This window comes from Zea mays, chromosome 5, assembly GCF_902167145.1.
Source record: "Zea mays cultivar B73 chromosome 5, Zm-B73-REFERENCE-NAM-5.0, whole genome shotgun sequence".
NCBI classification, from domain to species: domain Eukaryota; kingdom Viridiplantae; phylum Streptophyta; class Magnoliopsida; order Poales; family Poaceae; genus Zea; species Zea mays.
The window spans coordinates 220,828,748-220,972,200 of record NC_050100.1 but is presented as its reverse complement, the minus strand read 5'-3'; the positions used below and the strand labels follow the sequence as shown (position 1 = coordinate 220,972,200).

The following is a 143,453-nucleotide window of genomic DNA, read 5'->3' as shown; positions in this document are numbered from 1 at the left end:
AGGAGCAACGAATGGCAGACACAGATGGAGGAAGGAGCGACAGATATTGATCTGCGATCGAACGATTTAAAATAGATAGAGCGACGTGGATACAACGAAAGCACTTGATTATGTATCGCTCCGTTGATTGACGATCGAATGATCTGAAATTTTTTAACGACGTGGATAGGTTAGTTGCTGGCGGTTTGGAGCTGCTTTAATAATAAGGAAATATAACTAATTTATCCTTATAATCCTTCGAAAAGATTTATTAGGGTAATAACTAATGAGTAGTCATTATGCATGAATCATATATATTGCACTTGTTTATACTCGCATTATAATAATTCATGGAAGAATTGTGAGGCAACTGTTGAAAGACATAGTATTACGGTGTTGCATACCGTTCACTAAGCATACAGTTTTAAGATCGAAGTGCAAGAGTCCTGGAGTAAATAATATATTGGTTGCCACTGTAATTCGCATCCATATAGATCAACCGAACCAAACGTTCAATATATAACTATGGACTGACAGTTTGGAAAATGAACTATATATGAGCTTAAGAATTTTGCACACACAAATACGGCATGACGCCGAAACCCTACTCCCATTGATCATAGCCGCCTAGCACGTAATCGTGCAGATTGCTACCGATGGAGTTTCCCAGCTGAATCTGATAGCCGCCGGCCGCGCCGTAATCGCAGGCGGCGGATGCGGTCCACACCGAGAACTTCTCATCGGCTCCATCGACGGCAGCGCCGTTCGGGCACTGCAGCTCCGGCAACGTGGGGACATGCCCGTCCTGCGCCAGCTCGCCCACCGATCCGTAATTGCTGTACAGGAATTCGTATAGCACGTCGTGATGATGATACTGTTCAAATCCGGCGCCGCCGTAGCCGCCACCAACCATCGGGGCGACTGAGTTCATCTCTACGCTGGCGGCGGCCGCGGTAGCTTCAGCCTCGGCGGATGGAGAGTAAAACCCTAGCTTGGGCCGCTCGAAAAAGCCCCCTCCTGGCAGCGCCATGTAGTTTGCCGCATCGGCAGAGCTGAGCTGCTGTTGCTCGCCCTCGACTGCTGCGGCGTTACCAGCGCCGACTGCGAGGCTCTGGTGGTCGACCAGATGCTGATGGTGCCGCTGTTGCACGCTCACTGTTGTGGCCATGGCGTCCGTCGGCAGCGATCCCGGGAGCAGCCTGTTCGCCTGCAGCAGCGCCTCAAGCTTTGGCCACTGCGGCGCCGCCGCCCCGACGACGGCGTTGCGGTCGTCGTTGCCGCCGCCGCCACTGCAACCGAACGCGCCGTACATGCCTTGGAGGCGCATGTGGAGCTGGATCCGCTCTAGAGCCGACGCGCTTAGGGTTTGCGTGGCCGTCGCGGCGCTGTTGCCACCGCTGGTGCTGCACATGTTGCCGCCTCCCGCAGCGAGGTAGGGATCCTGGTTTGCCCTCGCGCGCCGGGATGGCGCGCGCTTGCCGAGGAGCTTCTTCTTCAGCTTGGTGTTCCAGTAGTTCTTGATGTCGTTGTCCGTTCGCCCCGGCAACTGCGCTGCAATGATGGACCACCTGAACAATGAACAGCATGAGATGCTCCTCTTCTTCTGTGCACATGCCGACATGCGATGCAGTTTGCAAATGGTGTGCACTGATTTCTTATTACCTGCTTCCAATGCTAATGTAGAGGCTGCAAATGATATGCTCCTCTTCTTCTGTGAAGTCACCGTGCTTAATGTTTCGGCGCAGATAATTGAGCCATCTCAGCCTGCAGCTTTTGCCACATCTCTTCAGCCCTGCAACAACAAATCATACTCATACTTATACTTAATCAATCTCAGATCAAATTAACATTTAATAAGTAAGTATCCTAAGGCAAAAGGATACACGGAAAATGACTGCCACGTATATATACCACAATAATATGTACTCCCTCTGTCCCGATATATAATTTGTTTTAGATTAAACTTATATTCATTAATTAATCTATAAATATAGTTTGTATATATGTCTATATCTATTATCATTTTTTCGAACGTAGACAGAAAAAAGACAGCTAGTAAGAACTATATTTTGGGACGGATGTATAGAGATGTAACTATACACACATAATTCCTGCTTACGTATTAGCTAAGGCCTAGCTTACCGTTGTTTGTTTTGGCGTGTTCCATGTAATTATCAGAGGTTTACCGTACGTATTTCTTAATTGGTTAAGAAATGGCCTTGTTCTTTAATTATCAGCTTGATACTATCTCTAGCTATAGATCTCTCACACCACGACAAACATATAGATCAATCGATGATGAAACAACAACTGGCTAGCAATCAAGCATCTTTTCATCGTCAAATAAAAGCTTCAAATCGAAAACTGCGCACACATATATTTTAAATAGGTATACATGTTTGGTGGTTACACACCCGAATCAGACATGCCCGCATATGATACTAAAGTTCTCTTGAGGTTTAATTCAGTTTCGAGGGTGAAGGGCACATATATACATATGCATAGGATCTATAGCTCAATCGATGCACAAATTAAGGGCAGCAGAGTAGCAGACATATGCATCTTTGATTTTGAAAGAAGTTTGCTTTCTAAATCGGATGAATATATATGGAGATGCCACCATACAATAGCAATCTAGCTAGCACACGGATCACAAGCTAGGAAAAACGAAGAGCCAAATAAAAGAGGGCACCGGACGAATTTCATCAGCAAAACACACAGAAGGATCGATAGATGAGACGCATCATCATCATCTTGCGCTGCATGGACATACCAACAATCTTCTGCGGCAGCGCGATCCAGTTGCCGCCGGTGCCATGCTCCTCGATGTAGGCCTTGAGCTTGGCATCCTCCTCGGGCGACCACGGCCCTTTCTTCACGCTCGCCTTGTCGCAGCACGGCGCCCTCCCCATGGCTAGCCGCCGCCGCCGCCTTCAGCTTCGTTCGTTCTGCAGCGTGCGAGCGAGCTGATAGATGAGTCAGCAGCTGGCAGAAGGAAGGCAGGTGAGAGTGCGCGCGATGGATTGGATGGGGCCTGCCCAAGCAAGCTGCCGCCGAGCTTTATAGCTGAGCATGCAGGGGCCGGCGAGAGAGGGTACGGGTCCGGTACAGGGCACGCCGGGCGACAGGGCAAATTTTGTAAAACAAAATCGATCTATTAGTACTCTCTCTGTTTCTTTTTAGTTGTCGCTAGATAGTTAAATTTTATATTATCCAGCGACAACTAAAACGAAACGGAGGGAGTAAGCAGATCACGCAAACAAAAGATGTGAAGGGGTTCGCATGCATGGTGGTGTGTTCACAACAATCTCCGTAGCTCTTTGTTTTTTCTATGTGAAAGGTTCATACACACTCTACTTATATGTTGTCTGTTATCTATCTAGATAAGTAATATCAGATTAAAGTCTCTAAGTCTCTGCACTATTTCAAGACTCACACCAGGATTAAAAAAAAGTGTTCCGATGCTTTGTGTGATGACTGATGAGCCGGTTGGCGGGCTAGCTCCACACAATCCACACCACATACACTCCAACCATATCATCGTTCTTGCATCTCACTACGCGGCCCCAGCTCCCTGCCATGCACTGGCTAGGATCTCCTGTCCCTCCCTCCAAATATATAATTATAGATTCGCAACAAGTAAAAAAATATAAAGTAGTTTCAACATTTTTCTGTCAAAATTTCTGTCTCTGGATAACCTCAGCCCACTGATGGACAGCATGCACATGTGCAGAGAAGTAGAAATCGATGGATAGATAATCCATGGCTGATCTATGGACAGTAGTATCCACCGCGTCTGTTGACTGATATAATGGGGTACAAAGGGCACGTTTGCGACCTTAGCCTGACGGTCTCTGGCTGTGCTCGCGGGATGCAACACATGTGTTTGTGTGGCCTACCTTGCTTTGGAGCTTGTTTCTGCGCGTGCAAAAGTGGCTCTTTAGCCTGGCTCCCAGGAAACGAAGACAGGCTCCGTTTTTTTGGAGTTCGGCTGCTCGTGGCTGCTCTCAAGAAACAAAAGTGGCTCTTAACCTGGCTGCCTACGTGTGGCAAACATCGGTTCACTTGAACCAGACTTATTTAATACAATGCAGAAACAAGATATGTTATAGCAGTTGAGACCGGCTAACTTTGGCCTGGACCACACGAGCTGGCCGAGCCGGCCCGATACGCGTCGCAAACACACCCAAAAGGAACAAGACGAGCCAAAGCAAAAGCATGTACTATACAGATCGATCCCTAGTCGATCCCCAGATTGGTTGGCGTGCATGTGCGTGACAGAACAACCCTTTGAATTAAACAAACAGCGCCTCGCGTCGCCTGCCTGCCTTTTCCCTAATCTCTATCGCTGCCCTGCCTACCCTTTTTTTCCCCAAACAAGTAGTTTATTATATCGATCGCCGTGACATCAGATCATCCGCCGGCCATTGACGACGACGCCGGCCGGTTGAACTTGAACACTCCATGTTTTTCACTGCATTGCAGCACGCAAGAATGCAGCAGCTCCCCTGACTCTGCCGGGACCATGTGTGTATATATATGTGCCTTGAGAGACTTTCAATTCAGGCCTAGCCTAACATCCATGACAATGGGTCGATCCTGTGCAGCGATTAGTTTAATTTAATCGCGCTGCAGTGCAGATGTCGTGTCGTGTACATGGGCTGGACGACTGCTGCTGCCCGTGAAACTAGACTTGGGGGGGGGGGGGGGGGGGGGGGGGGGGCACCAGGTTTGAAATCGCGTTGGCTCGATCACCCGCTTCCTGTTTCAAACAGCTAACAGCGTATTGACCAATAACATATTTAGTCAAGTAGTAGAGCTGGACTAAATTAAGGCTAGCTACTGGATGTTTTATTATGGTTTTGTTTACTATATATACAAGCTAAGTACTATGTGTACTAGAGGTACCAAGGACGTAAGCAATCGATGCAATGAGATCATCGTCGACCATCATGTATATAGTACACACTACCAGAATCGGACGCTTTGCCGAGTGTCTGAAGCACTCGGCAAAGCCTCAAAAACACTCGGCAAAGTCTTTGTCGAGTGTCGCACTCGGCAAAGAGCCCTCGCGAACAGTACATCGACAAAGGCTTATTTGCCGAGTACTTTTTTTCGGGTACTTGGCACAGAATTTGCCGATTGCCAGGGGGTACTCGGCAAAGAAAAGTCGTCGTCACGGCGCCGGGGTGACGGAGACGGTGTCTTTGCCGAGTGTCTCCTAATACACTCGGCAAAGAAGTTACTTCTTTACCAACTTCTTTGCCGAGTACCAACCGGCCAGCACTTGGCAAAGAATCCGTCAGCGGGTCCCTTTGTCAGGTTCTTTGCCGAGTGATTTGTATGACACTTTGCCGAGTGCCCGACAAAAAGCACTCGTCAAAGGGCCAAGCACTCGGCAAAGCCACGGATTCCGGTAATGACACTGCTATTTGTTACACCAACAAGTGAAACTTCATCCAGTCATTTTACGGTAATGACAGAGCGATCTTCTCTCTGTGTGTCTATATATATATATATATATATATATATATATATATATATATATATATATATATATATATATATATATATATATATATATATATATATATATATATATATAGTTATATAGAGAGAGCTATTTGTCATCTAAGGTGATCGACCGGTGGTCCATCACTTGGGCCACCCATCAACCCCACTTTGATGATCCATCCCTTGTGCACGCGCGATGGGCGCGCCAAAAAATAAGGCAATAGATTGGATCCAATCTACTCCCCACCAATCCTCGTGTTATGAAAATAAAGATCTATTATGTGACGGGCAGACACACCTCAAATTAAGGTAACGATAACAGAAATAGAATGACTGAATCTGTAACGAAATGACTGAATCTATTATGAAATGACTGAATCTGTAACGGACGAAATGACTGAATCTTTAACGGAATGACTGGATCTATAACGAAATGACCGAATCTATAACGGGATGACTGAATCTGTATTGGAATGATTGAAACTGTAACATAATGGTTAAATATGTAACAGAATGACTGAATATGTAACGAAATGGGTAAATCTATTACAGAATGACTGAAACTGCAACGAAATGACTTAAGCTTAATGATTGTGTTTAGAATATTTGAGTTGAACAATAGAATGACTTAAGCTTGTTACAATTTTGAATAACTTGTTTTAAATTTTCCTAGGCATCTTTTGAAAAATAGAAGAACTGAATGTTCCGGTTGTTGTTTCTCCTATATCGATCAAAATCATCGAGAAAGTCCTAGAGAGAGGAGAGTGTGAGAAACGAAGCCAAGTAATGCGATCGGATTTCATATCTGATATGAGTTATCACTTGTAACAAAGTTAGTTATCACTTGTAACAAAGTTAGTTATCACTTGTTTCTTTTATCCTTGCTTATTAATATATTGACTGTTATGTACATGATGAATTATTTTTCATATTGATATTAGTGGATAGGGGGGAATCCGTTGGGTACTTGAAACCCGTATGGGCATGTATTTGAACAAAATTTCATATCTGATATGAGTATGTTTTTTTAGTGAGTGTCTTTTTCTTCGTTGGTGTTGGTATGAGTTTGAGGAAGAAATACCCTAGTGGATTTTTATCCATTATCATCTCTAGTGTAATGGACTGGTTCAACCGGACGATCCACTGGCTTATTCGGTTGGATCGTATGTTACAGGTGGTGCACCTCATCACCCTACGTGACAAATAGAATATATAAAGATAATAACGAAGATTTGCTGCGAAGGTAGCCTGATGGATGATACACACATCTCAATCACGTCACTGTTTGCGTGTGGATCGTTAGGAAACACAGCCCAGTCCGTACGTCATGGCGGACGACGTACAACAGTTCGCTTCATATATAGTTCACACATCCCTAGACTCAACTGAACGAAGTAAATGCTCGTAGAATGCACCGGGAAAAAGCACAGACAGGAAATAGTAAACAAGAAATAAGTACACTTTACCAGTGGTGAACATTTGTATACTAGTTCAGAGGAAGAGATGTGAGAGTCACCTAATTAATTTGTATACTGAAAGTGTAGTGTAGTGTGGCACTGGCAAACGTAACTGGAAGACCAAAACAAACGTGCATGAATGGGTCACCTAATGGGCTACTGGCCGGCGGCCTACCTAGCTATACACCTTGTGTGACTGTTGGAAACCAAAAGCATAGCTATCATCAGATTTTCAGATGTATATAAAGTAAGTAATATAGTAAATAAAAAACATATCTATATAGCAAATTAAATTTATCTTGAACGTATTTAACAGGAATTCATGGTTGTTATTGCTCACAACAATGATCGCTCAAGCCTAATCATAGATGAATTCACGTGTCAACGCCCACACAGCACGCAGGCCGCCACCGGCCACCGTGCCCCTATTTATCTAGAGGTGTTAATAGGCTCTTAATTTTACCATATAAAATGTAAGGATCAGATTAGATTAGGATCAGACTCTATTTTTATTCATTTTTGAACTAAAAATAATTTAAGGTCCTATCAATTTATAAAGAAACATTTTGATCATGATCCATTATCACCTCTAGTCCTATCTGACGCTTAGCCTCCACTGTCGTTGCCGAGCTGGAGTTAGAGCAAGCTCGTCGACGAGCAGTGAACAATGATTTGGTTCCTATTCCTCTCTGCAAGCGAAAGTCAAGTAGTATTGCAATCTTTATGTATAATTTGTAACATGTCCGAATTTTCTAATTTATGCAACTTTCAAGTTTAATTGTTGAATGTTAAACTTTATATATATTTATCGAATTGTTTACCAAATTTACTATAAAATTATATATACATTAGATAAAATTGTATATGAAAATTTTATTGTATGTATATAAAAATCTTAGGCACGCCACTGTGTGAGGGTCGAGGGCTTGGGCTGCTAGACAGCCTTGGATGAGGGACCTTGGGCTTACTCCTATATGACACGCTACGTGTGTCTAGCAGACTCACCCATGAGCACCCTTGCATGGTCAGTGTTAAAGTTCTTAATTACTAAAGTTTAGGTGTCGTTTGGTTCACTAAATGTAACGTAAATGGTAATGGTAATGATTCACACTCGAATACCGGCGGTAACAAGTTTGAATAAGCTGATATTCATTTCTATTACGGTTGGCATTAAACAAACATAATTTAACGTTATCGGTTACCCATTACGTTACCAATATGTGAACCAAATGATACCTTAGATGGAGGCCTGCTCATAGTCTCTCAAGAGTAGTGAGTAGTGACCCTTGTGGGCCTAGAAGTCACTCTACTAGCCAGGATCCTTAGGATGTCTTGGTATAGAAGACAAGGGTAATGCCCTTCCCCAGCCGCTGACAATAGAAGTCATCATATACTTCTTTGCTTTTAGTCAACACATCTTTCATTCTACAAAGATCATAATGTATGAGTTCTAAAAGTGTTGAACCTATTTCCTTCACACCAAAGTAAGGTTTTCTTGGTTGCTTAGCTTATACACAAGCTTGACAGTTCTAAACCTTTAACCACATGTAGTCTTTAAATTAAGCACAAAATAGATAGCCGACAGATGATTTAAAAATTAATATGGCATAAACGTGAGTGCCACGTGTTAACCTCAACATTATTAATCAAATAATTAACCTGGTTCACAACCAAATTACTAAAATAAAAAAGATAACCAGAACTAGCCTATGCTATTATATCTTTTTACCAATAAATAGTCCAAAGCAGGACATGGGACATGACTACTTCACTAGAATAAAAAACCAACTTGAAGCCATTACGACACAACAAAGAACCGCTGACAAGATTTGTATTTATTACTAGTGCATGTTGCACATTTATACTCCTATAATCTTTTTTGAAGTAAACTTTAGATCTATCATACTAACACCATGAACAAAAGCATGTGACCCTTCCCCATAAAGTCGCATGCACCTTGTGTGACCTGATTAGAAGAAAATAAAGATATATCAGCACAAACATGAATATTGGTTCTTGTATCACCCTATCATTCGGTGGATTAACATGCTGCAAAAATAGTATATGTATTACCATACCCTATTGTTGTAGCTTCGCTCACAACCATGTTGATAGATTTAATTTTCCCTTGTTGATTTTTGTTGTCCATCCTGTCAGGACATTTTTTAGCGAAGTGCTCCATCTTGCCACATACAAATAATTCAGTCTCCTTCATTTGTATCTTATTTTTCTTGAAGTTGGTGGTCTAAATGACCTTTAGCTTCTCTTTATTCATTCGAACATAATGTTGCATGACATTAGCACTTTATTGCGCCTCATGTATTTTGTATGCACCTTCCTTTTCCCAAGCTTTTTCTTCAACATTAAGAAAGACTAACAAATTCTTAACAAATATATTTTCCCTCCTATGTTTTAGAGCCGTGACAAAATCCCTCCAAGTTGGGGGTAATTTGACAATAATGCCCTTATACAACAAATGCATCAGGCTAGATACATCTAAGTTGCTAGAGCTTATAAACAATGAGTTGTATCTCAAGATATTGCTCAGCCATAAAGCAGTTGTCAATCATCTTATAATCATAATAAGACTCAATGACATACAACTCATATCCAAAATCTCATATCCAACATCCTAGGCGTCGTCCTATGTTTGATAGCTTCTATGAGCTCTCTTGCACTCTTTATGTTTATGTGCACATCACAGAGCTTGTCAGACACCATCTTTAAGATATAGCCTACTGCTATCACATTATTCTCGTCAAACTCTTCTTGTTTCAACACTTGGAGGATCTTCACAAGGCTTGATAACGCAAGGCTTGTTAGGCAATTGCTCACTTTTAAGACTAAATTATTTTTTGAAGCAATCACTACATGAACAATGAATAAACCATATGTAGCAAATAAAATCATACCCATATAACAAATTAAATCTATCTTGAACACACATATAATAGAAACATGAGTGAGAATACCATCATTACTCACAATGAGGATCACTCCAACCTGGTCGAAGATGAGTTCATGGTGTCGTTGAAGTTTGTAGATTTCACAGTGCAGATTAACTCGATGAGCGGCCACATGATCCCTGACCAAAACATTTGGTTTCCTCTAATCCATGTAGGTTCTTGTTTGAACCAAAAGTGAGCCGGCGGACGGTCCGCGCCTGTGGGCCGGACGGTCCGCGCAAGCGCAGAACAGATTAGGGTTCCAAGTTTTGTGCTACGGTTGTTAGCTAAATTCGTGGGATTCGCTCAGAAATTAGTTTGTAAAGGGTCCAGCCCCCCTCCTCTATAAATAGAGAGATATACGGTCGATTTGGAACAAGCAATCGAATCAATACAACTTCTATTTCGCATTTATTTCCTGTACAATTAGGAGTAGTTCTAGTCTAGTTCTAGTTTAGCCTCTCGATCCTCAAATTCTCCGCCTCTCCTCGACTCTACGTCGATTAGAGGAGTCTAGGTCGGTCTACCCGAGCCTAGACACTGTCGGTGTTTTGGGTCCGACCGCACACCCGGGGTTGCCCCTCAAGGTGTTTTTAGGAGTAGGACGGTGTCGACGATTGTAGCAAAATGGTTCGTGCCAATCACACGAGGGACAGTGGACAAGATTTACAGGTTCGGGCCGCTTGGAAATGCGTAACACCCTACGTCCTGGTGAGTGTGTAACGAGATTACAAGAGGGCTCTCTGGATTGAAGACACAGAGAGTTAAGGTGGGTGGCTAAGTAAGATAGGGTCGATCGTTCTGAAGGGGTGCCCCCTATGCCTTATATACTCGACCGTGGGGCAATACATGTGGATATGATAACTACAAATCCTTAAAAGGTAGGGAACCTCTTGAATTTATCCCTACATAACCCTCGCCGACTTATCCTCGCATGGCTTCGCTGCATGGGGGCTTCAGCGCGGGAAAGTCGGGTCTCTGTTGCGATTTACTCGTTCGACGTTGTGGGCCGTCCGGGTTTGCACCAATCCGGTCTTACGTCTTCTCTGCTTTGTTGATTGTCTCTCCCTAGGCCCACGAAAGAATGACCTTACGATCTATTGGGCCCTTGGGCCTTTCGTGAGGTCTTTTACTCCTTTAGTGGACCCGGGGGATATCTATCCCCCACAAGCCCCCGATCTTTGGGTTAATTTGGAGGTAATCAACCCAAAGATCCAAGGTCCAAAAAATGACTTCCTGCTGTCTTCTCTTGCTCCGATCATTCGTTTGACCAAAGCTTAGTTTCGTGCTTGTGCCTTAGAGGTCGGCATTTCGATTTGTAGGATTCTGAACTTCATTTGGTGCATCGGAGGTGCACCCAATGGGTGTAGCCCCCGACCTTTGAGTAGATTTTAGAAGATAATCTACTCGAAGGTCTTCCCTAGAAATTATCTTCATTTGTGCTCCTGCATCTTGGTTGAGGATTGGTCTTTTTAATCTTGTCTCACGCCTTAGAAGTCGGCACTATCTCGGTTTGGAATGATAATCCATGGGGTGCACCGGAGGTGCACCCAATGGGTGTAGCCCCCGACCTTCAAATGGATTTTTTTTCTTTTAAGGATAATACGTTCGAAGGTCCTCCTTTTGTTTGTAAAAATTGACATGAAACTATTTGCATTATGCTTTGGAGGTCAGTATTATGTCATCAGTATTTTGCTGCAGAGGTCAGCATATATTTTGTCTTTAGCAGCCGAGTTTGCAATCCATCCATATCTTACTAGGTAGTGCAATTTATTTGCTTCTGCGACTGATTGGACGTTTGATGGACGTTCTCTGTCCAGTCTTCACGTCGCTTCTGTCGGCCATATATTGTACTTCGCTGGCTATATTTGGCTTTCCTCTGATCCTTACTGATATCTCATTTTTGTCTTGAGGTATTTACTGCGTGCCCTGCACGGATGTGACTGTTTTGAAAAATATACTGATAATTCCTGGGCATCCCCCCCAATGGGTGTGGGCAAGGGACGGCTTGGTACGCTGAGTGTTTTAGCCGGCTGCTTCTGAGTAGTAATGTGATGGGACGGCTAGTGTAATCATATCCTTTGCGCTGTTGACTGGAGTCCCAATGGGTGTAGTGTTGCATGAAACGGCGTCAGCCGCCTGACGTGTCTCCAGACGGGTGGAAGAGCTTATTGAATGCTTTGCGACTGTTCAGTGACCACGGTTGGAGGTGAGCGGTTGCCTTTCCCTTCTATAAATAACGTCGTTGCTCCTCTGGTTTTTTCACATCTCTTCGCTCTGCCTCCTTCTCTTCCCTTCTGTCTGCTTCCGCCATGGGCAAGAGTAACAAACGCAAGCGTGAGCCGACTCCTCCGTCGGAGGACTTCGGCGACTCGGAGTACTCGGAGGAGGAATTCTCCTCCGAGTCCGAGGGGTCTTCGGCTCCCGTCTCTCCCCCGGCGTCGTCTGATGATTCAAACGACTCCCAGGGGATTGCCGCGGAAGTCTGGACGTACATCCGGGCCGTCGAGCGCTCTGGGCTCGAGGGCTCGGATGAGTCTGAGTTCTCCTCGGACGAGGAGGACTCGGACGGCGGCGAGGACGAAGATGACGACGACGACGACGGCGACGACGACGACGACGGCGACGACGACGACGGTGGCGACGGTGACGGTGACGGCAGCGGCAGCGGCGGGGGCAGCGGCGGCAAGGACAGCACCAGAGGCGGCAGCAGCACGGGCAACACCAGAGGCGGCAGCAGCAAGGGCAGCACCAGGGGCGGCGGCGGCAGGGGCGGCAGCAGCAAGGCCAGTGGCTAAACGCCACTGGTCTTTAGATATTAGTATAGTGTAGTTAGAATAATGTAGTAGTAATGTAGTAATAGTAGGGAAGCACCAACTCGCAAAGAGTTGGTTTGTAAACTTATTATCTTCCCTTTAATGAAAAACTGACGTTGGCCCCTTCTCGATGACTCGCTTTCCCTGATTATTGAACTGATTCTTTTGAGACAGTAGATGAATAACTTGCGCATCACACTGACGCTTCCAGAAGTAGCTGCCGAGTAATCCTATGGTCGATATCGGTGTTTTAGAAGCAACGCCGAGCGATTGAAGGTCGACGTCGTCATTTTAGAAGTAATGCCGAGCTTTCGAACACGAGATCAGCGTTTTAGAGACAACGCCAAGTGACTGGAGGTCGACGTCGGCATTTTAGAAGTAACGCCGAGCGATTTGAATACGAGATCAGCGTTTTAGAGGCAACGCCGAGTGAGTGGAGGTGACATCGGCATTTTAGAGGTAATGCCGAGCGACTGAAGATGAAATCAGCGTTTTAGAGTCAACGCCGAGTGGTTGGAGATCGACGTCGGCATTTTAGAAGTAATGCCGAGCGATTGAATACGAGATCAGCGTTTTAGAGGCAACGCCGAGTGAGTGGAGGTGACGTCGGCATTTTAGAGGTAATGCCGAGCGACTGAAGATGAAATCAGCGTTTTAGAGTCAACGCCGAGTGGTTGGAGATCGACGTCGGCATTTTAGAAGTAATGCCGAGCGATTGAATACGAGATCAGCGTTTTAGAGGCAACGCCGAGTGAGTGGAGGTGACGTCGGCATTTTAGAGGTAATGCCGAGCGACTGAAGATGAAATCAGCGTTTTAGAGTCAACGCCGAGTGGTTGGAGATCGACGTCGGCATTTTAGAAGTAATGCCGAGCGACTGAAGATGAAATCAGCGTCTTAGAGGCAACGCCGAGTGAGTGGAAGTGACGTCGGCATTTTAGAGGTAATGCCGAGCGACTGAAGATGAAATCAGCGTTTTAGAGTCAACGCCGAGTGGTTGGAGGTCGACGTCGGCATTTTAGAAGTAATGCCGAGCGATTGAATACGAGATCAGCGTTTTAGAGGCAACGCCGAGTGAGTGGAGGTGACGTCGGCATTTTAGAGGTAATGCCGAGCGACTGAAGATGAAATCAGCGTTTTAGAGTCAACGCCGAGTGATAGCCGGTCGCACGAGTTATTTTGAGGATGATAACCGAGTGATGAAATGGCACTTCGGCTTTTTGGAAATAACTGCCGGATGACCACGTGGCATGCTGGGGTTTCGGAAATAACCGCCGGGTGATGACTGGGCACTTTTTGAAGCGGTATCTGGCTCAAGAATATCCCATAAGAGTTGTGCTTTTAGCCGCCTTTGCTTTCCGTGCCCTAGTTCTTGCATTCCCGCATCCGAATCTTCTCTGCCACTCGCCTCCTACTCTGCTCACTGGTAAAAATCGAGATGGCGCCCAAGAGGAAAACTGCAAGCTCGTCTGCTGCGGTGATCCCTCCCATCGACCCCAACAGCCAGTTGCCTTTCTGAAAGGGAAATGTGCCCTTGGGCCATTTCTAAGTATTTTGGTGATTGAGTGCCAACACAAGTGCTTAAGTGTGAATCTATACCCATGGATGGACAAAGTGCAAATCAAGAGTAAAGGTATGTTTCTAAGCCTTAGTACATTGTTTTGAGGACTAATGTATTGTGTCTAAGTGCTTGAAACAGGAGAAATCGAGTCAGAGAAAAGTTGGCTGTGTACAGCCAAAAGGTTGTTCGGTCTGGAGCACCGGACTGTCCGGTGGTGCACCGGACAGTGTCCGGTGCGCCAGGCTGACTCGGCGTGAAGTGGCCGCTCTCGGGAATTCGCCGACAGCGTACGGCTAAAATTCACCGGACTGTCCGGTGTGCACCGGACTGTCCGGTGTGCACCGGACTGTCCGGTGAGCCAACGGTCGGCCGGGCCAACGGTCGGCCGCGCGATCTGCGCGGGACACGTGGCCGAGCCAACGGCTAGAAGGGGGCACCGGACTGTCCGGTGTGCACCGGACATGTCCGGTGCGCCAACGGCTCCAAGGCCGCCAACGGTCGGCTTCTCTATTTAAGGAAGGAAATCGGGCACCGGACACTGTCTGGTGTGCACCGGACTGTCCGGTGCACCCGACGACAGAAGGCAAGAAGGGCCTTCCAGATTTGCTCTCAACGGCTCCTAGCTGCCTTGGGGCTATAAAAGGGTCCCCTAGGCGCATGGAGGAGTACAACAAGCAACCTTAGAGCATTCTTGATCATCCACACTCAGTCTTTGCGCATTCGTTTGTCATTCTCAGTGATTCGAGCTCCGTTCTAGTGAGAACTTTGAGATAGTCTTTTGAGCTCGATTCTTGGCCGTGTGTGTGCGCATTTTGCTGTGGATTTGTGTGTGTTGCTTCTCTCCCTTACTCCGTGCTTCTTTGTGAACTTCAAGTGTAAGGGCGAGAGACTCCAAGTTGTGGAGATTCCTCGCGAACGCGATAAGAAAAGAAAAGCATAACACTGTGGTATTCAAGTTGATCATTGGATCACTTGAGAGGAGTTGAGTGCAACTCTCGTCCGTTGGGACGCCACAACGTGGAGTAGGCAAGTGTTGTACTTGGCCGAACCACGGGATAAACCACTGTGTCTTCTCTGTGTTGAACTCTTTGTGGTTATCGTATTGTGCAAGATCTTCTCTCTAGCCACTTGGCATTAACTGTGCTAACGCTTAATCAAAGTTTTGTGGCTTAAGTTTTTAAGTTTTACAGGATCACCTATTCACCCCCCCCTCTAGGTGCTCTCAATTGGTATCAGAGCCGTTCTCTTCAAGAAAGGGACTAACCGCCCGAAGAGATGGATCCTAAGGGCAAGGGGATGGTGATCAACGACAAGGAGAAGGAGACCTTCGTCAACGAGCTCAATGATGACAAGCCCACCGACTCAGGCTCGGGCCACAAAAGAAAAGACGGGAGGAAGAAGAAGACAAGGCGCATCAAGGAAATTGTCTACTACGACAGCGACGAATCTTCCTCCTCCCAAAAGGACGACGACGACCACGATAGACGAAAGACGGTTAACTCAAACTTTTCTTTCGATTATTCACGCATCCCGCATAGTTCAAATGCTCAATTGCTCCCCATTCCACTTGGCAAGCCCCCTCACTTTGATGGAGAGGACTACGGATTTTGGAGCCACAAAATGCGTACTCACCTGTTTTCTCTCCATCCAAGCATTTGGGAGATTGTGGAAAGTGGAATGAAATTTGATAGCTCGGATAGTCCTGTGTTTATTAATGAACAGATTCATAAAAATGCACAAGCTACTACTGTGTTGCTAGCCTCTTTGTGCAGGGACGAGTATCACAAGGTGAGCGGCCTGGACAATGCCAAGCAGATCTGGGACACCCTCAAGATCTCTCATGAGGGAAACGACGTCACCTTGCTCACCAAAATGGAGTTGGTGGAAGGCGAGCTTGGACGGTTCGCAATGATAAGGGGCGAGGAGCCGACACAAACATACAACCGGCTCAAGACCCTTATCAACAAAATAAGGAGCTACGGGAGCACGCGATGGACGGAACATGACGTCGTCCGCCTATTGCTAAGGTCATTTACCGTTCTTGATCCTCATTTGGTGAACAATATTCGTGAAAATCACAGGTACACCAAGATGTCGCCCGAAGAAGTTCTTGGGAAATTCGTTAGTGGGCGAATGATGATCAAGGAGGCGAGGTACGTGGACGACGCCTTGAATGGTCCGATCAACGAGCCGCAATCCCTTGCTCTCAAGGCAACACGAAGCAAGGAGGCGCTACCTAGCAAGGTGGCACAGATTGAGGCGGCAGGACTTAATGATGAAGAGATGGCTCTCATCATCAAAAGATTCAAGACGGTGCTTAAAGGCCGCAAGGGACAGCCAAGCAAGACCAAAGCCAAGGGGAAGCGCTCATGCTTCAAATGCGGTAAGCTTGGTCATTTTATTGCTAACTGTCCCGACAATGATAGTGACCAGGATCAAGGGAATAAGAGGGGGAAAAAGAAGAACTATAAGAAGGCAAAGGGCGAGGCTCATCTTGGCAAGGAATGGGATTCGGACTGCTCCTCGTCCGACTCCGACAATGAGGGACTCGCCGCCACTGCCTTCAACAAGTCATCCCTCTTCCCCAACGAGCGTCACACTTGCCTCATGGCAAGGGAGAAGAAAGTTTATGCATCCGGGGGTTCAAGCTGGATTATCGACAGCGGATGCACAAACCATATGACGGGGGAGAAGAAGATGTTCACCTCCTACATCAAAAACAAAGATTCCCAAGATTCAATAATATTCGGTGATGGGAATCAAGGCAAGGTAAAAGGGTTAGGTAAAATTGCAATCTCAAATGAGCACTCTATCTCTAACGTGTTTTTAGTAGAGTCTCTTGGATATAATTTACTATCTGTTAGTCAATTATGCAATATGAGATATAACTGTTTGTTTACAAATGTAGATGTGTCTGTCTTTAGAAGATGTGATGGTTCACTAGCCTTTAAGGGTGTATTAGATGGCAAGCTTTACTTAGTTGATTTTGCAAAAGAAGAGGCCAGTCTAGATGCATGCTTAATTGCTAAGACTAGCATGGGCTGGTTGTGGCATCGCCGCTTAGCACATGTGGGGATGAAGAACCTTCACAAGCTTCTAAAGGGAGAACACGTGATAGGTTTGACTAACGTACAATTCGAAAAAGATAGACCTTGTGCAGCTTGTCAGGCAGGTAAACAGGTGGGAGGAGCGCATCACAGCAAGAATGTGATGACCACATCAAGACCACTCGAGCTGCTACATATGGACCTCTTCGGACCCGTCGCCTATCTAAGCATAGGAGGAAGTAAGTATGGTTTAGTTATTGTTGATGACTTTTCCCGCTTCACTTGGGTGTTCTTTTTGCAGGATAAGTCTGAAACCCAAGGGACCCTCAAGCGCTTCCTCAGGAGAGCTCAAAATGAGTTTGAGCTCAAGGTGAAGAAGATAAGGAGCGATAACGAGTCCGAGTTCAAGAACTTTCAAGTGGAAGAGTTCCTTGAGGAGGAAGGGATCAAGCATGAGTTCTCCGCTCCCTACACACCACAACAAAATGGTGTGGTACAGAGGAAGAACAGGACGCTAATCGACATGGCGAGGACGATGCTTGGAGAATTCAAGACCCCCGAGCGTTTTTGGTCGGAAGCCGTGAACACGGCTTGCCACGCCATCAACAGGGTCTACCTTCATCGCCTCCTCAAGAAGACTTCGTATGAGCTACTAACCGGTAACAAACCCAATGTATCTTACTTTCGTGTATTTGGGAGCAAGTGCTACATTCTAGTGAAGAAGGGTAGAAATTCTAAATTTGCTCCCAAAGCTGTAGAAGGATTTTTGTTAGGTTATGACTCAAATACAAAGGCGTATAGAGTCTTCAACAAATCATCGGGTTTGGTTGAAGTCTCTAGCGACGTTGTATTTGATGAGACTAATGGCTCTCCAAGAGAGCAAGTTGTTGATTGTGATGATGTAGATGAAGAAGATGTTCCGACAGCCGCTATACGAACCATGGCGATTAGAGAAGTGTGGCCACAGGAACAAGATGAACGAGATCAACCTTCTTCCTCAACTATGGTGCATCCCCCAACCGAAGATGACGAACAGGTACCTCAAGTGGAGGCGCTTGATCAAGGGGGAGCACAAGATGATCAAGTGATGGAGGAAGAAGCGCAACTGGCACCTCCGACCCAAGTTCGAGCGATGATTCAAAGGGATCATCCCGTCGACCAAATTCTGGGTGATATTAGCAAGGGAGTAACTACTCGATCTCGATTAGTTAATTTTTGTGAGCATTACTCCTTTGTCTCTTCTATTGAGCCTTTCAGGGTAGAAGAGGCCTTGCTAGATCCGGACTGGGTGTTGGCCATGCAGGAGGAACTCAACAACTTCAAGCGCAATGAAGTTTGGACACTGGTGCCTCGTCCTAAGCAAAATGTTGTGGGAACCAAGTGGGTGTTTCGCAACAAACAAGACGAGCACGGAGTGGTGACAAGGAACAAGGCTCGACTTGTGGCAAAAGGTTATGCCCAAGTCGCAGGTTTGGACTTTGAGGAGACTTTTGCTCCTGTGGCTATGCTAGAGTCCATTTGTATCTTGCTAGCATATGCCGCTCACCATTCTTTCAGGTTGTACCAAATGGATGTGAAGAGCGCTTTCCTCAATGGGCCGATCAAGGAGGAGGTGTACGTGGAGCAACCCCCTGGCTTCAAGGATGAACGGTACCCCGACCACGTGTGTAAGCTCTCTAAGGCGCTCTATGGACTTAAGCAAGCCCCAAGAGCATGGTATGAATGCCTTAGAGACTTTTTAATTGCTAATGCTTTCAAGGTTGGGAAAGCCGATCCAACTCTTTTCACTAAGACTTGCGATGGTGATCTCTTTGTGTGCCAAATTTATGTCGATGACATAATATTTGGTTCTACTAACCAAAAGTCTTGTGAAGAGTTTAGCAGGGTGATGACGCAAAAAATCGAGATGTCGATGATGGGCGAGTTGAACTACTTCCTTGGGTTCCAAGTGAAGCAACTCAAGGACGGCACCTTCATCTCCCAAACGAAGTACACGCAAGACTTGCTGAAGCGGTTTGGGATGAAGGACGCCAAGCCCGCAAAGACTCCGATGGGGACCGACGGACACACCGACCTCAACAAAGGAGGTAAGTCCGTTGATCAAAAAGCATACCGGTCAATGATAGGGTCTTTACTTTATCTATGTGCTAGTAGACCGGATATTATGCTTAGCGTATGCATGTGTGCTAGATTTCAATCCGATCCTAAGGAGTGTCACTTAGTGGCGGTGAAGCGAATTCTTAGATATTTGGTTGCTACGCCTTGCTTCGGGCTCTGGTATCCAAAGGGGTCTACCTTTGACTTGGTTGGATACTCAGATTCCGACTATGCTGGATGTAAGGTCGATAGGAAGAGTACATCGGGGACGTGCCAATTCTTAGGAAGGTCCCTGGTGTCGTGGAACTCTAAGAAACAAACTTCCGTTGCCCTATCCACCGCTGAGGCCGAGTATGTTGCCGCAGGACAGTGTTGCGCGCAACTACTTTGGATGAGGCAAACCCTCCGGGACTTTGGCTACAATCTGAGCAAAGTCCCACTCCTATGTGACAATGAGAGTGCTATCCGCATGGCGGAAAATCCTGTTGAACACAGCCGCACAAAGCACATTGACATCCGGCATCACTTTTTGAGAGACCACCAGCAAAAGGGAGATATCGAAGTGTTTCATGTTAGCACCGAGAACCAGCTAGCCGATATCTTTACCAAGCCTCTAGATGAGAAGACCTTTTGCAGGTTGCGTAGTGAGCTAAATGTCTTAGATTCGCGGAACTTGGATTGAATTGTAGCATACATGTGTTTATGCCTTTGATCATGTTCATTCTGCATTTTGTTGCTTATTGTGGTGCTCAAGTTGTACAAACATTCCCCGGACCTCACAAGTCCTTGTGTAAGTGATGCACATATTTAGGGGGAGTTCTGCTACAACTTGACCCTTTGAGACTAACCATATGCTTGAGTTTGGTTGTTTTAGCCTCAAAGGAGGATTGAAAGGAAAAGGTGGACTTGGACCATACAAGACTTCCACTACACTCCGATGAAAAGAGTAACTATTCCAAGTTTATCTTTAAACTCTTATTGCCTATTTGCTCTTAATTGAAGAATTTGGTGAGGCAATGGGGTTAAAGGGCCAAGATTGATCCCGTTTTGGTGCTTGATGCCAAAGGGGGAGAAAATAAAGGCCAAAGCAATAGATGGATCAGCTACCACTTGAGAAACTTTGAAAATAGTAGAATAGAGCTTTTGGTTTGTCAAAACTCTTGCATTGTCTCTTTTGTCAAAAGTTGGCTTCTTGTGGGGAGAAGTGTTGATTATGGGAAATAGGGGGAGTTTTTGAAATCTTTGATCAATCTCTTTTGGAATGACTCTCTTTATGCTTCAACATGTGTGTTTGACTTAGAGATAGAGATTTGAGTTTGATTTGCAAAAACAAACCAAGTGGTGGCAAAGGATGATCCATATATGCCAAAATTAAATCAAAATAAATTTGAGTTTTATTTGAAGTGATATTGCACTTGTTCTAGTTGCTTTATGTTGTGTTGGCATAAATCACCAAAAAGGGGGAGATTGAAAGGGAAATGTGCCCTTGGGCCATTTCTAAGTATTTTGGTGATTGAGTGCCAACACAAGTGCTTAAGTGTGAATCTATACCCATGGATGGACAAAGTGCAAATCAAGAGTAAAGGTATGTTTCTAAGCCTTAGTACATTGTTTTGAGGACTAATGTATTGTGTCTAAGTGCTTGAAACAGGAGAAATCGAGTCAGAGAAAAGTTGGCTGTGTACAGCCAAAAGGCTGTTCGGTCTGGAGCACCGGACTGTCCGGTGGTGCACCGGACAGTGTCCGGTGCGCCAGGCTGACTCGGCGTGAAGTGGCCGCTCTCGGGAATTCGCCGACAGCGTACGGCTAAAATTCACCGGACTGTCCGGTGTGCACCGGACTGTCCGGTGAGCCAACGGTCAGCCGCGCGATCTGCGCGGGACACGTGGCCGAGCCAACGGCTAGAAGGGGGCACCGGACTGTCCGGTGTGCACCGGACATGTCCGGTGCGCCAACGGCTCCAAGGCCGCCAACGGTCGGCTTCGCTATTTAAGGAAGGAAATCGGGCACCAGACACTGTCCGGTGTGCACCGGACTGTCCGGTGCACCCGACGACAGAAGGCAAGAAGGGCCTTCCAGATTTGCTCTCAACGGCTCCTAGCTGCCTTGGGGCTATAAAAGGGTCCCCTAGGCGCATGGAGGAGTACAACAAGCAACCTTAGAGCATTCTTGATCATCCACACTCAGTCTTTGCGCATTCGTTTGTCATTCTCAGTGATTCGAGCTCCGTTCTAGTGAGAACTTTGAGATAGTCTTTTGAGCTCGATTCTTGGCCGTGTGTGTGCGCATTTTGCTGTGGATTTGTGTGTGTTGCTTCTCTCCCTTACTCTGTGCTTCTTTGTGAACTTCAAGTGTAAGGGCGAGAGACTCCAAGTTGTGGAGATTCCTCGCGAACGCGATAAGAAAAGAAAAGCATAACACTATGGTATTCAAGTTGATCATTGGATCACTTGAGAGGAGTTGAGTGCAACTCTCGTCCGTTGGGACGCCACAACGTGGAGTAGGCAAGTGTTGTACTTGGCCGAACCACGGGATAAACCACTGTGTCTTCTCTGTGTTGAACTCTTTGTGGTTATCGTATTGTGCAAGATCTTCTCTCTAGCCACTTGGCATTAACTGTGCTAACGCTTAATCAAAGTTTTGTGGCTTAAGTTTTTAAGTTTTACAAGATCACCTATTCACCCCCCCTCTAGGTGCTCTCACTTTCGCAGGTAACCATATGTCCATTATTTCCGAAGCTGAACTCCTCCACCTCGTATCCATCGGGGTTCTTCCTCCGCGGGAACTCTGTTCTTGGCGGATTTGCCACGGGACTACTGTCCCAACAGAGGATACCCACGAGTCTGTAGTCTACGCTCCTTTTCTTCTCCGCGGCCTCGGCCTTCCCATCTCTCCTTTTTTCCGCGGCCTCCTTGATTTCTACCACATTAACTTGACACATTTGAATCCTAATTCCATTCTGCAAATCTCTATTTTCGTCCACTTATGTGAAGCCTTTCTCGGCGTGCTGCCGCATTTCGGTTTATGGAAGTATCTGTATCATTGTCGCCCTGGGATGGCCGGGGGACAACATCAGTTGGTTGGAGGTGCCAGTTTGGAGATGTGTCGTGGGCGGAAAACTGAGTACCTTGAGATTCCCCTCAAGGATAGCATTAAGGGGTGGCGTCTAGAGTGGTTTATAGTTGATAATTATGGAAATTCTCTCCCCTCCCGGTCGGGAAGACAGCCAGACGTTCGTACCCCGAGTTGGACTGAGTCTCCCACAGATCAGGAAGTGGCTGAGGCAGGTGTGTTGCTAACTGAAGTTGGATTGCTGAAAGAGAGAGGTCTAACTGCTGAAGCTGTGGTCACTGATTTTGTTTTCAAGAACATTCAGCCACTGAAAGACAGGGCCTATCCGGCATATCTGTATAGAGGGCTAGCCGACTCAACTCGGGTTACCAATAGGAGAATTCCTTCTGTAGACTTGGTAAGCCGACTTGAGATGATCCTCAGGGGTAAGATTTCAAATGTCGGTGCTCCAGTGGCATACTCGGCCTGGAACCTACCTCCTCCCAAAGCTTTCACCCTTTTTGTGTCAAATCCGCCTGTGACTGATAGCAATTTGGGCCTTAGAGTGCGACCCTCTGCTGAAGAAGTCAGTACTTTGGTTGCTTCGCTTGGGGAGATTCCTGATGATGAACGGCAGGTTTATTTTGAAGTGCCCCTGAACCCTAGTGATGCGGACATAAATGACATGCTTGATCTGTTAGCTGAGGATTCATCCGACGCTGCTCCTGTTGGTACGTTGGCAGTGGTGCCCCTTCCAGAGGTTGATACAACTTTGGATGTCCCGAAACCTGTCAGTACTCGCCCGAGGCGCCCTAGCCGAACCAGTCAGCCTGAGCCTTCTGCTGATGAGCAAAAGAAGAAAAGAAGACGCCTCCGGCGAGTATCCAGTTTTGATGAGGACACCGGTACCTTAGCTCCTGCTGCTGAAGAAGTGCCTGCAACTGGCCTTACCGACGCTGACCCCAATGGGTGTGCCCAAACTGCTGCTGATCCCAATGGGGGTGCTCCATCTGTTGCTGATCCCAATGGGGGTGCTGCTTGCGTTGTTACTGTGGAAGATGAGGAGGAAGAAGATGAAGCTCCTTTAACTCGGAAAAAACAGTCGGCAGTTCATCGCCAGCGGTGGAAGTAGTGGAGTTCCTTCTCCTGCTTTGTCTGCCCTTATTGGTCTGCAAGAACTGTCCCTGGCCAATTTTGATCAGACTCTAGAGGATATGGTCCCAGAGGACTTGTTATCAGAGCCTGTGGATGATGATGCAACAGAGACTTGCGCTGTCGCGCCTGATGCTGGGTTGAGGTCATCCCGTGCCTCGTCGACCTTAGAGCGCGATCTCGAGGGTCGGGATGCTGACTTGGATTGTTCTGGTCCCATGGACGTGGCTGAAGGCCCGTCAACCTTAGAGGTGGTTACTGCAGAGAGCCTGGACCCCAAGAATAGTGCTGACACATGCCCAGCCCCCGAGGATGTCGCCGGGGATGACTTAGCTCGGGTGAAGAGTGTAAGCCACTGCCCAGCCCCCGAGGGTGTTGCCGGGGATGATCCGGCTCAAGTGGGCAGTGCCAACTGTGACCCAGCCCCCGAGGGTGCCCGAGCAGGGTCTCCTTTCTGCACTTCCATGGACGTTCACACGGGTTCACCTCCACACTCCGGCGGCATGGTGGTAGCCCAAACTCTGGACCAGGGAGCCGCTTTAGAGGGCAGCGTCCCCGCTGATCTGGCGTTTGGCTCTGTTGAAGGCACTGAGCTGATTCCTACTGGTCCGTTGCAAGCTGCTTCGGGTGGTGGTCTTGCACCTGGTTATCAGCTGATTTCTCCTGATTTGGGGATCCCTTCGTTTTTTTCCAACCTCCAGGTACTGTGCTGTACTTTTAGCTTGATCTTTACGTTGCATGAACTTTTGTCATTATGTTCATCTGTTCTTCTTATCAGGCTTTGGTAGATGGGATGGCCAGCCAGCTGAGATTGCAGGGTGTTTCCGCCCCAGAAGTGGCTTCGTCTCTTGCGTGTTGGAATCCAGTGTCACTTCATCGTCGTGTATCCGAGTTGGAGGCAACTAATGCTGGTTAGTGCCCTTTTTCTTATCTTTGCCTTTGTTGTGGACTGTTTTACCTTCTGACCTCGGTTTGTTTGATTACTTCTTGCTAGGAATGACTCGGCAGATTGCAATTCTTGAAGAAAAACATTCCCGAGATCAGGCTGAAATGGTTCAACGGTGCGCTGACTTCGAGGAGAAGTACTCTCAGAGTCAAACTGAATTAAATCAGGTTTCCGCTGCCTTGGACGACGCCAACGCCTTGAGTTCTTCTCTTCATGCTCGGCTTGACTCTGAAAAGGTAACTTACAAAACCGTGCCTTGCCTTGCTATGCCCTTATTACTTGCTTGGTTTCTGAAGGAGTTGATTTTTGTTTGCAGGAAGAGAGACGTATCCTTGCTGCTTCTCGTGACAATCTAGACAGATTGTATCGTGATTCTAGCAACTCGCTGACCATCTTGGAGAGGAGTCACCGCTTTACAATGGAGGAGCTGGACAATCAGCGTTGTAGGCTGCAAGAATCTGCGGACGAAGTGACCCACCTTAAGCAATTGATATCAGCGAAGGATGCCACCATCAAAGAACTCCGAGCTTCCAAGAAATCCATTGCCCAGAAGTTGGAGGCCGCTCGGCTGGCTACTAAAGTTGCCGAAGAAACTGCGGCTACTCTCAAAGCCCAGTGTGATAAAGCCATGGACAAGGCTATTCGTGTTGGACGAATCTTAATGAGGAGACCCGGCGTGGTTGTTCCTGAAGACATAAAGGCCGACGTGAATGCTGCCCCCGATTCCTCGAATCGCCCTTCTTCGTCGGTCGTTCCTGAAAAAGACATTGGAAAATAGAGAAACATTTTGCGTGCTCTGAGCGCGCGGTTAGCATGATCCAGTATTCGTTAGAAGACATCAGCTTATCATTCGAATGACATGATTACTTCTCTTATTGTATCAGAATTTATTGGTTCGTAGATTTGTGGTAATGCCGCATGATGATTATGAAATTTGTTTGCGGGATATGGAAGTCATCCCCTGAATTATATAGGCGCGAGTATGCTGCCCCGGCTTAAGCCACCACTGACTTTAGCCGATAGCTCCGTTATTAGGGCATAGTGGTCACCCCGAGTTAAGCAAGCGTGAGCATGTTGCACCGCCTTAAGTCGTTGCCGGCTTAAGTCGATTGCTCCGTTTGTAGGGCATAGTGGTCACCCTGAGTTAAGTAAGCGTGAGCATGTTGCACCGCCTTAAGTCGTTGCCGACTTAAGTCGATTGCTCCGTTCGTAGGGCATAGTGGTCACCCTGAGTTAAGTAAGCGTGAGCATGTTGCACCGCCCCAAGTCGTTGCCGACTTAAGTCGATTGCTCCGTTCGTAGGGCATAGTGGTCACCCTGAGTTAAGTAAGCGTGAGCATGTTGCACCACCTTAAGTCGTTGCCGACTTAAGTTTGATTGCTCCGTTCGTAGGGCATAGTGGTCACCCCGAGTTAAGTAAGCGTGAGCATGTTGCACCGCCTTAAGTCGTTGCCGACTTAAGTCGATTGCTCCGTTCGTAGGGCATAGTGGTCACCCTGAGTTAAGTAAGCGTGAGCATGTTGCACCGCCTCAAGTCGTTGCCGACTTAAGTCGATTGCTCCGTTCGTAGGGCATAGTGGTCACCCCGAGTTCAGTAAGAATGCAAGCCAATCGTAAACGAGCCGAGTATCTTTGAAATCTCTCTTTATTGATGACATATTTCCACTTTACAGAATACATTGTCACCTCAGCAGTTTTGAAACACAGCTAGGGATAAAACTTTCTAAGGTGCTCTATGTTCCAGGAGTTCCCAACTTCTGTGCCATCCATCTGAGTGAGGCGATACGATCCGGGCCGAGTGACTTCTGCTACTACGAAGGGTCCTTCCCATAAGGGCGATAACTTGTGTCGTCCCTCCCCCGTTAGAATTCGGCGGAGGACGAGGTCTCCTACTGAAAAGAACCGTTGCCGCACAGCCTTGTCGTGATAGCGCCTTAGAGTCTGCTGGTACCGTGCTGATTGGATTACCGCATTTAGCCGTTCTTCCTCAAGTACATCAATGTCCTCCAGCCTGGTGGCCTTAGCTTCTGCTATGCTCTCGAAAATCAACCTTGGCGCCCCGAACTTGAGATCAGCACGCAGTACTGCCTCCGACCCATAGACCATGAAGAAAGGGGTGTTTCCATGCAGGGCTCGGCTAGGTTGGGTTCTTAGGCTCCAAATAACATAAGGCAATTCTCTTATCCACTTTCCTGCAAATTTTTCATTCTTATCGAAGACCTTTTTCCTGAGTGCCTCCAATATCATTCCGTTAGCTCGCTCAACCTGCCCGTTGGCTCTTGGATGTGCTACAGATGCATACTTGATCTGAATGCTCTTTTCCTCGCAGAAGTCAAAGAATTCTGAACTGGTGAAGTTGGATCCTAAGTCAGTAATGATATTGTTTGGTATCCCGAATCTGAATATTATGTCTTGTATGAATTCCACGGCCTTAGCAGAGGTTAAAGAAGCAATGGGCTTGAACTCTATCCATTTAGTGAATTTGTCAATCGCCACCAACACATGAGTATATCCCCCTTGAGCTTTCTTGAAAGGTCCAATCATAGCAACTGCAGACCATACCAGTAACCTGGCCTTTCGCATGCTTCACACCTCTGGACTAACTCGGTTGCATCGTTCTTCGCCGTCGGCCAATAGAATCCTGATCTGAAAACCTTTCCGACTAGTGTTCTGGATGCTGCATGAATTCCACATTGCCCTGCATGGACCTCCTCCAGAAGTTGCTTCCCGGTGGACGGGAGAACGCACTTCATGAGGATGCCTGACGCGCCCCTTCTGTACAATACTTCCCCAATGAGTGTATAGTGAGCTGACTGCCTGGCAATGCGATCTGCCGAGTTCTTGTCATCTGGCTCTTCTTCATTCTTTATATACTTAATAATCGGCCGCCTCCAGTCATCAAGGTCTGACTCGGGTTGATCTATGATGTTGCACTTTCTGTTTGATCCATTGAGATACTCGGCTGAAGAATTTCTTGCACGAAGACCCCGGGTGGGACCTGAATTCGACTGGATCCGAGCTTGGACAGTACATCGGCTGCTGTGTTCCGATCTCTTTCTACATGATGAAATTCCAGACCCTCGAATTTATCTTCCAACTTTCGGACGGCCGCGCAGTATTTTCCCATTGAATCACTTGAACAATCCCATTTCTTGTTTATCTGGCTGATGACTACCAGAGAATCTCCGTATACCATCAATCTCTTGACGCCCAGTGATATGGCGATGTTCAATCCGTGTATCAAAGCTTCATACTCGGCTGCATTGTTAGAGGCCGGGAATAGCAATTGGAGGGCGTACTTGAGGTGTTCGCCTCCAGGTGCGGTGAAGAGGATCCCTGCCCCTGCTCCCTGCAGCTTCAGCGAGCCATCAAAATACATTCGCCACACTTCTGCAGTTTCTGGATTATCAGGTACTTGCTGTTCTGTCCACTCTGATACGAAGTCAACCAATGCTTGAGTTTTGATGGCAGTTCGAGGTCGGAACTCGATGTCGTGTGATCCCAGCTCGCAAGCCCACTTGGCTATTCGACCAATGGCTTCCTTGTTGTGAAGAATATCCCCTATTGGAAAACCAGTGACTACTATGACTTTGTGGTCGTCAAAGTAGTGACGCAACTTGCGGGCAGTTAGAAGTACTGCGTATAATAGCTTCTGAACTTGAGGATACTTTTTCTTCGAGGGGCCTAGAACTTCACTGATGAAGTAGACGGGATGTTGCACTGGATAGGCATGTCCTTCTTCTACTCGCTCGACTACCAACGCGGTGCTTACCACGTGAGTCGTGCAAGAGATGTACAGTAGCAAATCTTCAGCCGGTTGAGTCGATGTAGCCCGCCGGGGTGGTTTCAGTACTGGTGGTGTTGTCAAGAATTTCTTCAGTGCGTCTAGAGCTTCTTGTGCTTCTGAAGTCCATTGAAACTTATCCACCTTCTTGAGTAGCTTGTAGAATGGCAAACCTTTCTCTCCCAGCCTAGATATAAATCTGCTCAGAGCTGCCATACATCCAGTAAGTCGCTGAACCTTCTTTTGTGACCGAGGAGCTTCCATCTTCATGATAGCTTCAATCTTATCCGGATTAGCCTCAATTCCCCGGTGGCTAACGATAAACCCGAGCAACTTTCCTGCTGGTACCCCGAAAACACATTTTTCAGGATTGAGCTTCCATCTATATCTTCTTAGGCTGTTGAAAACCAACTGTAAATCTTCGATGAAATTTTCCAAATTCTCTGTTTTGATCACCACATCATCCACGTAAGCTTCCACACGCTTGCCCCAGTGATCGGCTAAGCATGTTTGAATAGCTCTCTGATAAGTCGCTCCAGCGTTTTTGAGGCCAAACGGCATGGAGGTATAACAGAAAGCACCAAACGGAGTGATGAACGCCGTCTTTTCCTCGTCTTCCTTTGCCAAACTAATCTGATGATACCCGGAATAGCAATCTAAGAAAGACAACACAGAACATCCAGCAGTGGAGTCCACCACCTGATCTATCCTCGGGAGCCCGAAGGGATCCTTCGGACAGTGTTTGTTGAGATCAGTATAGTCGACGCACATGCGCCAATCCACTTTATTCTTTTTGAGTACAAGAACAGGGTTGGCTAACCACTCGGGGTGTAATACTTCTCTAATAAATCCAGCCGCAACCAAGCGAGCTAACTCGGCTCGGATGGCCTCTCTCTTATCGGGCGTGAAACGACGTAGCTTTTGCCGGATCGGCCTCGCCTGGGGATAAACCTTCAATTTGTGCTCGACCAGTTCTCTTGGGACTCCCGGCGTATCCGCAGGTTGCCATGTGAATACATCTCGGTTATCTTGCAGGAACTGGACGAGCGTGCTTTCCTATTTGTCGTCCAAGCTGGAGCTGATGATGGCTGTCTTGCGCTCATCAGCGAACCCCAGGTTGATTCGCTTGGTTTCTTCAGTCGGCCGCATAGAGGTCGTGGCCTGAGCTTTGTTTGCTGGTACGGCGAGGTCCTCCTCAGGCTTAGAGTTCGCCAGCGTGGAAGGGACCGTTGACGGCTTGGTGGTGAGAGCCGCTTGAATGGCCACTCGGAAGCATTCTGCGGCGCCTTGGAAGTCGGCGCGCACAGTTATGATCCCTCGTGGTCCTGGCATCTTCAGTATCATGTATGTATAGTGCGGAATGGCCATGAATTTGGCCAATCCGGGCCTTCCGATGATGGCGTTGTACCCGCAGTCGAAATTTGCCACTTCAAACCTCAGGAACTCGGTTCTGTAGTTCTCCGGAGTTCCGAAGGTGACCGGCATGTAGATGTGGCCCAGCGGGTATTCCCCCTCCGTCGGCACGATGCCGAAGAAGGGAGTGTCCGACTTGTGGAGCTCTTTGAGGTGGGCCCCCAAGCCTTGGAGTGTCCGGGGGAAGGTGACGTTGATGCTGCTCCCCCCGTCCACTAGCACCTTCTTCACCCGGCTCTCTCGGATCACCGGATCGACGAGGAGCGGGTATTTGCCCGGATGGTCGAAGTTGAGCCATTGATCCTCCCGGGTGAAAGTGATCGGGTGTTCTGACCACCGGTATGGGGCGGGTGGACCGGTGGTCGCCACCAGTATCTGGCGGTCGTTGAGCTTTTGTTGTCTTTTGTTCTCCTGCGACCCATGTCCGCCGAAGATGACGTTGACCTCCCTGTCGACGCGTGGGAAAGCTCCTCCTCCTCCCTCCTCCGGCTGATGAGGTTGTCGTGGTTCATCCGGTCCTCCCCTCGGCGGAGGAGGAGGTAGAGGTTGGAAGGGTCGGCCATGCCCAACGGAGTGCTTGAAGTCCCGGCAGTTGCGAAGAGTGTGGCGCATGTCCTTGTGGTATGGGCACTGGGCGTCGAGGATGTCATCCAGCGTGCGCTCGCCTCCGCGAGGTCCTCCTCGGGCGCGAGAGGCGGGCGGTCCGGCGGCGTGTACTTCTTCGCGAGGCCTCTTTTCCCAGCATTTGTCGGGTGGCTGGTTCGCGTCGCGTCGTGGTGCTGCCGGTACAGGCTTTGCTCCTCCGATGAGGTCCTGAGCTCGCTCGTCGGCGGTGATGTAGAGGTCAGCTTCCCGGAACAGCTCCTCGGAAGTAGTCGGCGCCTTCTGTAGTATGGCTCGGACAAAAACCGAGTCGTTGGATCCTCTGTAGAAGTCCTCAATCACGGCCGCCTCCGTGACCTCTAGGATGCGGTTTCTCATGGTCTGGAACCTTTTGAGGTACGACCGGAGAGTTTCATCCCCCCAGCGCTTGATGGATTTGAGGTCCCACGGTTGCGCTGGTTTGTCGGAGAGGGACTGGAAGTTGGCGGTGAAACGTCGACTGAAGTCTCCCCAGTCGTCGATGCAGTGTCGGGGTAGATGTCGTAGCCACTGTAGCGCATCTTGCCCAAGGACGATGGGCAGATACGCGGTCATAACGTCCTCAGATGCTCCGGCAGCCCGAGCAGCGGTGGTGTAGACGGCTAGCCAACCCCCTGGATCCTGCTTAGGTTCATACTTGTCGACATTGGATACCTTGAAGTTAGGAGGCCACTGGATGGCCCTAAGGCGCGGAGTAAGAGCGGACACTCCGCACGTGTCCTCCTGTCGTCGGGGACGATGTCTGTCCCGGGGAGGGGAGTTGTGATTGTGGTTCCTCGACCGTCCCCGGGTAGTTCCGTCAGTTGAGGCCGTTGCCGACTCAGTCCTGGTGGCCTGGCTCTGAGTCGGGATGCCATGATCCCGGTCGTACTCCTCCCGGCGGCGAATCTCGTTCTCATGCCGCCGTTCGCGCGAAGCATTGATGGAGCTTCGCGCGTCTCGACGACTGTTGATGGCGTGTCGTAGATCGTTCGGCGGGTGAGCGAGCAGTAGAAGATGGTTGGCTGCCTGAGTGAACAGGCGTCGGTATCCCTCGGCGTCGGGAGTCCGAGGAAGTCCATCAGCTATCCGAGCTAGTACTCCTCCGACTTCGCTTGGCGTGTTCATAGCTCGGGCGAAGTCGGGATTCAGGTTGCGCCCGAAGAGCGGATTCTCCCGGCGTTGCCTTGCGTCTTGCTCGGCCTGCTCCTGAGCCCGCCGGCGATCACGTCGCCAGGAGTTCCTTCGTTCTCTGAAGACGCGTTCTTCCGGAGTTTCTCCTATCTCCGAGACCTCGTCTCGCGAGACAGGCTGCTCCGGATCCCGTTCTCCGGCCGCGTGATGTCGTCGAACGTTCCTGCGCCGATTCCTCCGTCGGCGGGACTCTCGTTGAGGCGGTTCTTCTCCGGGTGCGGTCGGTTCGTCGTCGGAAACGGCGGGCGACTCCACTCTCCCGATGAAGAGGATGTCGGGGTAGAATGGTGCTGCTGTCGTGGCGACTTTCTTTCCGTTCTCCTTTGAGGCCGGAGGAACGGAAAGAACGACTTGCTTTTCTCTGGTCTCCTTCTTCCTCGCGATCCGTGTCCATTCTTTTGTCGGGGAAGTAGACAACGGAGTCTTCCGGGTTAGCGAACTCTCGGCCCCCGGCTTTCTGAAGACGATCTTTTTCCGAAGAGCTAGAGGTTGCGCCTCTCCGGCATTTTCGGGGTTTGTTGGAGGAGACTTCTTTTTCGGCGGATCCGCGATACGGTGTAGAGTTCCCTCTTCGTCCGCTATGGATGAGATTGTCCCAAAGCAGAATACAAATCCAGGACGCATGGTGATCTTGCTGTTGAAGGTGACGGCCATTGAGCTAGCTTGGATCGTCGTCACACCCCCTACCTGGCGCGCCAGCTGTCGGTGTTTTGGGTCCGACCGCACACCCGGGGTTGCCTCTCAAGGTGTTTTTAGGAGTAGGACGATGTCGACGACTGTAGCAAAATGGTTCGTGCCAATCACACGAGGGACATTGGACAAGATTTACAGGTTCGGGCCGCTTGGAAATGCGTAACACCCTACGTCCTGGTGAGTATGTAACGAGATTACAAGAGGGCTCTCTGGATTGAAGACACAGAGAGTTAAGGTGGGTGGCTAAGTAAGATAGGGTCGATCGTTCTGAAGGGGTGCCCCCTAGGCCTTATATACTCGACCGTGGGGCAATACATGTGAATATGATAACTACAAATCCCTAAAAGGTAGTGAACCTCTTGAATTTATCCCTACGTAACCCTCGCCGACTTATCCTCGCATGGCTTCGCTGCATGGGGGCTTCAGCGCGGGAAAGTCGGGTCTCTGTTGCGATTTACTCGTTCGACGTTGTGGGCCGTCCGGGTTTGCACCAATCCGGTCTTACGTCTTCTCTGCTTTGTTGATTGTCTCTCCCTAGGCCCACGAAAGAATGACCTTACGATCTATTTGAGAGCACCTAGAGGGGGGGGGGGTGAATAGGTGATCCTGTGAAACTTAAACTTATAGCCACAAAAACTTGTTAAGTGTTAGCACAACAATTGCCAAGTGGCTAGAGAGGAGTCTCAACAAAACACAATACCACAAGAGATCAAACACAGAGATGACACAGTGGTTTATCCCGTGGTTCGGCCAAGACCAACGCTTGCCTACTCCACGTTGTGGCGTCACAACGGACGAGGGTTGCAATCAACCCCTCTCAAGCGGTCCAAAGACCAACTTGAATACCACGGTGTTTGCTTTGCCTTTCAATATCCCGTTTGCGAGGAATCTCCACAACTTGGAGTCTCTCGCCCTTACACTTGAGATTCACAAAGAAATACGGAGTAAGGGGGGAAATGAGCAACGCACACAAGACTTCAAAAGATCAGAGCAACAACACGCACACAAGTTGCAACAAGAGCTCGCAACACAACTCAATGAGTTCACAACTCAACAAGAGCTCTAGATGCTATCACAATGAATCAAATGCGCGGAATCGATGTCTTGGTGCTTAGGAATGTTGTAGGAATGCTTGGTGTTCTCCTCCATGCGCCTAGGGGTCCCTTTTATAGCCCTAAGGCAGCTAGGAGCCGTTGAGAACAAATCCAGAAGGCCATCCTTGCCTTCTGTCGTCGGGCGCACCGGACAGTCCGGTGCACACCGGACACTGTCCGGTGCCCGATTTCCTTCCTTAAACAGCGCAGTCGAACGTTGGAGATCTGGGAGCCGTTGTCGCACCGGACATGTCCGGTGCACACCGGACAGTCCGGTGCCCCCTTCCGACCGTTGGCTTGGCCACGTGTCCCGCGCAGATCGCGCGGCCGACCGTTGGCCCGGCCAACCGTTGGCTCACCGGACAGTCCGGTGAATTTTAGCCGTACGTCGCCAGTCAACTCCCGAGAGCGGCCAGTTCGCCCGAGGCAGCCTGGCGCACCGGACACTGTCCGGTGCACCACCGGACAGTCCGGTGCCCTAGACCGAAACAGCCTTTTGGCTGTACACAGCCAACTCTCCTCTTTTCTTCTTCTTTCTGTTTTTGATACTTAGACAAGTATATTAGTACACAAAACCAATGTACTAAGACTTAGAAACATACCTTTGCTCTAGATTTGCACTTTGTTCATCCATGGGCATTGATTCACATTTAAGCACTTGTGTTGACACTCAATCACCAAAATACTTAGAAATGGCCCAAGGGCACATTTCCCTTTCAATCTCCCCCTTTTTGTTGATTTATGCCAACACAACATAAAGCAACTAGAACAAGTGCAATATCACTTCAAATAAAAACTCAAATTAATTTTGATTCAATTTGGCATATATGGATCATCCTTTGCCACCACTTGGTTTGTTTTTGCAAATCAAACTCAAATCCTATCTCTAAGTCAAATCCACTTGTAGAGACATAAAGAGAGGTTTTCCAAGGAAAATTGATTCAAGATTCCAAAAACTCCCCCTTTTTCCCATAATCAACAACACTTCTCCCCACAAGAGGCCAACTTTTGACAAAAGAGACAATGCAAGAGTTTTGACAAACCAAAAGCTCTATTCTACTATTTTTTGTAAAAAGTTTCTCAAGTGGTAGCTGATCCATTTATTGCTTTGGCCTTTATTTTCTCCCCCTTTGGCATCAAGCACCAAAACGGGATCAATCTTGGCCCTTTAACCCCATTGCCTCACCAAAATCTTCAATTAAGAGCAAATAGGCAATAAGAGTCTAAAGATGAACTTGGAATAAGTTACCCTCTCATCGGAGTGCAGTGGAAGTCTTTCATGGTCCAAGTCCACCTTTTCCCTTTCAATTCTCCTTCGAGACTAAATCAAGCAAACTCAAGCATATGGTTAGTCTCAAAGGATCAAGTTGTAACACATCTCCCCCTAAACATGTGCATCACTATGCAACGGACTTGTGAGGTCCAGGGAGTGTTTGTACAACTTGAGCACCACAATAAGCAACAAAATGCAGAATGAACATGATCAAAGGCATAAACACATGTATGCTACAGTTCAATCCAGGTTCCGCGAATCTAAGACATTTAGCTCACTACGCAGCCTGCAAAAGGTCTTCTCATCTAGAGGCTTGGTAAAGATATCGGCTAGCTGGTTCTCGGTGCTAACATGAAACACTATGATATCCCCCTTTTGCTGGTGGTCTCTCAGAAAGTGATGCCGGATGTCTATGTGCTTTGTGCGGCTGTGCTCAACAGGATTCTCCGCCATGCGGATAGCACTCTCATTATCACATAGGAGTGGGACTTTGCTCAGATTGTAGCCAAAGTCCCTGAGGGTTTGCCTCATCCAAAGTAGTTGCGCGCAACACTGTCCTGCGGCAACGTACTCGGCCTCAGCGGTGGATAGGGCTACAGAGGTTTGTTTCTTAGAGTTCCATGACACCAGGGACCTTCCTAAGAATTGGCACGTCCCCGATGTACTCTTCCTATCGACCTTACATCCAGCATAGTCGGAGTCTGAGTATCCAACTAAGTCAAAGGTAGACCCCTTTGGATACCAGAGCCCGAAGCAAGGCGTAGCAACCAAATATCTAAGAATTCGCTTCACCGCCACTAAGTGACACTCCTTAGGATCGGATTGAAATCTAGCACACATGCATACACTAAGCATAATATCCGGTCTACTAGCACATAAATAAAGTAAAGACCCTATCATTGACCGGTATGCTTTTTGATCAACGGACTTACCTCCTTTGTTGAGGTCGGTGTGTCCGTCAGTTCCCATCGGAGCCTTTGCGGGCTTGGCGTCCTTCATCCCAAACCGCTTTAGCAGATCTTGCGTGTACTTCGTTTGGGAGATGAAGGTGCCGTCCTTGAGTTGCTTCACTTGGAACCCAAGGAAGTAGTTCAACTCGCCCATCATCGACATCTCGAATTTCTGCGTCATTACCCTGCTAAACTCTTCACAAGACTTTTGGTTAGTAGAACCAAATATTATGTCATCGACATAAATTTGGCACACAAACAAATCACCATCACATGTCTTAGTGAAAAGAGTTGGATCGGCTTTCCCAACCTTGAAAGCATTAGCAAGTAAAAAGTCTCTAAGGCATTCATACCATGCTCTTGGGGCTTGCTTAAGTCCATAGAGCGCCTTAGAGAGCTTACACACGTGGTCGGGGTACCGTTCATCCTCGAAGCAGGGGGTTGCTCCACGTATACCTCCTCCTTTATTGGCCCGTTGAGGAAAGCGCTCTTCACATCCATTTGGAACAACCTGAAAGAATGGTGAGCGGCATATGCTAGCAGAATACGAATTGATTCTAGCCTAGCCACAGGAGCAAATGTCTCCTCAAAGTCCAAACCTGCGACTTGGGCATAACCTTTTGCCACAAGTCGAGCCTTGTTCCTCGTCACCACCCCGTGCTCGTCTTGTTTGTTGCGGAACACCCACTTGGTTCCCACAACATTTTGCTTGGGACGAGGCACCAGTGTCCAAACTTCATTGCGCTTGAGGTTGTTGAGCTCCTCCTGCATGGCCAACACCCAGTCCGGATCTAGCAAGGCCTCCTCTACCCTGAAAGGCTCAATAGAAGAGACAAAGGAGTAATGCTCACAAAAATTAACTAATCGAGATCGAGTAGTTACTCCCTTGCTAATGTCACCCAGAATTTGGTCGACAGGATGATCCCTTTGAATCATCGCTCGAACTTGGGTTGGAGGTGCCGGTTGCGCCTCTTCCTCCAACACATGATTATCTTGTGCTCCCCCTTGATCATACGCCTCCTTTTGATGGACCTGTTCATCGTCTTGAGTTGGGGAATGCACCGTAGTTGAGGAAGAAGGTTGATCTTGCTCATCTTGTTCCTGTGGCCGAACTTCTCCAATCGCCATGGTTCGTATAGCGACCGTCGGAACATCTTCTTCATCTACATCATCAAGATCAACAATTTGCTCTCTTGGAGAGCCATTAGTCTCATCAAATACAACGTCGCTAGAGACTTCAACCAAACCCGATGATTTGTTGAAGACTCTATACGCCTTTGTATTTGAGTCATAACCTAATAAAAACCCTTCTACAGCTTTGGGAGCAAATTTAGAGTTCCTACCCTTCTTCACTAAGATGTAGCATTTACTCCCAAATACACGAAAGTACGATACATTGGGTTTGTTACCGGTTAGTAGCTCATACGAAGTCTTCTTGAGGAGGCGATGAAGGTAGACCCTGTTGATGGCGTGGCAAGCCATGTTCACGGCTTCCGTCCAAAAGCACTCGGGGGTCTTGAACTCTCCTAGCATCGTCCTCGCCATATCGATGAGCGTCCTGTTCTTCCTTTCTACCACACCGTTTTGCTGTGGTGTGTAGGGAGCGGAGAACTCGTGCTTGATCCCTTCCTCTTCAAGGAACTCCTCTACTTGAAGGTTCTTGAACTCGGACCCGTTGTCGCTCCTTATCTTCTTTACTTTGAGCTCAAACTCATTTTGAGCTCTCCTGAGGAAGCGCTTGAGGGTCCCTTGAGTTTTAGACTTATCTTGCAAAAAGAACACCCAAGTGAAGCGGGAAAAGTCATCAACAATAACTAGACCATACTTACTTCCTCCTATGCTCAGATAGGCGACGGGTCCGAAGAGGTCCATATGCAGCAGCTCTAGTGGTCTTGAGGTGGTCATCATATTCTTGCTGTGATGTGTTCCTCCCACTTGTTTACCTGCTTGACAAGCTGCACAAGGTCTATCTTTTTCGAATTGAACGTTAGTCAAACCTATTACGTGTTCTCCCTTTAGAAGCTTGTGAAGGTTCTTCATCCCCACATGTGCTAAGCAGCGATGCCACAGCCAGCCCATGCTAGTCTTAGCTATTAAGCATGCATCTAGACCGGCCTCTTCTTTTGCAAAATCAACTAAATAAAGTTTGTCGTCTAATACACCTTTAAAAGCTAGTGAACCATCACTTCTTCTAAAGACAGACACATCTACATTTGTAAATAGACAGTTATACCCCATGTTGCATAATTGACTAACAGATAGCAAATTATATCCAAGAGATTCTACTAAAAACACATTAGAGATAGAGTGCTCATTGGAAATTGCAATTTTGCCTAACCCTTTTACCTTGCCTTGATTCCCATCACCGAATATAATTGAATTTTGGGAATCCTTATTCTTGACGTAGGAGGTGAACATCTTCTTCTCCCCCGTCATATGGTTTGTGCATCCGCTATCAATAATCCAGCTTGAACCCCCGGATCATAAACCTGCAAGGCAAATTTAGGCTTGGGTTTTAGGTACCCAACTCATGTTGGGTCCTACAAGGTTAGTGCAAATATCCTTAGGGACCCAAATGCAAGTTTTGTCTCCCTTGCATTTTGCCCCTAACTTCCTAGCAACTATTTTCTTATCCTTTCTACAAATAGCAAAGGAAGCATTTAAAGCACAATAAATTGTAGAAGGTTCATTTACTACTTTCCTAGGAGCATGAATAAAGTTCTTTCTAGGCACATGATGAGTAGCATTTCTCCTAGACATATTTCTACCATGCATATAGGAAGAACTAGAAGCAAACATGGCATGAGAGTCAAAATCATCATAAGCATTATAACTCCTATAAGCATTTCTAGTTTGTCTCCTATCATGATACAAAAAGGCATGGTTCTTTTTAGCACTAGTAGCCATAGGGGCCTTTCCTTTCTCCTTAGCGGGAATGGGAGCCTTATGGCTTGTTAAGTTCTTGGCTTCCCTCTTGAAGCCAAGTCCATCCTTAATTGAGGGGTGTCTACCGATCGTGTAGGCATCCCTTGCAAATTTTAGTTTATCAAATTCATTCTTGCTAGTCTTAAGTTGAGCATTAAGACTAGCCAATTCCTCAGTTAATTTAGAAATTGAAACTAAATGATCACTACAAGCATCAACATCGAAATCTTTACACCTAGTGCAGATCTCAACATGTTCTACACAAGAATTAGATTTACCAGCTACTTCTAGTTTAGCATTTAAGTCATCATTAACACTCTTTAAAGTAGCAATGGTTTCATGACAAGAAGATAGTTCACTAGAAAGCACTTCATTTCTTTTAACTTCTAAAGCATAAGACTTTTGTGCCTCTACAAATTTGTCATGCTCTTCATACAAAAGGTCCTCTTGTTTTTCTAAGAGTCTATCTTTTTCATTCAAGGCATCAATCAATTCATTAATTTTATCTACTTTAGTTCTATCCAATCCCTTGAACAAACTAGAGTAATCTATTTCATCATCACTAGACTCATCATCACTGGAATCATAAGTGACATTGTTTTGATTACATACCTTCTTCTCCCTTGCCATAAGGCATGTGTGACGCTCGTTGGGGAAGAGGGATGACTTGTTGAAGGCAGTGGCGGTGAGTCCTTCATTGTCGGAATCGGAGGAGGAGCAATCCGAATCCCACTCCTTTACGATATGTGCCTCGCCCTTGGCCTTCTTGTAATGCTTCTTCTTTTCCCTCTTGCTCCCGTGTTCCTGGTCACTATCATTGTCGGGACAGTTAGCAATAAAATGACCAAGCTTACCGCATTTGAAGCATGATCGCTTTCCCTTGGTCTTAGTCTTGCTTGGCTGTCCCTTGCGACCCTTTAGTGCCGTCTTGAATCTTTTGATGATGAGGGCCATCTCTTCATCATTAAGACCGGCCGCCTCAATTTGCGCCACCTTGCTGGGTAGCGCCTCCTTGCTCCTTGTTGCCTTGAGAGCAATGGGTTGAGGCTCATGGATTGGGCCATTCAGCGCGTCGTCCACGTACCTCGCCTCCTTGATCATCATTCGCCCGCTTACAAATTTTCCAAGAATTTCTTCGGGCGACATCTTGATGTACCTAGGATTTTCACGAATATTATTCACCAAGTGAGGATCAAGAACAGTAAATGACCTTAGCATTAGGCGGACGACGTCGTGATCCGTCCATCGCGTGCTTCCGTAGCTCCTTATTTTGTTGATAAGGATCTTGAGCTGGTTGTATGTTTGTGTCGGCTCCTCGCCCCTTATCATCGCGAATCGTCCGAGCTCGCCCTCCACCAACTCAATCTTGGTGAGTAAGGTGACATCATTCCCCTCATGAGAGATCTTGAGGGTGTCCCAAATCTGCTTGGCATTGTCCAAGCCGCTCACCTTGTGATACTCGTTCCTGCACAAAGAGGCTAGCAACACAGTAGTAGCTTGTGCATTTTTATGGATCTGTTCATTAATAAATGAAGGGCTATCCGAGCTATCAAATTTCATTCCACTTTCCACAATCTCCCAAATGCTTGGATGGAGAGAAAATAGGTGAGTACGCATTTTGTGACTCCAAAATCCGTAGTCTTCTCCATCAAAGTGAGGAGGCTTGCCAAGTGGAATGGGGAGCAAATGAGCATTTGAGCTATGCGAAATGCGCGAATAATCAAAAGAAAAGTTTGAGTTAACCGTCTTTTGTTTGTCATAGTCGTTGTCGTCGTTGTCCTTTTGGGAAGAGGAAGATTCGTCGCTGTCGTCGTAGTAGACGATCTCCTTGATGCGCCTTGTCTTCTTCTTCTTTCCTTCCTTCCGTCTACGGCCCGAGCCGGAGTCGGTAGGCTTGTCATCTTTGGGCTCGTTGATGAAGGACTCCTTCTCCTTGTCGTTGATCACGATTCCCTTCCCCTTAGGATCCATCTCTTCGGGCGGTTAGTCCCTTTCTTGAAGAGAACGGCTCTGATACCAATTGAGAGCACCTAGAGGGGGGGTGAATAGGTGATCCTGTGAAACTTAAACTTATAGACACAAAAACTTGTTAAGTGTTAGCACAACAATTGCCAAGTGGCTAGAGAGGAGTCTCAACAAAACACAATACCACAAGAGATCAAACACAGAGATGACACAGTGGTTTATCCCGTGGTTCGGCCAAGACCAACGCTTGCCTACTCCACGTTGTGGCGTCCCAACGACGAGGGTTGCAATCAACCCCTCTCAAGCGGTCCAAAGACCAACTTGAATACCACGGTGTTTGCTTTGCCTTTCAATATCCCGTTTGCGAGGAATCTCCACAACTTGGAGTCTCTCGCCCTTACACTTGAGATTCACAAAGAAATACGGAGTAAGGGGGGAAATGAGCAACGCACACAAGACTTCAAAAGATCAGAGCAACAACACGCACACAAGTTGCAACAAGAGCTCGCAACACAACTCAATGAGTTCACAACTCAACAAGAGCTCTAGATGCTATCACAATGAATCAAATGCGCGGAATCGATGTCTTGGTGCTTAGGAATGTTGTAGGAATGCTTGGTGTTCTCCTCCATGCGCCTAGGGGTCCCTTTTATAGCCCTAAGGCAGCTAGGAGCCGTTGAGAACAAATCCAGAAGGCCATCCTTGCCTTCTGTCGTCGGGCGCACCGGACAGTCCGGTGCACACCGGACACTGTCCGGTGCCCGATTTCCTTCCTTAAACAGCGCAGTCGAACGTTGGAGATCTGGGAGCCGTTGTCGCACCGGACATGTCCGGTGCACACCGGACAGCCCCCTTCCGACCGTTGGCTTGGCCACGTGTCCCGCGCAGATCGCGCGGCCGACCGTTGGCCCGGCCAACCGTTGGCTCACCGGACAGTCCGGTGCACACCGGACAGTCCGGTGAATTTTAGCCGTACGTCGCCAGTCAACTCCCGAGAGCGGCCAGTTCGCCCGAGGCAGCCTGGCGCACCGGACACTGTCCGGTGCACCACCGGACAGTCCGGTGCCCCAGACCGAAACAGCCTTTTGGCTGTACACAGCCAACTCTCCTCTTTTCTTCTTCTTTCTGTTTCTGATAATTAGACAAGTATATTAGTACACAAAACCAATGTACTAAGACTTAGAAACATACCTTTGCTCTAGATTTGCACTTTGTTCATCCATGGGCATTGATTCACATTTAAGCACTTGTGTTGACACTCAATCACCAAAATACTTAGAAATGGCCCAAGGGCACATTTCCCTTTCACTATGGGGCCCTTGGGCCTTTCGTGAGGTCTTTTACTCCTTTAGTGGACCCGGGGGATATCTATCCCCCACAGACACCACCTAGGATCTCTCCTCCCCGATGGGGTCCCTCCCGGGAGCGAGATCCAAGCGCCGCCAGCGATCCTCTGCCGCCCCTGCGCACACGCGGACCGTCCGACCTAGGGCATGGACCGTTCGGCCGTCAGGCAGGGAACCCTAGCCCCTGCGCTAGGTCGTGGACCGTCCGGCCCTGTGCCGCGGACCGTCCGCGCCTGACCAGAGAGCACCGCCACGGTTCTTGTTGAGTGTTTGGCGCTCCGAAAAGGCGTCAACATACTTTTTGGTGACTCCGCTGGGGACAGCGAATATAGACGCATCAAATCGGCCCTCAATGGCCGGTTCAAAGGATAGCTCTGAAGTTTCCACCAGCAATATCATCACACCGACATGGGAAACCTTGTCGGCTGAAGAACAGCTCCTTTTCAAGGAGCGCTAGGAGCAGCTGATCCAAGAAGCAAAGGCGAAGTTCCTGGCCGACTTCAAAGTGGACAGGAACAATAAAGTCGTTCGTCAACGGGCGACAGATCCGGCTTTGCTTTGACCTACTACGATTACCCCCAATGTAAGTAACACCAACAAACTTCAATCTCTTAAAGCTTACATAGACGAACAACGAGAACAGTTACAACGTATCGTAGGGGATATACAAAATGATCATAAAAGGCTAGTGCGTGTGCTTGATAAGTCTACTATGGCAAATCTTCCTTCGCACGAGGTTGAATTGAGGGAATACACACATAATTCATCGGCTACAGGTTGTCACGACCAGTCACAACCCCTTTATGGGATGCCGATGGACATGTACCCTAGGAAACGATAGCCTCCCACGCACATCGGCGATAAATTTGCCGATCTGCGCATGTCCGGACCATCCGCATGTGGGCGCAGACCGTCCGGGCCAGCGGCGGCCGATCCCATTTATAGAAGCGAATTACCGCGACCTGCACCCAAGCCGCCACATGTCGTGCAAACCCTAGATAGCCCATTCGGACCGTCTGCGTATGGCGCCAGACAGTCCGAATATAATGTCGGACGGTCCGACCATATGGCTGGACAGTCCGCGCACGGGGCCGGACGGTCCGCGTATTTAACCGGACGGTCCGGCACAGAGTTTTTTAAGGAGGATGGATATCCAACTCCGTATCCGTCCCAGCTAGACTCCCCATCTCACCATATGACACACCAGCACCATAATATAATCTATCAAACCCGTGAGAGTGAGTACTTTCCGGCCCCTAGAAAGCCAGAAAGGAATGGCCAATCCTATGAACCTTATAGGGCATGCATTAACGCGCTGCAAAACCCAAACCAATGGGGAGGAAAACAACATACCAACATCCAAACAAACTCACCCATATTGGATCAAAGAGCCGGTGGTCTCCCACCGACTACCATCGATATAGTAAGGGAGGAAATAGCTGGGGCGTTCCGAGATAAGCTCGGAGTTAGTATAGTCTTCGGGGGGCAGTCATATCGGAGACCTTATGATAGCCAGTTTGACCGGCTCCCATACCCACAAGGGACCAGAATACCTGAATTCGCAAAGTTTTTGGGTGACCAAGAAAAGAGCATGCGTGAGCACATAGACCAGTTCTTAGCACAGTTAGGAGAATTGGCCGACACCGAAGCATTTCGTGTACGTTTATTTTCATTATCTTTAACAGGAACTGCATTCACATGGTATGCCACGCTCCCTCCTAACTCCATTTTGTCGTGGGGAGATTTAGAACAAAAATTTCATGAACATTTCTTCTCTGGCGATTATGAGCTAGATTTAGTAGACTTAGTAGCCCTACGACAAGAAAAAGATGAATCAGTTAGTGATTACATCTGGAGATTCCGGGATACGAGAAACTGATGCTTTCAAATTCATTTAACAGATAAACAACTGGCGGGAATAACCTTTGATGGATTGCGTTATTATTTAAAAGAGAAATTAGAAGGCATCCAGTTCTTTACGCTAGCACAATTATATCAGACAACTTTAGCTTGTGAAAGTCAAAGCAAAGAACTAGTCAAAACAGATCATCATAATGTCCATATAGTAGAACATAGTCAAAGTAGTTCGGACGGTGAACCAAAAGAAATTTACACTGCCGAAATAGTTTGGCCTGAGCAGGCCAAATCTTTGGCTTGCTCCTCCTTGCAGCCAGTTCAACAGAAATGGCAGGAGGAGATTAAGTTTACATTTAATGTTGGTAGATGTGATAAGATATTCGATGAATTACTAAAAAATGGTAACATTAAGATTGATTATATCGTTCTACCTGCCGACGAACTAAAGCACCGCGCATATTGCAAGTGGCACAACTCATTTTCCCATGCCACTAATGATTGTAATGTGTTCCGACAACAAATCCAATCGGCCATTAATGAGGGACGATTGAAATTTCAAGAGGACACGGAGCCATTTCCAATGAATATGATCGACTTCAATGGCAAAAAGATCCTAATTCGGCCCAGCACAGCCGAAAAAGGTAAAGACAAAGAAGTCATCATCGGCAACACACGGGAGGCCGATGGAAACAACAAAATTGCTTGCAGGAAAGTGGTGGCCGAGAAGACTCCTGATGGAGGGGAGACACTAAAGGTGACCATCACAAACTCTGACACTGGAGGGCAAGTGCAGACAAGGGGACATGCGCAAGAACCCATACTATGCATCGCGGACGGTCCGGTGCCCAGGCGCGGACGGTCCGTGACATCGCCAGACGGTCCGGCGTTCCAGCGGACGGTCCGGCAACGCCGAAGAACCAAGGCGACCACGTACCTTTAAACCACGACGACCAGAAATAGGTACGTGGAAAACTAACACGTTCAAGGCAACTGGTCGGTTGGTAAAATCCAGCCCGACCTTTGATCAATTATTGTCTAAATATGTGAAAAAGAAGGCTGGCCCCAGCGACCGGCCACCAAAGCGACCTCGCTTACCCACCCAGGTGCGACGGCAGGTTAGGCCGATTGGACCACCACACCAATCGGAAAGGACGGGAGGTCATAATGTTCAATTAAGACCTAACGCACCTGCATGGACACCTCCACCACCATATCCACCTATGCTATATCCATACACATACATACCTCCACCATATTTTCCAAATCAAATATGGGGCATGCCACCATACCCATTTGGGATGCCACAGTACCCCGCTTGGGGGGCACCCCAAACATCTGTATTCAATAGGTCGACACCTCCAGTACAAGACCGATTGAGAGCCCCTCAATCTGGTCCACGAGCACAGGCCCAACAAGATTGCCGAACAACTCGGCCCCAAAGGCTGACTAATCTGGCAGGGGGGGCATACAGCTACAACCTCCAACAGTACGAAAAAAGGAGACGTCATTAAAATAGGAACGATAGATGTCATCATACAACAAAATAACGAAGGGCCGATGATTTTTGGTGAAACGACCAACACAAACAAAAAAGAAGGTACGACTGTCAACAAAATAGCCGATCCAAAATACTCCATGCCCCGATGGTGCCCATCGGGATTGACACGATCGCAAAAGCGAAAATTACAGCGCCTTAGAGCAAAGGAGAATCAGGAGAAGGAGGCGGAAAAAATATTCAATGACACACATCCGCAGTATCCGCCACGACAAAAGAGATGGAGACCAAAGGCCGTTGAGGAAAATCAAACGGCAACAAAGACAGAAAATATAACAACAACTGTGCAGCTCTTTGCAGGTATGGCAGACAGTCCGGCTATAAAGAACCGGACCAACCGTACAGGGCGCGGACCGTCCGACCCCTGAGGCTGACTCATCCGCAATACACCATGACACCTGCAACGACGTACCAACACCCATGGAGGAAGACGACCTGCAAGGAGAAGACCTGGTCGACTACGAAGCTACGCCAGAACACGTAGAAAATTAGGAAAGCAAGGTGACGAATTGGTCAGGACCAGTATGGCGCTCGGCGGTATTGAGACTAACAGTTCGATCAAAGCTAAAGGGGTCACGTCCGTTGAGTCAACCATCGGGACTAAGGCCACTGCGTATCATCCTAGTAAGTGTCAAGATGCCTAAGAAAACTGATGTGATCACATCAAGTTAGTTGCTTTTGGTTCGCCCACAGCTCCACCAAAAGGCAGGGGGGCATATGTTTGAACCAAAAGTGAGCCGAAGGACAGTCCGGCCCTGAGGCCGGACGGTCCGCGGTCCGGGCGGTCCGCGCCTGTGGGCCGGACGGTCCGCGCAAGCGCAGAACAGATTAGGGTTCCGAGTTTTGTGCTACGGTTGTTAGCTAAATTCGCGAGGTTCGCTCGGAAATTAGTTTGTAAAGGGTCCAGCCCCCCTTCTCTATAAATAGAGAGGTATACGACCGATTTGGAACAAGCAATCGAATCAATACAACTTCTATTTCGCATTTATTTCCTGTACAATTAGGAGTAGTTCTAGTCTAGTTCTAGTTTAGCCTCTCGATCCTCAAATTATCTGTCTCTCCTCGACTCTACGTCGATTAGAGAAGTCTAGGTCGGTCTACCCGAGCCTAGACACCACCTAGGATCTCTCCTCCCCGACGGGGTCCCTCCCGGGAGCGAGATCCAGGGGCCGCCGGCGATCCTCCGCCGCCCCTACGCACGCGCGGACCGTCTGGCCCTAGGGCGCGGACCGTTCGGCCGTCAGGCAGGGAACCCTAGCCTCTGCGCTAGGTCATGGACCGTTCGGCCCTGTGCCGCGGACCGTCCGCGCCTGATCAGAGAGCACCGCCACGGTTCTTGTTGAGTGTTTGGCGCTCCGAAAAGGCGTCAAGAGTTCTTCAAGAGAGCTAGGTTTTAGAGACATTGGCCTTCTCGTTGTCGTTTTCACACCAGCTTCTTCAGCAGAGCTAGATTTTAGAGACTACTACTCTCTATCATCGTCGTCACACCGATATCAGGGATAGAGGAACCTAAGATCGCACAACATCGAGAAACCCCTCGTCTAAAATCCTAACTTGTTGTAGATTGGTTGTTTCTCAAATCTTTTTAGAAAGAACTTCATTTCTATTATATAGAGGGATTAGGCTCAGAATAACTACGCACAAAGAGATCGGAAAATGACTCGATTATGATCTCTATGATCTCATGGAGTCACTTTTGAACTTTTTTGCAAGGCAAGGTCAGATCATTACAGAAAACAATAAAAGATAGAAACAAAATTAGCGTCAATCATAAGTCATATAAATAATCATGCAAAAACATAAAAACGTGCGCACGGCACATACATGGGCGTATATATGTAGCTTTACCTTCCTCCCTCTCTCATACTTTATTTTTAAAAAAAATGTCAAGAGAAAAACTATTTAAGTTTGCCTTTATCCTTCTTCAACTTTTCACGTGGAACTAAAATCCACCATTATATTTCTACTCCCAACATCTCTCATTTTTAACTTTCTAGCTACAGTTTTGGCCGGTTCATGCATCGATCCATGCATGCGTAGCGTACTCCTTTGGTTTTGACCATCATCTTCTCTCCCGTTCGTCCTCCCCTGCATGCTTCCAACTGCTTGTTTTCTTCTTGTAGCACCTAACACGGCTTGGAAATTTCGTTCGGCTATTAAATGCTACACATGTTTATTCTATACGAATTCTACTATACTACTAGTAGCTATTGAAAAGAAAAGCAAAGGATTAAAAAGTTCAATGCCTTGTAATTTAATGAGCTCCAATCAAGGTTGGCTGCAGCCTGCAGGTAACCATCCGGATTTACACTGATGTCCAACAACTCTAACTACCTACGATGGTCACTGGACAGTGATACATACATACAAAATTAAACCCGTCACCCAACAACGACCTTCGATTAATTATTATCAGTGCACCGATTTATTATAACACAAGCATGCATGCTGCAGCTAGCTGCTGATTAGCAGCTCTGATATAGTATGTGGTCACTCACTGCATGCCACACAGAGACAAGTAGTGGCGGCCGGCCATTATATATTTATATTGTGCCCCTCCTGATTTAATTATGCACCAGGGGATACCTCCAAACAGCAAGAGAGAGAGGTTGAGTCGTTGGAGAATTCAATGCGTGGCAAAGGTAAGGCACTTTACTTTGAAGATATCCATTGACATTATAATTTGCCGGGCTAAACAAACCAGCCAGCCCCCAACCAGTAGTTGATCGATCACCCGCCGCCGAGGCCACTGTCAGAGTGTCAGGGTCTCAGCTGAAGCAATAGACGGGAGCAAGTGAGCCGTCACCTTTTCCCAGAAGTCAAATCCACGCTAATCCTCACAGGATAGACTTGATTGACCCAAATCAAATTAAAGTAGGATATGGCTTAAAATTAAATAAGCACACCCTGTAGGCTGCAGCAAATTAAAGGAGAAATGGTTGGTACGTTCCTGATTGTCATTTCCTGCAGAGTCGTATTCCCATGGCCCCTTCATTAGCCGCACAATTATATATTACCAAGGTGGTGAAATTATCCGTGTGGTTTGGTCAGCAAGTTGGGAGTTCTTTTGTTCTTTGTTAGACAGGTCCTGCGACTGCGAGGCTAAGCCGCACAATTATATATTATTATTACCAGGGTGGCGAAATACTCCGTGTTATTAGTCAAAACTGTAACAAGTCACTCTCCTGCATAAAAAGAGGGGAATAGGAACAAAGCAGGGAGGTACGTGAGACCAACAAATGAGAATGTTCGACGCGCGCGACAGCCATACGTCACACTGCCCATCACTCTCCACTATGCCTGCAAAATTATATGCCTGCAAGTATTTGGAAGTGATGGTGTATACATGACAAACAGTGTACTCTTGTTTTTTGGGGCATTCAAATAGGAAGTGATGATATATACACATGGAAAACAGTATACTCTTATTTTTAGACCAAGTACAAACTCAAAAAAGGGGGCAGGTCTAGCACAGTGGTTAAACTGAAAAAAGTATAGGCCTAACGCAGTGGTGAAAAACCTTTCTACCGAGCCAAAGTCCTAGATTCGATGCAACCTCTCTGCAAGATAAAAGTATAAGACTTGTTTTGGTTATTCTTTAACCAGACCCCACTCATATAAGAACCGTCAGCACTGGGTCTGTCCTTTTCTTTACAATCTGAACAAGGATCGCTCCAGTCATGTTCGTTCTACCTATCCTAGAACACAATTTATATGGGAAAAAAAAAAGTAACTGTGTGATCGTGCCTATTACTTTGCACATCTACTACGGGCCAGCAAGTCAAAACTTATTTACATGACAGTGCAACAGCTCCCATCAAGACAATGCGCCATATAGCATACTTGTTTTCGGCGGAAGGCAAATGGTAGCCGGTTTACTCCAGGATTAAAAGAAAACCTGCAACAGGAAACAGAAACTTCAGTTTTTGCTAATGGTCATACAAGGAGTAAACAACAAACCGAACGGCAGACTCACATCAAACATGCTTTGGAATCTCCATGACATAGATTTTCTCCCATGAAGTCAGCACTTGTTAAATTATCACTTGGAGTAGGGTCATCAACTGCGATGCTGCCAAGACATATGGAACATATTTACTCAAAATAATCCTGTTTCAACTCTGCCTTCCTCTTGTATATCGCTATATATATTGGATGCGGGGAACACACATACAAGACAAATATGGCTTCCGGACCTTTACTTCACATTCATTGCGGCGGCCATTTTCCTCAACCTTTGAGATATATCCGTGAAGGACGGTCTCTCAGCTGGATCACTGGACCAACAGCTTTCCATCAATCCCTTCCACTCAGGATCACACCATGAAGGAATTTGAGGACGTAGGGAATCGTTTACAATGCCCCCTAGAAAAAAGGCATTGCAATCAGATCACTACTGTGACATAATAACAACAAGCCTAGGCGAGATATATTTATGACTAAAGATTCAAAAATCAACATAAATCCCCTATCTGTAGTACATCTGTATTGAATATGATGCACTGATGCAGCACAATGTCGGGCAAATCCACATCTACCAACTTGTCATTGGTTTGTCCAATGTTACTATGCAAAGGGAGAAAAAGTCATGCTATCAAAGGAAAATCCAAAAAAGAAAAACATTCTGCAAGTGCAATCACATAACTACACCATACACCTAGATTGTTATATCCTTCAACCTTCATCATTATTGCAGCTGCAAATAATCCGATTCAAGCTACGGCGCCAACTATATAATCTGGTTTTGTATTGAAGTCCGCTATTTAGTTATATGTCCCACCTTCATTACTCAAGATATTTGGGGAATTACAACTGACCCATTTATATGTCCACTAAACATACAACCTTCTTTTCTATTAGCTCGGCCTTATTTGTTCTTTCAAAGCTGCATCCAAATCCAAACAAGTAAATTCTAGAAGATAAACTTTCGCTGTTCACAGTTCTGAAGTCCACAACTTATTCTAACTAAGATATATCAAAAAGTAAGGTCGGAACATGGTGGAAAGTGTCATAACAGATCAAGGCATAGAATTGTACATATAGGGAACTTTGGACATTACCAATAATTTCAGCAGCACGCATGCCAGAGTATGGCTCTTCCCCAGTAAGCAACTCCCACATGACAATTCCAAACGAATAGACATCAATCTACAAGATACATAGAAATAGTTTTTTGTCAGAATACAAAAAAGTGGAGCATTGTTTAATAGGGTTTATTAAATGTACTTACAAGACAAAGCAGTCTTACCTTGTCTGACACCATATTACTTTTCCCACTCAGAAGCTCTGGTGCCATCCATGGTAAGGTTCCTCTAACACCACCAGATACCAAAGTATGCTGTTTAACCTTTGACAGTCCAAGATCACCGATCTGATCAGAGAGTATTTGAGTTTGGGACAAGTCAGGATCCACCATTGTGACAACAATTTCCAGAAAGATAAAGCAGCAGAGGGAAAGGCTGGGGATCAAACCTTGCAAATTGGTCGCTGCGGATCCCTCATGTTCACCAGTAGATTCTCACATTTCAGGTCAAAATGGACTATATTCTTCCCATGCAAATACTCCATGCCAAATGCAGCATCCATGGCTAATATTACTCTCTTCCGGCGATCAATTGTCCTGCACAAGCGCTTTAATTTAGAGTTCGATACAGGAGAAATAAAAGATCAAATATTCTTATTTCTTGGATTCAATATATAGTACCTGTCTTTTTTCCTCAGAAACTGTTTTAGAGATCCATTGATCATAAACTCAGTAACAGTTGCTAAGCTTCCATCTGGACCATCACGAACTACACCATAAAATGAAACCACATTTGGATGATGGAGTGAGCTTAGGATCAGAGCTTCTTTCCAGAAATCCGCAATCTGCAAAATTAGATAAATCTGAACTAGAATCATTTTGAACAGAAAAATATGTTCAAATTTACTTTCTCCTCAGCCCAGCTGGATAGCTCAAAATATCATTCAGAAAATAATGTGAAGGACTTTGAGGAACCAGTACTGTAATGTCAGTGCAAACATCTGCAAGCACAAAACCTAAAATAGATGGAACTGACAAGAAAATTAGACATACCAAACGCTCTCTCTCAGATGGTCTTCCTACAAAGCAACTCGCTTTTATTCTTTTAACAGCGACATCACATCCTCTCCATTTACCATGATAAACTGCCCCATAAGTACCTGAACCCAGCTCTCTAATTTCCTCCAAATCGTCATTTTTTATAGTCTGCATGATCCATAAACAGTATAAATGAAACATAAAGTAAAATTCACACAGAGATCACATAACATACCTGTAGTCCTTTAGACAAAGCTTCAGCTTCAGCAGTTGTAGACTCAATCTTGGAGCTCTTCTGCCGATCAATGCTTCCTTGCAAATCAGGGTCCTGATTTGCATCTGTAGTCTGCGGAACAAAAGGATTTGAGTGGAGACTTTGGTAGTTTTACTAGTTAAAATGTTCAACCTTGAAGCATTACTTACACCAGCAGCTGCTGCATCCAACTTCTTTTCATTATCATCATCATCATCAGGAACAGGTGAAACAGCACCATTAGCATCTGATTGGGCTATCCGTGTCTCAGCAGCATCTTCCAGTGCTGCCTTTTTAACAGAGGCAATCAATTCAGGAAGGAAATTCAATCTATCCTCTGAAATATCCCCACATTCCTGCAGTGCTGTAGCCCCAGCTTCATGTTGCTTTTGCCTGCTTTCATGTTCGGTTGGCTTCCCCTGCTTAGTATCAACTTCATGTACAACTACAACATGGTGGGGTAAGGTACTTGGTTCATCCACAGCATGCAAAGGAGTTGTTTCATTCACATTTTGAGTTGAGTTAACATCATCTGGACCTTCAGGTTTCTTTATTGTGTTTGTATCCAACCTGGATAATTGATCAGTGAGAGGCAATGCAGAAACAGCTACTTTGCCATCAACATATGACGACGGCATGGGTTCAGGGTATGATCTTTCAGGATGAACCTCCCTCAATGGAGCTCCAGGTTGATGCTGGATTGATTCAGGAGCAATGAAATGCTGAACATACTGAGCAGCAGTTGGATTAGACCTAGGACCAAAGGCACTAGTGTTTTCCATGGAGGCAGCATGAACATCATGCCCAACAACTCTATATGGTATGCTGCCGTTGGGAGGAGTCCATGTGTTTGGCATTCGATCATATCCAGGTAGCCCTGGTATCCTCGGACTGACATCACCTGTATTTCTTACGAAGTTTGTGTTAATGGTCCCATTTGATATTGGCAGGTGTGGGGAATCATATGGTGAGGCAGTGTGAACAGGGCTGTTCGCTCTCCTTCTCAGAGATTGAATGGGTGGCAAATTCTGCTGCATTTGGTAAAAGGAATCTGCACCATAGGCCGAAGAGTGGTTGTAATGGTGGCTAGGGGATTCTTCAAACCCTGCTGGCTGCACATACGACCCACTGCCTCCAACTTGTTGGTTGTGATACGTGTCATTTATGACCTCACTGCTACCGTGATAATAGTGAGGACTCTCATGGCTAGAACGAGCAAGAGATGCTGAATGAACTTCATATACTTTGTTGGCATCCATAATGTATGGCTCGATCACTCTACCATTAGCAGGATGATGCAGCCTTGGATCCTCGTATCGCTGATGACTTTGCTTGGTATGCACATGCCAGACTCTATCGTGAGGATGTGACTCATTATAGAACATGGGAGGATGACCACCATTTTGCTCTTTAACATAAACACCATTTTCCAATCTAACATCTTGACCTCCCACATAATGATCACCAGGGCGGCAGTAATCTGGACAAGAATTAGCATGGTGACCGGGATAATCATTAATCATGCTTGGTTGGTCAAAATGTTGTTGGACTGGCCGAGTCCAACGAGGGTTCATATAGATAGGATCATTCACTGAACCTTGAACCTTATGGAATGGTGAACGGCAGTGATCACATCCATTGCTCCCATCCAAGAAATTGTTGGACCGGCTCAAATTACCAGGAAAGCCTGCATTTTGCTGAATTACAGCACCAGGTGGAAGCCAGACTAAATTATCCATATGTGATGGTGAATGCGCCTCATAATGACGATATTTTGGTGACTGCCTTACAAAGTCGTCAGGAGTCCTCTCATCAAAATCCTCCGCTCCTACTTGAAACCTTGCAGATGATGGTGAAATTGGAAAATCCCTTGGGTCATGTACCCCGTACTGGCCTGGTGAGACATAGGCAGGGCTCCAAGGAGAATCCATCTCTCCATACCTCTGACTATGTGTTGGACGAGGGACATTCAAATGTCTCAAGCCAGCAAAATCAGGAATTCCTGAATCATTGCCTCCAATGCCAAAAAGCTGCTCCACAGACACAGGGGAGGAAGGTGACTTAACATCACCAAGGCTGTTAAGCGCATCTACATACCTTCTCTCTGTTTCCCGCTCGTCTACATTGTAATGCACATCCACTGATGCAGCATCATCATCCAAATGCTGAGAAAATAAGAAGATCCTGAGCCGAGTGAACGCCTCCCCTGTCGCAATGACCTTGTCATACTCCTCCATCATGTTCACCACATCGTCGTCGTTCACAACCGAGACCAGCGCATCTAAATCCTCATCAGGTTGCTGGTATTTGATGATATCAGCATCCTTATAGAGCTCTCTCATCCGTGCAGCCAGGTCGGCATATGATATGTCACGCGGCAACATGACAATCCTTGTCTCGCCGCCAACATACCTAAGACAGCCATCGAGTGGTCGGGGAAGGATACTGCCTCCAAAGCTGCAGAGGAACTTGGCCATGCGTGGTGACCCCTCAACCTCAGAGCCACCCGGGACGGCAGCAGAGGGCGCCATACTTGTGTGAGAAAGGCTGTAATCAAGTTGGCGCGAATAGGCTCACTGGATCAGCAATGAGTCTCCGTATATCAGTATTATCACGATTGAAATCCAGCCAGTCCTATGCGCACCACCAATTAGACACTTCCTGTTGAAAGGGGGCACAAAAACAGTTATTAATGCATTAAAGGAAGGCAGGAAAAAAAGTGAAGTATGCATCTCCATCACACAAGTAACTGATCTACACGAAGCTCCGTTACCAAATCACAGAGTTATTACCACATATATAGGAGTAGTGTATTTTGCAATTCCATCCAATAGCTGAATTGCACCTTAGAAAATCCTGCCTCTACCCAGTTCTCCAACGATTTACCATAAAAAAACAAGGGCCACAAATAATAAAGGGTTCCCAAAAAAAAACAAATGCAGAAGTCATCTGTTGTCGAGAAGGAAAGCCCACAAATTTGATCCCGCACAGGGTGAGCCTTCACTGACCACAAATAATGACCTAAATTCCCACAACAATCCAGATACGCAGGAAACAAAGTACGTTGATGCATGCTGAACAACTTTCCGTTAGAAGGGCCAAGCAAGGGCTGCAAGGCTAACGCACGCGTGCTGAAATCAAAGGACTGCGATCAGACTCCAAAATATGAAGAATTATGGAATGAGCTCCAGCAATCTGGCTGGAGCACCTGGAGCGAAGCTGCGGAACCGCATGCCACGACTTCCACGAATCTCGACCCCCCAACCGCAAAATCTCAAACCGTCACTCCGTACCAAAAACAACCCCCTCCTGAATTCCCCCGGACTGGAGTAAGGGGAAGAGCCAAAACGAACGAACAGATGCGGAAGCAGGACAAAACAAAACGAGTGATGAGCATGAAACAATTCAGATAATCCGCGCGCGCGCGAGCGAGCGAGCGAGAGAGAGGAGCACCTGGCGGCGATCTGGGTCCACGCGAGCACAACGCCAATTGCGGCGCGCGAGGCGGCGGAGGAGGAGAGGGGAGATACGGGAGTCGAGAAGGATTTGCGGTGGGGAAGGCGAGAATTGGGGGGCCCTATGGCTGGGGTGTGGGGGTGGGGGTGCTCGCGCGGATATTCCCCTGCTCGGGAGCCAAGCCAGGGATCATGTCACGCGGGGCTCCAGGGCGAGGAAGGCCGCCGCCATTGGGCGCTGCTGGAGCTCGTCGGCACCGTTCGGGGCGCGGCGGGGCTGCGGGCGGGCGGGCGGCTCCGGTTCCGCGCCGGGTCGGGTGGGGTCGAGAGAGGCAGAGGTGGGGGAGGGTGGCAGTGGCTGGGAGGACACGCGTCTCTCCTTTCCTTTCTGTTCTGTTCTGTTTAGGCCCGGCTGCTCCTGCTCTCTTCTCTTCTGCTCCCGATCTTTTTTTATCTCGCGACGCCGGGGGCTCGTCCGCTCCGGCTCGGCTCGGCTGGTCACGTTGCCTGGGCGGCTGGGTACTGCGGCGGCACACGCGTCTGGAACCAGTCATGTACGGATACGGCGATGTCCATGCCTCGTCACTAGTGTCTCACTGTGTGTACAAGTACAACTCTCTGGTCGTTAGCCATATGACTCACAGTGCCTATCTAGGTGTTAGATTTATCGTGGATCCACTCAATGTCAGATGATATATACGGGCGTGCTAGGGGTCTAGGTTACACTAGTGTCGGCGTTTCGAGACAGGGGGGTCCCTAAGCCGACGAGTGAGTGTGCTGCGTGCCCCAGCCCAGATGGGTCGAGCGCGTGGGCGAGCGCGAAGGGGGAGAGGCGAGGTGGCCGGAGTCGAGCGTGAGAGAGGTGGAAGTCCCGCGGCCTTCGTGTTCGTCCCGCGCCCAGGTCAGGTGCGCTTGCAGTAGGGGGGTTACAAGCGTCCACGCGGGTGAGGGAAGCGAGCGGCCCCAAGAGAGCGCCTGTCCCGTCCTCGGTCCCGCGCGGCCAACCTTCTCTAAGAAGGCCCTGGTCCTTCCTTTTATAGTCGTAAGGAGAGGATCCAGGTGTACAACGGGGGGTAGCAGAGTGCTACGTGTCTAGCGGAGAGAGAGAGAGCTAGTGCCCTGGGTACATGCCAATGTGGCAGCCGGAGAGGTCTTGGCACCTTGCTGGCGTGATGTCGTGGCTGTCGGAGGAGCGACGGAGCCTGGCGGAGGGACAGTTGTTGGAGCGGTCGATTCCTTGCTGACGTCGCTCTGCTGCCGTAAGAGAGCTAAGAGGCGTCGTCGTCACAGAGCTTGGGGGGCGCCATCATTGCCCATCCGGCGGAGCTGGCCAGATGGGACGCCGGTCTTGTCCTTCGTGTCCCAAGTCGGCTCGGGGTAGGTTGGTGATGGCGCTTCCTGTTGACGTGGTGGACCTGTGCCCTAGGCAGGGCGACGTGGGGGCTCCTCCGAAGTCGAGGTCGAGTCTGCCTTCCGTTGCCGAGGCCGAGCCCGAGCCCCCGGGTCGGGCGAGGCGGAGATCGTTTGGCCGAGGCTAGGGCGGAGTCCGAGCCCTGGGGTCGGGCGAGGCGGAGATCGTTTGGCCGAGGCCAGGGCGGAGTCCGAGCCCTGGGGTCGGGCGAGGCGGAGATTCGCCGTCTTCCGGGTCTTAGCCCGAGTCCGAGCCCTGGGGTCGGGCGGAGCGGAGTTCGCCGTCTTCCGGGTCCTAGCCCGAGTCCGAGCCCTGGGGTCGGGCGGAGCGGAGTTCGCCGTCTTCCGGGTCTTAGCCCGAGTCCGAGCCCTGGGGTCGGGCGGAGCGGAGTTCGCCGTCTTCCGGGTCTTAGCCCGAGTCCGAGCCCTGGGGTCGGGCGGAGCGGAGTTTCCCATGGCGCCTTTGGCAGGGCCCGACTGCCTGTCAGACTTACTCTGTCAAGTGGCACTGCAGTCGGAGTGGCGCAGGCGGCGCTGTCCTTCTGTCAGACTGGTCAGTGGAGCGGTGGAGTGACGGCGGTCACTTCGGCTCTGCCGGGGGGGCGCGCGTCAGGATAAAGGTGTCAGGCCACCTTTGCATTAAATGCTCCTGCAACTTGGTCAGTCGGTGTGGCGATTTAGTCAGGGTTGCTTCGGAGCGAAGCCAAGGTCTCGGGCGAGCCGGTGATGTGTCCGCCGTAAAAAGGGGGGCCTCGGGCGAGACGGAAGTCTCTCGAGGTCGGCTGCCCTTGGCCGAGGCTAGGCTCGGGTGAAGCGTGATAGAGTCACTCGTGTGGACCGATCCCTGACTTAATCGTACCCATCAGGCCTTTGCAGCTTTATGCTGATGGGGGTTACCAGCTGAGAATTAGGCGTCTTGAGGGTACCCCTAATTATGGTCCCCGACAGTAGCCCCCGAGCCTCGAAGGGAGTGTTAGCACTCGCTTGGAGGCTTTCGTCGCACTTTTTTGCAAGGGGACCAGCCTTTCTCGGTTGCATTTCGTTCCGGTGGGTGCGCGCGAGCGCACCCGCCGGGTGTAGCCCCCGAGGCCTCAGAGGAGTGGTTACACTCCTTCGAGGTCTTAATACCTTGCGTAATGCTTCGGCTGGTCTGGTCGTTCCCTCATGCGAACTGGCCGTAGCCCGGGTGCACGGTCGGGGCCCAAGCTCTCGGGCTGGTATGTTGACGCTGTCAACGGTTCGGCCGGAGCCGGTTTTTGCGAGAGCAGCCCCCGAGCCTCTGCACAGGGCGAGAGGACGATCAGGGACAGACTCGGCTTTTTACATACGCCCCTACGTCGCCTTTCCGCAAGGAGGAGGGGGGGAGTGCGCCATGTTACCCTCGATGGGCACCGAACATGGTGTCTCCGGTGAGCTGCAAGCGGGTAATCCGAGTGGACGTCCGTGCCCCGTTCGTTGGGGGTCGGCTAGGGGCCCAGAGGCACGCCCAAAAGTACCTGCGGGTGATTTGCCAGACCCGGTCCCCTGGCGACGGGGTCCGAGGGCTCGATGCCTCCCTCCGATGGGACTCCGTTACAAGATCGTTCCCGCTGGTCTCGGAAATGTCCTAGGGTACCTCGGGAGCGCAGCCCGAGCCTCGGTTATGTATCGAACGTACCCCTGGCCATCCCTCGCTCGGTGTCTGAGGCGACTGTGAACCCTTCGGGGGCCAGCCTTCGAACCCCTGATCAGTAATGGGCGCGGAGCCCGAGTAGCCTGAGGCGGCCATGGAACCCTTCGGGGGGCTGGCCTTCGAACCCCTGACCAGTAGTGGGTGTCGGGCCCACGCGATCTGAGGCGACTGTTGAACCCTTCGGAGGGCCAGTCTTCGAACCCCTGATCAGTAGGGGGGGCTCGGAGCCCGGTTCCTTCACGGAGAAGGGTCCTTTTCGGGGTATCCCCCTTTCCCGGTCCCTGTTGCAAGAGATAGAGAAAGAGGAAAAAGGAAAAGGATACGAAATTGAACGACGTGGCGTACCTCTTTTTGACGCGGTTATCACGGCGAAGGCGAAGCGTCGCGCGCTTCTCCCGCCAGAGGCGCCGCGTGTCCCGCCGCGGAGTTAATGCGACGGGGCGTGTAGTTGGCGGGGCGGCCGTTGCGCGTGCGCGATCCGTTCGAGGAACGGGTCACGGGTGCACCGTCTTCACGCCGTGAGAGGAGGCTCTCTTGTTGTCCCAAGATGAGACGTGAGCCTGGCTGACGACGTGACTGCTGCGCCCGCCCGCCTGCCACCGCCATTACTGCCGGCCCACTCTCGGTCGCTTTGACCGACGCGCCAGGCTGGCGCCGCTGGGTCGCCTCGAGTCGCGGCATAGGCTCCGCAACCGGAGAGGCGCGACGGTGGCACGAGTGGCGGTGCGGTTGCTGGCGCGCCGATTGCTTGACGCGTGGGTCTGGGCTTCCAAGCTGGCGTGTCAGAAGTCGGAGAAGCGCATCCACCTGGCGCGGTTGCATGCCGCCTGCATGGCTGCCCGCCCCTTCCGCCCGTTGGTCTGGGCAAAAGTGGGGGTCGCTTGTAACCGCTGGGCGGTCGTGCGCACCACGCGCGGCGGTTTGGCTTCTTCTGCCCTGAGCCGGTTTGCATGACATGCGGGACCCAGCCCCCGAGTCGCAGGGGGGGCCTTGGAGCGTGTTGTAGAAGACTTAGCCCGCGGCGTCTGGGGGCGCACGTAGGGAGAGTTGCCTTTAAAAGGAGGGAGACTCCTTTCAGAAGGCAACCATGTCTTCTTCCTCCCTTATGCGTCGTGTCTTTCCATCTTCCAAGCCCCCGGATGGGGGGTATCCGCCGCCTTTCCGCCTCCTTGTTGGAGGGACGCAACTCCATGGGAGTTGGTACCTCTCAGCCATCGTTCGGCTTCAAGGATTTTCATCATGCAGCCCGGCTGCTCCCCTCCACCGGCGGTCACCCGAGATGATGACCTCCGGCTTGATGGTGGGGGAAAGCGAGCCGGGCTGCGGCCTCTGCCCCTCCCTCAGCCTCAAGGATTTTCATCACCAGGGCTGGGGAGGGGAGTGCGCCGAGTTGAGGTCGGCCCCCGCGTGGGCGGCGGCCCGCTCCTTCACTCAGTGATCGGAGGGAAGGGCGGCCGTCGTCCGTGGCGCTGGCAGCTGCAGCGTGCCAGGCTTTCGGGCGCGAGTGGCTTCGGAGCCACTCGCGGTGCCGGCATCCGCCATGGCAGCTTGAAGAGGTTCTGCTGCCGGCGAGATAGCCGGGGCCGGCCACGGACTGACCTTCAACTCTACGGCCTTCTGCCCGTCCTTGCCTTACGAGTTTTGGCATGGGCGGGGGCCTCCTGGCAGCGGCATCTAGCCTGAGGTCAGCGTTGCCGCTGCTTGGCCCCCCGGAGCAGAAGTCGTCGTCGTCGCCCCTGCTGGAGCAGGTGACGGTGCGCCGTTCGTCGGCCTTCCGTTGCTCCGCAGGCCTTCCCCCTCGGAGTGGGGTTGTTCGTACCTGCGGAGGGGGAACCGGAGTTCCGTTTGTAATGGCATCTCGAATGCCAGTGTTTTTTGTTCATTGTGGCTGTCGGGGCCTGAACATGTATGTAATTTCGGCACGGAGCCGTGTTTTTTCCTCATTTTTGAGCACCAAGTCTCGCCTGTTGATTATCTGAACCGCTTTGCCAAGCATGAGTCGCCCCGTGTCAAGGTGACGAGTGAGGTATCCGTATCCCGGAGGCGTAGGAATCCCTCGGCCCGTTCGGCCTTGTTGTCTGGGGCTCCTCTAGCTTAGTTAAAGAGACCCCTCGGCCGCCCTTCGATGAGCCGAGGCCAGGGGTAGCGATATCAGTATGAACAGAGGCGGAGTTGGCTCGAGAATGGGAACCTGGTTGGCCGGAGCCTGGCCGTGTTGTCCGTCAGCAGAGCCGACGCCAAAGTCGATCAGCCGAGGCCTCGGGTCGGGCTGGCGCCCTTGGAAGCCGGCTGGCCGAGGCCCCAGGGGTAATCGGCCGAGCCGCCTGCTCGGGCCGGATTCCCGGAGGAGTCCCTGGACCGCGTCGCCGTCCGAGGCTGGGTTGGACTTTGCTGAAGACGCCGTCGATGCCGAGGGTGCTACGGCTCCCTTCAGCGTGAAGACCCGAGCCTGCAGGATCAGATCGTCTTGTAGCGTGTGCCTTCTGCGGCCGCCGAGGCCAGAAAACACATCCTCGCCGTGCTTGCGAAGCTGCGTCTTTTTTCCTCTCGTTTTGAGCATCTGGACTTCCTGTCGGTAATAGGGATGTTTGTGCGAGCGAGAGTTGCTTCTCGCGGAAGGGACGAGTGAGGTATCCGTATCCCAGAGGCGTGGGAATCCCTCGGCTCAGTCGGCCTTGCCGTTTACGCGTACTTTCACCCGTCCATGAGGCCCTGTCCCCGACTTAGTCGAGAAAGCTTGAAGGACTGCTTCGGCAGGAGAGCTTCCGAACGTGAAGACTTGTTCGGCCCACGGAGTCGCTTTATCCGAGCGCGAGTTACTTATCGCAGAAGGTGATGAGTGAGGTATCCGTATCCCAGAGGCGTAGGAGTCCCTCGGCTCGGTCAGCCTTGGCTGCTTACGTGTACTCCGTCGTTTCCAGGATCCGCTTTCCGAAGTAGTCAAGAGGCACGAAAGAAATCCTGCTAAAAAGAGATCCTTTTTCGAGGAAAAATTCGACGCAGAGGGGGTCTCCCCCCTTTTAGCCCCCGAGGGAGGGTCGGGTTTTGCCGAGGCTAGGCCGACCCTTCCTTGACGACTAAACTTTGCGCAGGTGCGAGGTATATGGACAACTTGAAAACATCTTAAGGGTAGAAGCGACGAAGCTGTTTGATGTTCCAAGCGTTGCCGTAGATCTCGCCTTGATTGTTGGCCAGCTTGTACGTTCCGGGCTTCAGAACTTTGGCGATGACGAATGGCCCTTCCCAGGGGGGCGTGAGCTTGTGCCTCCCTCGGGCGTCTTGCCGCAGCCGAAGCACTAGATCGCCCACCTGGAGGTCTCGGGACCGGACCCCTCGGGCGTGGTAGCGTCGCAGGGACTGCTGGTACCGCGCCGAGTGTAGTAAGGCCCTGTCCCGAGCCTCCTCCAGCTGGTCCAGCGATTCTTCTCGGCTAGCTTGGTTGCTTTGATCGGTGTAGGCCCTCGTCCTCGGGGAGCCGTATTCCAGGTCAGTGGGCAAAATAGCTTCAGCCCCGTAGACCAGGAAAAACGGCGTGAAACCCGTGGCACGACTCGGCGTCGTCCTTAGGCTCCAGACCACCGAGGGGAGTTCCTTCATCCACCGCTTGCCGAACTTGTTGAGGTCGTTGTAGATCCGAGGCTTGAGCCCTTGTAGAATCATGCCGTTGGCACGCTCTACTTGCCCATTCGACATGGGATGAGCCACGGCGGCCCAGTCCACCCTGATATGGTGATCTTCGCAAAAATCCAAGAATTTTTTGCCGGTGAACTGGGTACCGTTGTCGGTGATGATGGAGTTCGGGACCACGAAGCGATGGATGATGTTGGTGAAGAACGCCACCGCTTGCTCGGACCTGATGCTGCTCAGAGGTCGGACCTCGATCCACTTGGAGAATTTGTCGATGGCGACCAGCAGGTGCGTGTAGCCCCCGGGCGCCTTCTGCAAGGGACCAACGAGGTCCAGACCCCATACAGCAAAAGGCCAGGTGATGGGTATTGTCTGCAGAGCCTGAGCGGGCAGGTGGGTCTGCTTCGCATAGAATTGGCACCCTTCGCAGGTGCGGACAATTCTAGTGGCGTCAGCCACCGCCGTTGGCCAGTAGAAGCCTTGTCGGAAAGCATTCCCGACAAGGGCTCGGGGTGCTGCGTGATGGCCGCAAGCCCCCGAGTGTATTTCTTGCAGCAGTTCCCGACCTTCGGCGATGGAAATGCATCGCTGGAGGATGCCCGAGGGGCTGCGATGGTAGAGCTCCTCTTCATCGCCCAGCAAGACGAACGACTTGGTGCGCCGCGCTACCCGCCGAGCCTCGACTTGGTCGGGGGGTAGCTCTCCTCGGCGAAGGTACTGCATGTACGGGGCCTGCCAATCTCGATCTGGCGTGGCCCCGCTCTGCTCTTCCTCGACGTCCAGTGCCTCGCCCTCGGGGGCCGAGGGTACCTCGGGCTGTGCCGAGGGTGCCTCGGGCTGAGCCGAGGATACCTCGGGCTGAGCCGAGGGTACCTCGGGCTCGGGCGCGTCGTCGATCTTGACAGAGGGTTGATGCAGATCCCGGGAGAAGACGTCCGGGGGGACCGTCGTTCGCCCCGAGGCTATTTTAGCCAGCTCGTCTGCGGTCTCGTTGTAGCGCCGAGCGATGTGGTTGAGCTCGAGCCCGAAGAACTTGTCTTCCAGGCGTCGAACCTCGTCGCAGTAGGCCTCCATCTTCGGGTCGCGGCAGTGGGAGTTCTTCATAACTTGGTCGATGACGAGCTGCGAATCACCGCGGGCGTCGAGGCGTCTGACCCCTAGCTCGATGGCGATCCGCAACCCGTTGACCAGAGCTTCGTACTCGGCCACATTGTTGGACGCCGGGAAATGGAGGCGCAGCACGTAGCGCAAGTGCTTCCCGAGGGGCGAGATGAAGAGCAGGCCCGCGCCGGCTCCTGTCTTCATCAGCGACCCGTCGAAAAACATGGTCCAGAGCTCCGGTTGGATCAGAGCCGTCGGCAACTGGGTGTCGACCCATTCGGCCACGAAGTCCGCCAACACCTGGGACTTGATGGCCTTCCGAGGGGCGAACGGGATCGTTTCACCCATGATTTCCACCGCCCACTTTGCGATCCTGCCCGAGGCTTCTCGGCACTGGATGATCTACCCCAGGGGGAAGGATGACACCACAGTTACCGGGTGAGACTCGAAGTAGTGTCGCAGCTTCCGCCTTGTCAGGATCACAGCATACAGCAGCTTTTGAACTTGTGGGTAGCGGATCTTGGTCTCGGACAGCACTTCGCTGACGAGGTAGACCGGCCTCTGAACGGGCAATGCATGCCCTTCCTCTTGCCTCTCGACCACGATCGCGGCGCTAACCACCTGAGTGGTCGCGGCGACGTAGACCAAGAGGGCTTCTCCATCCGCCGGGGGCACCAAGACAGACGCCTTTGTAAGGAGCGCCTTCAGGTTGCCGAGGGCTTCCTCGGCCTCAGGGGTCCAAGCGAAACACTCGGCCTTCCTTAAGAGGCGGTACAGAGGCAGACCTCTTTCGCCGAGGCGCGAGATGAAGCGGCTCAGGGCCGCGAGGCACCCCATGACCCTCTGTACACCTTTTAAGTCCTTGATGGGTCCCATGCTGGTGATGGCCGCGATCTTCTCCGGGTTGGCTTCGATGCCTCGCTCGGAGACGATGAACCCTAGGAGCATGCCTCGGGGCACCCCGAAGACACACTTCTCAGGATTGAGCTTGACTCCTTTCGCCTTGAGACATCGGAATGTCACTTCAAGGTCGGAGAGGAGGTCGGAAGCCTTCCTTGTCTTGACTACGATGTCATCGACGTAGGCCTCGACTGTGCGACCGATGTGTTCGCCGAACACATGGTTCATGCACCGCTGGTACGTCGCGCCCGCATTCCTCAAACCGAACGGCATGGTGACGTAGCAGTACATGCCGAACGGCGTGATGAAGGAAGTCGCAAGCTGGTCGGACTCCTTCATCCGGATCTGGTGATACCCTGAGTAGGCATCGAGGAAGGACAGGGTTTCGCACCCAGCGGTGGAATCCACGATTTGATCGATGCGAGGCAGAGGGTAGGGAACCTTCGGACATGCTTTATTGAGACCAGTGTAGTCTACACACATCCGCCATTTCCCCCCTTTCTTCCTCACAAGCACAGGGTTGGCAAGCCATTCGGGATGGAATACCTCTTTTATGAACCCTGCTGCCATTAGCTTGTGGATCTCTTCGCCAATCACTCTGCGCTTCTCCTCGTCGAATCGGCGCAGAGGCTGCCTGACGGGTCGGGCTCCGGCCCGAATATCCAGCGAGTGCTCGGCGACATCCCTCGGTATGCCGGGCATGTCCGAGGGACTCCACGCAAAGACGTCGGCGTTTGCGCGGAGAAAGTCGACGAGCACTGCTTTCTATTTGGGGTCGAGCCCGGAACCGATCCGGATCTGCTTGGTGGCGTCGCCACTGGGGTCAAGAGGGACGGCCTTAACCGTCCCCGCTGGCTCGAAGTTGCCGACATGGCGCTTCACGTCTGGCACCTCCTTGGAGAGGTTCTCCAGGTCGGCGATGAGGGCCTCGGACTCGGCGAGGGCCTCGGCGTACTCCACGCACTCCACGTCGCATTCGAACACGTGTTTGTACGTGGGGCCGACGGTGATGACCCCGTTGGGGCCCGGCATCTTGAGTTTCAGGTAGGTGTAGTTGGGGACGGCCATGAACTTCGCGTAGCATGGCCTCCCTAGTACGGCGTGGTAGGTTCCTCGGAACCCGACCACCTCGAACGTCAGGGTCTCCCTTCGGAAGTTGGAGGGCGTCCCGAAGCAGACGGGGAGGTCGAGTCGCCCGAGGGGCTGGACGCGCTTCCCAGGGATGATCCCGTGGAAGGGCGCAGCGCCTGCTCGGATGGAGGATAGATCGACGCGCAGGAGCTTGAGGGTCTCGGCGTAGATGATGTTGAGGCAGCTGCCCCCATCCATCAGGACCTTGGTGAGCCTGACATTGCCGACAACGGGGTCGACGACGAGCGGGTATTTCCCCGGGCTCGGCACATGGTCGGGGTGGTCGGCCTGGTCGAAGGTGATGGGCTTGTCGGACCAGTCTAGGTAGACTGGCGTCGCCACCTTCACCGAGCAGACCTCCCGACGCTCTTGCTTGCGATGCCGAGCCGAGGCATTCGCCGCATGCCCTCCATAGATCATGAAGCAGTCGCGGACCTCGGGGAACTCTCCTGCTTGGTGATCTTCGTTCTTGTCGTCGTCGCGGGTCCTGCCACCCTCGGCGGGTGGCCCGGCCCTGTGGAAGTGACGCCGAAGCATAACGCACTCCTCGAGGGTGTGCTTGACGGGCCCCTGATGGTAAGGGCACGGCTCCTTGAGCATCTTGTCGAAGAGGTTTGCACCTCCGGGGGGCTTCCGAGGGTTCTTGTACTCGGCGGCGGCGACAAGGTCCGCGTCAGCAGCGTCGCGTTTCGATTGCGACTTCTTCTTGCCTTTCTTCTTGGCGCCGCGCGGAGCAGACGCCTCGGGAGCCTCTTCCGATGGGCGGCCCTGGGGCTGCTTGTCCTTTCGGAAGATAGCCTCGACCGCCTCCTGGCCAGAGGCGAACTTGGTGGCGATGTCCATCAGCTCGCTCGCCCTGGTGGGGGTCTTGCGACCCAGCTTGCTCACCAGGTCGCGGCAAGTGGTGCCGGCGAGGAACGCGCTGATGACATCTGAGTCGGTGATGTTGGGCAGCTCGGTGCGCTGCTTCGAGAATCGCCGGATGTAGTCCCGGAGCGACTCCCCCGGCTGTTGCCGGCAGCTTCGAAGTTCCCAGGAATTCCCGGGGCGCACGTATGTGCCCTGGAAATTGCCAGCGAAGGCCTGGACCAAGTCGTCCCAGTTGGAGATCTGCCCCGGAGGCAGGTGCTCCAACCAGGCGCGAGCAGTGTCGGAGAGGAACAGGGGGAGGTTACGGATGATGAGGTTGTCGTCGTCCGTCCCACCCAGTTGGCAGGCAAGGCGGTAGTCCGCGAGCCACAGTTCCGGTCTCGTTTCCCCCGGGTACTTCGTGATAGTAGTCGGGGGTCGGAACCGGGTCGGGAATGGCGCTCGTCGGATGGCCCGACTGAAGGCCTGCGGACCGGGTGGTTCGGGCGAGGGACTCCGATCCTCCCCGCTGTCGTAGCGCCCCCCACGCCTGGGGTGGTAGCCTCGGCGCACCCTTTCGTCGAGGTGAGCCCGACGGTCGCGTCGATGGTGCTCGTTGCCGAGGTGGCCTGGGGCCACAGGCGCGGTGTTGCGCGTGCGCCCGGTGTAGACCGAGGCTTCCCGCATGAATCGGGAAGTCGCGGCGTGAGGTTCCGAGGGGTATCCTTGCCTTCGGGAGGCAGTGCTCTCGGCCCGTCGGGCCGCAGCGCCTTCCAGGGGATTCTTGAGCTCTCCCTGGATTCGCCGACCCTCGGTGGTTGATGGCTCCGGCATCGCGCGGAGGAGCATCGCTGCGGCTGCCAGGTTCTGACCAACCCCGCTGGATGCGGGCGGCGGCCTGACCCTGACATCGTTGGCGACGCGGTGCTGGAGACCTTGGGGCAGGTGACGTATTTCTCCGGCCAAGGGTTGGCCCGCCCATGCCTGTCCGACGTCCCGACGGATCGGCTCAAGCGCTCCTGTTCCCTCGTTGAGCCTGACCTGCGCCTCGCGGACTTGCTCGAGTTGTGGGTCGTAACCCCCCGCCGGAGCGGGGACCACAGCTAGCTCCCGTGGGGTGTCGGCGCGAGGCACCGGCCTAGGAAGATCACCGTCCCCCGGCATGCCGAGATGGTTGCCTTCGGAGGGATCCCCCAGCTCGATGTGGAAACATTCGCGGCTTGGGCCGCAGCTCTCGTCGCCAAGGCTGCGGTTTCCGTCGGAACAGTCGGAGAGGCAGTAGTGAAAGGGAAATGTGCCCTTGGGCCATTTCTAAGTATTTTGGTGATTGAGTGTCAACACAAGTGCTTAAATGTGAATCAATGCCCATGGATGAACAAAGTGCAAATCTAGAGCAAAGGTATGTTTCTAAGTCTTAGTACATTGGTTTTGTGTACTAATATACTTGTCTAAGTATTAGAAACAGGAAGAAGAAGAGAAGAAGAAAGTTGGCTGTGTACAGCCAAGGGGCTGGTTCGGTCTGGGGCACCGGACTGTCCGGTGGTGCACCGGACAGTGTCCGGTGCGCCAGGCTGCCTCGGCCGAAGAGGCCGCTCTCGGGAATTTGCTGACGGCGTACGGCTAAAATTCACCGGACTGTCCGGTGTGCACCGGACTGTCCGGTGAGCCAACGGTCGGCCGGGCCAACGGTCGGCCGCGCGATCTGCGCGCGACACGTGGTCTGGCCAACGGTCGGAAGGAGGCACCGGACTGTCCGGTGTGCACCGGACTGTCCGGTGCGCCAGATCTGCAACGGTTGGCAACGGTCGGCTGCGTCACTTAAGGAAAGAAATCGGGCACCGGACAGTGTCCGGTGTGCACCGGACTGTCCGGTGCGCCCGACGACAGAAGGCAAGGATGGCCTTCCAGATTTGTTCTCAACGGCTCCTAGCTGCCTTGGGGCTATAAAAGGGACCCCTAGGCGCATGGAGGAGAACACCAAGCATTCCTACAACCTTACTAAGCACCAAGACATTGATCTCACGCATTCGATTCATTGTGATAGCATATAGAGCTCTTGTGGAGTTGTGAACTCTTGGAGTTGTGTTGCGAGCTCTTGTTGCTGCTTGTGTGCGTGTTGCTCTGATCTTTTGAAGTCTTGTGTGCGTTGCTCATTCCCCCTTGCTCTGTGTTTATTTGTGAACTTCAATTGTAAGGGCGAGAGGCTCCAAGTTGTGGAGATTCCTCGCAAACGGGATTGAGAAAAAGCAAGCAAAACACCGTGGTATTCAAGTGGGTCTTTGGACCGCTTGAGAGGGGTTGATTGCAACCCTCGTCCGTTGGGACGCCACAACGTGGAGTAGGCAAGCGTTGGTCTTGGCCGAACCACGGGATAAACCACTGTGTCCTCTCTGTGTTTGATCTCTTGTGGTATTGTGTTTTGTTGAGACTCCTCTCTAGCCACTTGGCAATAACTGTGCTAACACTTAACAAGTTTTTGTGGCTATAAGTTTAAGTTTTACAGGATCACCTATTCACCCCCCCTCTAGGTGCTCTCAAGTAGTCACATGCGGTCATGAAGTCTCGCACGGCACTGGGGTTGCCAGTCCGGAGAAATCCCAACAGATGCTGGGATCGTCATCTTCCTCGGACCCAGAGGGCCCGTAGGTCGAGACATCCGTCAGCCGGTCCCAAGGCGACCGCATACGAAACCCCAGTGGGGTTGCACTCGCCTCAATGAGAGCGCCCGCCAAAACGAGATCGTTTGGCGGGTTGAGGCCGAGTCGAAATGACGCAAGATGGGAGTTAGTTGGTACCTTTTGGTCGACGAGGAGCGACGTAGTCACATCGGGGACTGGTTGCACCGTCATCTCAGGTACGAGGGCGACGTCCTGCAGGCTTTCCGCGAGCGCGCTGGCGTCGTCTTCTTGTTCGGGGTCGGCGTGTCGCGGGGGGACGGCGCTTGTCTCCATCTTGAACGCGAGGTCGACGTCCGGCGTGCCTTCCGTCGGGGCGTCGGGGGCGTCGATTCGCTCGACGGCCAACGAAGCGCGGCCTCCCGCCTGGCCTTGACGGCCCCGCCTCCTCCTCCGTTGGCGGGGGAGAGAACGGAGCGAGCTCGAATGTAGCTCTTCCACCACGCGGGGAAGATGTCGTCGATTCCGCCGCCGGCGGGCGGGCTGTCGGCCGCCATTGTCGTCGTCGCGCGGCGGTGGAAGAAGTATCATGTCGTAGCTGCCGTCGAAGGACATGAACTCAAGGGTCCCGAAGCGAAGCACCGCCCCGGGCCGGAGAGGTTGCTGGAGACTGCCCATCTGGAGCTTGACGGGGAGCTGTTCGTCAGCACGCAGCAGGCCCCTACCTGGCGCGCCAACTGTCGGCGTTTCGAGACAGGGGGTCCCTAAGCCGACGAGTGAGTGTGCTGCGTGCCCCAGCCCAGATGGGTCGAGCGCGTGGGCGAGCGCGAAGGGGGAGAGGCGAGGTGGCCGGAGTCGAGCGTGAGAGAGGTGGAAGTCCCGCGGCCTTCGTGTTCGTCCCGCGCCCAGGTCAGGTGCGCTTGCAGTAGGGGGTTACAAGCGTCCACGCGGGTGAGGGAAGCGAGCGGCCCCAAGAGAGCGCCTGTCCCGTCCTCGGTCCCGCGCGGCCAACCTTCTCTAAGAAGGCCCTGGTCCTTCCTTTTATAGTCGTAAGGAGAGGATCCAGGTGTACAACGGGGGGTAGCAGAGTGCTACGTGTCTAGCGGAGAGAGAGAGAGCTAGTGCCCTGGGTACATGCCAATGTGGCAGCCGGAGAGGTCTTGGCACCTTGCTGGCGTGATGTCGTGGCTGTCGGAGGAGCGACGGAGCCTGGCGGAGGGACAGCTGTTGGAGCGGTCGAGTCCTTGCTGACGTCGCTCTGCTGCCGTAAGAGAGCTAAGAGCCGCCGTCGTCACAGAGCTTGGGGGGCGCCATCATTGCCCATCCGGCGGAGCTGGCCAGATGGGACGCCGGTCTTGTCCTTCGTGTCCCAAGTCGGCTCGGGGTAGGTTGGTGATGGCGCTTCCTGTTGACGTGGCGGACCTGTGCCCTAGGCAGGGCGACGTGGGGGCTCCTCCGAAGTCGAGGTCGAGTCTGCCTTCCGTTGCCGAGGCCGAGCCCGAGCCCCCGGGTCGGGCGAGGCGGAGATCGTTTGGCCGAGGCTAGGGCGGAGTTCGAGCCCCCGGGTCGGGCGAGGCGGAGATCGTTTGGCCGAGGCTAGGGCGGAGTCCGAGCCCTGGGGTCGGGCGAGGCGGAGATCGTTTGGCCGAGGCCAGGGCGGAGTCCGAGCCCTGGGGTCGGGCGAGGCGGAGATTCACCGTCTTCCGGGTCTTAGCCCGAGTCCGAGCCCTGGGGTCGGGCGGAGCGGAGTTCGCCGTCTTCCGGGTCCTAGCCCGAGTCCGAGCCCTGGGGTCGGGCGGAGCGGAGTTCGCCGTCTTCCGGGTCTTAGCCCGAGTCCGAGCCCTGGGGTCGGGCGGAGCGGAGTTCGCCGTCTTCCTGGTCTTAGCCCGAGTCCGAGCCCTGGGGTCGGGCGGAGCGGAGTTCGCCGTCTTCCGGGTCTTAGCCCGAGTCCGAGCCCTGGGGTCGGGCGGAGCGGAGTTCGCCGTCTTCCGGGTCTTAGCCCGAGTCCGAGCCCTGGGGTCGGGCGGAGCGGAGTTTCCCATGGCGCCTTTGGCAGGGCCCGACTGCCTGTCAGACTTACTCTGTCAAGTGGCACTGCAGTCGGAGTGGCGCAGGCGGCGCTGTCCTTCTGTCAGACTGGTCAGTGGAGCGATGGAGTGACGGCGGTCACTTCGGCTCTACTGGGGGGGGGGCGCGTCAGGATAAAGGTGTCAGGCCACCTTTGCATTAAATGCTCCTGCAACTTGGTCAGTCGGTGTGGCGATTTAGTCAGGGTTGCTTCGGAGCGAAGCCAAGGTCTCGGGCGAGCCGGTGATGTGTCCGCCGTAAAAAGGGGGGCCTCGGGCGAGACGGAAGTCTCTCGAGGTCGGCTGCCCTTGGCCGAGGCTAGGCTCGGGTGAAGCGTGATCGAGTCACTCGTGTGGACCGATCCCTGACTTAATCGTACCCATCAGGCCTTTGCAGCTTTATGCTGATGGGGGTTACCAGCTGAGAATTAGGCGTCTTGAGGGTACCCCTAATTATGGTCCCCGACAACTAGTGACTCTTTCTGGATGCAACTAAGTTTTTAAAAATCCAGTTTATATCTTTAGTTTCTAGATGGTGTTTGGAACCATCTCAGTTTTCATAAACTAATTTTAGTTAAGAGAGGATAGCTTCTTAGTTTTTAAAAACTAGAAACCTAGTTTCTATAAACTCAGACATAAACTTGTACTAGCCTAATCCTCGTGCGTTGCGACGGTACCTAACCATATTTGGATATTGATTGGGTGACTAAGCGACACTTGAGATTCATAATAAATGAATTTAAAGTCAAAGTGAACATACTGTTTATGTACCAGATATTGAACATGTTGTTCATATACCAGATAAAAATACCATAATAAATGAATTTAATGTCAAAGTGATCATATTGTTCATATACCAGATATTGAACTGGTAAGGCATAGAAAAGCACAAGTACGTCAACAAGATCATTCCTGAAATACCAAATACAACAAGTTTATCCTCTAATGCTTGCTTACTGAAATACATACTTGCTCTTGTATTTAAAGTATCATATCAAACAATAAAAACATTTTTCTTTTATAGAGCCTTGTACTTATTTCCAATTGCATAGTTTGTTTCACTTAAAATTCAATGTGCAACGGCGGAAGAAGCAGACAGAGATTGTTGCAAGATGGACGGGGTTTGTTGCTAGAGCGACAACTACAAGAAACGTTGTTGTGCGAACAAATATGATAGAGATGAGATATAATCTGAGACCGTGGTTTGATTTTGAAGAAATACAAGGGGTTATTTATAAAAAAAAAATGACGCGGGGCGACCGTTGAAACTGGTGCTTTAATATAGTAAAGATGTTTGAAACCACATCAATTTCATAAATCAGTTTTTTTAACTGGTTCCAAACATGCCCTAAGAAGTGGTAGACAAAATTCACTTAGAGCATGTTCGTTTGTGCCTGAATTTTCCCCCAAAATCATTCCAGCTGATTGAAACTTATATAAATTGGGCAAACAATCCTGTTAGAAATTGTTCCGGGTGATCGTTCCCTAAAACCGAACATGCCTACGCTTCAACGCTCTGATTTATGTGTAGTCACATACATGACGCAATCGTGAAAATAAAAATTCGAACTGAGACTTATGATGGTTTTGAACCATTGTTTATCATCTGTTAGCTTAAGATCACCTAGCAGATCGACATGTTTGGTTTCATTAGGACATGATATTTGTTACCAATAACTATTTTAGACGTACATTATCTGTTATATACTCTTTTTCTCTTGAAATACAAAGTATCTATGCAGATTTTAGACAAAATAAAGAGTCTAGCAAAAAGGACTTTCTTGTTCTTCATGGAGTGGCTCAATTGCTATTTTCCTTAATTACTTACACCTTTTGGCAGTCCCTCCCCACGCGTGCGATGCTAGGATTCGAACTGTAGTGTCTAGAGAAACAAAATGCTCGTAACCACTACAATTCATGTTGGATTTTTTTTTAACATATGGCACGAGATTGTGCACGTTTATATTAATAAAGAAGCGGGACAAGCAATGTCCAAGAGGCACCATAGGAAGAGTAAAAAAGATTACATGATTACACCAGATGTAAAAGCGCAAAAAGGTGCTTAGCACCTGCGACACCCCACAGCCTTGCCTCCGCCTTAATTGCTGCTAGCAGGTCAGCCATTTACCTCTCTCGCCTTTGGGAAGTGCGGCCTTTCCAACCAAATTTGCTAGACCACCATAAGAAGCAGGAAGTGTGTCCCCTTTTAGACACAGCGGATGAGCCGACCATAAACCACCACTGCTTGATCGAAATGGAGTCCATCCAGGTAGTTGGAGATAAAGGGCCGATGGAGAGCCGAGATGCTAGGGCGTCCCGAATTATCCTCGAGTAGCGGCAACCAACAATAATGTGATGAGTTGTCTCTGGGTGCCGCCTGCAGAGCGAACAAGAAGAACTATGCGACCATCCACGTGCTACGAGCCTATCAGATGTCCGAACCCGGTTGCGGATTAGTTGGATCATATTGTGTAAATAAATCGTATATGATGTATAGAAACCGTAGCGATGCACGGGCAATTAACCAGTTATTGATTAATTGTTTTGGATGACCCTGTATTTTTTTGGTACAAAATTTTGAACTTCGAATGGAAGGAGTATGTGATAAAAAAAATTGTAAAGTTAAGTAAGTTGTCATTAATAATAAAAGCACGCCTTCAACAGAATCGACGGCTAGTCCAGCCAAAAAAAGACAAAATTGTGACATGCAAAACAGACTGGAAGATTACTTCCCATGTTTATCGGGTTATAATTAAAGATATATACTAGTATCTAAACAGAATGTGACATAAGTCGCTGTAGGATGGCGCTCAAGTCAAGGATACCATAAGATGTGCTTGAAATATACCCCCATAACCACTCACCCAAAATGATTCCAAATATGCCCAGCGATGATAACGAGAGCGTACAAACGATATGTCAACCCATGTAAACGACTTAGGTGTTGTTTGGTTCATATATTTGTAACGTTAATGAATAACTGATGACGTTAAATAATGTTTGTTTAACTCTAATCGTAATCAGATATCACACTAAAAAATAATAATAATTTATTCAAACTTGTTACCGCTGGTACTCGAGTATAAACTATTATAATCACCACTTACGTTACATTTCGTGAATCAAACAGTACCTTATATCATTAGCAATTTTTCAGTTAACTAATTTTTAATTTTAGGGCTATTTTGGAAACCACATTTGCACAAGAGTTTTTCATTTTTCTATGAAAAATTAGTTAATTTTCCATTGGGAAATTAAAAATCCTATAGAAAAAATATGGTTGTCAAACTAGCCCTTAGTGCATTCAAACACCACATCTAACTAAGACTGAAAAGTACTTCGAAAAAGGCTTTTCGCAAGTCATTGTAGGTCAGCGCCTAGCTCAACGTTATCACATATATGCTCCACATATTCTGCGCGCGAAGAATTGGCAGAGAGGCCAAAGGTACTCGCAATAATGCAAAAGAGCGCAGACAAACGTCGGTGCTGTGCTCTAAAGGAGAAGAATCAGAACCATACGTATCAATGTATATGTATGTAACGGAAATACGGAGAACCAAGCATAGCGAAGAATATATTCCTGAGCAGGGTATATATATATGTGTGTGGGAAATTGGAATTAATTATAGCTAGGCCTTGCATGATACAAAAAAAAAACGGTCGAGCACTTTGTCATTTTTGTCGTACATCCCATAGGTGCCCGTAAGTGTCATGTGGCGTTGAATAAGAGGATGTTTAAATGCACGAGAAGTAATAGTCAGTTGACTAAACATTATCGGTAGAATTAGATAGCTAACAAATAACTACTCAACTATTAACTAATTTACTAAAAATAGCTAATAGCTGAACTATTAGCTAGTTTGTTTAAACATATCACCTAATTTTGCTACTAACTATTATCTATAGTGCATTTAAATGCCTCCTAAAAGTCTCTACTCCCTTAACGATCGACACGGCGATAGGGGATGGGAGTTAACAAGGACTAATCTAATCTCGTGGACTAATGCGGGGCGTGCTCTGCTCGGCTCCTTTTGTCGTACGCCGGATAAGATGGGCTACGTTTTTCTTGTTTGGCACTTTGCGGCAGCGTACATGTTTATATATATCACGGCTCGCAGAAGATGACGCTCTGTCATGCACGACACATGCATAGGCGCACTAGAAGATCATGATGCTCCGTCACACTCCCCTCAGACTATACTATCTACTCACGTTATCCATCGTTAGGGAGTAGTGGGGATAATCGTCGCCCGTAATTTTTTTTTAGCAAAGAATACGTGAACAGTGTACTGAACTTCATGCGCGCACACACATAGACACACTCCCGCCTTGTACGCCTACCGTCGACACTCGACACGCACGCACTACACCCTACACACACACACCCCCAATCATTCCGTGTAGTATGTTTTTTTCCGCAAAAGAGGGGGAGGGGGGGGAAATATCGTTCCGTGTATGTTCACCGGTCGTCGTCACACGGTACCAGGATTTATGGCACGTACATCAAGGTGGCCATCAGGATTGCTGTACCGTATGGCTGCCTGTATCAGCATCAGCCGCCCTTCGGCAATCAAGGAGTGGAGGAACGAAGGGATGAGAAGAAGAAACGGATGCGACGCACCAATGCCACGCAGCCGTTGCCGCCGGCCTCCCGAGCACACAAACAGGCAGCACAGCACGCGACAAAGAACGAAAAAGCCAAACCCGGCCGGGGGTTGCATTGCGTCTCCCAATCAGATCACTCCTCCATCCCCAACGGCCGTCCGGTCCGGTCCGGTCCAGTCCCGCCGCCATCCGAAATCCGATCCGAGCCAAGCCAACCGTGCCCGTGCGTGCGTGTGGTGTGGCTCTCCCCGCGCGGCGGCAGCATCTGCGTGTGGCCCCCGGTTGCCTTCGCGGAGCCGCAAGCTGTTGCTAGGCAGGGAAGGCAGGCGCCAACGGCACCGCACGCGCACCAGGTCACGGAGATCGTGCGCGACGGAGAGAGCAGAGGCAGGGGCAGCACGGGACCGATTGGCCGCACACCGCACCACCACACGGCCACATGCGGCCTGCAGCCACCGGGCGCTCGCCTCGTTCCGCTTCTGGCTTCCTTTGCTGTTCCTGTGCTGCTGCTGCCGCCGGCCTGTTGCGTCGGGGCCTCGCTGTCCCAGAATAGCCCGCGGGCCGTGGGCGTCGCAGTCGCAAATTGGGCGGCCAGCGTAGACCCTTCCGCCTTCAGCTTCAGCCCCGGCGGGTGGTATACTTCTCGGTGTTGTTGCCATCAGCTGTCAGCCTGTCACACGTCTCTCTTGGCCGCCCCCCTGGCCGGTGCTCAGCCTCACTCCTCAACCAGGTCTCGGGCGCCACTCGTCCAACTTTGACGGGCCCCGCTCAATGGAGATGGAGCGCGCTCGCTCGCTCGCTTCCGGTGGGGCGGTGGCTGCAACGAAATGACGCCTGGTTGGGCTCGCACGTAACGAATCCTCCCAGTTTGACTCCTACTACAGCACGAGAACGGGTAGCTGCGTCTTCGCTGCTGCTTGCCCTGCCGGTACCGCCGCTTCAGGCTTTACAGATCGTCCCTTCCCTTCCCCGTGTGACACGTACCTAGCAGTAGATGATGTTGGCTCCTGCAGCACTGCTGCTGCCTCTCGCCATCGAATTGCCTATCCCAAGGGAATTCTCTTGTTTCTGGCAGTATCAGGAAAAGAACAGAAAACGGCACCACCGCACCATGCCCTGCCCTCACTCGGAGTTCAGAGAGTCCACGGCAGGGGGGAAAAAAAAGTGGCAAGTGGCGAACGGCGCCCGAGCAAATTGCGCAACCGACGCGGCGATGATTCGGAGCCCTGGCGCCGTGGTCATCGTGACAAAGAAAAGGAAACCACCAAACTACTTGCTGTGCTCCTAATTAACTCCTTCGGGCATCAGCGGACCTACATGGCTACATCACTACGTGCTGCCCATGTTGGCGACTATTCATACAGCGAAGGGTGCATCTGGCCATGACGCACATCAGTGACCGGTCAGCCTACTGGCTACTACACATCGCGACAGCAGTAAATATGATAGCGATTGACAACAATGTATACTTTTTCAGACTTGTACCAAACCTTTCATGGTCGATACAGATACACTCCGGTGCATGCGCATGCATTGTGTAGATTTTTATATACATATCTGTACGCCCTTGCAATGGAGAGGCTAGACATGTGCAACACGTTGTGGATGAACGGGGCCAGGATGCTGTAAAAATAAATGTATATACATTGGTTGCCCATGTACCTACCATAGAAGTAAACCACATTTCCTAAAGCTGTAGAAAACACTTCAAGGGTTTGTTTGGGATACAGGGGACTTGAGGGGATCCGAGAGGCTAAATTCCTCTTCTATTTAATTTTAAATAACAAAGGGGATTTTAGCCCCCTCCAATCTAATTGCTCTCAAACATGCCACTTTCCTCTAGGGCACACTTCACTAACCTGCCAAAGGGCAGGGGAAGGCAACCCCACAATGTATAAATTCCTCCTCCTGCAGGTTAGGGTATTTCCATTAGTTGCCCAGAGTAAAAACATCAGTATGACATGTAAAAAATGCAATGAAGAGAACCTCATAGTGTCAGTTTTAATAATATCTCGTAGTCTACAAACATCAGGTGAGGACAATCTACATGTTCTAGATTTCTAGCTCTTAACACGATTCTATGGAACGGAGAAAACAACTTGTTGGTCAAAACTCATATGACTTACAGTGTTAAGAGTGCAGCACATACTTACCATAAGGCGAAGAATGCACATTCAACTCTGCTGCAACAAACAAATAATACAACAATAGGTGCTTAGCTGATCACTGCACAAATAGCTGTCATAGCGCCTCCGGGGTGTTGCTCAAAGGGAAAAACCCCCTGAATAATCTATTTACATCAGATTCCTGGCCCCACCGCAGATCTCATCAAACTGTATGTGTTAATTAACTCAAGGTTAAAACGCCGCATTCAGCTGTTTTTCCAATCAGTGTCATTGTCCAGCATTCATGACAATGGTCCATTTTGCAATGTAAGATCAGAGACAGATGAAAGCTCCTCCTCCAAGATATTAAGAAGGTCAAGATATTCTGTGAATACATCATGTGACTGCAGCAAGGATGATTGTAACCATGTTATAGACACCTAAAAACTTCATAAATCCAAAAAAACTTGGCCACTAACCTGTAGAGTAATGCTATATGCTTTCCACAATCGCAAATCATGCCTAAAGAGATCCACCAAAACCTAAGGAAGCAAAATAAATCACAGCAGCAAGGATGAGTTCTTTTTTGACAACCAAATAATTCACATCAAAAGGAACCCAAAACAGTTGTACCTTCAAAAACTAAATTAAAAAAATGATATTCTTATAGGTCAAAATACCATCCAGACTTATCCAATGCCAAGAAAAATGTCAAGTAGTACGTTAACTGGGATTAAATAACTTCATTGTCCTAGGGTCATATATGCCTACTTAAAATAGGGAATAAGGCTTTCTATATTTTCCAGTTTGGTCAAAACATAAGCTAGGTGTTTATGGCTTCATCGTAATAAGACGGTTTTTATGGTGTCAGACCTTCCATTAACGGAATAAAGACAGTTTTTTTTGGATGAGTTAGAGTGCTGGAGGCTTGCCGTTGCCAGGCATCTTGAGGCATTGGGTCTTGGTGCTGCAATTATTAGGTCCAGGGATCTTTTGGGTGATTAGTGAAGAACAGTTGTGTGTGTGGCCTGCTGGCACTTTTTGCTGTTTGTCTCCTTTTGCGTACTGCTGTTTTCATGCGCAGAAGGAGGCTGCAGTTCTGTGCGCAGCAAGGAGTTTGGTGGTCTTGTGTTCTGCCTTTTTTGGCATTGTACTTTGGTCCATTTTGGATTGTTTTCTTCTCTTAATTTAATGATGTGCAGCTCTCGTGCGCGTTCACGAAAAAAAACATAAGCTAGGATGTTACTTGTGTTAGAGTGGATGCACTAACCAATTCAACCCAAAAGCTTAAGCTTATGGGAGAAGGTAGCCAATCCACTTACATACTTCAACACCCTCACTCACGTGCAGCCAGAGAGAAAGACACAAACCAATTCAACCCAAAAGGTCAAGCTGATAGGAGAAGGTAGTCAATCCACTTATACAGTTCAACACCCCCACTCACGTGCAGCTAGAGAGAAAGACGCAAACGTGGAAATAAATAGGTGGAAGTATAAAAAAGTCTCTGTCAGGATTCGAACCCGAGACTTCTGGCTTTGATACCATGTTAGAGTGGATGCACTAACCAATTCAACCCAAAAGCTTAAGCTTATGGGAGAAGGTAATCAATCCACTTATACACTTCAACAAATTGCAGAAACTGGTATTTGCCATCAAGAAGTATGTAGCGGATTCTTTCACATCAGTATCCTGCTAGCTGCTATGAGTTCCTTTTTTTCAAGTTATATCTAGATAGTTTGTCTCGATATCCTAATTGAGTCATGCAAGTTCTAGTAGAATTAGATGAACTCTGGGGGGGGGGGGGGGGGTTCCTTGGATGAGGGGTAAGGGAAGTTCCACCCAAATCAATGTCTTCGAAGAAATACCCCTAATCCAAGAAAGAAACCTCCAAGATACAGCAACACTGCCATCACTAAAGATTTTGCACAGATAACACCACATACCACAACACTGCTTACTCTGCAGTTCTGCCACTACCAAGACCTTGTCAATTATCATCCCTCTCTCCCATCCTGCAGAGTGCAGGCAGTCCTGAGATCCTGATACCCCATCAATCCACCTCAAACTCCATCCCCTCCACCATCCTCATTTATCCATCATCTACTTATCTACTAATGCCACGTGTGGTAATAGGTGTGAAGAAATGAACTCTGATGTCAGATGAATAAAATACTAGTCCCTATTGATTTTTTTTCAGCGGAGTGGTTCGGTTCGCCCCTAATTATGACCCCCCCCCCCCTGGTTTGTGCTAAAAGCCGGTTAAGGTTCAGACCTACTCTATTGGCACTGTTGGCTCATGACATGTGGATAACCGTGAGTCCAACCTCGCAGGCAGTAAAGCTGCTGCCAATGTTGCTTGTTGTTATACGCAATGAGCTGCTTTTGCGCAGCGAACGGCACCCAGGCGGAGCGGCTGCAGACTGAATCCTCAGGATTGCCATTGGTACTGGTGTCCGGGTGCTGCTGGTCTGTCACTCCGTCCACAACACACACTACCATCCACTAGCCTGCCTCGCAGCACCTGGTGCGCCAGCGCCACAGATGTAGTAGTAGAGGGGGGGGGGAGCAAGCTGAACGTGAACCGGGTGTCACCACCATCTGCAAACAGACGCACCAGGCTCGTCGCACTGCACCACTCGCAGTCGTTCAACTGCCTCAAATTTAAATGGAAGCCATACATCCAGAAGACTCTCTGTACATCAATTAGCAAGATTTAGTCACTGTTGTGTGCTCAGATTGTCAGAGCTTACACAGCCATCTCCAATGTAGAAACGGGGTGCCACCCACTGCCACATGGCCCACATGCTGAAGCCTCATCGTTGACCATCCCGCTCCGTCTCTTCCCTGTAGTGGACAATGACGCAGGGGCGGCGGCGGAGGATGCCACAGGAGGTTGCCAAGAGTACAACGACATCAAGATTGAAGGGCCAAAGCAAAGCTAGGTTCAAATTGGAGAAGGCCACTTCTGAAGCCAGTGAGATGGGTATGCAGATTGCAGGTTGGTTTAGCCAAGCAGAGGGAGTGAGTGGAGCAGCGATAGGTTCGAGTCGACCCTGGGTTCAATGGGCATGGGCCACAAACCCAATTGAACCTTTATCTTGAGAGTCAGTCCGCATAAATCTGTTGCTAGATTTCAGGAACAGACTGTATTCCTGGACGCCTCAAACCGAACCCCTTGGTTTTCAGTGTGTGCTGTGTTGTATGGGAGGGTAGTCCAGATAGAAAAGGCATCAGCAAGTTTATCAATGAATTATTACGAAAAAGTTAACATGTGTATTGTGTACAATAATTTTAAGGGCACACCTAGTGCCGGAGGCTCCCACATGAGTGGGGTCTAGGAAAGGGATAAACCAAAACAAGCCTTTCCTCCGCAAAATAATAAACTCTACAAGTTTTACCTCTGCACGCCGCAATAAAGTAGCTAGCACCACGATCCATTCCTTAAACTTGACTGAACACATATGAGCTAGAAGGAACTCTGCATCAAGTCGACTTTGCAGTGTATCCATTTGGAGCTGTCATCAGAATACCAAAATGTACATGATAAATAAGTTTCAAGGAGATTAAAACCAAAACTACTTCATTCGTATGGACAGAACAAAGGGGCATGAGAAACAACCAGATGTAATAAATTTACACCGATAAGCAGAATAAACCATAAAACTTTGTGATATATTGACCAGAACCTTTTGTCCAATCAGTTCGAGTGCAGAAGCAAAATTCTCTAGACGAGCAGACCCTTGCCTTTCTCGTTGTAGATATTCCTGCATGATGTTACAACACAGATCAATTACAAACGACTTTGGACAATAAGATTTGTCAAGGTGATGAATGACAGGAGTCTCACCACAAGATCAAATTGAGTCCCCTTGACAAAAGCAACGAGTTTAGAAAGCTCCTTGCCAGACATCAAATAGCTAGCATGACGCTCTAGAATGTTCATAACAGAAGCAATATGTGGACTAAGTTCTTTCATTGAGTTACTGTCGAACAAAAGAAATAAGATGAGAGATTTTCCAACAGAAGCAGTTTTAAGTGTAAAGAACAGGGTGTACCTTCTCAAATCAGAAGATTGCCTCTTATATGGCGAACGGAACAGAAAATAGCCTAGAAATCTTGGAGAGAGCTTCTCGGAGTCTGGAGTGGCATTCTCAAAATCTCTTCCAGATCTTAGCAAGAAGCGAACCTAAGTATGAAGGTACTCCCTTATTCATTTGAAGTATACTAATATAGGAAAACGAACAACATATAGCATAAGAAGCATACCAACTCCCCAGCAAGCTCATACAAAGACTCATCAAGTGTAGCCTGGAAAGCAACAGTCACATGGAGGTGAGACTGAGAGATGGAACATCTGAGGCAACTAATGCCCAGGCTAAAACCACCACATGGTGGAGGTAAGAAAATTACTTGTAGCAAACGGAGTGCACAATACTGGCTGACTGCAGGGCCCTCCAGCTTAGCAATGACCTATAATTGCAAAACATTGCCAATGCTACTTATAGCAGAAATTCATGATAAAAAATTAACAATGACCATAAATTCATAATAAAAGTCTAACAATAATGTGTTCTCCATGCATAAACTACAACAATCAATAAACTAACTCCATACAGGATTGGACGAATTGCAAGCAATAAAAGCAAGAGGTCGAAAGTGCGGTATAAAAATACAACATTATTATATGCATTCGACCTCTATGGTGTATCGAAACATTCTAAAAAGGTTTACCATAACACTTTGCAGCAATTACATACCAGTATGTAGCAAGCAGCAGTCCTGTACCACCTCTGTTGGAAGCATTCCTCAAACATCCTATCATGGTCATACTAAAAGCATAAGTATATTATTTGAAATCTGTCAAATTTAAATACTGACGGTTAGTAAAGTTATTGTCTAAACAATTTCAAGTTCATCCTAGTTTAAGGAAACCATACTCCGCTCACGCTCTGGTATATCAATAAATACATGGGCCCTGATAAGTCTTAAATTCTACATATGCTTATAGCAATCAATAAAGAATCAAGACGTTGAAGAAAACTGACAGATACAGAAACTAAAGGAACCAGACACACAGAACCAGAAAAGCAGACAATTCTCAAACACAAGGAACCATATTTGTCATCTCAAACACAAGGAACCAGACAATTCTCTAAATTTCTCAAAGGCAATTATTAACAGATATTCTTACTACACTAGTGATCCATAATAATTAATCTTAAAAACCTCTTTGTTGGACAAGTGGCTAGACTTAACATATGAATCACAAAGATAACATGGATGGGAACTGGCTATGAGAGTGTGCCAGGTGTAATGTAACTACATGCAAACTACAGGTACACCACATATCTCTACTAACTATTAAGGAGACAGTGTAGACTGCCCCCGCTCCCTACCCAGCGAAACCCCCGCTCCCGCACGCCCGCGCGCCAGCGAAACCCCCGCTCCCGCAACGGCCTCCCGCACGCCCCGCCGACCTCCGCTGCTGCAAAGCCGCCGCGAAATCCGCACCCACGCATCCCTCCAGTACCGAACCGCCCGCGCGCCGCAGCCCTTTGTCCGCGCCGGAGCCTGGCACCGAACCGCCGCGGATTCCCCACGACCGCCGCGAATTTGGTGGGAAACCCCACGACCGCCGCGGATTCCGCTTCCTATGCCCATTCCCTGCTCTCTACATCCACGAATCGCTCCTCCTGGCGCAATCCTCTCCATCCGCGAATCGCGTCCGCTTCCCTGCTCTCCAAGGTTTTCTTCGCCCTCCGCCGAGATCCACAGATTCCCCATTCGCCCTCCACCGAGATCGGCATGGGCGCGGGCGCGTCGGGCCTGGCAAGCACAGAGCCCAGCGGCAAGGTGGCGCGCGGCGCCGGGCTGGGTGACCTCCCGGAGCTGTGCACCGCGGAGGTGCTGCTCCGCCTCGGCGCGCTGGATATATGCCGGCTCACGCGGCTTAACCTCGCGTTCCGCGGCGCCGCGGGCGCGAACTTCGTGTGGGAGGCCAAGCCACCTCTCCAAGGATCCGGACAACGTCCGGGGATACGCTATACATGGCCAACCTCGGGGACTCTTGCGCCGTGCTCGGCCGTCGAGTGGGCGGCGGCGGGGGGGGGGGGGGGGGGCGGCCATCGCCGAGCGTCTGTCCGCCGAGCACAACGCGGCATCTGAGGAGGTGCGGCGGGAGCTCGCGACGCTCAACCCGAACGATGCGCGGATCGTGGTGCACGCCAGGTGAGCGTGGAGGGTGAAGGTGCCCCGCAACCTCCCGTCGACCTACCGCAACCGCATCCCTGCCTTCCTCGGGAAGATCATCCCTCTCCTCCCAAGTGCGGATGCCTAGGACCTCCTTGCCCTCAGCTCCTCCTGCTCATGTCCAAGCCGCTCTACCTGGGCATCATCCTCACGGGTCTCTTGCGCTTCTTTGGTGGCTGCCGCGACGGCAAGTCGAGAGCACCACGCAGATGAACGTCTCGTTCGCGGTCAAGCAGGACCCCACGCTGGTGCCGAGGTTCAATGAGGGTGCTGTGAGCCTGCTCTGGGATGCGGTCGTGGTGTCCCGCTAGGATCACCGAATGTCAAGGTGATGGATTGCTCGTTACTCTACCTATTGTAATTACTCGTGTTTGCTTTAGAAATTTGTTCTGATCAGATGGAAGATGTCTCTCAGGCGGGCAAATGGTTGTCGGATTGTATGCAAGAGGAATATGCACAGACCACTCATTGTGTCGAGAAGGGATTTATAAAATCTGAGGGAATCATATTTCATACTACCTACCAAGTCTGTTGTAAACTGATCATAAAGGCTGCTTAGATTCATAGTTCTTTTGGGGTGTATATGGCTTCTTATATCAGGTTGACGAGAGCATTGTTGGGAGGCAGCATGTTATTGTGAGGGGGTTGAAAGGCGATGGCGGCCGAGGGTGAGACGGTGGCATTGGAGTTCATACCCATCGCTGAGCGATGCCTCCAGTACCTCGGCAAGGTGTGTATGCGTGCGATGGCTACTCTACTTTCCTGGATTCACTCAGCCATTCTATCTCCTGATATCGTCCATGTCACTGATCTAGGTGTCGTGTGCTGCTGAAGCTCAAGAAAAAGGCGGTCAAAGAAGGTGCCCCATTTCTTCTTATTTTTGCTTTGACACTTATCACAGGAGGTCAGGAGGATTGCATGCCGCTTGGCATTATGGTTTATGGTTATGAGAAGCACCTCAATAACTAATTCATGTGTAGAGTAGTTCATATAGGATTTACCTAGCTGGGAGTTACATTTGAATATGCCATTGATTAGGCTATATTTCCCATTTGTACACACACATGTACACAAGCATGCGTCAACATCAATTTGGTTGTGCTGGTTCAGTTTTGTCAGAGCTTTATTTCATTCTTGCAAGCAAATTTCCGCTGGTACTGTTCAATGGTTGCTAGCTTGTATTTTTCGTTTCCTATATATTTTACCTCTGCCCTATAAGTTTTGATTCCTTGATCTCAATGTGAGAAATACGGATACCTTCGATCCAACCACATGCAACTTCCATTTTCAACAAATATAGCATTCCATCTGTCATATAAACTCTATCTCATCTGTCATTTTCTTGCTTTATGTCGAGATTTAAGGTCACAATCACCGTTGCAATTAACAAAATCAGATTTGGCATGCTCATCCTGACTTTTGGTGGCTTCAAAGAAGTCCTTGAAATCTGAATGTCTATTGGATCTCTTAAAATAGATATTTTCTTTTGATTGTCTAGAAAACACATCAGATAAATCAGGACTAGGAGATTAGGAAACCCGCATGTAACCACCCTAAAAAGTGGCCCCAATATGTAGCTTCAACATTGCATACCTTTTATTGCCCACACGCTTGTGGTTTAACTTTGAGCCGTCGTCCGAAGTGTACTACTTTCATCGTGCCACTGCTTCGACGCCACCCGCCCACCAACAACAACACCCGCCCCGTCCCACGTTCCTTCAAAAATGTTGCTGGAGTACATGCTATTGAAGCTAATTTCCTAATGGGTAGATGCAACATGTTTGGCAATGGACAGTTGCCATTTGATAAAAAGACATGGATTATGCCTTACTTTGCTCTTCTGTCATGATGACGATATTGCTAGAGATGTGATTTACTTGTGCTGATAGGTAGTATTGTTCATTCCGAATGTTATGAAAGCTTTGGATCATCCAACTGTTTAGTTTTTGTGACCCTATTTTCCTATTTGTCATTGTTCTCTATGACTGGTAGCTTTGTCATATGTACTTTATCAAAATATACTTAGTAAGCCATCAGTAATCAGTGCTAGGACCTACTGACTATTGCTTCAGGTTGTTAAAGACCATATCACAGGAAAAGTGTTGTTGACCGTGTCTATTTTAGTCATCATCCAAATTCGATCTTATGCTCCTCACGACCTAGAGTCTACAGAGTCACTTCATTATCTGTTATTGTATAACAACCGTTGCTTAAGATCATTCAAAGAGCACAAAGGCATGTTTGTTTTATTTATTCTGATGCTGCTGCATTTCTTGTTTATGACAAGGGCAGATGCTGAGAGACGTTCCCTTTCATCCCAGGGTCGTTTCATTATGTATGTCACCTGTCAATAATAGCTAGCTTTATGTCAGGATCACTTGGTCACAAGCTGACGGTGCGAGCGATTTGTTAGGGGGGAGCCGTCCGACCGATTGGTTGTTGCGGCTGTGCTAGAGCAGCGAGAGGAGAGTACATAACGTACTGGGTGTAGTATCAGTTAGTCCAGGTTAGATGAGGAATTGAGGAGTGCCGACTGCGGGTGCACCCTCAGATTTCTCTTGGATTTGGCCTTTTTTATGCGAGAAAAGATTTTATTTTGAGGAGTGCCGACTGGGGGTGCCGACTACTACCTTTGCAACAATGCTTAATACGAGTGATCTGCGACAATTGATGCAACCGGTTCACCAACAATTTTTTTAGGAACACAATAACTTTTCTTCTCAATGTTCATTGCCACCAAAGTTTGGAACCTGCTGTTATAAATATTTTACTTTGTATGAATATTTTGTACAGGAATAAAGGTGGAAGGAATTTTGCGTCAAGCACAGGAGATTGCATGGATATGAGCAAGATTTTTGTCGTTACTTAGTTTGTATTTGATTTTTAGCTTCAATTTTGTTGCATGTATAATTCAATACTCACTCTATTCTAAAATATAATTCGTTTTAGGCTAAACATACATTTAGACAAAAAAAGGATATATTTTGGAACAGATGAGTATGTGATTATGGGGGTGTTTGTTTTATAGAGAATAATTTTTAATCCCTCCATTTATTCTATTTTAGTCCATAAATCGCTAAATATGAAAACTAAATTCTATTTTAGTTTCTATATTTAGTAATTTAGGGACTAAAATGGATGGACTAAAATTAGTCCCTAGAAACCAAACACGTTTTATTTGTTTTGATTACAGGAAGAACATAATTTACACTAGAAGAGAATACTCATGTTGTTGGTCACATAAGTGTTTTATTCATGTTAATCTGAATATGCTTCCTTTTATGGATGGTGCTGTGTCAATTGCGATCAATTCTATGTTGCTCACAAGCCTTGCTTGACATTAGTCCTCACTCTTTAGACTTTGTTTTCGTGACATTCGTATTGTAATATAATTTGATTTGTACCGGTGTATTGACGGTTGACAAAAAAATTGTGAGATATTAAGGTTGATAATATTATGTGTTGTTTATTTTTATATCGTTAAGCTATAACATTTTATCAAATAAATTATGTGTCGTTTTTCTCCTCGGTTCCGTATCTATATTTTATACTAATTTTTTACACTCGTCGCAACGCACGGACATATACCTTTGTCGCCCCTGCGCACACGCGGACCGTCCGACCTATAGGCGCGGACCGTCCGACAGTCAGGCAGGAGACCCTAAGCCCTGCGCCAGGTCGCGGACCGTCCGGCCCCTGGCCGTGGACCGTCCGCGCTAAGCACCGCTGCCGGTTCTCACGCAGTGATTAGCGCCCAGAAAAGGCACCAACAGAAGTATTATTCTTGGTCCTCTTATATTGCAATTTTTTTATCTTACTCGGCTACTCAATATCTAGACCCATCTAATGCAATTCTCGCGGTGGCTCCACCAGGGTCTCTCAAAATGGAGCGGACGCCCAAAGGCTCATGCAAGGAGCTCTTCTAGAGTTCTAGCCCACTCGAGCGAGAGACATATACTTTCTTTCACGTGCTCCATTCTATGATATTCGTGATGATTAAAATTTATTAGGTTTGACGATATTGTATAAAATAATAGAAATATTTATATCTTCAAATAAATTTATTTTAAAAATTTCTACTACTTATTAAGGCAGTAAGGGGTAGGTTGTCATTCCATATTTTGTCTTTCTCATTTCCCCTCCCCACACTGTCTTTCTCATTCCCCCCTCCCTGCAAAGTCCATTCCCATTTCTGGCTGTCATTCCGTGTTCTGTCATTCCCATTCCGACTCTCGAATTCTTCTGGGCACCGCATCCGACGACGGCGTCACGGCGCCATCACGTCGTCCAACTCATCATCCACCTGAAGCTCAACCTGTCACGTAAGTCGCTACTGACCGGCCATGAATTGATGTGCGCTGGGACGACGGCTGTTGCTGACGTTGTGTGAGTGTCCTCGAATACGATGTATGTAGAAGGGTAGCACATCCTGTGGTGCAACGACTAGGTGTACTACCTCGCTGATGAGCCCAGAGTGCACTTCATTTGGCAGCCCAGCCAAGAGTCATCGGTACTCGCCATATCGTGCGTGTTCGACGACTACTATATCAAGGATTGTGGTGTCATCTTGGCGCCAGAGGTGACGTAGAGAAGGACCGACAGCAATGACCACTCGCTATTGTCGTGGTAGCTTTCGTGTCGGCCTGTCTTTAATTATCTCCGCAAACACATACACTTGCCTTTTTTGTTTAAGCAAGCGTGTATGGTGATGCGTGCCTGATGACTGACAATGTACGAGAGAACGTCTACCGTCAGGTGTGGCACGTTGTTATGGTTTATAGTAGGAGGCCTAAACAGCCCTCTAGTCGGCCCATTATAGAGGGACATATAGATAAGGATTAGGAGGATCCTTAGATAAGGAGAATCTGTTTAGAGATCCTAATATTAAGGAGTCTGTTTTTTAAGGAGAGTCTGTTAGAGTTCCTAAGATTAAGGAGTCTGTTTAGAGTTGGACTATAAAGTCCAGGTGTCTGTAATCAATTGGCAAGCATTGATCAATCTAAGAAGTGATTGTTCCCTGTCTCATCTGTGTTCCGCACCTCACCTAAGTTCCCAGCCGAGCGGCAGCACGGCGCCCCTTCGCTCCCGCTCGTCCAGCCAACTTGATACTCACTCCTATAATCTGTGCAGCCGAGGTGTTTCTACCAATTTGGTATCGGAGATGCCAGGATCCAACACCGACGACAGTGCAGCGTCCGCCACCCAGGCGTCGGAGTTGGCAGCGATCACCACCGCCCTTGCCGAAGTCCAGCGCCAACTAGGGGCCTTCGCAACGCAGATGTCTTCCATGTCCTCGCGCATTGCAGCAGTGGAGACTCCGCCTGCATCAGCGGCGCTGTCCCTTCCAGCAAGCTGCCCCTATGGCTTGCCCGGGTATGGAGGCATACCCCCCACCACGACGCCAATTGATGATGTGCCACCACCCACCACCACCCAGCTCCCAATCCATCTTCTACCATTGCCACATTCCCCTTCGCCCATCCCACATTATCCACCACCTACACTGCCATCTCTCAACACCATTCCCCATACTCCTACTGCAGGAGTTCCTCGCTTCCATCGCCTCGAATTTGCCCTATTTGACGGCAAGGAAGACCCCCTCCAGTGGCTCAATCGATGCGAACAATTCTTTGAAGGTCAGCGCACGCTGGAGGATGAGAAAGTCTGGCTCGCATCCTATCACATGACAGGAATTGCCCGGACATATCTGGAGGGATCTGTTCAAGCTAACAGGTGCCAAGTTAAGAATGAGTACTGCTTTTCACCCCCAAACTGATGGTCAGTCGGAAGCAGTCAACAAAACTATTGCCATGTATTTGAGGTGCATCACGGGAGACAGGCCAAGAGCTTGGGTGGACTGGCTTGCATGGGCGGAATACTGTTACAATACATCATACCACTCAGCATTGAAGACAACTCCTTTTCGTGTAGTATATGGCAGGGATCCACCACCTCTCATTCCATATAAGCAGGGGACAGCAGACACTCAAGTTGTGGATGATATGCTACGGGAAAGAGATATATTTCTAGGGGAAGTCAGAGATAGGCTGCTGCAAGCTCAAGAGCATGCCAAAAAGTTTTATGATGGCCGACACCGGGATCTCGAGTTCGATGTGGATGACTGGGTCTGGCTCCGTCTCCTCAATCGACAAGCTCAGTCACTGGTCAAACGACCCAAAGGGAAATTGGGACCGCGATATGCGGGACCATTTCGTATTCTTGAGCGCGTGGGCGCAGTAGCATATCGTCTGGAGTTACCAGAAGGGGCACGAATTCATGATGTCTTTCACGTGGGACTCCTTAAGCCTTTCCGGGGTACCCCTCCTGTCCTGCCCCCAGACCTCCCACCTATGCAAAATGGCCGGCTTCTGCCATCGCCAGAGAAGATAATAAGAGCAAGGATGCAGCACGGACAATGGCAGGTGTTGGTGCACTGGAATGGTACTCAGTCAGTAGATGCAACATGGGAACCTCTACAACAGTTCAAGGCTTCATATCCGCAGTTTCAGCTCGAGGACGAGCTGTTCGTCGAGGGAGGGAGAAATGTTATGGTTTATAGTAGGAGGCCTAAACAGCCCTCTAGTCGGCCCATTATAGAGGGACATATAGATAAGGATTAGGAGGATCCTTAGATAAGGAGAATCTGTTTAGAGATCCTAATATTAAGGAGTCTGTTTTTTAAGGAGAGTCTGTTTAGAGATCCTAATATTAAGGAGTCTGTTTTTTAAGGAGAGTCTGTTAGAGTTCCTAAGATTAAGGAGTCTGTTTAGAGTTGGACTATAAAGTCCAGGCGTCTGTAATCAATTGGCAAGCATTGATCAATCTAAGAAGTGATTGTTCCCTGCCTCATCTGTGTTCCGCACCTCACCTAAGTTCCCAGCCGAGCGGCAGCACGGCGCCCCTTCGCTCCCGCTCGTCCAGCCAACTTGATACTCACTCCTATAATCTGCGCAGCCGAGGTGTTTCTACCACACGTGCTCTTCAATGATGAGACCATACAAATCGTGGCATATATCGAAGTCTACATGATACTGATGGTTGCAATGTAGTAGTGAAACAGCTAAATTAAAATAACAAAATTTATGTATGGTCAGGATTACAAATGGATTATGAAACATTTTCTAAAAACAATATAAAACACATTATGTATATAAGTTATCATGTTATTATACGTTCCCGTTGCAACGCACGGCGGCACGGGCACGCACCTAGTACAACTATATGATGGAATATGCAAAACAGCAGCACAGCAGGAAGTGAAAGAACATTATCTTTTGAAGATGTGAATTAAAGGAATATGCATATTTCAAATCGAAGGGTTGTACACTTACTCTGTGGATCGTCCAGCTGTAGAGAAAAGATCAGCCCAGTGTCGACCATCAGTTTTCCTAGCAACACTGACTACAACATCCATATATTCAGGAAAGTTCCGTAGCAGGTCACAAGTTTTCTCAAGAAGAGAATTCTTGGGAGAATCAACTTTTTGTGAAGCCTGATTTTTTGAAGCACTTGGCCTGTAATTAAAATATGTATCAGGAAAAAAAACTTGCCAGAGCACAGCTAGCAAAGCCACTAAACTATAGATGGAACATTGTAAAGCAATGGAAGATTGCCTTTGTTTCAGAATATAGCAAGCTAGAAAAAAAGTACCTTGATATATCTGCATCAAATACTGTAAACAGAAGCCACTCTAGACAGTGAGAGAAGTGAGGTTTTTCTGCTGACAAATTTGCCAAGCGCAAAGCTTCATCAATCTTGTCCCTCTGGTTTAAACAATTAACATAGGATAATTAAATTTAGAGGCGTCAGAAAATGTTTTCAAGCCAATAAGTCAAAACAAAATTTGAGAATGATCTCAGAGCAGCACATCAGGAATAAAATTTGTTAGAGTGAACACACTAACCAGTTCAAACCAAAAAGTTTAAGCTGTTGGGAGAAGGTAGACAACCCACTTATACACTTCGACACCTCCACTCACGTGCAGCCAGAGAGGAAGGCGCAAACGTGGAAATAAAGGGGCGGAGGCACAAATGAAGCCTCTTCTTTCGATGGTTGGTGGGATGGAGCAAGAAAGGCTCTAGTTGGACCATTGCAAAAAGGCCTCAATTCAATTATCATTTTAGGGTCTTGGGCCATTTGGAATCATCGTAATCGGTGTGTTTTCAATGGTACACAGCCCAGTATTAGTGATGTCCTCATTTGGGTCAAGGATGAGATTCACTTTTGGAGTTTGGCGGGAGCCCGTGGAATTTCTAATCTCCTGGCATTGCAGCCAGCTACTAGGTGATTTCTGGTCGGCCTGATCAGTCCTGGGTCATCTAGTTTTTAAGTCTTGTATAGGTTGTGTGATTCTTCTGTGTTGTGTGTTTCTGTGTGGACTTGTATGAGGTATCTCTTTACCTCTTTTTCTTCTGAATATAATGATACACAGCTCTCCTACGTGTTTGAGAAAAAAATGAAGCCTCTGCCAAAATTCGAACTCGAGAGTCGAGACCTCTGGCATTGATACACTTCAATAGAATTTCATGATGTAACAAACTTTTTTCAAGATGTTAGATGTAAACAATCTAGGATTCTGGATCAAAAGAAAATAGTCTTACTACATAACTTGATGCAGATTAGAACCCAAAATTCGATATGAAACATTCCTCCATTCTGCCTAATTTACTGAACAGTATCCAAGTTCTATCCAGTTCCAAATAAGCAGCACAATGCTCATACTAAATAATACTCCCTCCGTTCCTAAATCTCCAGCGTATTAGCCATCCGCACGGTGACCAAGGAGCAGCAAATATTCTTTTACTCGTGGTCTTCTTAACCGCGCACTTTGAATAAATCTGCATGCATGCATGCTCGAGAAACTAAAAGGACGAAAGGACCACCAAATGAGCTATTAGCCATCTGCATGCATGTTCGAGAAACTAAAAAGACTGAAGGACCACCTAATACGATGGAGATTTTTGAATAAATCTGATATGCTAATACGATAGAGACTTAGGAGTTAGGAACGGAGGGAGTATGTTCACATCCATAGTTGTTAAGGCGGTAAGACGACTGATCCCTTTTTACCTTTTAAGCGGTAAGGCGAAAGGCGAAGCGACACCTTAAATATATTTAAAAATAGAAAAAATTGATATTTGAGAAAGTATTTAGGACAAAAATAATAATGAAGAGAAAAAGATAAAGAAAAGAAAAAGACTAGCCCAGCCAGCCCAATCAGCCTACAAATCAGCCCAACTAGCCCATTAAAATTAGGCTCAACCCACTTCCTCTCTCCCCTCTCCCTCTATCTCCCAACCAACTCCCTCTCCCAGCCGCCTCTCCCAGCGACCAGCGTCTCCCTCTCTCCCCGCTTCTCCCTCTCTGCTCACTTCTCCCTCTCTCTTGTGCCGGCGCCGTTGTGCCGTTGGAAACGTGGCGCCACTGCCAGCCACCAGCGGCCTCTCTCCCACTCGCCTTAGGTACGAGAGTGAGACGAGCAGGACGCCTTACATCGCGGAGGCGCCTTACCGCCTGGGCGACGCCTTGACAACTATGTTCATATCAAAAGAGAACCTAATCGCCTAACACACCCCTCCAACAGAAACATGACATCCACCAGAGCCCCTTTGATCCCTCTCATACAAAAGTTACATCTCCGTTTTCGACCCCCCCCCCAGTAGTCAGCACCCAACGAGTACTCTGCACGCACACCAACGCCAACTCTGTGGCGCCAACACACCCAAGACCTGACTAGGTGGTCAGCACCTACAAATTATATCAATGGCACGAGAGCTACAAGGTGACAATCACCTAGCCACCTAGATGTCTTTTGTAACATCAACAGTTTTCTCACTAGATAAATGGCATCTTAGAATACAAATGGAAATGTGAGATATAGGATCAATAAATGCAAGGTGATTTACCTGAAGGAGATGTCGTAATAAACAATGCAATATTGTTTGGGCTTGAGGTGAAGGCTCAAAGCATGGAAACTCCGCAGTTGAGAAGGACATCCTCTGGGAAACACCAACAACCACACCAACGTTTGGAAGAAGACCAAGAGGATACACCTCGCGATCAAACTCAAGCTCCGGATCCAGCTACAGTATCACATGACATGCATTTATAACTGGCTGTTAATATCATCATGATGTCTTCAACGAATTAAGGAGGTGTTTGGTTCCCCTCACTAAAGTTTAGTTCGTGTCACATCAAATGCTTGAATATCAATTATCAGCATTAAATATATGCTTAATTAAGTTTAATAAATTATCTCGTCTTTTAGTCTTCATCTGTGTAATTAGTTTTATAATTAGACCACTATATTTAATACCCGCCGTCCCATAATTATCATTCAAACATTCGATGTGACAGGGATTAAACTTTAGTTGGGTGGAACCAAACACCCCCTAAAAAAGAGGAACAGCTACAGCAAGTTCCACATAAAGGTGACAAAACTTAAAACGGATATTCACAATTATCTCATGATAGAACCTTATACCTGCAAAAAATCCTCTTGCTTAAAAGGACCTGCTCCATGTGATGGGTACCACACCTGCAACTAGTTTTGTTTATAAAGGTACAAAGGGATATTTGAAAAGTAGCTATGTCCTCAAAGAGGCATCTATGGTGAAGTGATTATGTACACAATAATAAGATCAATCTAACCTGCATACCCTGATGACCATAGTCAAGCCATGAAACCTCTTTGATAAGACTACCCTTCTCTTCAAACTGGGAACAGGTGACCCAAAAGAGTTCAATTGAATTTGTAAGAGCGTGTTCATGTCCATCGTCCATGTCAAGCACAGAAAGCTCCCCATTGGTCCGCAAGATCAAACATCTGATATCATAAATAAAAAAAACAATAAAAACAAAGGAGAAAAGGATTGTGTAACATTATGGGGCGAAAGTACCTTGATGGTTGCTGGGACAAAAGATCATAAGATTCATTAGTATCTCGCTTCAGCACTTCTTTGTCATTTTGTTCAGGAATGAAGCGCATTGAAACAGGTGGACTCTTTGGACTCATGATTGAAAGTTCTCGCACTGTTGAAAGCTGTTCATCCGGACAAAGAATAAAATAACTATTCACAGAGAAAAATTGGAAACACATTATGAATTGGGGTTGCAAATTTCTTTCACGATGGACATTACCTGTAAAACTGGATTGCTAGAAGGCGATAATTCTCCTGAGATCATCACATGGAAGATATGTACATCAAATGGACTGTAAGTAACTAATATATAATCCTGGAAAACATCCATGACAATTGGCCTTCCAAGCAGTGGTTTTCGGTAGAGTAAAGAGCTATAATCAAGATGATATCTTGGGAAAAAGAGAAGCTCGTACCTGAGCCAAAAGAATGATACATGTCTGTGACTAAAATATATTGTAATTAGAAAGGCATTAGAGGCCTAAGTTAATAAAATGAGATAAAAATATCAGCAGAGAAATGCAGTTCAGCTAGTATTTCAAGGATCATAGTTCAATGCAATAAACTCCCATATAGCGAGCTTTCTCCCATGCTCCTTGCTACAGTGCACGGAGGAGTTTGAGCTAGTGAAGCCAAAAATAGTAGCTTCACCAGCTCCTAGCTCATGTTGAGAAGAGAGATAATAAAATGACTCCTTGCTTCAGTGAATGAAGGAGACGGAGCTAAAGACGGCCGAAGCTCCACCAAACAGGGTCAGGTCAGTTACAAGATAGGAATGGCAAGGAAGATGGTATAGAAGTGAGAACTCACGTGTTTGACGTTTCAACATAGTTGCACACAATAACAATTTTTCTCAGCCACAATAGGCCTTTGCATTGGATCTTTTGCTCTTGTGTAACATCGCCAAAAAAACGCCACCTTTTATTTCGCAAATCATATAGCACTAGCCCGTGAGAGCCAGCAACTGCCAAGTACATCCCATCATTGCTTGCCACCACATGTAGAAGTGGCCAGTTCTGGGAAATGTATGAAATCTACTTCGAAAAATATATATTATCATAAAAATGCATCATCAAACAACAGAGGTTGCAGCATTTTAACCTCTCAAATAAATCAAAGACAAGGGAGTTAACACTTAACTGGAACATTAAGATGCAATATCTTCAGTTCATCAGCATCATCCGGTTGCACCAAAAGGATTCGATCATCCCCATAAAGAACCTGATGGGAATATGTTGTGCCCGAAAGCCCTCTGTTTAGGCAACATTTGGCAAATGAGAAAGCAAGAACCCTTTCTGACAAGTTTTCTTCGACAGCAAATAACTTATATCCATTATCATCCCATTGAATGTGTGATGTTCCTCCCATTAGAGGCTCAAATTTTAGAGTGCAACGTTTCACCATAGGAGATGAGGCAGAATTTGAACCAGTTTGACGAATAGTACACATCAACCGACATCCAGACACAGACCATACAGTAAGTCCCCTAAATTTCCACCCAACTGCGAAAGCACAATTGTCAGGCGTCCAAGATATACAAGCAACAGGCCCGGTATCTTCCACTGAATACCTACAATTTTTTATCCAAAAAAGAAGGAAAAGGAGTGGTCAAAGCTCAACTTCAAATATAACAACCAAAAGTAGAGTGGTGTGAATTGGCATGGTTGCACCTTAACCACAGAAGGTCCACGAAATGTTAAACAATTGATAACTCTAGGGAAAAGGAAATGATCAAGCCTAAACACAAGGTAACAACATCATGCTATAAGACTCTGTTTGGATGTAGATATTGGATGGCTGGAATTGAATTGGGTACAATGCCAAATCAGATTGGTTTTGGAAATAGGCTACAATACCATCACATGTTTGGATGTAGATGAATTGCTAGTGCAATCCAGTCACATGGCAAATAACAAATCATGTTTGGATGTTGATTTTGTTAATTTGGGAATCCGGTGCTCGGGCTAGTCAACGACTGCGATGGGCTTGGACACGGTCTTAGTGGTGCGGAGATGACCTCGCAGCCGGTCAGCCGGCCACCTTGCGTGAGGTCGCACCCACTGGTCTGCACCAGTATATGTTGCTGCCTGCAGTGGTGAAGACAGGATTTGAGGGGGGAGGTCAGGTTCGGAGGGCTGTTCAAGGGGTATTTTGCATTGTTTACATGGTGATTAGCTAAGAAAATTAGTGGCTCCTATGTAATTAGGGGTGAATTGGGGGGGGGGGGCATTGCCCCCCTGGCTGCCTGCCCATGACCATGAGGAAGAATAGAAAGAAGGGGCATCAGCCATGAGGAAGAGGGGGTTGTGCCAGTCGCAAAGATGAAGAATAGGAGGGGTGCCCAACACGTGAAAGACAAGGAGCTTGCGCAGAGGTGAGCTCATGCCATCGCTTGCCCACCTGGATTGCAGCCATCTGCTTTGCGCGAGCTCAAGCAGCCGCTTGCTCACTTTGCTCGCGACCATCCGCTTCGCGCGAGCTCAAGCCACCACTCGCCCAACTAGCTCGTGCGAGCACATGTCGTCGCCCACCCACGAGGAAGAAGTGGTGCACTTGCTGTGCGAAGAAAGAGAGAAGGACGCCTTCTTTTTCTTGGTGAAGACCAATTCCCCCCAATATGGAGGGTCACAGCTCTGTAATTGCGAGGGAGGGGTGCATGTGTGTCCAATAGACCAATACCCCTTTGGAATTGAAGTTGATTTCCAATTCTAAATTCCAAGCCACCCAAACAGCAGCATTTGGAGCTATCCAATGCCAATGTCAATTTCTAAGGCTGAATATCTACATCCAAGTGCAGTGTAAGTGTTTTATCCAGACAAAGTGTCAGGTAGTGCTGTCTCACAAATTAGTACAAATTTGAAATAAACTTACAGAAATTTAGGCAGTCAATCAGATGAATCCATGTAACAGCTACTATTGCTTGTGAACAATAATATATCATGCGAGACTTACCCCCAATCATACAACGAAATGGTTCGTATATGCCGTGTGTTTTCTGCAAGATCATACAATTCAACAACACCTCTACTGCACCCAACAGCAAGAATCTGTTGCTCAGAAGCCACAGAAGTACACATCGCATCATCAGTGTCCAACCATCTCTCCACTCTGATGCTGCCAGGCTGCCTCAATCCCTTCTTACCAATAGTACAGAGGGCAATGCGACAGCCTGAGTACAAAGCAACCAGCAACCTTAGCTTCACCGACAGCTCAACATGGACAATAGAAGAATTGCCTGTGCAGCAAGGAGCAGGCCTTGCGTTAGTGTTATCTCGCAAACTGGCAGGATCAAACACCAACGCATCTATGACAGCAGTAGGTTTCTCAGACGAACACACAGAGCAACCAAGCTTGAAGCTGTCTGAGAACTGGCAAGGAACAACAAAATACATAGACAACACTTAGCACAGAAAGTAGAAAGAGCGGGTTCAGCAGACCTATATTTCGCACCTAATAATCAGTAACTTACAATAAACAAAAGTTGCATGCGTTTCCATGTACCTCAGCGTTCCAGGACATGACCTGCACATGCCCGTTGGATAGTCCGAGGAGCATGCTTTTGTTGTCACACACGAAATTGCTCCTGCAACACGACATCAACTTACAAGTCAGCTCCCTTGCAGAGGAGGGCCTCATTTTGTAGACGAAGACTTAAGGAGCGGCGAGCACAGTACGTTATAGCAACGCCATTGGCGAGAGGAACCTTCTCGGTGATGATTAGGGATATGCTAGCCAGGCAAAGCCCCGGGACCTGCTTGCCACCGACGATCAGTTGCTTCCCCAAGTGCTGAACCTTGTAAACGTAGAGGTAGAAGGAAGAGGTCTGCACACAGCACGCAGAAACAGCATGGTGAGTTTGTCGCGCCCGAGCGCGGAGGGAGCGAGCGAAGTGGTCCGGGAGGGGGCTAACCAGGACAGCGACGGTCTTGGCGTCGGGGCTCCACACGGCGTGCGCGTTGTAGCCGTGGGCGGAGAGAGACTCCGGAGAGCGGTCGGAGCGGGCGAGGCGGACCCGGTGTTGTGCGGCGGACCAGAGGTGGAGCGAGGCCGGGCAGACGGCGAGGAGGAAGCGGCCGAGCAAGCGGAGGAGGACCACGCGGTCCGAGTTGTCCGGGTCCAGCGGGATCGACTGCGGCCACCCGTACGCCAGGTACATCGCGGCGGCGGCGGGCGCGCGCCCCCTCGCCGGTCGCTGGCGGGCGAGATGCGGGGCGGGGACGGGAGATCTGGGATGTGGCGGGCGAGATGCCGGGCGATGCGAGCGATGCAGCAGTTACTTTCGGTTTTTTTTCTGTTTTTTTTTCTCTATATCTCTAACTCTACTATTGTGCCGTTTAAGCTTGTTCACTGCTCTTGGAGCTGTTTGGTTTACTAACTAATTTGCTATAGTTTATCACGTCTAATGTTAGACAAGTATAATCAAGTTAGTTATATGTTTGGTTTAAAATCACAGTTGTAAGTTTTTTCTCTTGCTACGTAGGTCCCATTTATCAATAACTAGTAAAAATATGACAAGATTCCCTTAGACGTGGCAAAATGTGTTACAGAATTTGAGCGTCTAACCTTATACACTTTAGACAAGTGTGGCATAAAATTATAGAACCAAGTAGACCTTAAAGTTGGTGATCAAATACTAGTCACAAGAGGCTAGTATACACATTTATATATCAGATGGTTTCATATTTTCTTAAACGAGACAAATCTATAAAGTTGGTGATCAACTTTAAGAGTTAGTCCACAGCTCGAGATATATCATCAGAGTAGGCTTAAGCAACCCGATATACGCAGCGAAGCAAATCGGCAGTCCAACAGCCACATGCATGGTTGGAAAACAGTTGTAACTCTTACCCGATCAGCGGCCTCCTCTAAAAAATAACAAACAAGCAATAGTGAGTACTTACGTACCCAGCAGCCCACATTCACCCACGGAATGGGGAAATCTGGTATAATGCATGGACTATGTGGAGCTCAAAATATTTGTATAGAAAGAGTATTTTTTTTATGCAGGACTATTTTGTAAAACATTTTATATTTTTAAAATCGCATACTCTTCCAAAGGAGCAGGAAGTTTTTCAATATAAAACAAAATCTCTTGGACTAAACCATCCAGAAATCTTGGTAGTTTCCCACCAGTTTTCATTTTAAATAACGGCTATTGGACTTCCCGTCCACCATAGCTCACGGCTCAACCGTCGAACCTTTTAAAACCACTTTTCAAAAGCAATTTTGGAAAACAAAACACTAATTGTCAAACTAAACTATAGCTCATCTATATCCGTGGACGCGGACTATTCGAATAGGTTTTTGAACTCTGCACAGATGTGTGCACTTTACCCAGTAGTCCGGTTTCTGCAATCTCATCGTCATGAGATCCGAATACCGAAACTCTATCCTCCCCTACGCGTCTTTACCTTAATAGCTATATCGAAAGAAACAAGGCCACCTCCATGCCCAAACCAGGACAAAAACTTTATTCTCATTGTCCTCCCGGTGCTCCCCAGCCACCATAACCCTTGGTGCAGACCGTGCAAGTTCGGATTAAGCGACTGCCCATACAGTATCAAGTGGTTGTACTTGATAAGAGTGCAAGTAGTGAAGAATGACAAACCGATCCTTACGATCCTTATACAAGAGGGACAATCCTTCATGCTCACACCTAATCCGGCTGAGCCATCACCTTAAGGTCCTCCCCAAACCTGGGAGTCACTGATCATCCCACTCAAAGGTGATAAGGGTGATAACCCTTCATCATACACATTTTGAAAACATTTTCTTTTGAAAAACTCACACCTTTTCTCAAATCGTTTTGCAACAAAAATGTTAAGCAGTATAAAGATGAATTGCAACAAAGTTTTAAGGTTGGGTGACCATATTAACATGTCTCTTAGCAGTAAAATCATATAATGCATAAAATAACAGGATGAGGGTTGTGTTTGAAAAATATAGGTATTTATGCATCAAAGGGATCTAGTGAGCTTACTGTGCTTTAACCGGCAAAAGGATGAGAGCTCGCGAAACTGGCTTCTGGCTACACCGTCTGGCGTAGACTTGCAGAACTGGCCTTCACGAGACGGTACGAATGCTTCGATGGCTATGCAGAACAAGCAAACATACAAACCAGCAGGTATATCAACAAATATTTAGTACAATGGTCAGAATGACGATATATGGATGGACATAGTCTTAAGCAGAATCTATGTCATGTGGTGTTGTTATATTACTAGTGATGGAGTGAAGGTGCTTACCAGAAGGGTGGATTAGAGGTGAAACGACACTAGGAGTGTAGCCGGTAGAGCGGGGTAACCGAGTGGGTGGGACTTTGTCTTGGCTCAGGGTGTTGAGGGTGTGGAGAGGGAGAGGGTAACTGATGTATTTATAACTTGGTACACGTGGTTTAGTACGATAGAGTTCACTGTTTGTGAGAATAGTGGCGAAGGAATTGTCTGACGTAGTCCGAACAGAGAAATTATAGCCAGAATATGAGACAATAGTATTTTTGGAGGTTTTTGGAATATGAACCATGCTTAATGGATTACATGATTGGACAGAGAACAATTTGATAAAAATTTAGGAATAATGATAAAAATTTAGAAATAAGAATTATTGGAATCTAAGTTTGGATGGAGCAGTTTTGAATTTTATAATCATATTAACTGTAAAAAGAAAAGGAAAAAAGGATCTTCTTGGAATATTTCAAAATTTAATATTTGGTGATATTTGGAAAATGAATTGTATTTTTGGCAAAGTGTCAGGAATTATTTCTGGGCTATTCATGAGCAGAGGTTTATGTTGGCGGCAACTATTCCTACCTATTGTGACAACAGTAAGGTAGAACCTAAATACCTGGAATATTGTGGTATTATGGTCCGGGTGGGTTGTGGTATCTTGGGCCAAGTTTTATAGGATTGATGGTGTACAAACATGGTTCACCTTTATTTTTGGAAGCCTGGTTCGAAATAACCTTAAAGTTAAGCGTGCTCAACCTAAAGCAATTTAGGATGGGTGACCGAACGGGAAGTTCTTACTGGAAGGAAAATCACAGTCACCGGAGTCCGTATGACTGAAATATTAGTCTGGCAGGTCTTAGGTGAGCTGAACAACATGATGAATGAACAGTTAAATATTTGGGCGATCAGATGAGCCATGAATAGTAACAATGAATAATAGGATGGACGATCCGATGAACGATGAATAGTAACTATGAACGATTCGATGAACAGTGGATAGTCTGTATGAACGAACGGAAACGATGAATGGTGAAAAATGACTATAAATGATCCAATGAATGGTGAATAGTCCGTATGAACGAACGATGAACAATGAACAGTAGTATGAACGAACGATGAATAGTTCGTATAAACGAGCGATGAACGGTGAATATGGATTATGAACGAACGGACGAATGATCAAATAATCGGACGGACGGACAATCAGAATCTTGGTAGCATAACGACTGAACAAAGTTTATTTGGACGAGACGAACGATCGGACAGATGGACGAATGAACGATGAATGATCAAACGAACCAACGAACAAACTATAAACATTCGGACGAACAATCGAATGAACGACCAAACGGTCAACTTATGCTCGTGTTGTACTTGCATGGGAGTGGGAGTGAGTTGCCATGAAATGACTTGTGATGTCATGAGGAGAGGCCATTGCCCTCTATTTATAAACAAGGTAGGAAATTAGGGGGAGAGACGAGGATTAGTGGGAGAAGGCGAAGATTAATGGAAAATAAGCATGTATTAATTATGTATAAAGTGATGTGTGACACTGAAGTCGTATGTATACGTATGAGCACGAGGTGCAAGAAGGGATGAAGGTGCCCACGGCGGAGAAGCCGCCGCTGGCGGTGCCGCATGCACTAGGCGTGTCATGCTGCGGTCGACACTTGAACTTATCATTGCGGTTGGGGCCGTCATCCCTCTGAATGGACGTGCACAACGCCCTCCGCCAGCCCGTCCCAATCCTTGTGCTCATTCTTGGTTGGTCAAGCCGAGCAAGCAAAAGCCGAGGTGCAACAAGGGACGAAGGTGCCCACCTGTTGCGATGATCTTGCTCGCTCTTAATTGCTAAGCATTGATGTTGTGCTGCTAATAATACTCGTACACAGGACGACAAGAGGAGGTTGGGAAGTCAGAGCATCAATCGCATGGGAATGCCATGGTAAGGGAATTGTTGACGCTTTTTCGGAGCGCCAAATACTCAAGAAGAACCGGCGGCGATGCTCTCTGGTCAGGCGTGGACGGTCCGCGGCCTGGGGCCGGACGGTCCGCGACCTGGCGCAGGGCTCAGGTCCTCTGCCTGACGACCGGACGGTCCGCGCGTGCGCAGGGGCGGCGGAATTCGCCGACGGCGCCTGGATCTCGCTCCTGGGAGGGACCCCGTCGGGGAGGAGAGATCCTAGGGGTTGTCTAGGCTCGGGCCGGCCGACCTAGACTCCTCTAATCGGCGTAGAGTCGAAGAGAGGCGAAGAATTTGGGGATCGAGAGGCTAAACCTAAACTAGACTAGAACTACTCCTAGGATAAAATGTGAAATATAAGTTGTATTGATTCGATTGGTGACTACAAATCGGTCGTAGACCTCTCTTTTTATAGAGGAGGGGGGCTGGACCCTTTACACGACCGGATTCCGAGCTAAATCCGCGAATATAGCTAACAAACATAGCACAAAACTCGAAACCCTAATCTATTCTGCGCAGGCGCGGACTGTCCGGACCGCGAACCGTCCGCTGACTATTTCTGGTGCCAAACATATGCCCCCTGCCTTTTGGTGGGGCTAGGCAAACCAAAAGCATCTTAACTCGATGTGATCACATCGGTTTTCTCTAAGCATCTTGCCACATACTAGGATGGTACTGCTTGAGGAAACGCCCATTCAAAGCTTTGGGTAAATCCTTGCCTTGTAATGTTTGTAGCAAATAGGCGTTACCAGATATAACCTGTTTTACTTTATAAGGACCTTCCCAGTTTGGCGACCATTTCCAAACTTCCGGTCTTTATTCCTTAGAGGCAGGATGGTCTTCCACACCAGGTCCCCTACTTGAAATGACTTTGCTTTGACCTTCTTGTTGTAGGCCCTGGCTACCATGATCTTGTCCTTTTCTATTGCTCCCAAAGTTATCACCCTCTTGTCGGTCACCTCATCAATATTATCCATCATTGAATTGTAATAATCAGTGATGGTTAGATCATTTTGTCTGGCGAACCTGACAGCATTCAAACTTATTTCCACAGGCAACACTGCTTCCTGCCCATAGACAAGCTCAAAAGGAGACAATTTAGTAGCACTATGTTTAGATATCATGTGAGTCCATAAAGTTTCGGACAAAATCTTATGCCAATGCTTAGGATTATCCGATATCTTCTTTTTTATCAAGTTAATCAATGTCCTATTACTAGACTCGGCATGTCCATTGGCCTGAGCATAATATGGAGATGAATTAAGCAATTTAATCTTATATAATTCAGCAAACTCACGTACCTCTTTTGACATAAAAGAAGTTCCTTGATCTGTAGTCAAGGTTTGGGGAATGCCGAATCTGTGAATAATATGCTAAGTTACAAACTCAATTACCTCCTTGTGTGTCATGTTCTTCAGAGCAACGGCTTCAGTCCATTTGGTGAAATAGTCAGTGGCAACTAACACGAACCGATGCCCCTTTGATGATGAAGGATGAATTTCTCCAATAAAGTCTAATCCCCATCCTCTGAACGGCCAAGGCTTGATGATAGGATGTAATTCGGCTGCAGGGACCAACTGTAAGTCGACGAATTTTTGACACACTTGGCAACCTTTGTAGTACTTGAAACAATCAGCTATCATATTAGGCCAATAAAAACCAGACCTTCGCAATAACCACTTCATCTTTGGAGCCGATTGATGGGTACCACAAATTCCTTCATGTACTTCGGCCATGGCTAATATAGCATCATCTGGGCCCAAGCACTTAAGCAGGACATCGTTGACTGTTCGGCGGTAGAGTTCATCACTCATTAAAACATACTTGAAAGTTGTACGCCGAATGTTCTTATCTGTCCTAACATTGGGATTTCGTAAATAATTAAGTATAGGTGTCCTCTAATCACTTGCATCGGCTTCATTATCAGCCGAATCAATTAAGAGAACATTTCTGGCAACCCCGGACGGTCTAGCGTCTTGACGCGGACGGTCCGCGACCCGGGGAATTGGCCCTGCACCGGTTATCAGATTTTCAGCGTTGTGAAATCTCCCTCGCTTTATCCGATAACCTGATGTGTCTTGTGCCAAATTGTTAGCTCTATGATTCTCGACTCTAGAGATATGCTGAATACTGAATTCGTCAAAAGAATCGATTATGCTCCAACATTTTTCAAGGTAACTATTTAGAGTACCATCAAAACATTGATATTCTTCTAACACCTGTTGGACGACTAGCTGAGAATCACCAAATGCTTTTACATGTTTTACTCCCATACAATTTAAAAGTTCTAAACCGAACAAAAGTGCTTCATATTCGGCTTGATTGTTAGTGCAATAAGTTTTCAATCGGCTAGAGAAGTCAAAGGAGACATTACTTGGTGAAACAAGCACAATGTCAATTCCTTGCCCTTCATTGCAAACCGACCCATCAAAATATAAAGTCCAAGGAGTAATAGTGAGGTATGACATGTCTAGTTTATGAATATCATTAATTCGATGCTCTACAATGAAATCCGCTACGACTTGGTCTTTCATAGATTTCAATGGTTCATAGGCCAAGTCATATTCTATGAGTGCATAAGCCCACTTACCAATTCTACCACTCATGATTGGGTTATGCAACATGTATTTGATCACATCGGCTTGACCAGAAACAGTGCAATGACTAGACAGTAAATAACATCTACATTTGGTGCATGCATAAAACAAGCATAAGCATAACTTCTCAATAAAAGTGTACCTTGTTTCAGCGTCCACCAACCTTCGGCTTAGATATGTCACCACATGTTCCTTCCCCTCAGTTTCTTGTGTCAGAACAGCCCCAATGACCTTATCTTCAGCTGCAATGTATAATCGGAATGGTACTCCTGCTCGTGGTGCTTTTAATACGGGAGCCGAAGATAAGTATTTTTTGATAAGATCAAATGCTTCTTGTTGTTCTGCCCCCAAGCGAATTCGGCATCATTTTTAAGCCGAAGAATAGGAGTGCACACATCAATCTTCCCGGCTAGTTTAGAAATAAACCTTCGTAAATAATTCACCTTGCCGAGAAACTTCTGTACCTCGACCTTACAGGTCGGAGGTCCCACATTCCGAATAGACTTGATTCGGTCAGGGTCTATCTCTATACCATGTTCATGGATGACAAATCCTAAAAACTTACCAGCCGACACTCCAAAAGCACATTTACGTGGGTTCATTTTCAAACCGTACCGACACATTTTATCAAAGGCTTTGCGCAAATCAGCTATATGAGAACTAAACTCAGCCGATTTGACTACAATATCATCAATGTAAACTTCCACAGTGTTTCCTAACAATTCATGGAAGATCAAATTCATAGCCCTTTGATAAGTAGCCCCAGCATTTTTCAGACCAAATGTCATGACAACCCACTCAAATAAACTAATGAAGCCTGGACATATAAAGGCCGTTTTAGACGCATCTTCTTCGGCCATGAAAATCTGATTATATCCGGCATTACCATCAAGGAAGCTAATAATTCTATTTCCTGATGCATTATTGATTAATGTGTCGGCTATGGGCATGGGATATTCATCCTTAGGAGTTGCTCTATTTAAATTGCGAAAATCAATGCATACTCTAAGCTTACCTGACTCCTTCTCCACCGGCACAATATTGGAGACCCACTCTGCGTATCTACAAGGCCTCATAAAATCAGCTCCTAGCAGCCGGTGGATTTCGTCCTTGATGTGTGGGAGAAGATCTGGACGAAATGTTCTAGCTTTCTGCTTGAAAGGTCTGAAACGAGATTTAATAGGCAGCCGATGCTCTATGATTTCTCGGCTTAATCCAGGCATCTCAGTGTAATTCCAAGCAAAGCAACCTGAATATTCCTTCAATAGACCGATCATCTTATCTCTAGGATCGGTCTCCAGGGTCTTGTTTACAAAAGTCGGCCTTGGAGTTTTACCATCTCCTATGTCAATCTCCTCTAAAGGATCGGTCGATGTAAACCCCTGTCCTAGTTTATCAAGATCTCTGAATTCCTCTATCATGTTCCCCACAGAGGAATTAGATGATATTTGTGTGACGGCGGACTTTCTGGTCTCGGGGACCGGATTATCTGTAATACTGTCTTTTTGCTGCGATAGATGTTCGGTCTTAAAGTCCGAACTTTTTGTGAAAGACCAGACCATCCAGCCTTGGAAGCCGAACTGTCCGTGACCAAAGACTCATGAAGTTTGTGTGTATTCATCATTTAAACTTTATTTAGGATTTAGCCGATTTTCCATCGGCTCTAGCATTACAGGAATGAACCCTTTTTTATCTATACTTATGAATTGATAATCAGAAAAATCTACTCCTGTGAGACATGTAGCAGTCTCATAAGTCCAGAGTACAGGGGCATCGGCCACAGCGATGCAGGCCGATACATCAGCATGTACTTGTTCTATGTCATCGCCTACCCATTGTATTAACATTTGATGTAATGTAGAAGGTATACATTGATTGGCGTGAATCCAATCTCTGCCTAGTATTAAATTGTAATTTCCTTCTACATCAGCGACGAAGAATGCAACAGCAAGGGTCTTAGTCCCGATGGTTAACTCAACGGACGTGACTCCCGTGGCTTTGATCGAACTATCAGTTCCAACACCGCTGAGGGTCATGTTGGTCTTGACAAGTTCGTCATCTTGTTTACCTAATTTTCTGTATAATGAATAAGGCATTAGATTTACAGTCGCCCCTCCATCTACCAACATCTTAGCAATCGGTATCCCATCAATGTGATCATGCACGAAGAGCGGCTTTAAATGATTTACCGATTCTTTTGGTTTAGTAAAGGCGACTTCTTTAGGACCAAAATCAAACTGGGCAACAACAGGTTCATCGTCGCCGATAATAGTACAATCGACGGAAAATGTAATAACATTCACATCCATACCTGGGCGTTCTGGAGAAGCCTCATAGTCGACCAGGTCGTCTCCCAGTAGGTCGTCCTCTTCCATTGATGTTGGCGTGTCGTTGGAGGCTTCCTGGTGAACGGCGGACGGTCCGCGCGCGGGGGCCGGACGGTCCGCGCCTGGTGCAGGTTGTCCAGAGGCCTCCTGGTGAAGGACGAACGGTCCGCGTGCAGAGGCCGGACGGTCCGCGCCTGGTGTAGATTTTCCAGCCTTGCTGGCCGTGCTATCTGCCATGCCTGCAGGGTGCTGCACATGTGTTCTTTGATTTTCTATTTCTGTGGCCGTTTGTTTTTCCTCAATGGCCTTTGGTCTCCATTTCTTTTGCGGTGGCGGGTACTGTGGATGTGTGTCATTGAATATCTTTTCCGCCTCTTTCTCCTGGCTCTCCTTTGCTCTTAGGCGCTGTAATTTTCTCTTTTGAGACCGTGTCAATCCCGCTGGGCACCATCGAGGCATGGAGTATTTTGGATCGGCTGTTTTGATGGTAGTCGTATCTTCTTTTTTGGTTGTATTGGCAGATTCACCAAAAATCATCGGCCCTTCACTTTCTTTTTGTATAACGACATATGTTGTACCTATTTTGATAATGTCCTTTTTTGTCGTTCTTTCAGCTGCCGCAGGCATATGGCCCTCTGCCGGATTGGTCGGCCTTGGAGGCCGAGTAGTCCGGCAATCTTGTTGGGTCTGTGCCTGGTGGCCGGATTGAGCGGTGCTCAATCGGTCTTGTACTGGTGGCGCCAACCTGTCAAAAACAGATGTTTGGGGTGCCCCCCAGGCGGGGTACTGTTGCATCCCAAATGGATATGGTGGCATGCCCCACATTTGATTTGGGACATATGGTGGAGGTAGGTATGTGTATGGATATGGCATAGACGGATAAGGGGGTGGAGATGTCCATGTCGGTATGTTAGGTCTCAATTGTACAGTATGACCTTTCATTTCTTCCAATTGGTGGGGTGATCCAATCGGCCTGACCTGACGTTGCTCATGAATGGGTGAGCGGGGTCGCTTTGCTGGCCGGTCACTGGGGTCGGCCTTCTTTTTCACGTATTTAGATAACAATTGATAGAAAGTCGGGCCAGGCTTGATCAGCCGACCAGCTACTTTAAATGTATTTGTTTTCCACGTACCTATCTCTGGTCGTCGTGGTTTGAAGGTACGTGGTCGCTGTGAGTCCTGAGCATGGCCGGACCGTCCGCTGGAGTCCTCCGGACCGTCCGCGTCTGGATGGCGGACTATCCGTGATGCGTAGCACGGGTTCCCGCAACTGTCTCCCTGTCTGCGCTTGCCCCCCAGTGCTAGAGGCTGTGATGATCACCTTCAGGGTCTCCCCTCCATCGGGAGTCTTCTCGGCCACCACTTTCCTGCAAGAAACTTTACAATCCCCATCGTCCCTTTTAGCATTGCCGATGATTGTTTCTTTGCCTTTGCCTTTATCGGCTGTATTTGGCCGAACCAGGACTTTCTTGCCCTCGAAGTCGATCATGTTCATCGGAAAGGGCTCTGTATCTACCTGCATTTCCTGAAATTTCAATCGTCCTTCGTTAATGGCCGATTGAATCTGTCGCCGAAACACATTACAATCATTAGTGGCATGAGAAATGAGTTATGCCACTTGCAGTACGCACGACGTTTTAGCTCGTCGGCGGATGGAACAGTGTGATTTATTTTAATATTGTCATTTTTGAGTAATTCGTCAAATATTTTATCACACTTAACAACATTAAACGTAAACTTAACCTCCTCTTGTCGTTTCTTTTGAACCGGCTGTAAGGAGGAACAAGCCGAAGATTTGGCCTGTTTTGGCCAAACCATTTCAGCAGCAAACACTTCTGCTGATTCGTCATCTGAGCTACTTTGGTCGCATTCTACTATATGTACGTTGCGACGCATTGTTTTAGCAGTTTCTTTGCTCCGGCTTTCGCAAGCCAAAGCTCTCTGATGTAACTGTGCTAGTGTAAAAAATTGGATGCCTTCTAATCTTTCTTTTAAATAATATCGTAGACCATTAAAGGCTAATCCTACTAGCTGTTTTTCTGCTAAATGAATTTGAAAGCATCAGTTTCTTGTATATCGGAATCTCCGGATGTAATCATTAACCGATTCATCTTTTGTCTGTCGCAATGACACTAAATCTACCAAATCCAACTCATAGTCACCGGAGAAAAAATGATCACGAAATTTTTGTTCTAGATCCCCCATGATGAAATGGAATTAGGAGGTAAAGTGGCATACCATGCAAACGCGGTTCCTGTTAGAGATAATGAAAATAAACGCACGCGAAATGCCTCTGTGTCGGCCAATTCTCCCAATTGTGCTAAGAACTGGCCTATATGTTCGCGCGTGTTTTTCCCTTGATCACCCGAAAATTTTGCGAATTCGGGTATTCTAGTTTCCTGTGGGTACGGGTGGTGATCAAATCGGCTGTCATAAGGTTTTCGATATGATTGCCCCCCAGGGATCATGCTTACTCCGAGCTTATCTCGGAACGCCCCGACTATTTCTTCCCTCACTATATCAATGGCAGCCGGTGCAAGACCACCGGCTCTCTGGTCAAACATAGGTGGGGTTGGTTGTATGTTAGTATGTTGTCTTTCCCCCCATTGGTTTGAGCTACGTGGTGCATTTCCGTTTGCCCTATATGGCTCATAGGTTTGATCGTTTCTTTCCGGCCTTCTAGGTGGGGCCGAAAAGCTTTCCTGGGCTCTGGATCCTGAATTAATGGGCTGGTGCATTGCATAGTGTGATGGAAAGTGTTGCTGGGATGGACGAGGATTCAGGTAATAATCCTCCTCAAAAGACTCATGCGCGGACTGTCCGGATACGTACCCGGACCGTCCGTGGTTATATGCGGACCGTCTGTCGTTGTATCCGGACCGTCCGACTGGGTAGTTTGGGTTCTATGTCATATGTGGTGGCTCGGGTGCGTGTCTGGGTACTTCATTAAAAATAGGTCCGGCCGTGGCTGGCCCGGACGGTCCGCGCTCACGTGTGGACGGTCCGGGCATGTGCAGATCGGCTGTTTTGCTACCGATTTGCGGTTGCTCAGGGTACGTGTCCATCGGCATCCCATAAAGGGGTTGTGACTGGTCGTGACAACCTACAGCCGATGTATTACGCGTGTTACCCCCTAATTCTACCTCGTGTGATGGAAAATTTGCAATGCTAGATTTGTCAAATGCACGCGCTAATCTCCTATAGTCGTTTTGCATATCCCCTATGATATTTTGCATTTGTTCACGCTGTTCATCTACATAATTCTTAAGAGATTGCAACTCGTTTGTATTACTTACATTGGGGATGTCTGGCGTGGGTCGCAGTGAAGCCGGATCTGTCGCCCGATGTCGGACGACTTTGTTGTTCCTGTCCGCTTTGAAGTTGGCCAAGAACCTCGTTTTTGCCTCCTGGATCATCTGCTCCTTGTGCTCCTCGAGCTGGAGCTGTTCGTCAGCCGGCAATGTGTCCCAAGTCGGCTCTATGATGTTGCTTGGGGAAATATCAGAGCTATCCCTTGAACCGACCATTGAGGGCCGATTTGATAGGTCTAAATATGCTTTCTCCAGCGGAGTCGCCAAAAAGTATGTTGACGCTTTTTCGGAGCGCCAAATACTCAAGAAGAACCGGCGGCGGTGCTCTCTGGTCAGACGCGGACGGTCCACGGCCTGGGGCCGGACGGTCCGCGACCTGGCGCAGGGCTCGGGTCCTCTGCCTGACGACCGGACGGTCCGCGCCCTGGGGGCCGGACGGTTCGCGCGTGCGCAGGGCGGCGGAATTCGCCGGCGGCGCCTGGATCTCGCTCCCGGGAGGGACCCCGTCGGGGAGGAGAGATCTTAGGGGTTGTCTAGGCTCGGCCCGGCCGACCTAGACTCCTCTAATCGGCGTAGAGTCGAAGAGAGACGAAGAATTTGGGGATCGAGAGGCTAAACCTAAACTAGACTAGAACTACTCCTAGGATAAAATGCGAAATAGAAGTTGTATTGATTCGATTGGTGATTACAAATCGGTCGTAGACCTCTCTTTTTATAGAGGAGGGGGGCTGGACCCTTTACACGACCGGATTCCGAGCTAAATCCGCGAATATAGCTAACAAACATAGCACAAAACTCGGAACCCTAATCTATTCTGCGCAGGCGCGGACTGTCCGGCCCACAGGCACGGACTGTCCAGACCGCGGACCGTCCGCTGGCTCCAGGGCCGGACCGTCCGCTGGCTCTTTTTTGTGCCAAACAGTAATCCTGGGTCGGAGGAGCCTCTCTCTCTCTCTGTGTTAGTCGTCCATGTTGGGCCACCTCTAGGATTTGATCATGTAGCCCTAAAGCGCCAAGATGATTATATTCCGGTTGAAAAATTGCAGAGCCCACAGATTATTACAGCTGGCTAGATGGCTATCAGCAATCGATTGATTATGTTCACAACTTAAGAACTGTTTATTCTGATGTCAGTGATACTAGCACTGTATTTGGCAATCCATTCCCTTCCCTGGGAAACAACAGGTATCTGTTACAAATAATTCTTAACATGTGTAGTCTATCATTTCATTGTTTTCTATTTTCTTGCAGTGAAATTTGATTCGTATGTCTAAAGATGTTACAGTTTCATTTATATTTTGTTTTAATTTCACTTATGTAGGAGTTGCTGGGGACTATTGGATTAAGTGGCACAGCCTGATCTATTGAGCTTGGCCCTTACCTGCAGCACTCTGTTAAATTTCTTTTGAGCATGGTGGTCTTTGAAGCATGACAATGGCTGTTGTTAGGTTTGGTAAGTTTGATGCTGTTGAGCACCAAAATGAGGTGCGGACGGTCCGTCCCTGAGTCCGGACGGTCCGCGGTCCGGACGGTCCGCGGTCCGGACGGTCCGCGCACGCGCAGAATAGATTAGGGTTCCGAGTTTTGTGCTATGTTTGTTAGCTATATCCGCGGAATTAGCTCGGAATCCGGTCGTGTAAAGGGTCCAGCCCCCCTCCTCTATAAAAAGAGTGGCCTACGGCCGATTTGTAATCAACAATCGAATCAATACAACTTTTATTCGCATTTTATCCTAGGAGTAGTTCTAGTCTAGTTTAGGTTTAGCCTCTCGATCCCCAAATTCTCCGCCTCTCCTCGACTCTACGTCGATTAGAGGAGTCTAGGTCGGCCGGCCCGAGCCTAGACAACCCCTAGGATCTCCTCCCCGACGGGGTCCCTCCCGGGAGCGAGATTCAGGCGCCGCCGGCGATCTTCCGCCGCCCCTGCACACGCGCGGACCGTCCGGCCCCAGGGCGCGGACCGTCCGGACGTCAGGCAGGAAAATCTAGCCCCTGCGCCAGGTCGCGGACCGTCCGGCCCCAGGCCGCGGACCGTCCGCGCCTGACCAGAGAGCACCGCCGCCGGTTTTTCTTGAGTATTTGGCGCTCCGAAAAGGCGTCAACATACTTTTTGGCGACTCCGCTGGGGAAGACATATCTAAGCTCATCAAATCGGCCCTTAATGGCCGGTTCAAGGGATAGCTCTGATATTTCTCCAAGCAACATCATAGAGCCGACTTGGGAAACCTTGCCGGCTGACGAGCAGCTCCAGTTCGAGGAGCACAAGGAGCGGATGATCCAGGAGGCGAAAGCAAAGTTCTTGGCCAACTTCAAAGTGGACAGGAACAACAAGGTCATCTGACATCGGGCAACGGATCCGGCTTCGCTCCAACCCACGCCAGATATCCCCAATGTAAGTAATACCAACGATCTGCATTCTCTTAGAAATTATGTAGAAGATCAGCGTGAACAAATGCAGAACATCATAGGGGGTATGCAAAGCGATCTTAAGAGACTAGTACGTGCATTTGATACATCTAGTATCGCAAATTTTCCTTCGCACGAGGTTGAGTTAGGAGATAACGCGTGTAACACATCGGCTACAGGTTGTCACGACCAGTCACAACCCCTTTATGGGATGCCGATGGACACATACCCTAATCAACCGCAAATCGGCAGCAAACCAGCCGATCTGCACATGCCCGGACCGTCCGCACGTGAGCGCGGACCGTCCGGGCCAGCAACAGTCGGGCTTATTTTTAATGAGTTACCTAGATATGCGCCCGAGCCACCACACACGGCACAGAACCTAAACTACCCAGTCGGACGGTCCGCGTACAACAACGGACGGTCCGCACATAATCACGGACGGTCCGGTCCAATGTCCGGACAGTCCGCACATGACCTTTTTGAGGAGGATTGTTACCGGAATCCTCACCCGTCCCAGCAGCACTTCCCATCGCACTATACAATGCATCAACCCATTAATTCAAGGTCCAGAGCCCAGGAAAGCTTTCCGGCCCCACCCAGGAGGCCGGAAAGAAACGATCAAACCTATGACCCATATAGGGCAAATGAAAATGCACCACGTAACTCAAACCAATGGGGGGAAAGACAGCATGCTAATATCCAGCCAACCCCACCTATGTTTGACCAGAGAGCCGGTGGTCTCGCACCGGCTGCCATTGATATAGTAAGGGAAGAGATAGCCGGGGCGTTCCGAGATAAGCTCGGAGTAAGCATGGTCCCTGGGGGGCAATCATATCGGAAACCTTATGACAGCCGATTTGATCACCACCCATACCCACAGGGAACCAGGATACCCGAATTCGCAAAATTTTCGGGTGATCAAGGGAAAAACACACGCGAACATATAGGCCAGTTCTTAGCACAATTGGGAGAATTGGCCGACACAGAGGCATTTCGTGTACGTTTATTTTCATTATCGCTAACAGGAACCGCGTTTGCATGGTATGCCACTTTACCTCCTAATTCCATTTCATCATGGGAGGATCTAGAACAAAAATTTCATGATCATTTTTTCTCCGGTGACTATGAGTTGGATTTGGTAGATTTAGTGTCGTTGCGACAGACAAAAGATGAATCGGTTAATGATTACATCCGGAGATTCCGAGATACGAGAAACCGATGCTTTCAAATTCATTTAGCAGAGAAACAACTAGTAGGATTAGCCTTTAATGGTCTGCGATATTATTTAAAAGAAAGATTAGAAGACATCCAATTCTTTACACTAGCACAATTACACCAGAGAGCTTTGGCTTGTGAAAGCCGAAGCAAAGAAACTGCTAAAATAATTCGTCACAACGTACATGTAGTAGAATGCGACCAAAGTAGCTCAGAAGACGAATCAGCAGAGGTGTATGCTGCTGAAATGGTTTGGCCAAAGCAGGCCAAATCTTCGGCTTGTGCCTCCTTACAGCCGGTTCAAAAGAAACGGCAAGAGGAGGTTAAGTTTACATTTAATGTTGGTAAGTGTGATAGAATATTCGATGAATTGCTTAAGAATGGCAACATTAAAATAAATCACACTGTTCCATCCACCGACGAGCTAAAACGTCGTGCATATTGCAAGTGGCATAACTCATTTTCTCATGCCACTAATGATTGTAATGTATTTCGGCGACAGATTCAATTGGCCATTAACGAAGGACGATTGAAATTTCAGGAAATGCAGGTGGATACATAGCCCTTTCCGATGAACATGATTGACTTCGAGGGCAAGAAAGTCCTGATTCGGCCAAATACAGCTGATAAAGGCAAAGGCAAGGAAACAATCATCGACAATGCTAAAAAGGCCGATGGGGATTGTAAAGCTTCTTGCAGGAAAGTGGTTGCCGAGAAGACTCCCGATGGAGGGGAGACCCTGAAGGTGACCATCACAGCCTCTAGCATTGGGGGGCAAGCGCAGACGGGAAGACAGTTGCAGGAACCCGTGCTGCGCATCACGGATAGTCCGCCGTCCAGACGCGGACGGTCCGACGCTTCGCCGGACGGTCCGGAGGACTCTGGCGGACGGTCCGGTCGTGCTCAGGACCCCCAGCGACCACGTACCTTCAAACCACGACGACCCGAGATAGGTACGTGGAAAACCAATACATTTAAAGCAGCTGGTCGGCTGATCAAGCCTGGCCCGACTTTCGATCAATTGTTGTCTAAATACGTGAAAAAGAAGGCCGGCCCTAGTGACCGGCCACCAAAGCGACCCCGCTCACCCATTCATGAGCAACGTCAGGTCAGGCCGATTGGATCACCTCACCAATCGGATGAAATGAAAGGTCCTATTGTACAATTGAGACCTAACATGCCAACATGGACACCTCCACCTCCATATCCACCTATGCCATATCCATACACATATTTACCTCCGCCATATGTCCCAAATCAAATGTGGGGCATGCCACCATATCCATTTGGGATGCCACAGTACCCCGCCTGGGGGGCACCCCAAACATCTGTTTTCGACAGGTTGACGCCACCAGTACAAAACCGATTGAGCACTGCTCAATCCGGTCACCAGGCACAAACCCAACAGGATTGCCGGACTACTCGGCCTTCCAGGCCGACCAATCCGGCAGGGGGGCATATGCCTGCAGCAACTCAAAAAACAACAAAAAAGGACATCATCAAAATAGGCACTGCAGATGTTGTCATACAAGAAGATAATAAAGGGCCGATGATTTTCGGCGAATCGGCCAACACGATCGAAAAGGATACGGCTACCATCAAAACAGCCGATCCAAAATACTCCATGCCTCGATGGTGTCCAGCGGGATTGACACGATCCCAAAAGAGAAAATTACAACGCCTAAGAGCAAAGGAGAGCCAGGAGAAGGAGGCGGAAAAGACATTTAATGAGACACATCCACTATACCCGCCACCGCAAAAGAAATGGAGACCGAAGGCCGTTGAGAAAAAACAAACGGCCACAGAAATAGAAAGTCAATCTGCACCAGGCGCGGACCGTCCGGCCTCTGCGCGCGGACCGTCCGCCGTTCCCCAGGAAGTCTCTGGACAACCTGCACCAAGCGCGGACCGTCCGGCCCCCGCACGCGGACCGTCCGCCGTTCACTAGGAAGCCTACAACGACACGACAACATCAATGGAAGAGGACGACCTGCTGGGAGAAGACCTGGTCGACTACGAGGCTTCTCCAGAACGCCCAGGTATGGATGTAAATATTATTACATTTTCTGCCGATTGTACTATCATCGGCGACGATGAACCTGTTGTTGCCCAGTTTGATTTTGGTCCTAAAGAAGCCGCCTTTACTAAACCAAAGGAATCGGTAAATCATTTAAAGCCGCTCTTCGTGCGCGGTCACATTGATGGGATACCGATTGCTAAGATGTTGGTAGACGGAGGGGCGGCTGTAAATCTAATGCCTTATTCATTATACAGAAAATTAGGAAAACAAGATGACGAACTTGTCAAGACCAACATGACCCTCAGCGGTGTTGGAACTGATAGTTCGATCAAAGCCAGGGGAGTCACGTCCGTTGAATTAACCATCGGGACTAAGACCCTTGCTGCTGCATTCTTCGTCGCTGATGTAGAAGGAAATTACAGTTTAATTCTAGGCAGAGATTGGATTCACGCCAATCAATGTATACCTTCTACATTACATCAAATGCTAATACAATGGGTAGGCGATGACATAGAACAAGTACATGCTGATGTATCGGCCTGCATCGCTGTGGCCGATGCCCCTGTACTCTGGACTTATGAGACTGCTACATGTCTCACAGGAGTAGATTTTTCTGATTACCAATTCATAAGTATAGATAAGAAAGGTTTCATTCCTGTAATGCTAGAGCCGATGGAGAATCGGCTAAATCCTAAATAAAGTTTAAATGATGAATACACACAAAACTCATGAGTCTCTGGCCACGGACAGTTCGACTTCCAAGGCCGGATGGTCTGGTCTTTCACAAAAGGGTTCGGACTTTAAGACCGAACATACATCACAGCAAAAGGACAGTATTACGGATGATCCGGTCCCCGAGACCGGAGAGTCCGACGTCACACAAAGATCTTCTAATTACTCTGTGGGAAACATAATAGAGGAATTCAGAGATCTTGATAAACTAGGACAGGGGTTTACATCGGCCGATCCTTTGGAGGAGATTGACATAGGAGATGGTAAAACTCCAAGGCCGACTTTTGTAAACAAGACCCTGGAGACCGATCCTAGAGATGAGATGATCGGTCTATTGAAGGAATATTCAGATTGCTTTGCTTGGAATTATACTGAAATGCCTGGATTAAGCCGAGAGATCGTAGAGCATCGGCTGCCTATTAAATCTGGTTTCAGACCTTTCAAGCAAAGAGCTAGAACATTTCGTCCAGATCTTCTCCCACGCATCAAGGACGAAATCCACCGGCTGCTAGAAGCTGATTTTATCAGACCTTGCAGATACGCAGAATGGGTCTCCAATATTGTGCCGGTGTAGAAGAAGGAGTCAGGTAAACTTAGAGTATGCATTGATTTTCGCAATTTAAATAGAGCAACTCCTAAAGACGAATATCCCATGCCCATAGCCGACACATTAATCAATAATGCATCAGGAAATAGAATTATTAGCTTTCTTGATGGTAATGCCGGATATAATCAGATTTTCATGGCCGAAGAAGATGCGTCTAAAACGGCCTTTATATGTCCAGGCTTCATTGGTTTATTTGAGTGGGTTGTCATGACATTTGGTCTAAAAAATGCTGGTGCTACTTATCAGAGGGCTATGAATTTGATCTTCCATGAATTGTTAGGAAACACTGTGGAAGTTTACATTGATGATATTGTAGTCAAATCGGCTGAGTTTAGTTCTCATATAGCTGATTTGCGCAAAGCCTTTGATAAAATGCGTCAGTATGGTTTGAAAATGAACCCACGTAAATGTGCTTTTGGAGTGTCGGCTGGTAAGTTTTTAGGATTTGTCATACATGAACATGGTATAGAAATAGACCCTGACCGAATCAAGTCTATTCGGAATGTGGGACCTCCAACCTGTAAGGTCGAGGTACAGAGGTTTCTCGGCAAGGTGAATTATTTACGAAGGTTTATTTCTAACCTAGCCGGGAAGATTGATGCGTTCACCCCTATTCTTCGGCTTAAGAATGATGCCGAATTCGCTTGGAGGGCAGAACAAACAAGAAGCATTTGATCTCATCAAAAAATACTTATCTTCGGCTCCCGTATTAAAAGCACCACGAGCAGGAGTACCATTCCGATTATACATTGCAGCTGAGGATAAGGTCATTGGGGTTGTTCTGACACAAGAAACCGAGGGGAAGGAGCATGTGGTGACATATCTAAGCCGAAGGTTGGTGGATGCTGAAACAAGGTACACTTTTATTGAAAAGTTATGCTTATGCTTGTTTTTTGCATGCACCAAATGTAGATGTTATTTATTGTCTAGTCATTGCACTGTTTCTGGTCAAGCCGATGTGATCAAATACATGTTGCATAACCCAATTATGAGTGGTAGAATTGGTAAGTGGGCTTATGCACTCGTAGAATATGACTTGGCCTATGAACCATTGAAATCTATGAAGGGCCAAGTCATAGCGGATTTCATTGTAGAACATCAGGTTTATGATATTCATGAACTAGACATGTCATACCTCACTATTACTCCTTGGACTTTATATTTTGATGGATCGGTTTGCAATGAAGGGCAAGGAATTGGCATTGTGCTTGTTTCACCAAGTAATGTCTCCTTTGACTTCTCTAGCCGATTGAAAACTTATTGCACTAATAATCAAGCTGAATATGAGGCCCTCCTATTCGGCTTAGAACTTTTAAATGGTATGGGAGTAAAACATGTGAAGGTACTTGGTGATTCTCAGCTGATTGTCCAACAAGTGTTAGAAGAATATCAATGTTTTGATGGTACTCTAAATAGTTACCTTGAGAAATGTTGGAGCATAATTCATTCTTTTGACGAATTCAGTATTCGGCATATCTCTAGAGTTGAGAATCATAGAGCTAACGATTTGGCACAAGATGCATCAGGTTATCGGATAAAGAGAGGAAAGTTTCACAAAACTAAAAATCTGATAACCGGTGCAAAGCCAAAATCCCAGGTCGCGGACCGTCCGCGTGATGACGCCGGACCGTCCGGGGTTACCAGAAATGTTCTTTTGATCAATTCGGCCGACAATGAGGCCGATGCAAGTGATTGGAGGACACCTATACTTAATTATCTACGAAATCCCAATATAAGGACAAATAAGAACATTCGGCGAACAGCTTTCAAGTATGTTTTGATGAGTGATGAACTTTACCGCCGAACAGTCAATGATATCCTGCTTAAGTGCTTGGGCCCAGACGATGCTATATTAGCCATGGCCGAAGTACATGAAGGAATTTGTGGTACTCATCAATCAGCTCCAAAGATGAAGTGGTTGTTGCGAAGGTCTGGTTTTTATTGGCCTAGTATGATAGCTGATTGTTTCAAGTACTACAAGGGTTGCCAAGTGTGTCAAAAATTCGGCGACCTACAGTTAGTCCTGCAGCCGAATTACATCCTATCATCAAGCATTGGCCGTTCAGAGGATGGGGATTAGACTTTATTGGAGAAATTCATCCTTCATCCTCAAAGGGGCATCAGTTTGTGTTAGTTGCCACTGACTACTTCACCAAATGGACTGAAGCCGTTGCTCTAAAGAACATGACACACAAGGAGGTAATTGAGTTTATAACTGAGCATATTATTCATAGATTCGGCATTCCCCAGACCTTAACTACAGATCAAGGTACTTCTTTCATGTCAAAGGAGGTACGTGAATTTGCTGAATTATACAGAATTAAGCTGCTTAATTCATCTCCATATTATGCTCAGGCCAATGGACAGGCCGAGTCTAGTAATAGGACATTGATTAATTTGATAAAGAAGAAGATATCTGATAATCCTAAACATTGGCATAAGATTTTGTCTGAAGCTTTATGGGCTCATAGGATATCTAAACATAGGGCTACTCAAGTGTCTCCTTTTGAGCTTGTCTATGGTCAGGAAGCAGTGTTGCCTGTGGAGATAAGTTTGAATGCTGTCAGGTTCGCCAGACAAAATGATTTAAATGCTACTGATTATTATAATTCAATGATGGATAATATTGATGAGGTGACCGACAAGAGGATGATAGCTTTGGGAGCAATAGAAAAGGACAAGATCATGGTAGCCAGGGCCTACAACAAGAAGGTCAAAGCAAAATCATTTCAAGTAGGGGACCTGGTGTGGAAGACTATTCTGCCTCTAAGGAATAAGGACCGAAAGTTCGGAAAATGGTCGCCAAGCTGGGAGGGTCCTTATAAAGTAAAACAAGTGATGTCTGGCAACGCCTATTTGCTACAAACATTACAAGGCAAGGATTTGCCTAAGGCTTTGAATGGGCGTTTCCTCAAACAGTATCATCCTAGTATGTGGCAAGATGCCTAAGAGAACCGATGTAATCTCATCGAGTTATTTGCTTTTGGTTTGCTCAGCTCCACCAAAAGGCAGGGGGGCATATGTTGAGCACCAAAATGAGGTGCGGACGGTCCGGCCCTGAGGCCGGACGGTCCGCGGTCCGGACGGTCCGCGCCTGTGGGCCGGACGGTCCGCGCACGCGCAGAATAGATTAGGGTTCCGAGTTTTGTGCTATGTTTGTTAGCTATATCCGCGGAATTAGCTCGGAATCCGGTCGTGTAAAGGGTCCAGCCCCCCTCCTCTATAAAAAGAGAGGCCTACGGCCGATTTGTAATCAACAATCGAATCAATACAACTTTTATTCGCATTTTATCCTAGGAGTAGTTCTAGTCTAGTTTAGGTTTAGCCTCTCGATCCCCAAATTCTCCGCCTCTCCTCGACTATACGTCGATTAGAGGAGTCTAGGTCGGCCGGCCCGAGCCTAGACAACCCCTAGGATCTCCTCCCCGACGGGGTCCCTCCCGGGAGCGAGATTCAGGCGCCGCCGGCGATCTTCTGCCGCCCCTGCACACGCGCGGACCGTCCGGCCTCAGGGCGCGGACCGTCCGGACGTCAGGCAGGAAAATCTAGCCCCTGCGCCAGGTCGCGGACCGTCCGGCCCCAGGCCGCGGACCGTCCGCGCCTGACCAGAGAGCACCGCCGCCGGTTTTTCTTGAGTATTTGGCGCTCCGAAAAGGCGTCAACAGATGCCTTTGGATAGACCTGCACTTTTTTCAATTCGTCAAGTTACAAATACTTGCAGGAATCGACCCTTGTAAATTCTTTGAAGAAAAGTTCCTACACAAATACCAGCCTATCACAGTTCTATTCAATTCAACACCAACTCACAAATGCAATGCTCTATCCAAAAGGTAAAAAAGAAACATAAACCGTAGATATATATGCTTCGCCGACGTTGCTTTTAGATTTTGGACTACTAACAAACTTCAAGGAAGACACGTGGGCCATATGAGCATGGTTTGCTCGATGCTGGGATAGTGCCGGGATGGTATGCTGGGATTTACCTTCCAATTCAAGGCTATAAGCCTATAAAGTAAACTCTAGCTATTGCCTAAAAATCTAAGACGGGCATGCACGGCAACATTATGCATGCAGATGCACCTTTATATATATAATATATAACTAGGTGTATGCCCGTGCTTTGCTACGGAATCAATATGATAAAATACGTTGATTTGTAAAAACCCTAATTGTTATTATAAACAAGCTGGGAAGAAAATCAAAAGAGCCTGTTTGCTCAATGATATCATAGTATTGGAACCCCTGAACGTGACAATAGCTTACATGCCCACCAAATTCTGTTGTAACCCATTTAGGCCTTGGCTTGACACCATAGCTTTTGATGCAATCCTCATCATAGGAAGCACAGTCAAATTTATATGGTGGATACATGCTCCTCTGTTCACTGTAAGACATTGGCATTACCATCTCGGTACAAGCCTGTTTTAAGCAAGAATGAACCATAAGGCACACAATATAGTAGCACACCCTATCAAAGGAAACCATTGCATAGAAACATATTAAAAACTGTTGTTTCAGGACCTGTCAGTCCCATCCACCCATTCCATGGGGATCATCATTTAGATCAAAGCAGTCAACAGTGTCAGTATAATTGTAATATACATTTACTCCTGCATATATACGTTCTAGAGTACCAGTGCCCTTAGGTTGACTGTCGATATTTCCGCATACCTGAAACAGAGAAAGGACAATCTAGTAAGCAATGGTACGTAGTATTAATAAAACACATGATGCCTACAGAATGTAAAAGGTAGCTCACAAGAACACAGTTCTCATGATTGCAATGTTGACATGTCACGATTATTGGCCTATTGGGACAGGATGTTGTGAACAATGCAATGGAATAGTAACATATTCAGGAATGTTACTGAAAGTTACTTATTTATTATTGTTTTCAGCAGAAACATGAAGGACAGGTCTGACACAGTGGTGAGAAACCTTTTCACTAAGCCAAAGGTTTTGTGTTCAATGCAGCCTCTCTGCAAAAATGCAGGGATAAGAATTGCCTCGCTTAATCGGTTATTCTTTCCCCATACCCCAGTGATGTGGGAGCTGCCAGCACTGGGTCCGTCCTTTTTCTTTGAGCAGAAGAATACACAGAAATGTGCAGTACGATGTATGGAAATTGATGTTTAAGGACTAACTTCTTTAATAGGATTGGCTGGCAAAGGCCTGAGAAATTCTGATGGAAGTGGGTAATCCACCATGGCCAGATAACTGTACGCTGAGCTCAACCAATCTGAAAGGTCTCCACTTGTTTTCAGGGTCCTGCCAAAAAATGCAAACTACTATTAAGAAGAGCTCAGTGTAAAAGACAAAGAATGAATAGTTTATGGAGATGACTCACTGGCAAAGGTGGAACGTTTTACTTAGTTTCAGAAGACCATCTTGCTTGTTTGCTTGGTCATCTAATTCTTTCCAGGAGTCTTTTATTGTAAGAAAATAGCTTAAACTTTTCCTCTAAACACAACACAGAAAAAATTGTGTCAGATTAGTCGAACGGTTGATAAAGAATGATAGAAACAACAAAAAAGGCACAAGGCAGTAAAATACACACCCTAAAATCATCAGATACGAGATCATAGAATATAGTAGAAGGAACAATGTCCTCAAACTGCAGGATCGGAGCTGATGATGCAAGACCCCAATAGCAATATGAGGATATTTGAGTCTCATCCAAGCAGCTAGCACTACACAATCATTGACATTAGTAGCAGCATATGATTCAAATTTCAATCACAATGAGTGTTAAGCCACTATCATATCAGAACCAAGAAAATAAAATTGGAATGCAGGTTGGCATTGAAATAATGGAGTCGAAGACGGCTCTTACTTCCACCATATGAGCCCCCAAAGAGCACAACGGGGCTACCCTCTTCCGATAGGTTCCTCTTGAGGTCAGTGAGCAGCACAGCGAAGTCAGCAAGCGCCTGCTCGGCCGTGAGATACGCCGGGGACTTGGAGTCACTGTACGCCTTGGCTTTGCTACCGAAAGGCATGGACTCTCCGTAGTAGCGATGTTGCAGCACACAAGCGAGCGACCATCGATCGCACCATAAACAATATAGCGTTTCAAACGGAAAGTTTTTAAAACGAAGAAGAGATACGAGTACGAGACGAGTGAGGCCGCGGAAGAACGATTGCCTCGGGCGGCGAAGCGTGGGGCGGCATCCCAGATGAGGCCGGAGTTGGCGGCGAACCAGGCGATGTCGCCCTCGTTGCCGCAGTAGAAGAAGATGCGGCCACCGGGTCCAGCCCATCCACCGCCGCGGCCTACCAGGTACCGCTGCTGGAAGAACACTACCGCCTCGTCCTCGTCCCCGACCCCTGGAAAGCTGAAGTGGTCCAACCACGGGCGGCGTGCAGAGGGGGAGGAGGGTGGGGGATCTGCGGCTCGATGCGACGCGTGCGTGTTGATGGCGGGGAGCAGAGGGGGAGGAGGGTGGGGGATCCGCGGCGCGACAACCTTCCTTGACGGCGGCGTGCGCGTTGATGGCATATCGACAGAACCGTGCACCAAAAGATTGTGTACGCCTACAGTAGCATCTTAAGTAGTAGAGACTAAAATACTATGTCTCCAACCAGGTGTTGAGTTAAACTGATGTAAAATATATCATAGTTATGTTATAGCATACATTAAACTATAGTTTTGAGAAACAAAGTTCCCAAGCAGTCCTTAACCGTGTTGCACAGTGAACCGCTAGAGGCAGGGTAGCGACAGCCGACCCATCTACGTGGTTGTCAGTATTTATTAGTTAGAAAAATTGATAATGGATAAAAAGTATGGATAGAAAACGATATTTTATGGTTATAGTAAGAGAAATATTTAGAGAGAACCGTTGTGAGAAATGAAAAAAAATTAGGATAAAATGTTAACGATGTGACATAAAAGTGGGATATAGAAAGAGAAATTTAGGAGAAACTGCCGAAGACACTCTTACACTTTGTTCGGGATGTTTTCAAGTGTGAGAGCCTTTCAGATTTGGCATATAAGCAACCAAACATCTCAGATTTTATGAAATATGCATCCGCTCCACCAGGATATACGATGCATCCTCTATCTACAAACCAAACACACCGAACTCCAACCACACCCTTCCAAAACTCCAACCTGATGCGGCAAAAAGAGAAGGCAGGTGCAGTGGTGCAGGCAAGAAAGGATGGAGCCAGGCAAAACTGATCCAGGGTCTCGGCCAAACGTGCCTTTCAAAGTTAAAACTGTCACGATTCTCGAATGAAACTAACACATAAGTTTATTTTTATTCAGGTTACCAAACCTTTACAGCACAACAAACTCCCACCCTGAAGAACCGTTATCACCTTACTAAACAGTTCGTCTGAACTAAGCTCTCATATATGCCCTAAAGCCAAAACAGCCTCAATGCTTCAGCAAGACAACAATGCCCAATAATCTAAGAGGAGCGTGTCACTGGTGTAGTGGTGTGCAATAGGAGAGTTAAGCACCGAGCACGTGAAGCATGATGGCGTTCTGAGCGTGCATTCTGTTCTCAACCTGGGGGAACACGATTGAATTGGGAGCCTCAATGGCGCCGCCGCCATCAGTCACCTCCACTCCTCTCTCTCAGCAAGCAAACAGTGCATAAGGTAGGCCTATGGGCCAGCAATCTCCATCAGGGTTTCATCCACCTGCAATATAGGATAAAAATAGAAGTGTTAGCTGAAGGCTAACAATGTAAGCTGTAATTATGACTGAAAAACACAGAAATAAGACATTGAGCAACGATTGCTTGTACAGTTTCACTCCCACTTGAACACCACAATTATAATTTGAGATAAAGACAGTATCTTGAATCATATGAAGGTCAGAACATATACGATAATTTCTCTAGTTGTAACTCAATCGCCTCACGAGCTTATGCTATGTATATGTACTTGGAGTACACGCAGAATCTAGAAAGTGTGAAAAACAAACATACCGTGAATCCCTGGAACTTCTGTTTTCTATAATCAACTTCTTCCTTTTGTCCCATACTGGCCCAAACATCTGTGTACACAATGTCTGCTCCCTTAACTGCTTCCCTGGGACGGTTTGTTATTTCAATCTTACTGATTCCAGCACCCCTGGCCATCTCCACTGTGTGTGCATCAGGCTCAAATCCCTTGGGACAAGCACATACAAAGTGAAAAGGAAGCACATCAGCCAATAACAGCCATGAGTGCACAATGTTGTTCCCATCTCCAACATAGAAAACCTACAACGCAATCGAAGAAGACAATTGGTTACAACCCAGAAACTCAAAATTAGACACAGGTCAAACGCAGATAATTCAGTGTTATGATTCTACCTTAGTGTTTTCAATACGACCAATCTGCTCAAGCATAGTAAGTGCATCAGCCATTATCTGGCATGGATGGTTATAGTCAGTGAGACCATTTATGACAGGTACAGATGCATATTTTGCCAAGTCCAAAATATCCTACCAAAACCATATGAGAAGTTAGGAGACAATGTTTGGATGGAAACAAAAGGAATCAAAACCAACTGGAACTACCTAACATCAATATGAGAAGGACAAATGACAGCGATAAATTATGAACTATGAACATAAAGTAACAATATCCAAGACAACTAAACAAACATGATCTCGAGGCAAGATATCAACTCAAAACACCAATTATTTGTTTACATCCAGATAAAACGAGTTTGATCTTCATATCAGATAGAACACAAACAAACCAAGAAAACACTAAAGAAAACTGCCAAGATGATGATATCAGTTCAAAAACACCACACATCCATATACATATCAGGACCCAAGTTGGTTTATTAGAATTAAACACACTTACTGTTTCAGTTAAATAAATACCAAATTGAAGTTGTTGTTTCATAATAATATATTCCCACTAACAAATTTTTACTTTAACTAACAACTATAGTGCTTGTAGTTTTGAGAATGATATCCGATTGTTGTGCTTAAGCAGCACGGAGAAGACAGATCAATTATGTAAAAAGAAAAATGATCCAGGTTATGTGACGTTGTTGGTTATGTTGGTAAAAAGACCATATAAAAGAAATCTTAATTATGCAACTCATGACCATACTTGGTGAGCAAAGACCCTAGCCATAATGATGTCATTATAGCCAGAAAAGTACTCTAGCAACATCACGACACACAATCATATTATAAAGAATTCAATTTCAATATAGGCTATGAAACTTTTAAGAATTGTGTACACCATGTGCCATTGATTCATTAGGTAAGCACATGTTTAAAAAGAGACGACATACCATGTCTATTTATATATGGGCAGTATGCTTTGCAAAAACATCTGCACAGGTGCTTTGGCCTTCTATCAGCTATTTCACCACGGACGCCACCTCGTTGATGTCCACACGGATCTGCTCCTTGTCATCCCTCTCTCGGATCGTCACGTTTGTTGAATCCATTGCCACAACAAATGGAACACCAATCTCATCGGTCCTCCCATATCTCCTCCCAATAGAAATTGCTGCAAGAGAACAAACACAAGATTAAGCTTGCATATGTAGTCCATCCAGCCTAGGTTGTACAGGCTGGACTATTTAAGATCGTAACGCACATACCAGTAGTGTCAATAATATGAGAGATACCAACAGTTGTTAATGCCTTGGTGATCTCTTTGGCGGCAGCATCAAACTCTTGATTCTTGAAGAGGGGAACACGGTGCACTTGATAGGAGCCACATCAACAAATTTTGGATGTGATTTGTCCTCTAGGTCCACGAAATGCCCAATCTCTATCAATGTGAATTCACTCACTCGGAGAAGACCTTGACGTGGCAAGATCTGATTAACAAGTTCCAGACATAGTGAGTACATTAAAAAAAGGGAATATCAAAGCAACTATTGTGTAGCCAATAACTGCTTTTTAGAAGCAGACTATTGCTATTTGCTTACTCTACAGCAAGTAACAAATGTACTATCAAATATCACACTAAAAACAAAGTTAATATAGAACTTTTATTAATTTCACTCACAGGACATGAGCCACTGAACCATCACATAAATTTTGAACAGCGGTTGAAGCATGCCACAATTGCAGAAGCAACAAGTGAAATGATATATAATACTATGACTATTAGTAAAAACAATAAGTTCACATGTTGAGCTACGCATTTGTTTCACAATCACTACATCATATTTAGCTCATAATTTACTTCCTCTTATTCTTGCTGCCAACGAGCAAGACGACGTAGTAGAGTGCCCTGAAGCTTCATGGGGTTGGTCAGACGTAATAATTTATAAAAAAATGTCAATCCACACCCACGCAAAAAAATCCAACAGTTGAAAAGCTTTTGTTCATACTCCAGTTTTCAGTGTAGTTTTGAAACACCAGCATGTACATCTAATCAACAAATCATCACATATGTGGTGAGATCTGCAATTCCATTTATACATAATTCATACGCATAAGTGGTGAGATCAACAATGTATGGAAGGTGAAGGGCAATCCTCCTTAGCCTAGAACAATGTGGGCTTTAAACATGACTGATATATTTGCTTCATTTTTATAGGTTTGATGATAAATAGACTGATGAGCTTGAAAAGGAAGGTTTAGAAAATACAATTGAGAGCAACTTGAGAAGCTAATCCATAATCTACAACTTTCTCTCCAACTTACCAAAATTGCCGGGGAAATGGTGTCACAGTTGACACATTGAATAATCCAGTTCTCATGTGTCTCCCTTGTTGTGTACTTGTCAAGGATGTGGTAGCTTCAACTGAATTTCTCACCATAACCTCTTGCATGCTATCACGTGCAGCTTGAAACTCCTGTCTTAGCAATGTTGTGGTGCACTGAGCTTTATGCCATTGCAGTCTATTGTGTAGTGAGTAAAATCACCTCTTGTGTCATCTACAATAGATTCTAGGAAGGACGAGGACCCATAAAGCTTGATTTGATTTTCTCTAAGCTTTTGCACATGTAGACTTGATATGCACTGGACCGCATCATGTTGTCCACCATTTGTTTTAAGTTCTCGTATCAGTAGTGTTCCTGTGGAGTGGGCAGCATCACTCCGTCCACCATCTCCTCTAAGTATTTGCACCGCAATATCTCTGTGCATTGAGAAGCATAACATCCACCATCTGATCCAAGATTTTGCATCTCTAATGTTACCATGCACTGGGCAACTTCAGCTTGTCCATCATCTATAATGAACCCTTGTTTAAGAAATGATGTGCCTTGAATAGAATCTCCTTGTTCGTAAGAAATATGCTCTCTTTCAAGAATGTCATTGTCACTTGTCAAGTAAGAAAATGCCTTCGCATAAACACCATTTCTATCAATATTGTGTTCTTCTGTGACAACCACCTCATCATCATCATTGACAGATCAACAATATCTACTATCATTGCTTAGTCTGAAACAGCAAAAAAGTGTGAGTGGTAGATCACAACAAAGGGAAATGCAGAACAATCACAAGGTCGATTCAATACAAGATTTTAAAAAAGAGGTGTTTAGGAAAAACAATTAGAAGACTACATCTAAGAATATTTTAATTCCCATATATATCGTTACTAAGAGTGGGATTTATTCTTCCAACTAAGCTACCTATCAGTATCATGATATTAACCATCAACCCAGTTCTTAGGCATGCATGTGGTACTTCTGACGCATACATTATTATATTCATCACCCGCGATCTAGTCTCTTATCCACGTATTATCAGTTGCCATTTGCATGTGGTTCCTCTTATTCGCGTAAATAAGAAATCTATGTATTGAAATTGTGGAAGAGAACTACCAAATAGAAACCTGTCAAGGCTTCCGTTCTTCATATGTGCATAGTCGAGCATCATCTCGTCCCGGTGCATGCAGAACCCCAATAGTCTGACAAGCTTCTCGTGTTGAAGATTGACCGATACTTGCATCTCATTGTGCAGCTGGTCCAGTCTTTGTATACTACACCGGGACAAGTTCTTCACCGGTATTTTATTTCTATCTGTGACCTTTCCCTATAAAATTCATCCACCTTGATGCGAAGGAAGAAGAGCGCAGACGATGCTACGCTTCGCTCCCTTGCATACTGAGTTGTGTTGCTTACCTGTACAACTTGTACACGGTACTAAACCCGCCTTCCCCAAGCTTGTTCTTATCATTGAAGTTGCTTCTTGCAGGATAAGTAGATCGAGTACTGCGCATTTTCCCCTTTCAATCTTCTTGGGCGTTGTAGCTGTACATAAGAGATAAACAACATGAACAGACTAAAATTCCTTTTGGCAAAAGCGAAGCCTTGCATTATGAAAAAGTGGTATGTGTCTCATATCTTTGACCTTTGCGGCCTTGTCAAACAGGCCACGCTTGCCCATCTGGATATCATCTGGACCCAAATAAATAGCATGCCCACCAAGTAAAAAGAATCCTGTCTCAAATGAAACACGGGTCCTCATTGATGGCTTGGCAAAAATCATGACCATTGTTTTCCCTTTGAACGGTTGGAAGCTCTTGTCTCCAGACTTTATCAATGCCTTAACCTCAATGGCTCGATTAAGAACCTTCATTATTGTATCCTTGTCAAAATCAATGATTTGAAGGAAATCCTTAGGAGCCTGTTTGGCTGCAAGAAATTGCTAGAGTTAGAAAGAAAGTGTGTTGTGCATGATACGATACTTCCTGTATAATGAAAGCTCACATCGATACCTAAAACATTTGAGTGCATGTATTGGTATGAGGGGGCAGAGAGGATCACATTCAGAAATCAGAACTAAATCGATGACCTGCTCAATCACTAAATCTAATTATTTCATTCCATTTGATCAGTAAATTAAATCAACCATCACTGAGAAAGCAATCTAGAGATCGACAGCGACTATCTGTAAAGTCAGGCATTGAACATATTCAGTTTCTGTGAGGTGTACTCTAGATTGTAGAGTTCTGCATTTGTGTTTCTGGACATACCTCAGAAACAGTGACATAAGGCCAGTGTATCCTAATATTATCTGGAATACTGAACCAACAAGTATTATCTCAGAAATTTGCTTAGTTATGCAGATTTGCTCAGATATTTTGAAGTTGTAATACAATTCCTACGCCTATAATAATACTTCTGCTCTGTATGTTTACTGAACGCTATACTTTTTTGCTATGAGAAGATGTTTTTGTGTTAATATATCATGCTCTTAATCTTTTTCACTACAATTGTCAGGTTGCCCAAGTAGTATTGGAAATCTATGAGCCTCAAAGGTGCAAAGTGACAATAGGGCCACCATCTAGGCTGTCAGTTGGTGGAAGAGGTCCTTAAAACCGAGGGTCATGCCTCTCCATCAGCATTTATATTTTCTATGATACCTTATTGGGACATCATAGTTAGTGAATATGGAGGAATTCAATTAATTATGTAATAACATTTTCTGAACTTAAGTTTGTCATTTCCTCTTGTTTTTTAGTTCTTAACTGAATCCTGTCTTGTAGGTATGATGCCAAGGATCCTTATTTTTTTTGTCAAGTGTATGTGTGCGTAACATGGCCAAGCTGTCCAGGGAGGCAACTACATTCCGCAGTGTTATGGAGTCCCTATTTTGCAATTTCGATAATACTAATTCATGCTCATCCAAGAATGGTCTTGCACTTTGATACCTAAGCTACTAATGCAACAATTATAAAGGTGTTAGAGTTTAATACACACCTGACCAAGACAGACACATCAACCAAACACAGCCAGCCACATCATAGAAGGAAGAAAAAAAGAACACTCCACAGCTAAGAAAAACGAACGAGAAAACTCACTGAGGAACATTGCTCCCGCTGACCCTCCCAAGGATGCCTCGGTCGAGAAGACCCCTGCGACGCCCTTTACGCTAGAGCCAGACGTTGCTGCAGCGACGAGGGGTCCAACGATAGGAGGCCAGGGGGGCGGATGGGCACTGACCAGGGGGCCCCAAGGGATATGACGACCTTCACGTTGGAGCCAGACGTTGCCGCGGCAACGAGGGGTCTGACGATAGGATGCCTAGGGCACGGATCTGACCGTGGGAGGGAGCAAACAAATATGGCAGATGTTTCAAACATTCCCAACCATGCCAACAACCCTTGATTCTTAGGAAACTCTACAGAACAGCTCAACAACCGGGAGGGGATGCAGAGCCTACCTGGAAATTGCCGCAGCAGAGGTTGGGTCAATGGTGAAAATTTTTACCTGATACAACTTAAGCCAGGACCCTTTAGTTTCCTCTCACGCGGCTCTTCCAGATCCACGTGGTTGTTCACCTCGTCGTTGCCGCTAGAGGCTGCCTTCACCATGCCGTTGGACGAAGGGACGCTGAATCCAACGGAGACGATGGAGTCAATGGCTGCCTTCCACGCGGCGTCACCATCATCCTCGCTGCTGCCTTCACCTGTCGCGCACTCCGCCGCAGCGGCCTGAATGAGGATGACCAGCATGATGCATTAGGGGTCAGAGTTAGTGATGGGGAATCCATGTCCCTGCGACGACGCTTCTTGGGGTGGCGCCTCCCCGCGGCGGGGTGTCCTGCTGCTGCTGCACACGCGGCATCGTGGGTCCTACGGGTATCTGACAAATATGCCGAAAAAAGGAACTGGCAAATATGAACCAACATATACATTGGGATTTTGTTGTGTAGCCAAGTATGTTGAAAACAAGCTATCTACTTGTAAAAAATCCAAAAACATTTGTCTGGTTTTACATTTACACCAAACCTTAAAATGATTAAATTCTAAAATAAAACCTACATACCAATTTGCCAAGTATCGTGGTCCATGAAGATACAGAAAGTGCTTTTTTGGTAACAAATAAACATTGCTCGTTGCTTAGGTGATAAAACAAAGACTCCACAGATGGCACATATGTTGTTTGTTCTATGACTCATGGTGAAATAAAGAACTGCATGTCAGTGTTTCACCTTCCATGCAGTCCACCAATTTCCCATTATAATCTTCCACCTAACAAAGCACAAATATGAACATCTCATCTTTCTAATATTAGTATGTTAGTCAAAAGTTATCGGGCATATATGTCTGCTTACATATTTCAACCCAAGACTGTCATTGCCCTGCAATATCTCAGTGGTTGTGACCCGCTGCAGGACCTCTGGTGTACTGACAAAACGAAAAAAACATGTGAAAGACAGGGATTCGAATCACCACACATATTGTCAAACCAGAAGCTATCTTCTCCTTCCATCCATTCGCCACCACAACTAAATCACACCTAGAAAAAGATGGGGAGAAGAGAGAAACAATACATTTGAGTGGCATATGGTGAGAGAAACAAATGATGAACGGAAATGTTCATGCAGAGAAACATGTCGAAGATCTGCAGAACCTATTCTGCTTGGGTAAGTCCACCGACATGGACTTGTCGTCAGGGTGGGGGACGATCAGCAACATGTTCCGGCTTCTCCTATCGCTGCTGTGAGGGGCATGAACTGCACGCTCGGGGCCACACAGGACAACACGACAAAGGAGCACGACTGCCGCTACGAGGACCATCCAGATCCATGCCATGGAGTGAGACAGACCGCTGACGCTGGAGGGAGGAAGCGAGGACGACTGTGATGGAGGGGGTGGTGCGTCTTGGGCACAGAGGGGGCGCAACAGGTCGGGGAGGGGGTGGGGGAAGGTGTCTCGGGCGCGGGACGCAGCGAAGCAGGCGCTATGCAAGCGATGACGACGGGGAACGACGTCCACACGGAAGGGCTGAGCAAGTTGGGGAGGGGAGGGCGTCTCGGTCGCGAGACGCAGTGAAGAATGACGAACGCGGAGCAAGCGCTCGGCGGGGGAGGACGACGAAAGGACGGCGGGCGAGGACGAAGGAGCACCTGCGGGCATCGGGCGAAGATGGATCACGCGGGCGGGGGCACGCGAATCACGGGATCAGAGGCACGGCGAAGCAGGTGACGCCTACTCTGCTCACCTTCCAATCCACAAGGGAATGAATCAAGAACGTAAAGGTTTAGGGGGAACACAAAAGCGAATGAATCAAGAACGCGAGAGAGCACAAAGCGAATGAAGTAACCTCAGGAATCCATATCCTGGATTGTCGTTGGCGCCTTCGCCCGCTGTCGACCACCAGCAGTTCCCTCCCCTCCTCCTCTACCTCCCTCCCCTGCTGGATCTAGCCTTGGGCTCCACCCACGAATCCAAACCCTAGCCCCGCAGTTGTCTCGGTGGAACCAGGCCATTGCGGGGGAGGGAGCGGTGGATCCAGTTTGCGGGCATTTGGGAGAGGTGGGAAGGTAGCGGACGAAGACGAACCCTGCGGGGAGCAGAGAGGAGAGAGGTAGGGGAGAAGGGGGTCGTAGTTGGTGATGCCGGGGGCGGTGGTGAGCGGATTTGGCGGCGAGGTTTCGGGCCTGCGCAGGCGAGTGGAGGTGGGCGGAGGTGGGACGCGGCTGGACTGCGTCTTGGGAGCAGGCGAGGTTTCCGGCGCGCGCAGGCGTGCGGAGGTGGGCGGTGGATGAGCGGATTTGGTGGCGACGGTTCCGGCGTGCGCAGGTGGGTGGAGGTGGGCGCGGGGTTTTAGGGGGCGGGGGCGGTCTACAGATGGATCTTAATTATTAGTAGAGACTAGGTGTGTGCCCGTGCGATGCAACGGGAACGTATAATATCACGATAATTTATGTACAAATGTCTGTTATATTGTTATGAAAAACGTTTTGTAATACATTTGTGATCATCGACATACAGAAATTTTATTATTTTAATTTATTTATTTCACCACTACATTGTAACCATCGGTACCATACACACTTGTATACATGATAGTTAGGTGCTCGTTGCTACAATTTCGAATAAGATAGTCATTCAAACACGTTCTAATAATACTACGTGTCCCAATAATACTAACTATAAAGATAGGTTGACATATTACAATTACTAATACTTAAGAAGGCACATGCCGTTTCTGAATAGTCATTATCTTGGTAAACTCAAGACTCATAATCGAAGTTGTTGTATATCTGCTAATAAGATCAAGGTGTCTGCCAATTCAAATCTAAACAACCAATAATTTACAATCAATAATTCCAGTATATAACATGCTTTGAGACGCTACCCTCAAGACAATCAATAATTCCAGTATATAACATGCTTACAGACGCTACCCTCAAGACACGATGAAGCCATAATCTGATTCTACCAAAATAGATAGGTGGATATGTACCAGCTACAGCTCAGTTCCTCACCATAATCATCACATACCGTCTCATTTCAAGTAACTACATTTCCATCTATGATCTCAATGAAGCCAAACCTGAGAATAAATAAATGCGGAAGAAATGGACGAACGGTAATCTGGCATCTCTGTAAATTCTTTTCGACAATCATCAAACCTCTCTAGCAAAGTGGTGATATGTCCATTTATCTAGGTAATAATAATACAGTGGTAAATACGACACAATATCATTCTGATGGGTCACACATATTGTTCTTGGGACTTGTTCACCAAAGTATGCAACAAAAGCAGGATAGCCTATCCGAGGCTCTCCAAAAGTCATGAGCTGAGAGGTAAGCAACATGACAGATATAGAGATGTCCTCGCCCATGGCAGGGTAGCATATCTCCAGCATGTCAAGCTCCCTGAACCGCTCCAGAACCCACATCTTTCACTCATCGGCTGCCACGACACCAGCGGAGAAGGTGCTGTGCACCGTGCCTGTGTACTTGACACTCATGGCCTCTCCCGCGAAGAACATGTTGTCCACGGGGATGCACAACTTCTCGTACAGGTCACGGGGTTTGTTCGCCCCCATCGAACGTGTAGGAGCCAAGTGTGTTCTCGTCCGAGCCCCAGTGCGACAGCAATAATTCATCTGCAACACCAAATTTTTGTCAGCGTAGGCTATAACATACAACACGTTCTACAGCAAGATCCTCTTTTGTTTCTAACCAGGTGTTTAAGAAGAGCCAGAATGCGGCTCCATATGCGAGGCCATAGTTGAGCAGCAACAACATGGCAGTGAAGATGACATCTGCGAGCTCGCTGGCCTACGTGGCCAGCACAGGGATGGAGCCCATGCGTGCTTCCACATTCAGCAACCTGTTCAGCAGGAAGGACAACACGACTGATAGTGACCTCAGGGGCCATGTCATGAATGAATTTGGTGCATTTGTCGTTGCAGCATAGAGTGATGGCAAGGCTTGGACTTACTAAACCATTTGTGATCTCTGAGGCAGTGAGACAGCCAGACAGTGGATAAAAATGGCCCAGCACACTGGCGAAGGACGAAGCAAGGTCATCGACGAGTTGTGCACCTCCTGTCCCAGCCTTGGGCAAGAGGATCCCCTTCTGGATGTGGCCCACCGTGAACAGAGCGAGATCCCATGCAGTCAGGTGAACAATCTCTGGCTCTGATGGCACCATGTCCAATGAGCTTCCTGACTCTGGCTGGACCAAATGCATGATTTGGACACTGCCAGTGGAGCCTTCCATTTCTGTCATTATGGTTGCCAGTTGCCAGTCCACACTGCTGAGTAGCCAGCTTATAATCTGAGACGCACACTTAAGTGTGCCCAACACAATGCTTCCTTGTTACCGTATCTGATCCTCTGGTAGTGGTATGCAAAGCGTGGCCTGTTATTTAGTTTTCTGAAAATGGAAGCAAAGCAATCACCATTGTTAGTTGGGTTCTCTTCCAGCGAGAAAATCCTAGAGACATAATGCATTGATTTTTCCTACTACACATTTTGACAGATAAATCCCAACATATTTGACGTCACAGATTTCCCATGAAAAAAATATGTGGGTTTTTTCTAAGTTATCCCATCCCCATCGTTTCCATGAAGGTCTAACAGAGCAGTATCACTATTTTACTAATATAGGTTATGAGCTACTGCAGTTTTGCATAATATAATGGAAATAAAGATTTTAATACCAAAAAACAGTACAGACACAGTAATCAATCGATACACGAAAAGGACAAAGAAAAACAAATACTCCCTCCGGTTTCAAAATACAAGTCATTTAGGACATCAACACGGTCTCTAAAATATAGCTTTGACCAATGTTTTTTTTGTTAAAATACAAATAAACTCTTAATATATTTATACTTTTGTAAAAGTACTTGTTAAGGTAAATCTATATATACGACTATTAGATTTCAAAACTAAATAACAAAATGGTTATCAGTAGTCAAAGTTTTATATGTTTGACTCAAACCTTGTCTAAAGTGACTTCTTTTTCAGGACCGGAGGGAGTACATCGATTGTGGGATAGGCTAAAGCTAGAGAGCAGAAAGAGCAGCTAACAACAGCCCCATGTGTGACCATGTCCAAAAAACTACTGAGATAGTAAACATGCATTACACTTGACAGCCTAGAGCCTACTCAAACAACGTCAAATCAAATGAATAACAAATGTTTGAAGTTTTCTTATACTCTAGTAAAAAGATTCTCAGCTTCCATAAATGATTGAACAGATTTACCAGAGCTGTCTTCATTCATGCAATTCAGAGGTTGGCCAGCTGCTCCTGTGGCAACATAGGTGCTAGACTGGTTCTGAAATTACAATGACATGATGAATCACATGAGTACAGAAATAGTAAAAGAACAGTGTTGATAATAGTATGCATTTTTTTGTATTACCATGCCAAATTGTTTGTGATCGTGCTTGAAGGCAATACTGGAAGCAGTGTTCTTAAGGCAGTAAGGTGAGGCAAGGCGTTGGACCGCCACGTGGACGCCTAGGCGACCATAATTCTTCAAGCATCTGGCCGCCTAAGCGACGCCTTAAAAACACTGACCAGAAGTGCCATCTTTAGTTTGTATGTAGCGATGCAAGGTCCTCAGTTAATCCTTTTGAAAAAACTCCTCTGTTCTCACACATTCCATTCTTGCATTGATGGGATTGATACATGTGATGAGTATGCAAATATTTACACCATGTGAAAAATTGGAAACATACCTTCGCCTCATTCGATACAGCTGGCTTTTTTAGGGGAACTCCACTCTTCGTGCATTGATAATTGTATCTTCCCAAAGTATTCTCTCCTGAGTCTGATCGTGACCAAAATAATTGTATCTTCTCAAAGTATTCTCTCCTGAGTCTGATCATGACCAAAAGGACGCCTTCCATAAAGCATTTGGTAAAAAATTACACCAGCTGACCAAACATCCACCTGCATGAAAACGAATGGAAAAGCTAATGTGCCATTGCTAATAAGGATGAAGTTCACATTTCAAAAATTATTATTGTGGAAAGTTGATTGAGTTCAGGAGGCACATAAATGACCCCAGGCCTATAGGTCAGCAAGAGATGATATATGTGTTTTTATGTAAAAGTTGCATACAGCCAAACCATCACATGATACCTCCTCCCAATTGAAACATTCCAAAACCAGTTTTTAAAGCGAGGAGACCTGTTACCTTTGACACCTGAATATATTATGCTACTGAATATACTATGCTACTGGATGAGTAGAACGAGAACCATAATATACTTTCACCAGTTAGCGCATTAATAGGTAGAACAGTTGCCAGATATAATTACCTTAGATGAAATAAATGGTGTTTTGCTGAGGTCAAAGCATTCTAGAGGAAGATACCTGAAAAAGAACAGAAAAGAATTTGTAGCGAGACATCCCTGCCGTTCTAAAATGGCCATAAAAAGAAAACAATGATGTCCTGCCAATAATAAGAATTAAATGTATGCATAGCTCACTTGTTCAAGGCATTATACGAAACACCAAGAATCAGTTTCATCCCTCTTTTTCCTAGTCCTAGAGTTGGTGAGAGGGGAAACCTTAACTGGAGCAAAAAAATAGCAAGAATCAGTTTGTTGGGAGCGTAGTAAAACTTAAGCAAGAAAGAGATACTACCATATATTTACATAAAACAACAAGAACAACAGACCTTAGTAACCATCAATTACCATAGATGAGCAAGTTTTTGTATCCTGATCTAGCAACCATGGCCGGTTGTCAAGCAATATAAGGAACTGATTCTTGGTATGAGGGCACAAAAATATTGTCAGTTCTGCAAGATATGATTGTATAACCCTGCATTTAAAATGAAAGAAAACCTTGTTTACTTCCCCATTCATAGTAAATAGACATGAATTTACTAAAACTTACAAAGTATATCAGGTTATCAGAGTCTACAAAATGGGTTATCGGAGTTTACAAAAATATTGATACTCTAACATAGCTCTATAGCTGGAGTCTACAAAACCTCTATAGTATAAAACAATCATTTTAATACATACACTAAACAAAAATAGTTAATTCATGTTCTACTATTGCATAACGGATAGCAACACAAGATTACAAGAAACCCACAGAATATTGTATCATATAACATCAAATACATGGATAACTGTATTTTTTCTGAAACGAAGAAGAGCTGCATAGTTTTATATTAAGAATATGAGAAAATGAGAGGGGGGTAAGGAGCCCCTATGAAAGCAGAGCCTGCCCATACACACAAAAAACACTACAATAAACTCACGCACTCACAAAACTTAGTGCAAAAGTGCCATCCATGACAGAACAACCCCACTATCTCCAATCATAAGTCAAGTTTCAATGTCTTATTTATTTGTGCTAGTAGATTGTAAGAATAAAGTACCATTGAATAAATATCATCTAAAAAGAATAGTGCCCGTGCGTTGCAACTCAGAATGCTTGTAAAATTCATGTGTTTCTGAATTTAAACATAATTATGAAAAAGGGCATCATCTTGAAAAAATATTGAGCATAACAAAATATTGTAAGTTCAGTGGATACAGAAAAGGACTGTTTAGACGATGCTTTCATGTTCACAGAAAATAAGTGTATGAGTAGGAGTGTTCATCATTATTTACTGTGAAATAACAAAGAATTTGGTTCTTAATTAAGTAAAACCAGTATGTGATTTTAAGGTCATCTAAGAAACATGAATATTCAAATCTATCATTATGTTCTTATGTAAGTAGGTGTGAAACATCAGAAGGTTATATACCAAAGTTACAATATTAGGTGCATAGCTATGAGCCTATGAAACAGCATAAAAAAGAGGATGACGAGATGCTCAACAATAGCACACAGAAAAAGGATATGAGGATGTCACAGAACAAGAGTCCTCTTCCAGAGGATGAAATGCCTTCTCCGGCTGCAAAGTCTTCCTAAGTGCCATCTGCGTACTCTGAAATAAATAGCCAGAGTAATTCTGTTAGTATAGCCTCCTATTTCAGAGAAGTAAACTGCATAATATTTTGAGACAAGATGACGATCATGCCATATTGCCATCTGTTCAGTTTGTGCTCCATGTAGATGTTCTCCATGTCGTGCTGCACCAGGAAAGCGTCCAGTGTGGCAATATTGTCGTTCCCGCCGGTGGGGGGCGCAGCCAGCCCGGTGAGCCGCGGCCTCCACCAGAAGGAGCCTGGACGCGGGGTGGGTGGGGGGCGTTACTTGACGGTGACGGCTGGAGCAACTCGCATCGGCGAGGGGAACAGACGGGGACGGCCCGCGCCAGTGCTGGACTGCTGGTAAAGCAAGCGATGCGGGTGGCGTTGGGCTGCAGAATGCAGACGCAGACTTGAAGGCCGCCGGGTGGGGGTGGTGCGGCCGGCGTGGGTGGATGGGCTCGCCCCCCAAGTCTCGCCCGCACGCACCCTGCTTGATCTGATGGCTGCCAGGCGTCGGAGACGATGCAGCTCGCCAGCGGAACCGGGGCACCGCCCTCCCTGTCGAAGTCCTGTGGCTCCGCGCTGAGGCAGAACACAGGCCTTTCCTCCCGCAATCCCTCGAAGAGCGGCAGGAAGAGCGCACCGCGGAGGAGGTCCCACACCTCGCCGAGCTTGGCGGCCGCGATGGAAATCCCCGAGTCATTGCCGCCGCTCCGGCCGACCGCGCAAGGGAGAGACGGGACCCAGTCGGGGATTTGGGAGAAGGTCTTGCGAAGAAAGGGGAGGTGGTTGGCGCGACGCGCGCTTCACGGCGGGGGTGTACGGCGGGGAGTGCTTGGCGCGGGCATGCATCGCGACGCCCGGCGTGCGTGTGGGCGGCGGGAGTTTCGCGGCGGAGGTTTCGCGGCGGGGGGATGCGGCGGCCGTAAGGAGCGTCGCGGCGGGGGATGCGGCGGCCTGCGGGCGCGGCGGTTGTTTGCCGGGCGGCCTGGAATCGCGGCTGGGTGGTTGCGGGTGCGAGCGTTGGGTTGTGATCGTGCTTGAAGGCAATACTGGAAGCAGTGTTCTTAAGGCAGTAAGGTGAGGCAAGGCGTTGGACCGCCACGTGGACGCCTAGGCGACCATAATTCTTCAAGCATCTGGCCGCCTAAGCGACGCCTTAAAAACACTGACCAGAAGTGCCATCTTTAGTTTGTATGTAGCGATGCAAGGTCCTCAGTTAATCCTTTTGAAAAAACTCCTCTGTTCTCACACATTCCATTCTTGCATTGATGGGATTGATACATGTGATGAGTATGCAAATATTTACACCATGTGAAAAATTGGAAACATACCTTCGCCTCATTCGATACAGCTGGCTTTTTTAGGGGAACTCCACTCTTCGTGCATTGATAATTGTATCTTCCCAAAGTATTCTCTCCTGAGTCTGATCGTGACCAAAATAATTGTATCTTCTCAAAGTATTCTCTCCTGAGTCTGATCATGACCAAAAGGACGCCTTCCATAAAGCATTTGGTAAAAAATTACACCAGCTGACCAAACATCCACCTGCATGAAAACGAATGGAAAAGCTAATGTGCCATTGCTAATAAGGATGAAGTTCACATTTCAAAAATTATTATTGTGGAAAGTTGATTGAGTTCAGGAGGCACATAAATGACCCCAGGCCTATAGGTCAGCAAGAGATGATATATGTGTTTTTATGTAAAAGTTGCATACAGCCAAACCATCACATGATACCTCCTCCCAATTGAAACATTCCAAAACCAGTTTTTAAAGCGAGGAGACCTGTTACCTTTGACACCTGAATATATTATGCTACTGAATATACTATGCTACTGGATGAGTAGAACGAGAACCATAATATACTTTCACCAGTTAGCGCATTAATAGGTAGAACAGTTGCCAGATATAATTACCTTAGATGAAATAAATGGTGTTTTGCTGAGGTCAAAGCATTCTAGAGGAAGATACCTGAAAAAGAACAGAAAAGAATTTGTAGCGAGACATCCCTGCCGTTCTAAAATGGCCATAAAAAGAAAACAATGATGTCCTGCCAATAATAAGAATTAAATGTATGCATAGCTCACTTGTTCAAGGCATTATACGAAACACCAAGAATCAGTTTCATCCCTCTTTTTCCTAGTCCTAGAGTTGGTGAGAGGGGAAACCTTAACTGGAGCAAAAAAATAGCAAGAATCAGTTTGTTGGGAGCGTAGTAAAACTTAAGCAAGAAAGAGATACTACCATATATTTACATAAAACAACAAGAACAACAGACCTTAGTAACCATCAATTACCATAGATGAGCAAGTTTTTGTATCCTGATCTAGCAACCATGGCCGGTTGTCAAGCAATATAAGGAACTGATTCTTGGTATGAGGGCACAAAAATATTGTCAGTTCTGCAAGATATGATTGTATAACCCTGCATTTAAAATGAAAGAAAACCTTGTTTACTTCCCCATTCATAGTAAATAGACATGAATTTACTAAAACTTACAAAGTATATCAGGTTATCAGAGTCTACAAAATGGGTTATCGGAGTTTACAAAAATATTGATACTCTAACATAGCTCTATAGCTGGAGTCTACAAAACCTCTATAGTATAAAACAATCATTTTAATACATACACTAAACAAAAATAGTTAATTCATGTTCTACTATTGCATAACGGATAGCAACACAAGATTACAAGAAACCCACAGAATATTGTATCATATAACATCAAATACATGGATAACTGTATTTTTTCTGAAACGAAGAAGAGCTGCATAGTTTTATATTAAGAATATGAGAAAATGAGAGGGGGGTAAGGAGCCCCTATGAAAGCAGAGCCTGCCCATACACACAAAAAACACTACAATAAACTCACGCACTCACAAAACTTAGTGCAAAAGTGCCATCCATGACAGAACAACCCCACTATCTCCAATCATAAGTCAAGTTTCAATGTCTTATTTATTTGTGCTAGTAGATTGTAAGAATAAAGTACCATTGAATAAATATCATCTAAAAAGAATAGTGCCCGTGCGTTGCAACTCAGAATGCTTGTAAAATTCATGTGTTTCTGAATTTAAACATAATTATGAAAAAGGGCATCATCTTGAAAAAATATTGAGCATAACAAAATATTGTAAGTTCAGTGGATACAGAAAAGGACTGTTTAGACGATGCTTTCATGTTCACAGAAAATAAGTGTATGAGTAGGAGTGTTCATCATTATTTACTGTGAAATAACAAAGAATTTGGTTCTTAATTAAGTAAAACCAGTATGTGATTTTAAGGTCATCTAAGAAACATGAATATTCAAATCTATCATTATGTTCTTATGTAAGTAGGTGTGAAACATCAGAAGGTTATATACCAAAGTTACAATATTAGGTGCATAGCTATGAGCCTATGAAACAGCATAAAAAAGAGGATGACGAGATGCTCAACAATAGCACACAGAAAAAGGATATGAGGATGTCACAGAACAAGAGTCCTCTTCCAGAGGATGAAATGCCTTCTCCGGCTGCAAAGTCTTCCTAAGTGCCATCTGCGTACTCTGAAATAAATAGCCAGAGTAATTCTGTTAGTATAGCCTCCTATTTCAGAGAAGTAAACTGCATAATATTTTGAGACAAGATGACGATCATGCCATATTGCCATCTGTTCAGTTTGTGCTCCATGTAGATGTTCTCCATGTCGTGCTGCACCAGGAAAGCGTCCAGTGTGGCAATATTGT

At 47.5% G+C, this 143,453-nt stretch overlaps 4 protein-coding genes, 1 non-coding gene and 2 pseudogenes across 13 annotated transcripts; all 7 read right to left on the bottom strand.

Moving 5' to 3' along the window:
* Nucleotides 1-406: 406 nt before the first annotated feature.
* On the bottom strand, nt 407-3,025 carry LOC103627833 (uncharacterized). Its single transcript, XM_008648148.3, has 3 exons — nt 2,753-3,025; nt 1,642-1,771; nt 407-1,547 (listed from the first exon to the last, which is right to left on the bottom strand). Exons 1-3 carry the CDS (start codon nt 2,889-2,891, stop codon nt 584-586), a joined length of 1,233 nt encoding a protein of 410 aa, XP_008646370.1. The 5' UTR covers nt 2,892-3,025; the 3' UTR covers nt 407-583.
* Nucleotides 3,026-48,636: 45,611 nt separating this feature from the next.
* On the bottom strand, nt 48,637-55,440 carry LOC103627832 (putative protein kinase superfamily protein). Of its 6 annotated transcripts, none has more exons than XM_008648145.3 (11): nt 55,002-55,440; nt 51,719-54,209; nt 51,531-51,641; nt 51,311-51,463; nt 50,939-51,102; nt 50,707-50,854; nt 50,483-50,605; nt 50,295-50,382; nt 49,409-49,599; nt 49,211-49,306; nt 48,637-49,132 (listed from the first exon to the last, which is right to left on the bottom strand). In XM_008648145.3, the coding sequence occupies exons 2-9, from the start codon at nt 54,077-54,079 to the stop codon at nt 49,433-49,435; spliced, it is 3,315 nt and encodes a 1,104-aa protein (XP_008646367.1). In that variant the 5' UTR covers nt 54,080-54,209; nt 55,002-55,440; the 3' UTR covers nt 48,637-49,132; nt 49,211-49,306; nt 49,409-49,432. The 6 variants fall into 6 exon arrangements, with proteins under 6 accessions (XP_008646367.1, XP_008646368.1, XP_020394311.1 ...); XM_008648146.3 differs by having other exon boundaries at nt 49,431-49,599; XM_020538722.3 differs by lacking the exon at nt 49,409-49,599.
* Nucleotides 55,441-76,445: 21,005 nt separating this feature from the next.
* On the bottom strand, nt 76,446-98,594 carry LOC103627831 (guanine nucleotide exchange factor subunit Rich). 4 transcript variants are annotated; one of them, XR_002262558.2, is made up of 23 exons: nt 98,163-98,594; nt 97,927-98,075; nt 97,754-97,835; nt 97,205-97,620; nt 95,393-95,822; nt 95,063-95,286; nt 94,473-94,668; nt 94,232-94,374; nt 93,984-94,158; nt 93,817-93,870; nt 93,239-93,415; nt 90,984-91,096; nt 90,665-90,847; nt 81,842-81,899; nt 81,495-81,554; nt 81,351-81,392; nt 81,140-81,270; nt 80,932-81,067; nt 80,771-80,848; nt 80,483-80,599; nt 77,564-77,626; nt 77,133-77,488; nt 76,446-76,887 (listed from the first exon to the last, which is right to left on the bottom strand). XR_002262558.2 is itself a non-coding variant. In XM_020538721.2 (22 exons), exons 1-22 carry the CDS (start codon nt 98,406-98,408, stop codon nt 77,387-77,389), a joined length of 3,375 nt encoding a protein of 1,124 aa, XP_020394310.1. In that variant the 5' UTR covers nt 98,409-98,550; the 3' UTR covers nt 76,937-77,386. The 4 variants fall into 4 exon arrangements, 1 of the variants encoding a protein (XP_020394310.1); XR_002262560.2 differs by having other exon boundaries at nt 80,704-80,848; nt 98,163-98,544; XR_002262561.1 differs by lacking the exon at nt 98,163-98,594 and having other exon boundaries at nt 97,722-97,835; nt 97,927-97,976.
* A 23,230-nt stretch (nt 98,595-121,824) lies between these two features.
* LOC103628895 (lysosomal Pro-X carboxypeptidase-like) lies at nt 121,825-124,158 on the bottom strand (annotated as a pseudogene).
* Nucleotides 124,159-124,836: 678 nt separating this feature from the next.
* LOC109939402 (ornithine carbamoyltransferase, chloroplastic-like) lies at nt 124,837-133,724 on the bottom strand (annotated as a pseudogene).
* Nucleotides 132,575-133,693, bottom strand: LOC109939327 (uncharacterized). The gene is made up of 2 exons (XM_020538720.3): nt 132,944-133,693; nt 132,575-132,829 (listed from the first exon to the last, which is right to left on the bottom strand). Exons 1-2 carry the CDS (start codon nt 133,447-133,449, stop codon nt 132,682-132,684), a joined length of 654 nt encoding a protein of 217 aa, XP_020394309.1. The 5' UTR covers nt 133,450-133,693; the 3' UTR covers nt 132,575-132,681.
* Nucleotides 133,725-134,903: 1,179 nt separating the features above from the next.
* On the bottom strand, nt 134,904-140,395 carry LOC118472123 (uncharacterized). The gene is made up of 7 exons (XR_004849759.1): nt 138,469-140,395; nt 138,278-138,363; nt 138,107-138,161; nt 137,203-137,735; nt 137,043-137,115; nt 135,509-136,207; nt 134,904-135,431 (listed from the first exon to the last, which is right to left on the bottom strand). It is a non-coding gene; the product is annotated as an uncharacterized protein (transcript).
* Nucleotides 140,396-143,453: the final 3,058 nt, after the last annotated feature.

Excerpts from the sequence above, each read along its gene's own strand:
- LOC103627833 (XM_008648148.3), bottom strand. The coding sequence starts at position 2,891 with ATGGGGAGGGCGCCGTGCTGCGACAAGGCGAGCGTGAAGAAAGGGCCG. Across the intron at positions 1,772-2,752 it reads GCTGCCGCAGAAGATTGTTG|GGCTGAAGAGATGTGGCAAA; the intron begins GTATGTCCATGC and ends TTGTTGTTGCAG. Across the intron at positions 1,548-1,641 it reads TACATTAGCATTGGAAGCAG|GTGGTCCATCATTGCAGCGC; the intron begins GTAATAAGAAAT and ends TTCATTGTTCAG.
- LOC103627831 (XM_020538721.2), bottom strand. The coding sequence starts at position 98,408 with ATGTACCTGGCGTACGGGTGGCCGCAGTCGATCCCGCTGGACCCGGAC. Across the intron at positions 93,416-93,816 it reads AGCAAGAGGATTTTTTGCAG|CTGGATCCGGAGCTTGAGTT; the intron begins GTATAAGGTTCT and ends GTGATACTGTAG. Across the intron at positions 81,900-90,664 it reads ACAGCTGGACGATCCACAGA|GATGTTTGAGGAATGCTTCC; the intron begins GTAAGTGTACAA and ends TGACCATGATAG.
- LOC109939327 (XM_020538720.3), bottom strand. The coding sequence starts at position 133,449 with ATGCCCGCAGGTGCTCCTTCGTCCTCGCCCGCCGTCCTTTCGTCGTCC. Across the intron at positions 132,830-132,943 it reads GACTTACCCAAGCAGAATAG|GTGTGATTTAGTTGTGGTGG; the intron begins GTTCTGCAGATC and ends ATCTTTTTCTAG.
- LOC103627832 (XM_008648145.3), bottom strand. The coding sequence starts at position 54,079 with ATGGCGCCCTCTGCTGCCGTCCCGGGTGGCTCTGAGGTTGAGGGGTCA. Across the intron at positions 50,606-50,706 it reads CGCAGCGACCAATTTGCAAG|ATCGGTGATCTTGGACTGTC; the intron begins GTTTGATCCCCA and ends CTCTCTGATCAG. Across the intron at positions 50,383-50,482 it reads GTAATATGGTGTCAGACAAG|ATTGATGTCTATTCGTTTGG; the intron begins GTAAGACTGCTT and ends TGTATCTTGTAG.